This window comes from Mustela lutreola, chromosome 3 (assembly GCF_030435805.1).
Source record: "Mustela lutreola isolate mMusLut2 chromosome 3, mMusLut2.pri, whole genome shotgun sequence".
NCBI lineage: Eukaryota > Metazoa > Chordata > Mammalia > Carnivora > Mustelidae > Mustela > Mustela lutreola.
In genome coordinates, this window is record NC_081292.1 from 36,332,536 (window position 1) to 36,476,714 (window position 144,179).

Consider the following 144,179-nt stretch of genomic DNA (forward strand, 5'->3'; position numbering starts at 1 on the left):
TCGTTACTTGGTGGAAGGGACGAGAGTGCTCTGTGGGGCCTCTTTTGAAGTAATTGTGAGGGCTCACCCTCATGCCCTAAGGACCCCCTAATACCATCACCTTGGGCATTAGGATTCACAGACGCCTCTGGAGGGGGTAGGGTGGGGAGACACAAACACTCAAACTTGAGGTTTGCAGCTTTCTGGTTGCAGTCGTCTTGAGTAGCCCTCTCCCTGCATTACACAGCTCACCGGGTCCCTCTTCTGTATCCTCAGGTCACAGTCCAAAGCTCTCAGCCTGGCCTCATTTCCTGCCCCTTCCCACCTTGAGCCTCGCAATCTGGCAACACTTACCTGCTTCCCGCGGACAGAAGAGTCAGGGCGCCTTCACACATGCTGTTCCCTTTGGCGGAAGGTCCTCCCTGTTTTTGTACTTGAAAACACCTCTTTATCCTCCAAATCTCAGGGTCTCTGCTACAGCTTGAGCCCGCAGGCAGAGACCCTGCCTTCCCGTCTTGGCATCCCTAATACCCGGCACGGCACTGCCCCTTGACTTGCTCCCCCAGTGACACTGTACCCTATCCCTGGCCAGCCCCCAAGGCAGTGATCCAGACCAGGAGGGAGGTCCTGGGACCCAGGGCCGGGTGAAGCCATTGTGAAACACAGAGGGTCTGAAGGGTAGTTGTGCAAGGGCTCCGCGGGACCAGGAGATGCTAGAGCGTTCCAGTTCTCTTTTGCAGAAATGCCCGTAGAACACAATTTACTCCCTTTTCTGGTAAAGAGGGAAACAACTCTCCAGAACTGTTAATCATTCTTGAGGCCATTCCTTTCCCTCCGCATTTACCTCCCCTGTTCTTATTCTACCTTCTCATTTCCCGGTCCCGGCTGTGGTAAAGCGGTGGGACCACTTCTGGAGGTCGGGAGAAGGACTATAAGGAGAAGTTGTAGAGGGAGAAAGAAAATCTTCCTTTTTTTTTTTTTTTTTTTTTTTTTTTTTTAATTATTGAGGGTTTTTTTTTTTTTTTTTTTGTTGTTGTTCTCTTGAATTCTGCCCCCTGCAAACAAGCACAGTGGCTCCATGTCCTGGTGTTTTCCTCACTCCCTGCGTTTTTCCCCTTTCTTGGGAAAGTTTCCTGGGATGGGGCCATGATTAAATGCTAGAGTTTCCCGTGCTGTAGCCGTTGAGTCAATGCCAGAGAGAGTGGGTGTGTCTGCATATAAACAAGTGAGCAGTAACTGGGAAGACAGTATCTGAGGAGCAGGAAAACAGAACTTGTTGGGGAAGAGCCTTTAGCGGCGGTCTCCTTGCTGGGGCCCCTGCTCTCAGGCTCCCTCACCCCCAACCCTTGCTGCAGCCGTGTCCATCTAGTCATCATGACTGTAGGAAATCCTACTCCTCAAGCTTGTCTCAGATCAGGCAAAACCATGGGAACTTAGGAAAACATTGCATTTCCAGGACGTTCAGTAATTCATTGATCCTTCTGTTGAGTCGACAAAAATCCTTGAACACCCTTCATACTCCAGGCAGGGTGCTGGACCCTAAGTTTACCCCAAAGAACCTGCTTTATGGGAAAATAGATGTCCCCCTATATCGACATACTTCCTGCCTGGCTTCTGCCTGCCTGCCCTGATTCTTCATGCTGAAGAGTTTAGAGATCCCTAGTTCAGGGCATGTGTTTCATAGGTGAGAGAAGAAAGTTCCAGAGGAAGGTGACTGCAGTCTTCTTTATCGATGGGGGCCAGGAGGAAGTACAGGGAAAAGAAAGCCAGGTCTGGTACAAACGGCTTGGTTATAGGCTGAATTGTGTCCCCCCAAAAAGATGTTGAAGTCCTAACCCCCAGTATCCACAGATGTGACCTTATTTGGCAACAGGGTCCTTTTTTTCCTGTTTCTCCCGCCACCCCCACAGCTTTATTGAGATATAATTGACTTATAACACTGTGTGACATTAAGGGGTGCAACGTGTTGATTTGACATCTATTGCAAAATGAATAGAAATCCTTAGGACCCTTATTTGGACAATTACTTGAAAATAGGATCATCGAACACTTGACCAAGTTAAGATGAGGTCACTGGAGAGGGCCCTAGTCCAATAGGACTGTGTTCTTAGGAGAAGGAGGAAGTTTGGACACGGAGACAGGGATCGGGGGGCGTCGCGAAGGGATGGATGGGGACCATGCATGAACACTTCAAAAATTACCAAAGATCGCCAACAAGCCATTAGTGTCAAGGAGACAGGCCTGGAACAGAACCTCCCTCGGAGAGAACCAACCCTACTAACTCCTCCATCTCAGATTTCCGACCTCCAGAACTGAGACGATAGAGCTCTGTTGTCTGAGCTATTCAGGTTGTGGTGCTGTGTTAGGGAAGCCCCAGACCCCATCGGAAGTCAGCCAGACCACACAGATCCGAGCGGGGCATGGAGCTGTTGAGAAATGCTCAGACACGTGGAGGAACAATCAGGGGTCCCCAGGGACTCACACATAAGTAAGAAACAGCACTGGACAAGCACATAATTCTGGCTAAGGTCTGCTGCAGCTTCCAGACCTGAGGGAGAGTCATGGTTCCTTGGAAAAGGATCTCCTGTCTCTGCCCACAGGGACAGAAAGTGGCCTCCACTTTATTGGGGGCAGAATCAATTTAAATTGCTGGCGGTTTGTCTTCCAGCTGTCAGCTCAGGCCAGAACATCACATATTTTCCATCAATAATTCACTTATCTCAGAAATTAGAGGCCCTAGGGATTCCCTGGGGAGCTGGCTGGTTCCATTCATTATTAAGCGGCACTTAGGGCCTTGCCCCTGAGCCGGGAGAACCCTGCTCCAGGCTGGATACCTTCCCCATTCACTCCTTCTCCCTGTCCCTCTGCCCTCCATGTTCATTTCCTTTTTTCTCCTCTTTTCTCTGAGGCTGCTTCCTATCCTCTGGTGTGGATACCTTCCAGATTTTACTGTTTCTGCCTCTCCATCTTGCTGTCCAGCACAGGCTGAGATGTAAAAGTCTAAGATGAAAGATGTGTTTAAGAATTCTTTTAGGGGCGCCTGGGTGGCTCAGTGGGTTAAAGCCTCTGCCTTCGGCTCAGGTCATGATCCCAGGGTCCTGGGATCGAGCCCCGCATCGAGCTCTCTGCTCAGCAGGGAGCCTGCTTCCTCCTCTCTCTCTACCTGCCTCTCTGCCTACTTGTGATCTCTGTCTGTCAAATAGGAGCCTGCTTCCTCCTCTCTCTCTACCTGCCTCTCTGCCTACTTGTGATCTCTGTCTGTCAAATAAATAAATAAAATCTTAAAAAAAAACCAAACAGCTTTTAAAAGAATTCTTTTAGTTCTCTGCCATGCTTAAAAAGGGTTCATGTGCTTAAAAAAAAAAAAAGGGGGTTGTGTGTAGGAACACATACAGGTTTTGTTTGTTTGTTGCCTTCCCCCCACCCCCCCGCCCCAAGATGCTTGTGAATTGCTCCAACAGGGTGTCTCGGCTGGGCGGCTGGGAGAAGGATCACAGCATTCCTTCTGATGGCTCCTTTGTGCCCACTAGTTGCCCCTGAGCTGCTGGTAGCCTGGGAGGAGTGAATGGGAGGCGGGGCTATGAACTGGACAGATGACACCCAGGGACAGCTCCTGGGACAAGACCAGTGGGCAGCAGCGATGGTGAGAGTTTTTGGTAGCATGTCGGGCAGTAGACAGGAATGAGTGTAATTGGAGGAAAAGTGGAGTAACGTTGAATACGTCATGGTGATACTGGTTTGAGGGCACAGAGGGGCTCTCCTTGAAGTAACTGGGAGAATTGAACAGAGGAAGGGGGACAGCAGCATCAATGGTGCTGTAGTCAAGGGGCTGGGGGGCTCAGAGCTACTGCACTTTGACATTGATATTAATGTGACTTAGAACTCATAGCCTATAGAAGTCTATAGCATGACTTATATTCTAAATATAAGGCAATTTATTTTTATTTTTATTTATTTAAATTTTTTTTTTTTTTTTTTTTTTTTTTTTTTTTTTTTTTTTTTTGACGGAGAGAGACACAGCTAGAGTGGAAACACAGAGTGAGAGGGAGAAGCAGGCTTTCTGCAGAGTAAGGAGCCCAATGTGGGGCTGGACCAGGACCCTGGGATCAGGACCTGAGCAGAAGGCAGATATTTACTGAGCCACCCAGGCACCCAGTACAGGGCAATTTGAAAAAACAACCGTTGCTCACTGTAAAATATTTATTATTCAGTATTCTGGTGATCTACGGCTAGGAAATAAAATGTCCAGACACTGAACGGTTTCAAACAACCATTTATTTGGATCCTGATTTTATAGGTCAGGAATCTGTGGAGGGCTTGGCCGAATGGTTTATCTCTGTTCTACATGATGTCATCTGGAGCAACTGGAAGATCCACTTCCAAAAGGGCTTTTTACTCGAATCTCTGGCACATTTAGGGTCTCTTGGTCTTTCTCTTCCCAGGCAGTATCTCGTCCTCCAGGCCTCCAGTGTGTGGAGCTGACATTCCCACATGGTGGTCTCAGGGAGGCTGCATTTCTTACACGGCCACTAGCTTCCAAGAGGCAGGAAGTGCAACAAGACAGACCATCCAAGGGCTGTCACAGGAACCGGCATTTGGGTCATTCCACTCTGTCATACCGATCCAACTTTATTTTATGCTGCAAAAACAAGGCCCCCCAAATCAGTTGCTTAATACCCCTCAAGTTTGTTTCTTACTCATGCAGAAAAGTCTACTGTGGATACAGTCAGCTTCCAGGACAGCTGTTCTCCATGGGTTGGTTCATTTTTCCAGGGCACTTTGGTCTTAAGGCAACTCTGTATCATTATTGGCAGACATCACCCAAAGAAGGGAAGACAGAGTTTGCATGTTCCCAGGCAAAAGGGAAACATGTTCCTTTCACTTACATTTCATCAGCCCAAGCAAGTTAAGTGCCCAACCTTATTTCAAGGGGGTGATGAAGCAGAATCCTCCCTGCCAGAAAGATAGGCGAACCCGGCATATTGGGGAACAGTGGGGACGTCACTTCTGTCACTTCGTTCCTCCAGAGGGTGATGTGAGGACTTAATGAAATCAAGTCATCATTGGGAATCACGCAGCCACATTGAGAAGGGACTTCTAGGAGGCTAGTTATTGCCACTCAACACTCAATGACTAACTCCTGGCCTCCAGCCTTGTGGAGACAATTTTAACTGATGAGCTCTCAGTTCTGGCACATTTTGGAGTTCCCATGTTGTCTTGGTCCATGCAGGCTGCTATGACAAAATGCCATAGACTGGGTGGCAAACTAGCAATGGAAATTTACTTCTCACTGTTCTGGAAGCAGGGAAGTCCAAGATCAAGGCACCAACAGATTCGGTGTCTGTTGAGGGTTGGTTTCCTCAGAGATGGTGGTCTTCTCACTGTAGCCTTTCAGGGCAGAAGGAACGAGCAAGCTCTCTGGTCTCTTTCCTAAGGACACTGATCCCACTCCTGAGGGTTGAACCCTCTCCAAGCAGTTACTTCCTCCTAACACCATCACGTTGGGGGTTAGGATTTCAACACAGGAATTTTGAAGTGACACAAACATTCAGACCATAGTGCATGTCTATGTTTAAGGAGTCGAGACTCTCAAGTATTAAATTTAAAAATGCAAACATTCTGTTCATGTGAAATGAATAGGCAATGATTTCAAACAACTCACAGAGTGTGTTCCAATGTTTGTTTTGCTTCCCTATGTTTTCACCCCTTCCAACAGTATCCCCCAGGACAACAGTAACCCAAACAGATCACTGTTCTTTAATATGTAAGGCCAGAGACACTCCTAAAAGCATTGTCCGTGTGTTCCATGCTTCTGCTCTGGCTCTCACCTCGCTTCAATTTTCCCTAGGAAGGATGTCAGTGGGGAGGAAGGCACGTTCCAACCACGTCAAGTTCTTCAGGTGCAAGAGGGGTTGTTGCAGCTTAAATTGTACAATTTCCACTCTTCCCTCCCTTTGGAGAGATTTAAAACCCCTCACTAGTTGCCAAGCCTGCGTGACCTAATGCCGAGAGAGCTGTGTACAATTTTAAAAATGTCTTCAGTGCTCTTGGGAAAGGCTACTTAATCATTAGCCAACCACTTATTTTCTCTTAATCTCTGTAATTACCTTTTGGTAACAAGAGGCAGGAGGAGGGCCAGGAGCCAAACACACCTGACAGGGGAAAGCAATATTAAGAAGAGGCGGGAACACTAGCCAATCAGGGTGAGGCCGAGAGGCGGGGCAGACCTTGTGCGTCAGCACCGCCCCCCTTGCCGCCTCGGGGCACTGGGGCGGGGCCAGGCGGGGGCGGGGCCAGGCGGGGGCAAGCTGGGAGCCAAAATCTTCTGAGGAGCTGCTTCTCTGGGTAAGTGAGATTTAAATTTAACAAAGTTCTCCAGAAGATGTATCCGTTCCCTGTGTTACTACAGGAAATGTGCAGACAGTAATGCAACCTCTGATGGCTGACGTGTCCTTAATATTCCTACATCAGCCTGAGATTCTGCTCTCGTTTGTGAGCTAACTGGCCTGGAGGTTCCAGGGGACAAGGTCTGAGTCAGGTTTTGCTTGGTGTGGTAACCCCAGAGTCTCTTATGAGGCCCGGCACCTGGCAAGATCTGAGTCCATCTTGGCTGATGAAATAAATCCACAAGTTTATTAGAGATAAATGTATGGGGCAGTGCGCAAGGCTGTTTATTCCCAACACGCTTTCTTACTGCCCAGTCCGTGGGTGTGGACGGTATGGGAAGTGGAGCGTGGCAGGCAGTGCCTCTGCTTTTCTTTGTCTTTCATGACATTGACACTTTCCAAGAATACTTATTGGCCAGTTAGTTCTGAATGTGTCTCAAATTGGGTTTATGTGGCCTTTCCCCATTACCTTTAGCCTATGCATTCTTGGCAGAAATATGAGAGAAGGGATCAGGTGATATTAAATTTGAACGGGATTATGATGGTGTCTGATGGTTTTGTCCATATAAAGTTACTGTAGTTTTCTTTCTCATTCATAAGTATCTCACAGAGGGGTGTGTTGAGACCATGTGCATATCCTGTTTCCCATGACACTGTGATCCACTAGCTTTGGTGTCCATGGCTACCATGGACATCAAACTGTCTTGATGGTTTAATGATTCAATGGATGAACCAGTTATTATGGTGATGATTTCTAATTTTCATCTTTCCTTCTGCATTTATTAATATTCTACTGTAAGAGAGAGCTTTCCTCCCCCCCTCCACCATTTACTTATTTAAATCAGTTTTAACTAATTCTTGTTTGAATCAATAATCTATTACTATCATGAGTTATTCTGATGGCTTAAATTGTCCCAGGTTTGACCCTTGGGGGCTCTTATGTTTTACTGCCCCTGCCCCAGCCTTGAAATCAACCATTTTCCTAAGGTACCCTCTTTCCTTTTAGTGGGGAAGGTATTTAGAAGGCAAGATCTGGGTCCCAGGGAAGCCCATTGCTACTGGAGTGTCATTGCTTTTTGTCATTCTTACTGGAGAGATCTAGAAAATATATGTCTGTGTATACACACACACACACACGGGACGCCTGGGTGGCTCAGTTGGTTAAGCAGCTGCCTTCGGCTCAGGTCATGATCCCAGCGTCCTGGGATCGAGTCCCATATCAGGCTCCTTGCTCCGCAGGGAGCCTGCTTCTCCGTCTGACTCTGCCTTCCACTCTGTCTGCCTGTGCTCGCTCTCGCTTGCTCTCTCTGACAAATAAATAAAATCTTAAAAAAAAAAATAAATAAATAAAATAAAAAATAAAATACACACACACACACGCATACACATACACTTTGTTTTATACTGATATCTCTAATTTCAACCTAACATCACAGAGCTTCATTTTAATTCTCTCCCTTTCCATATTTATGACTTCCTTTTCCAATAGTGAAAACCTGGCTCCTATCATCCATGATATTTTGTCTTTTTTCTCAATCCTAGAATATACAGAGAGTAGTTTCAAAATTGTTAACCCATACGTCTGCAGGAATAAAAAAGCAAAATGAAACTATTGACTTGAGTTCAGTGTTTACAGATAATTTTTGTCTCTAGCTTCAGGGTAGATGGTTCAAATACTTGGTGTGAAACTTACTCAAAATAGCTATGGCTATTGTTTTAAGTAAGTTTGGGGTGGTTTGTTTTGCAAGGGATTGTAGAGTGACTTTGCAAATGAGTGTTTATCACAGGTCCAACATGAAGAAGTCAGGCAGGACCTAAATGACATCAAGGTCTGAGGAAAGAAGTTTCACCTGACTCTTGTAGAAATAGGCATTTATTAGCTAAGGCACTTCTTGGATCAGTCTGGAAAGAGAAGTACTGGCCTTGGGCCTAATTATGAATGAGATGAAGTCAACATCCTGTCTCTCTCCTTTCTCTATTATTCCCATCTGAAGGGAGCCTCAGCCCCCCGGATACTCACTGCTCTCTGGCTGCCCCTACCCTCCTGCTATGGTTTCCTAGGTTTGCTTAGGTCTACCTTTTAAGCCTCCAATGAATCTCTCTAGTGTCTCAGCTGTAAATGACCTGTGAGCCCCTGGGGGGATAGCTGTCTAGTTAAACACATTCACGAGAGAGGGAGATTAGCCAGCTAGTTAGGTACCCTCCCCTAGGGTATATGTATACTGCAGTTATTAAACTCGGGCCCTGGGGAAACATAGAAGGGAGATGTCTTTGGCCCAAGCCCTTCCTATCCTGACCCCAGACTCCTGCCTACTTAATCTGTGAACTGGAAGTGTTCTGCTGGGAAGAGTTGGAGGAAATGCATGTAACGTATGCCGACTTGAAATCATTACATATTATTTATCACTTGAATGGCTTAATGCATAAGTAAGTACATTGTATTTCTATACTTAGGTTCCTGAATAGTGAGCTTCTGAGCAATTGTTCTGTATATCCTGATTCAATGGACTGTCTTTACCACTTTACTATCTACCATTGCTACACGAAGCAGTGAGCTGGCTGGAAGAATTGGATAGTGGAAATGATTAAGATCCCCATGCATTGCTGCTGCCATGAGCACAGGGTGGGATAATACCAGTAACTCTTCAAAGTAAGGAGTTTGAAGAGAACTCACTGCTTATCGAACTATGGACTTACTCAGGGACGTGGAGCATTTCCTATACGGACCAGCACAACCGCTGTCCCAGAAGGTGGTGGAGTGGGCTTCAGAAGAGGTTAGAAGGTTTGATTGTAGACTATGTAACCATTTCTCAGGTGTTTCAGAAATTATTTTGGGTAGGACAACCTTTTAATAAGAATGGAGCTTCTGTTATAATCAAGATGAGGGCTTAAAGTCATTGAACTTGAATTTTCAAAGAAATACATTAGTCTGTCCCCCCAGGCTGACCAGGCTGGACAGAAACTCCTGATAAAATGCCATGGCAGGTGAAAAATGGTGCCTGCCCATCCAAATCAGTCTCTGCAGACAATTTCCCAAGTGTCTCAAGGACAGAGCTGGAGCAGGGAGCATGTGAATTTCAGTACTATGGAGACATTTCCAGGGAGTTACATTACAAATTAATAGGCTGAGGCTGAATTTGGAGGGATGATTAAAATACCTGGTTGGTCTGTCTTCTGTGGCAGAACTTCTTAACTTGGGGCTCAGGGTTAGGCTTTAGGGGATCCATGCCCTTTACAAACTATGTGCGATTTTATGTAAAGTCCTGCATCTTAATGAGGACAGAGGCGGCAGCTTTCCCTGGATTTCCCAAGGAGGCCCTTGACCCCTCAAGGTTAAAAAATCTTGATCGAATTGCATAGTTCTGAGACTGGGTCTCAGGAGACAAGCATTGAAGGCGGCCTTCACCTGAGGGGTGCCTTCTCTTGGGTGTGTTCCAAAATGTGACAGGAAGTAGGGCACCAAGATGTCTCAAAAGTGCCATCCCCACCTCTGCTCCCATAAGAGGACTCACTTTCCTCCTCCTCAGAGTATAGTCGAATGCAGGTGAGGGCTGGTTAAGGAGCCAACTGCTCTCATTTGCTTTAAAGAGGGACTCAGTCCCAACTAAGTTATGTTCAACATATATCACACTGGGCTGAGACAGGCTTGGGAAGCAAGGTTCTGTGGGACAGCAGACATACTCTGGAAGCACAGTGGAAGACAAGAGTGGGAATCATGCGGTATTTGTGACTGGATGAGCCTGTGAGCTCAGTTTCCTCATCTGCAAACTGGGGATAGAGATAATAGTACTGACTGCGCGGGGTTGTGTGTGAAGATTTAATGAGTTTGCACTCTAGAAAGCCCCAGAACGGTGCCCGACATGCAGGGAGCAGCCGACATGGATGGTTCTTACCATTCTCTTCACCATCAGTTTGATCTACGCAGGCGAATTCATCAGTTCGCTCCGTCAGTTGACTGCTCGTACAGACCCAAATTTTGAGTCCATTTAGGATTCCCTAGCTAGGTAGAGAAGAGTTCAGTTAAATAGTAAGTAGGTTTGATTAATTTGTTTTCAGGAGGCATTCATGGCAGGAAGTGGATGGGCTTATTTTTCAGGGAAACCCAGCTTCAGTCCCAAGGCTGTGGGGATAGCATTTCTGCCCGACCCAGGCGAAGTCCCAGCTCACGTGAAGAACAACAGTCCGATCTTAACGGCCTCCTTCCCGAGGGCCATCTATATTGTAGGGACGCTGCAGAGAGTATCACACTTCTTATTCCCAATAATTCTGTGAGGTCAGCTGGATATACCATTTCACATATGAGAAAATTGAGAATCCGAGAGGTTGAGTCATTTTCTTAAGGTCACACAGCTGACTGGCACACACACTGACCACCTCCAGAGCCCACACTCTGTCTTTTAGACTCAGCTTCTTCCTGACCTCACAGTTACCGAGCGAGAGGAGAATCGGTTTATGATGCCATCCAATCTTCCTCTGTTAGCAATACAGCTTGTTTCAAGGGATCTGGGGAAGGAAGAGAAATGAGAACCATCAATTTCTTCATCACTTCTCAGATTCAGTATGCTCTCAACTAGCCTCGCTTTCTCACACTCCATATTTGACACACCCCTCCCCTGTTTTTCCTCTTCTGCAGCCCCTGACCCATTTAACATCCTCACTATCTTGCCTGTCCTTCCAGGCAGGAAACTGGGGAGTCTCTTGGCTACTTCCACATGAGCCTCCATTTTCAAGCAGTTACCAAGTCCTCAGATTTCTTTCTTTCTTTCTTTCTTTCAAGTAGCCTCCACACCCACTGTGGGGCTTGAACTCTCGACCCTGAGATTGAGAATTGGATCCTCTACTGACTGAGCCAGTCATGAACTCCCAAGTCTTCATATTTCAGTCTTCAAAAGGTCTCTCCATGCTTACCACGTTTGCCCTAGTCTGGGTCTCATCATTTGGGGCCTGGATATCTCAACACTTCCCCAGGGGACTCCCAGCCATCTGTCTCTCCCACTGTGATCCTTCCTTCATGTTGTATGCAATATTTCTACAAACAAATTTGGTCTTCTCTTTTCTTTTAGTCCCTCCAGTTGCCTACAGGATAAAGCCTGAACTCCTTGTTGTGGCTTACAAGGCCAGGGACTAGAATTTCTGGGATATTCATCCAGAAATGAGCCACAGATTCCCCTTTCTCTGGGTACTCTTCCCTCCATGTAGGATTGGTCTATCAAGTACCAAATTTGCAAAACATGACCTTCCCCCCCCTTAGCCCTAGCAGACTGGACCAGGGGTGGTCCCATGACTGGAGCTGTACCAGTCAGAGTTCTCTCCCCAAGAAGTGGAATTGGGACACTTTCTCTGGGCCCGAGTCTGTAGCACACACACTCTGCTGAGCACTGAGCAGAGTGACCTATACCGGACAGTGTCTGGAGGGAGAGGGAAGGACAGCAGCTCCTGTCTGCAGAGAGAAAGGGAGGAAAAGATGGAAAGTGAGCACTGACTGCACTCAATCTGACCTTCTTCCAAGTTTGCGTTCTTCCTGGTGCCCCAGTGTGCCCTGCCTTTGGGTTCTGAGAACTTTCCTATTGCTTTATAGTACATTTTTCTCTGTAGCTTAAGCCAACTTCAGTGGTTGTCTACAGGCTATCCCACCCATAGCTAGTCTGACCCCCCTCTTCTTCTCCCCACCTCTCCTATGAGCTCTTCCACCTTCCCTCTGTTTTTTCTGTGCATTCAGCTTTTGCATCAGCCAAGAAAGCATTCATTTCCTTGCCATTTGCCCCACTCCCATCGCTCTGTGCCTTAGCTCATGCTGTTCCTTCTGCCTGGAATCTCCTTCCATAGCTTGTTGATCTCCGACACTCTTACTTACCCTTTAAGGCTCTGTTCATAATATTACTTCTCTTCTGAAGCTTTCCTTTAGTCCTTCCTGTGCTCTTAAGGCTTTGTGCATGCCCCATTCTGGAACTTGCCCTCTTGACTTTGTGTTTGTTTACGTTGTCTGGCTCCCTATGAGACTGTGAGCTCCCTGTGGGCAGGGCGCAATCTTCTGTCTTTCCTACATCCTATTGTCTGTAGCTCAGTTTGTCAAATTTCTTGAATCTGCTGGTAAAAGGAAGGCCTGTGGCTCAAAGTTCTTGGCTAGTTATTTCGATTATGCATTCCCTGCATAGACATGGGACATGGGTGGGGGCGGAGATAGCTTCAGAAGTGGACCCGGGACGGGACTGCTACGGAATGGGAAAGGTAGAGGAATCCCCCGAGGAATCAGACCAGTACTCCCTCATTCTGGACTCCTGCAAAGCAACCCAGAGCCTCCGGCATGACCCTGCTTCTTTTCTGGTCAGGAACTCGACACAGCCCCAGAGTATCAGGACCCCCACGGCTGACCTCGGGTACCCCCAAAACTTGGCACAGAGTGACATTTGACATTGCTGTTTCTCTTCCTTCTCTCAGTGTCTCCTCCCGGGCACCTGATCAGCCCACAGTCCCTCCTAGCCACCCCCTTCCCTTCCTCTTCCCGCCACTCATGCCACTCCATCAGTTGCTCTTTCAGGACCCATATCTTTGGGGGTATAGCTCAGGGGCAGAGCATTTGACTGCAGGACCCATATCTTTGACACTTCCCTTTCTGAATTAATGAGAATTTATGACACACTGTGCCAGACAGTGAGCTCAGTGTTCCCCGAGAGTTTGAGCCAGAAAAGGGACCCTGTATGCTGGGCTCCCTGGGCTCGGATCCTGCTAGAAGTAGGACTAATAATGGTTTCTACCTCACAGGATTGTTATAAAACCTAATGCATGTAGGGTACTTAGAATAGCTCTGAGCATGCAGTAGGTGCACCATAAGTTATTATTCACGGGTAAGGGGAACCGTTCCTCCAACATGAAAGCACATGAGCATCCTGAGGAAGCTAACGATTTGACCACCCTTCAAATCAATATTATTTACTATCTGTTCAGACTTTATTTAGGCTTTGGCCTGCAGCCTGTAGCAGGCACCAGAATCATCTGGAAGGCTTTAAAATTAGCTGGACCCCACTCCCAGAGTGTCTGATACAGGAGGTCCTATACTGCCTGTAGATTGGCATTTCTTTTTTTATTTTATTTTCTAAATTCCTAGTTATTTTATTTTATTGTTGTAAGAACACTTAACCTGAGGTGAGATCTGTCCTCTCAAACTTTTAAGGGTACAATGGAGTATTATTTTAGTATCATAGTATGATGTAGTAGTATATTTTAATTATAAGCACAGTGTTGTACAGGACATCTCTGGAACTTACCCATTTTGTGCAGGGAGTCTTGATGCCCATGGATGAGCAACTCCCCATGTCTCCCTCTTCCCTGCCCCTGCCAACCACCATTCTACTCTCTAGTCTATGACTGTGACTATTTTACATAACCTCATATAAGTGGAATCATGCAATATTTGTCTTTCCAAGACTGTTCTAAAGTTAATAAAAGGTCCCCCAGGTTCTTCCCTCTTGTCACAAATTGCAGGAATTCCTTCTCTTTTTTTTTTTTTTAAGGCTGAATAATATCTTATTGTACATATATACCACATATCCTTTACGCATTCATCCATCAGTGGACTTTTAGGTGATTTCCACATCTTGGCTGTTGTGGATAGTGCTGCAGTGAACTAATTAATTTTGAGATCCCGATTTCAGTTCTTTTGGATAAATATTTAAAAGTGGGCTTCCTGGGTCATATGCTGGTTCTATTTTTAGATTTTTGAGGACTCTCCATGCTGTCTCCCATAGTAGCTGCACGGTTTTGCATTGCGCCACCAGTATAAGGAGTTGCCAACTTTTTTTTTTTTTTTTTCTAATAGGAATCCTAACAGGTGTGAGCTGATATTCCGTTGTGAGTTTATACACACGTCTCTGATGTTTTGTTGAAGAAACTGCCATTTCCCCATTGTGTAGTCTTGGCACCCTTCTCAAAAATCAGTTGGCTATGTGTGTGCATACGTGTTATACATGGGTGATTTCTGGCTTCTCTATTCTGTTCCATTGATCTATGTGTCTGTCTTTATGTCATACTTTTTTGATTACTGTAGCATTGTGACATATTTTGAAATCAGGAAGTGTGATACTTTCATATTTGCTCTTCTTGCTCCAGATTGTTTTGGCTATTCTTGGTCTTTCATAGCTCCATGTGAGTTAAGTATTTTTCTCATTTCTGTAAAAAATGCCATTGGGATTTTGATAGGGATTGCATTTGAGTCTGTAGATTGTTTTGTATAGTATGGGCATTTTAACAATGTTAAGTCTCCCAGTTTATGAACAGAGGATGTCTTTCTTTTATTTGTGGCCAGTGTTTTGTAGTTTTCAGGCTAGAAGTCTTTTACCTACTTAGTTAATTTCATTCCTAAGTATGGTATTCTTTTCAGTGCTACTATAAATGGGATTGTTTTACTAATCTCCTTTTCAGATAGGTCATTATTAGCATTCTGAAATGCAACTGATTTTTGTGTTTGGATTTTATGTCCTGTATGTTGATTTTATGTCCTTTACTGAATTCATTTATTAATTCTAACGTGAATGAGTGTATATGTGTAGTCTTTAGGGCTTTCTATATATAATATCATGTCATCTGCAAATAGACATTTTTCTTTCCTATTTCCTATTTGGATATGTTTTATTTCTTTTTTCTTACCAAATTGCTCTGGCCAAAAATTCTAGTACTATATTGAATAGAAGTAACAAGAATCTGCAAGCATCTTTGCTTTGGTTCCTGATCTTAGAGAAAAAACTTTCAGTTTTTCACTATTGAGTATGATATTAGCTCTGATGAATACATACTCAAAAATCCTCAATAAAGTACCAGCAAAGTGAATCTAACAGCACATTGGAAAGATCATGCACCATGATTAAATGGGACTTATTCCTGGGATGCAGGAATGGCTCAATATATGAAAATCAATTAATATATTTCATATTAGCAGAACGAAGGATAAAAATCACATAATCATCTCAATAGATGCCAAAGTATTTGAATTCAATGTCCTTTCATGATAAAAGCTACCAACAAACTGAGAATAGAAGGAAATTTCCTGAAAATAATAAAAGCCATAAAGGATTTGCATTTGTAGCAAGTTACCAGGTAATGCTGATTTGCTGGTCTGGTGACTAAACTTCAAGAACCACTTTATTTAGAGGGCACCTGGGTGGCTCGGTCATTTGGGCATCTGACTCTTGATTTCAGCTCAGGTCATGATCTCAGGGGTGCTGACATCCATCCCTGCACTGGGCTCTGTGCTCACCAGGGAGTCTGTTTGAAGATTCACTCTCTCCCTCGTCCTTTGTCCTCTGCACCTTCCACACTGTGTGCACGTGTGTGTGCGTGTGTGCACGTGCGTGTGCACACACACACACACACACACACTCTCTCTCTCTCTCTGTATCTCTTTCTCTTGCAAGTAAATAAATCATAAAAAAAAAAAAGAACCACTTATTTAGAGCATGGTTCACAACCTTGGCTGTGCATTAGAACCACTCAGAGAACTTTTTAAAAACCCCTAATTCCTGAGCTGCATCTTATAGAAATAAGTGAAGAACAATAAAATAAGGTCAAAAGCTATTTATTCAGAGCTTGCACTACAAGAGAATCAAACACCACCTTCACTTGCATCTGAGAGACACTCAAAGGCAGGCAGATGAATGGAGAAAAAGGAAGTCTTTCAGGTATGCCCTGATTGGGCTTCTGGAAATGGGGAAGCTGGAAGTAGGCTAACTAGAAGTGGGGCATCCAATGTGATTGGTTAGGGATGCATATTTGACTTTCCCTGGTTGATTTGAAGTTGGAAGCAGGGACTAAAATTAGGAAGGCTGGCAGATACTGATTAAGTTCTGAGTGTTTGGGGCCGATTGCTACAAAGGCTGTGGTTTGGTTTTCTGGGCTGGTTGCTGCAGATGGTGGGTCAGAGTTCTATTGTCACTTAAGGTCTGGCTGTTGTCCATTTGTATATTCAGTCTCTCAACTCAGACCGGTTAAATCAGAATTGCTAAGAGCAGGCTTAATTAAACACACAGCGCGTGCGCGTGCGTGTGCGTACACACACGTATGTATTCTTTTTTATATTGCTCCAGATGATTCCCATGAGAGCCAGGTTAAGAAGCATGATTTTAAGAGAGAGCATGAATGCTCTATAGGGCAGGAGTGGAGAATGGAGGCAGGACGGTGGTATTACTCTTCCTCTCTTCCCTTCTCCCCAGGAGCAGATCCCATGGGCGAAGTAATTCACCTCCTAACAAGTTAGTGATCATCTTTGTACCTGGAGGCACCCCAAATGATGGGTCCTCACCCCCACGGCAGAAACGTATTGAAAATATGACAGCGGGCGGAATTTGCCCTCTGTTTTAGCCTCTCCTAGATCGGCTTCCATTGAAACGAGAATAAAAACCAAACTCACCAGGACCCATGAAGCCCCTGCTGATTCTCTGGCCTATCTCTTGCCCCTGTTCCCTAAGTCTCCACACTCTTCCTTTACCACCCCCAGGTCAGCCTGTTCCTGCCCCAGGGCATGGCCCTCTCCAGTGACAGTGCTCTTCTCTCCGAGAAGCCTCCCCCAGTGCCCCTTGCTGGGGCACTTCTCTCGTCTCTCAGTACCTCTGGTTCTGTTGCTCTATTTTCTTCATCCCTTATCTGTCGGAAATGAATCAGTTTATATGTGGATTGCTTCTCTCTCCCGTCAACAGGACAAGTTCCCCGAAGGCAGAGACGCCGTCGGTCCATAAGACATAGATGTATTCTTAGTGCTCGAAACATAACAGGGGCTCAGGAAACATTTGTTGAGTGAGTTAAGGGGGTCAGGACTTTGCTCTACACCCAGCCCTCTGTCACGTACTCACCTGACTTTGGGCCAGTCACTTCAGCCTTTCTGAGCTCCAACTTTCCTGTCTGTAAGAGGGAGAAATGATACCTTCCTAGGCTTTCTTCCAGAGCTGCTGTCCTGGTCCCATCAAATTTCAAGGGATATGAGCTGAAATGTGCTCTTCAGTGTGGGAGATGCCACCATTACTCCTGCATTTCAAAAGGGCCTTCACCCAGCATGGCAGCTTAAATGTCCAAGAGCAGATTTGGTGAAGGTGGGGATGTTCTAAGAGAATCGGGCACTTCCAGGTCCTCAAAGGCTGACACCGATTCATCTCTGACTACTCCCGGAGCCAGTGAATGGGCCCCCTTCCCACAGCGTCTGTATCATGTGGGGCCAGCGTGCTGTAATTTGGGGTGGTTACAGGGGTGAAATCAGTTGACTCAAGAGTATGGGTGTGGCAGCCAAGTGTGCTCCTCTCTCTTTGGCTTTCAAGAGGACTGCAGGGTGTGTAAGTCCCTGCCAGCTGCCCACCTCTGTCTCCACCACGGCGTTCAGCCCAAGACTGGTGTGACAGAGATTCTGGGGTTAGGGATGCCTGACCAGTGGGCAACCTTTGCTTGGGAGCTGCTCATTGCCTGGCCGAGACCTACTGCCCTCTGAGGCTGTTGTGTCTAGTGTCCCTCCCTCCTGCTGTGCCTCTCCCTGCTGACTCCTGATTGTACCCTTGTATCCTTTACAGGTGTTTCCTGCAACATGCTGTGGGTGCCTCTGAGCCCAATTTGTTTGCTTGTTTTAAAGATTTTATTTGTTTATTTGAAAGAGAGAGAGAGCTTGAGCAGGGGGGAGGTGCAGAGGGAGAGGGAGAAACAGACTTCCCACAGAGCAGGGAACCTGATGCGGGGCTCTATCCCAGGACCCTGAGATCATGACCTGAGCTGAAGGCAGACGCTTAACTGACTGAGCCGCCCAGGCGTCCCTAATCCCATTTTGGTATCTGCCTCTGAGAAGACTCAAACTGACACAGAGGAGTTGGAGACAACTCTTTATTTTCCCCTATAGCCCTAACCTCCTGGTTTTGATTTAGGTCTCATAACAGTTTGCAAGGTATAAAAGTTTAATAAAGGAATCATTGATTAGGAAACACCCTGTCTCCTCCTCCTTTAATGGGGTCTGGAAGCAGCTTAGCTGATGGAGTAAATATTACTCTTCCATTTCGGGGCTGAGTGAGGTAGCCCAAGGGCTTCTGGTGGAGAAAGGTCATGGAAATCACAGAAACGCATACTTTGGGAAGTCCCTTCTTTTTAGAATCCCCTGTGGACATATGCATCATTGCCCTCACGGCCAGCTCATCCTAGGAGGAAAGAACTTGGCAGAGAGGATTGGAAATGAAGACAGAGTTGCCAAGTAGAACTTATCAATGACAGGATGCAAGGAGAAGTCAGGGAGGAGGAAGAGGCGGTGCACTTACAAGGAGAATGTGCTGGGTGGGCATTTCCCAGGAATAATTCCCGCTGATCAACTGAAAATATTCAGTAAGCACCTAAGTGCGGAAAATACTCCTTGAAGGGGTTGTCCAGAGCAAGTGAGAGATGGGACCGCAGGCCTTTCTGGTACATCTTTCTAGCCCAGTGGATTTTAAACGCGTCCCTGGGGTTACCTCTGGAATTTCCTGGAAGGAGAAATGGGGATCCCTATGGAGATGGGTCTCCTTGTCATCCCATTCTTCAGCCAAAACACCTCCACCAGGAAAGTTCTGACTCTGGAAACCAGGTCCGAAATTGCTACTGTGGTTTTACCCCTTCCTACTGTCCTCAGTAAAACAGAAGCCCAGAGAGGTTGTATGGCTCATTCAAGGTCACACAACAAGTTCATGGCAAAGGTGGATGGGATTAGACCCCAGGACCCTTAATTTTAGTCCTTTTCTCTTTCTGCTTCATAATGCCACCCCTCAAGGAACTTAGAGTCTCTGTATCAGCTTGGACATAATCTATTAGCTTCACTGGCAAGTACCTCAAGCAGACGGTCAGGCTGGGGCTGGGTCAGTGTGTCTATTTCCTGTTCAGAGGAGATACCATAGAGACTTCCTGCTTTTCCCTCAAGTTGTCATTTATGCAGCTGTTGCTTCTATTTCCTCATGGGTATTTAAATCCAGCATTTGACAAACATTCTACTGCCGAGGCAACGTTAGCTGATGGAGGGAACATGGGTTTGGGAACCAGACAGATCTGGGGCTGAGCCAGCCCGGACTCCTACCCCAGGGCCTCAAATGAGCTCACGTGTCTTCAGAGCCTCCATTTCTTCCTCTGTGCAGTGTGGACAGCCTCTGTTACAGGTTGCTTTGAGGATTAGAAGTGACAGAAGTGAAGCACCTAGCCGGTGTCCAGCACACTGTACGTGCCTCACAGTTGGCAGAGAGCGTAACAGAAGAGCAGGAACGCAGGTTCTATGACCCTCAAGGAGTTAGTGTAGAGGACAAAAGAACACATGTGGCTGTGAGGGGACAATGAACCACAAGATGAGGGAGAAGTATAGCTGGGCTCAGAATGAATCCCCAACAAGAGCTTAAGGGGGGTAGAGGTACTTGCCTTGGAATTTAAGGGATGGGTGGTGGTTGGGAGGGGGAAGGTTCCATGAAGAGGGGATCAGAACATGAGCAGAGGCAGAGGAAGAAGAATCAAAGCCGTGGAGTTATTGGGACTAGATGTTAGTAAATCACTGAAGTATCAGGAGAAGCTTTAGAAACTCATGTCACTGCTCCAACAGGAAGGAAAATTCTGGAAATAGTTCATTGTTCTTGAGGAGGCCTGATGGTTTAAGAGCCGAGGAAGGAGTAGACCCCAGGTTTTCTCATTTTCGTTTCTCTGGGCCCTTTTCTGAGCTCTTTAGGGCTGCGGAAACTGAGAGCCAAGGGACTAAAGTAACTTCCCCAAAGTCACACAGCTGGGAAGTGGCAGACTTGGACCTGAACCATCTGACCTCCCAGACCCTTCGTTCCTTCCAGTTTCATTTCTTTGGTTTCTCTGTGGTGTCAAAGGCAGGACTGGGCAGATAGATAAGAAATACTAAGCCATCAGTCTTGGCTGCAGCTTGAAAAAATAGACCCTCCAAAAGCATTCTTCAAACTCAGTGCACACTGAAACCATCCAGGGGGCTTTAAAAAAAGAAATGTGGAAGTCAAGCTCTGGCGCAGCACTTCCATCAGTCTCTCAGGCAGGGCCCGGGCTGCAGCCTGTTGAAGGTTCCCCAGGTGGTTCCGGAGAGGCCAAGTGCGTGAGTCATCGGGCTGGACTGTGCGGCACACCTGGTGCAGCCTCCGTTGGCATTTCTTGGAAGAGCTCCTGAACAGCATGCCGCCTGTGTCCGCTGTGGGCCCTTCTGCAGCCCTCTCCTTGGCAGGCGGGTACCTCCCCCCTCCCTCTCTCCTTTTCTGCCATATTGCCTCTTGATTTGGTCTTGGTGCTCATGGTGGTGACTAATTAATCTTCCCAGAACAATCAGAGGAGACCCGATCGTGGGTGAGCCATCTGGAGATCCTTTTTGGTTAACTTGGACTTCAGGGAGGCTGAGGGGTAGAAAGTGGGATATGACTCATACTCCAGACGAAACACCAAAATTGCACTTATTCAAGAAGCGTTGTGGTACTTGGGCTGCAACATTGCCTCCCATCTCTCAGGGGTTCCACATGGCCCATTTTCTCTCCCTGTACCCCCTCGTCCATACTCACCGCTGTGTATAGGGAGGCATGGGCTCTCTGGCCATTCCTGCCCCAGTTTACAGAGTCTCGTGTTCCTTCAACAATGCAGGTCTGTAAAATGCTTTATGAGGACAGGCAAGAGAACTCCCACAGCGGGATCTTTTACAGCAGTATTCTCTTTTATAGATAGGGACAATGGAAGGAGTCAATCCATCACAGATATTTATTGAACATTTGTTTTGCATAAGACAGGGCTAGTTTTACAGTCCTGCCCATAGCCTCTTGCCTGGGGAGTGGCTACGCATGTTGGTTGCAAATGGTGCATAGAGACTGCCCTTTCTGGGGAAGTGTCCTCAGCCAGCAGGCACCTCATCACTCAGGAAGTGGCACATTTGGGGTGGGGAGCCTATAGTCCATGACTGACTGTTGGAAGTACAAGATGCCAACCCCTTGACTCAAATGGGTCAGTATGGGGTAATGTTTATGCTCCTCAGAATCATGGCCAGAGCCATTTGACCTGAGCCACATCCTGGCTTAGCGTACTGTCCTTCTCTGGGTCCTGCCTTCCCCCAATGCCTTCCCTCAGGGCACAGCTAGAGCGGGGATAAGATTTGAGGGACCAGGAATTGGTATCTCCTGGTGCGCATCCTTATGCCAGGGACCCCCAGGCCACCACTCAGGTAGCAGAATTCAGGGGAGAGAGGGCAGATTCTTCAAGAACAAGGCGTCAAATTCTTGTCCTCTGATTTTTAAGGATGCATTCTTAAATCCCAGTAGAGAAGCAATAACCTTAAAAGCCTTGACTTCAGGGATGCCTGGATGGCTCAGTTGGTTAAGCAGCTGCCTTTGGTTCAGGTCATGATCCCAGTGTCGTGGGATCGAGTCCCACATCAGGCTCCTTGCTCGGCAGGGAGCCTGCTTCTCCCTCTGACTCTGCCTGCCACTCTGTCTGCCTGTGCTCACTCTCTCTCTCTCTCTCTCTCTCTCTCTCTGACAAATAAATAAATAAAATCTTTAAAAAAAAGCCTTGACTTTAAAGCTCAAGGACCAGGGCTGGAGGGAGGAAAGGGTCCTGTGGATTTCCAGAGCTTCTGCAGGTGTGCTTCTCATCCCCCCCACCCAACCCCCCTTAGAGAGAAGGCACCCAAAGCTCTGAGAGTCTGACCCACCTCTCTTGGGATTCAGCGTGCCGGCTTCTGGCCTCTCCTCTGGGTGCCCTCACCAGGCTGCTCCAGAAAAGGAGCTTGGCAGTACTCCCCTCCCTGGGGTGGGTGGGGATCGTGGGGTGGGAGAGAGGAGACGACCTTCAAGGAAGCAGCGGAGGACGACTCTGTTTGTGATACAGGGAGCACATTCATTCATCTAGTTCCAGAGGACAGATTTTCCTCTCAGACTTCTGAGAAGAAACACCTTTTCTTCCTCTTCCTCCCCCCACCCCTCCTTAGCACACACCCTTCCCCCCACTTAAGTCCTTAAAAACTGTTGATTGTTCTTGGTCCTTCTCCAGCGGCATTAGTTCAGGAAAGCAGCCCCAGGGAATAAAGCAGAGCCCTCAGGCCTTCCAGTAAGATAACTTTAGGTTTCAATTACAGTCTTATCACTTCCTGGCCCAGTGACCTGGGATAAAGGCAAAACCTTTCTGTACCTCAGGCTGCCGCTGTGTAAATCAGGGTCCCTGAGAGCTGCACAGACTTCCCCAGGGGTAGCAGGGGCATGAGGAGAAACTTGCAGGGTGGTCTGCCGCGTGCCCAGGTGCCCTTGGGTGTCACTGACATCACCGTGCAAGCCCTTGAAGCCTTGGCCTGCTAGCAGGACCACCGTCAGGACACCCCCCACCCCCAACCCCGGTCCTGCCCCAGGGATGGGGTGAATGGCACAATTCGCCTGGCATTGATTAAGGAATGTGCTTCATCAGAGGAAGGCGCAGCTTGCAGAGAGCAACAGATAACCGGATAGGAAGGCACTCAAGCACTCGGGCTTCCAGATTCTCCCACCAGCCCTGGAAAGGCGTGTGCAGGGCCTGCAGTTTGCGCTGTGCTCCATGAGGAGCCCCCGCTCCCCATGAGTTTCCCTTCCTGTAGCGAGGTCTGAGGAAAGGAGCTTTCTCAGTGGGCAAGACCTAGGCGGCTTGGACCAGAGGTCTGTCCAGGAGGTGGGGAGGGGAGGCTGCAGCCAGTGCGCAGAGAGTGTGGTTCCTGTCTAAGAAGCCACAGTAGGCTCCAGGCTAGCCCTTCCCCTTCCTCTGGGCTGGGACAGCCTTGGAAGGGGAGGCCCCGCTGCCATCCTGTCACTCTGCATTAAAACCACGCAGGACCACATCTTGAACGTGTGGGACAGGATCCCGGGCTGTCTTCCTGAGGAGGAGGAAAGAGAGACAGGTTGTCTGATACCAAGTAAAACGAAGCTCAGGGATTCTGGAAACACTCACAAAGGAGAGTTGGCTCTTAGCGGAATCACGGGTTTCATTTTGGGATCGAATAAGCCTCTCTCTTCCTGAGAAGTGAGTTGAACTAGGAGCGCTTTATCTTGACTCAGGTGATAGAGTGCCGGGTCTGGGGGAGATCAGATGACCAGAGGCTGGCTCCCGGCAGGATTTTTATGTACTTCTCCGTCTTCCTACAAAGCTGAGGGTCGGTGCAGCTGGTGGGTATTAAGACTCGGCTGACAGTTCTCTGGGAGGAGGGACAGGCCCTGCCAGCCAGTGAGTAAGGCCCCGGGGCCCCCGTCACCGTGCTTACCACCCACGGTCCCAGGGTGAGTCAAGGTAAACTATTGTCTCTGCTCTGGGATAAAATGACTGAACAGTGAGATCCAAGCCCTTCTCTGAAAGGAACAATTTATTTGAAAATAAACATTTGGGGCGCCTGGGTGGCTCAGTGGGTTAAAGCCTCTGCCTTTGGCTCAGGTCATGATCCTGGGGTCCTGGGATCGAGCCCCTGCTCAGCAGGGAGCCTTCTTCCCCCTCTCTCTCTGCTTGCCTCTCTGCCTACTTGTGGTCTCTGTCTGTCAAATAAATAAATAAAAATCTTTAAAATAAATAAACAAACAAACATTTGCCTGGAAGAGTGGCAAACGCAAGCAGCTAGCATTTCCAGTGTGGACGTCTGTACAGAAGCCAGGGTCCAGGGGAGGCATCGAGACACGGAAGGGGCTGGGCCTAGCCCGTGGCAGGTCTCCTCCCCCCGCAGCCAGGGGCAGGGGGTCAGGGACTCACCAGGCTGCGATGATGAAGTGCTGTCCTGTGTAACCCCCACCCCAGCCTCTGCCAGCGCCAGTGATGAGGCTGTAGACATCCTTGTAAGGAGCCTTGCCTGCTTTCACTTCTCTGGGGTAGGTTCCCAGGGGTGGAAGCGCTGAGTCAAAGCTTCAAATCTTTCACTGTAATAGATGTTGTCACATCGCTTGCCCCAATGCCCGGAACCAGTCGTGGTTCCAGCAACCATGCCAGAAAGCTCCCTTCGCTTGGCCACACAGCCAACAAACACACTCCAGCTGCACCGCGTCCCCCCCACCCCCGACCCCGCAACCCCATTATCCACATTCTGCTGTCTGCATTTTCCTTTCCCCGGTTACCCACAGTCACCCAGCCCCTGAAGGCAGATGGCAGCTCCTGGGACAGGAGGTCAGGCCAGCAGTGGCCTAAAGCTACATCACCACGTCCATGTAACTCAGGCCACTTCCTCTCACGTAGGCATTTTGTCGTCTCCCATCATCCCAAGAAGGGTGAATACAGAAGGATGAGAGAGACCACATTCACAGAACTCCTATTACAGTATATTGTTACAGTTGTCCTAGTATGTGGTCGGTGACGGCTGCGGATCTCATTCTGTGCCTAATTCATAAGTCAAGCTGTGTCCTAGGTAGGATGTGTAGGAAAAGACACGGCGGAGGTAGGGTTCCCTACTTGTCGTGGTTTCAGGCATCCCCTGGCGTAGGGGTGGGGGGCGTCCTTCATTTTTTCCAGGCTCGTAGGTCTAAAGTTAGTTTAATTTGCACCCCTCTGCTGAGTTCATGTATCCGTTTGGATGGTTGTTGCTTTTGAGAACTGCCTTTCTCTGAGTTGTTCCGTTCTCTCCCTATCCCCGCTTTCTTGGTACTTCTCCATTAGCAGGGGTCCTTGGCATAGTATAAATATTTCCCCGTGAGCATTTATGTTCCTCAGCTTGAGAAAATTATTTTCTGTTCATTTGATCATTTTCCACCCTATTTTCCGTGCTCACTGTTTTTGGAACTCGTATCGATCAGCCTGAAGTCCAGAGGGCGGGCCATCAGGAAGAGCGGGGACATGGGAGCCACAGCACGAGCTGGGTCCCCCTGGGACGGAGTAGAAGCTATACAGGTTCCTGCTTGTGCCCTCTGGGGTGTGGTGTGCAGGTCTGGCTTTGGTCATGGACACACACACACACACATACACACTCACTCCTGGCCTGGGAGTTCCAGCAGCCGAAGGAGAATGCAGGGGACGGTGGAGCGGTTTCAGCCCTGGCCGCTGCTCACACCAGGAGAGGAGCCAGCAGATGATTGGCGCTGCAACTTGGTTGCGGATTCACTTCCATCCTCCAGCTCTTGGCTTAAAAGCCTCTGTTGTGCCCTATTCTAACCAAAATACACAGTAAAAGAAATTCCGGGAAATGTAGTTCAGCCTATCCATGCGGACACTTTAGAAGGCCGCCACAACTACCTTCGAAATCCTATTTAAAACTCATGTAGTCTGCTTAACACTCATATAACACACACATAGCTATGAGCCAACGACTTTTCTAAGCCTCTTATGAATGTTTGCGCATTTCATTTCTATAATGTCCCTGTGAGGTAGCTATTATTAATAACCCCATTTTAGAGAGGGAGAAACAGAGAACAGAGAGGTTAAGTAAACTGCCTAAGGTCACACAGCTGGTAAATGGCAGAATTGGGCTTTAAACCCAGATAGTCTGACTCCAGGGCTTGTATGCTCCACCTGTCCACTGTGCAAAGACAGTATTGCCCTCTAGCCAAACAGATATTTAGAAGTGAAAACTGGTGAGCTGTAGAACTTTATTTTGGGACTTGTTTATGTGATCAGATTTTTATTTTGGACTCTCCCAATGGAAATGCTGCTAAGGAATTTGTTCCAATAAGTAGAGGCTTGAGATGAAGACACGCAGCTCAGAGAATGTGCCTCCTGCAACTCATTTGATTCCTCTGCTGTGGCATTCTGACCACAGGTCCTGCCCTCGGGGGATGAGGTGGGCCCTGGGGAGGATGTGTAGGTGCTCCCTCTCTGCTCCTCCTGTCTCTGCAGACTCTAGACTTCTGGGGGCAGAGTCCCCTCAGCAGGTGGAGTCTGAGAGAGGGCATCAGCATTTTGCTTTGTCCCCAGTTACTGTTACCCTGGAGCACAGGGGGCTTCCATGTCTAGACAAAGCCTGGGGTCTTCAGCAGTGAGCATTAATCCTACCTCGGCCATCAGGATGTCACAGCAATGTCAGGCTAGCTTCCCCATCGCTTTAGCCATGGTGTAACTGGGCCCCCAGAAAGGGTGAAGGAAGCAGGTTTATCCCCCCAGCCTCTGTAACCCTGCCTCCTGCTCAGAAGCCCCTCAGCCATGTCTTCCCCAAGCACCTGTGTGAGTGTGCAGTCACCCTCCTCCGTGCCTTCCAGAAGCCGGGACCATTGCATGCCTCAGGGAGGCAGACTTGCCACCTGCTCTCACGGTTGGGTCCCACCAACTGTGGCTTCTGTGGGCAGTGCAGGGTTAAGAGACAAAGCCTTTGGCTTGCACTGATCCCCAAGAGTGAAACCTGGGGTGGGTATGTGATTTGGTCGGGGGGACTCTTGCACAACTAGATCCTTGCCTGCCCTCAGGAGCCCCCACAGCACATGGAGAAGGCAGGCTAGGACATGAGTGTGGGGCCCATCTTGGTGATTCGCAAACTTGGGCGTGTGTCAGAAACCCCTGGAAGGATGAGTACCCCAACCCTTAACCCCGGAGCTTTTGACTTGGTTGGGCCCAAGAATGTGCATCCCTTACAAGCTCCCACATGATGCAACTAGCTGCTGGGAGGGCCCCACTTCGAGAGCCACCGCTTAACTGAGCGCTGCTTCCCTCACCAAGATACGTCACCGGCCCAATACGGACAAATCGCTGCTGCCAGCCCTGCTGGGGCGCAGCCCGAGTGGAGGCCATCCTTTCTGCCTGCCCCCCGCCCCCCTGAGTTGGTCAGCATCAGCAAAACCACTTGGATGCCCGGAGCCGGACAGCCAGGGAGGCCCCGGCCCTCTGCCTGGGGACCCCGCTGGACACACAAAGCGTTCACTGTGGCGTGAACTTGCTGACAAGCACCACCCTGTGTTTGGGAGATGAACCAAATCTGGATAACGTTGGACCCATGGATTCCTGGCTCTGAAAGCTGATGCGAAAACTGCCCCCTGCCCTCTCAGCCAACCTACCCCTCGGCCAGCCTCTCCAGCCTGGCCAGAGGTCTACCAGCTGCCTCCCCGCCATGAGGCCGACGCCTGACTGAGTGGGCTCCTCAGCAACCCCCACCTTCCCCATCATGTTCGCCCTCTGCCCTCTGCAGCTTGTGCCCCGGCCTGGGACTTCAACCAGAGACACGTGCCCAAACCGGCAGAGGGGAGTGGCTCAAGCCTGAGGTCAGGGGTCTTTGTGCTGCAGACCCTTGTGGGGGCACCAAGGCAGCCCCACTAGACTAGACTTGAGTCCCCCTCTCAAGGCCTCCATGGAGACGTAATGAATTCTCTCTCCTTAGCTTGCAGGAAGCATCACAATTTTCCTGTTTGTCTCTCCCCTCCCCAACCTCTCTTCCCATCACCTGCCCTGAACTTCAGGTGAGTGGTGAGACATTTGCATATAGGAAGACCTCCTAATCACCTCCTTGGTGTTTAAATCTGACCCTGCAGCCCCTGGGTCTTCACCTGAGCCCTGAGCCAGAGCATGGATTAAAGGATAGGTAGGTCAGCAGGTACTGAGGCCTCCATCCATGAAGTGCCCCCCAGACTGCACACAGAAGAACAAGTCAGAAAGACACAGCCTGCTAACTAAGGTGCCCGAGGGGAAGCACTTGAACTGCCTTTGCTCTCAACCTCAAGCAATCAAAGATAGCTTCCCTGGCCGCGGTCCTTTCTGTGGAATATTTCTGCATCATACCCAGCCCGTGGACGGCTGTTCGATGCTCACAGTCAGTGGAATATTTCACGGGCATGTGCTGACTACCAGAAATCTGTCATTTACTTAACTAACTTCTAAATGGGTTCAGGAAGTTCAGAAAACTACATGGATGTGATAAATTCTAATCTCAAACACAAAGAGGAACATGAGTTTTATGAATATAAAATTCGTTTTCCTCTGCCATGACTAATAAGTATTAAACAAGTATTTATTAAAAATTAATTTGGAAGGGATGCTAAATTATTACTTGCCACTGATCTCGAGCTGACCCCGTGCAAAGGCTGTGAAAATGTTGTGTTCGTATGCAATTTTCTGGGTGAGTCTTCCGGCTGCGGCATCATTTTTGAAAGCGCCACGAACAAGCCCACCAACCGGAACAGTGTAGGAACCCCTGGCGAAGATAAAGCTCTCAACTCCCCACATCTCCTTCCTCGCCTCCTTCCCTCTGCCCAGCTATCTTCATTCTTGGCTTTCCCTTGTCATCTGCTGTGTGACTAGCCTGGAACCACATATTTCACGAATGACCGGTGTCCTCTGGATTAAAATGAGCTGGAAGGGTGTTAGGATCCACGTAAAATAATAATTTACACATGCTTTACAAAATTACGCAAAACCAAGGTGTAAAAGAAAAGCAAGGAATTGCCCATGTTGTGAATGTCATGTAGCGACCGATGCCTAATCTCTTGGCCACTCTGTCCACAGGCTGGCTGCCTCCTGTTACAAGGACTGAAGTGTGGTGACGATATGAGCTGATGTCACTTAGTCCCCCTATGAACTAAGTAGCATTATCCCGACTTTACAGACTAGGAAACTGAGGCCCGGACAGTTTATGTAACTTGTCTCAATTAAACAGGGGAGGGTTTGAACTGGAAGCATTCTCACTTTTAGTCCCCAGCTTTTAACCACTCTTGAACAGCTACTCTGTGCCAGGAGCCATGCTAAATAAGCACGTGATGGGAAGGAACTTATTGAATCTTCACAAGTCTCTGAAATGAACACTGCTATTTTCCATAACTGAGCTAGAGATTGCCTGTCTCGTGCCACAAGATCGCAGAACCAATAACTGTTGGGGCTCAAGTTTACCCTGGACAGTCTTATGGCAGATTGCATGCACCTAGCTCTTGCACTAGCTTTAAGGAGCTGCCTAAATCAGCTTCCAAATAACCATGGGGTGGGGGCGGGGGAGATATACATTAAAGGTGATTTCTGTTATTGGAGGATTTGAGCTTTTTTTTTTTTGTTTTTTAAGATTCAGAATCTCATCAGTGATGGATAATTTCATCAGCCTTCTCACAAGCCCCTGTGACCACACAGGGCCTGCAGCAGACATCACTAGATACCGACTGTATACTGTAGAAAGCAAGCACCCAGCGCAGTGCCTTAGGGGCTGCAGAGAAGAGCGGAGGGCTCTGTGCCCTCCGGGAACGCCTGTCTGGGTTGGCGGGCAGACACGTACGGGAAAGCACCATAGAAAGCAGAGCGATGAGATGCCCTGATGACGTTGTAGGAGTCTGGGGAGAATTCGGTGGCATTTGCTGTCTGCCGGGTTCCCTGATGGGGAGCAGGGTGGTGGTGGGGGGCAGGTGTGGCCAGCGGGAGGGTTTTCAGGGGTGCCTGCAGCCGGTGGAGAGATGCAAGGATGCAAGGCCGAGCTGTTACTCAGCGCGCTAGCTCCTCTGCTGGTTCCAAACGGCAAGAAAGAGAACGGTTTGGGCTCCGCATCCAGCCGGTCACATGCCACAGGCAGCTCTTTGTTTCCCCTGCCCAGCCATTCACTGCCCAGCGCATGGGCAAATTTTGGAATTAGGGGTTCTGTGGGATCACACAAGTACAGACCCTTCTCTCCACACTTCCGGCCCTGTTTTGGGGGGCAGAGAGCCCTTGGGACACCCCCTCCGCCCGTCCCCCGCAGTTTCCCAACTGATGATAACTGTAGCTGACGACCCAGCATTACATAAGAGGATTATGAAACTCTGTAAGGGGGAGGTAGGTGATGTGCGTATATAAATAGAAACAAACCTCATTGCTGTGCTACTTTAAGACCCAGAGACATCTAGTGGCAGAAAATCATATCTGCAGGCCTAGCCCATTCTCTCCAAATAAGTGACTTAGGAAGTCCTAATTTGTGAGACTTTTGTACATCCCCAAATTGGAAGACCTTGCACAAGAAGACTTTGAAAGAACAGGATCGTACAGGACTTTCCCTTGAAAGAGTACAGTATCGTCTTTCATAAAGAGTACCATACGCGTACTTGAAGCCTGTTCTTCCCGAAGGGCTAAATGCACACGATCATGGGGAGTGTGTGAAAGGGAAAATTAAGGTAGAATGACTCTCACATCCTCCACACACTTGCCTGTTGCACAACGCTGAGCTTTTTTTTTTATTTTTTGAAGCGATTAGGTTTTGTACCAACTTCATCATTATGATCCAATTAGCCTTGCACATGAACTTACGTGGCTGTAACAACCATTAAACCAAGTGTTTAGGAGAATACATAATGAGAAAGCTTCCCCACAATGTAGACTAGAGAATAAATTTCCCTGGCTGGAGGGGAAATAGCCCTCAAGGGAAACCATTTCAGGGTGGACATTGGTGGGTCTCTGAGAAACCACAGGGGGAGACCCAGGGAGACTCTGGGAACACCGTGGAATGTTGGGGTGACAGCAGCACGTGGGACTTGTGTCATGCTTCCCTAAGGAGTCCCAAGGAAGTGGCAAGACCTAGAGAAAAAGTGGCTGTACACATGGCCTGAAGGATGGGGCTTAGGCAGCCCCCCAGAGTCTCCTACACCCCAGGATCATGGAAATGTACGGATAGCATAGAAGTAGAAGGGCTCACCAAACCCCTCGAATTGCTACCTGAGAACAGAGTGGGGTGTAAGGTGTCCCAGCAGTTGCTCCTGTGGCCAGATGACACCCCCCCCCCCGGTGCCTCAATACCAGGAAAGCTCCCCACTACTAAGATACGAAACTGGGGAAGACAGGTGGATGAGTAAGTCCAATACCGAGTGATCTGGTCTTTTACCACACCCCTACCCCAGTGGAATGGAGATGCACAATAGAAATTACATTAAGGTATAGAAAATGACAAAAGTATTATTTTTTTATACCTGTATTGGTGGACTGAGCTGTATGTTACATACTAGCTGCGTTTTTATAGAACAAAATAGGACTTTTAGATATGACTGTAGGATATTTGGAAGAAAACTGTTTCTCTTCATAGTAGCTTACACACACACACACACACACACACAGTGTATTAGTCAGGATCCTAGCTGAAAACAGATGGCACACTCAAAATGAGTAATTTACAAAGTTATAGGTAGAATTCCCAGAAACAGATCAGGGATCATGCAGTAGCCTGGGGCTAACCAAAGCGGGAAACTTGACCACAACTACACCTTATGGTGGTCCAGAGGGGAAAAAGAGGGGATGACGACCGCATGGACAGGACCTCCAAACAGGAGCTGTGGAATTTGCTGGAAGGACGCAGTCTGCAGCCTGTAGCACACCACTGGCATTGATACAGCGAATAGACCCCAATCTCATGCTCCCACTCTCTCATCTTTGCTAGTGCTCCTCCATTTGGAAAACCCAGAAGGAGGCCAAGAGGCAAGGAAAGTCATCAATAGGTCAGCCTCCCCCAGGCACAGAGTAGAAAGGAAAAGGGAGAAAGTGGAGTTAGTGGGGCAAATGGAAGGCACCGAACTTTAGTGGCTTCATTCAAACCTCATCACATAAAACATCTGTCTGTATCTCCCCCACTACCCACTCCCCCCACTTTCTCTCTCTCTCCTCTTCATTCTCTCTCTCTCTCTCTCTCTCACACATTCTAGCCATTTATTCATTTGTTACTCACTGTTATTCAATATATAACTTGAGGGGTTTTTTCTGATTATAAAATATGTATTCATCTTTTAAAAATAAAGGTATAAAGAAGAAAGTAAAACTCACCTAAAGCACACCACACAGAGAGAGCCACTGTTAATGGTTTGATCTAGATCCATTTTTCCTTTTCTTTCTTTTTTGATGGCCACTTGGGTTTTTTTTTTTTTTCAAAGATTTTATTTATTTATTTGACAGAGAGAGACCACATGTAGGCAGAGATGCAGGCAGAGAGAGAGGAAGGGAAGCAGGCTCTCAGCAGAGCAGAGAGCCCGATGCGGGACTCGATCCCAGGACCCTGAGATCATGACCTGAGCCGAAGGCAGAGGCTTTAACCCACTGAGCCACCCAGGCGCCCTGGCCACTTGGTTTTTATTATCATTTCTACTTTAAAAAAAACTACTTCTAAATTTTTAAAATTCCAGTATAATTAATGTGTAGTGTTATACTAGTTTCAGGTGTACGATGTAGTGACTCAATGAAATTACTCACTGCTCATCGTAATATCTCTAAGAAGCTATTTTTTTTTTGTTAGTTCATTTGTTTCTTAAATTCCACAGAAGTGAAATCATATGGTATTTCTTTTTCTCTGATAGACTTATTTTACTTAGCCTAATACTCTCTAGATCCATCCATGTTGCAGATGGCAAGATTTCATTCTTTTTTGGGGCTGGATAATATTCCATTATACACTCACTTCTCCCCCTTTTTCTCCTTCTTGTTCTTCTTTCTCCATTCATCAGCTGATGGACATTTGGGCTGCTTCCATATTTGGCTATTGTAAATATTACTGCAGAAAACATAAGGATCCATCTATCTCTTCGAATTAGTGCTTTTATGTTCTTTGGGTAAATACCCGGTTGTAGAATTCCTGGATCATCTGGTAATTCTATTTTTAATTTCTTGCAGAAGCTCCATACTGTTTTCCACAAAGGCTGCACCAATTTGCATTCCCACCAACAGTGCAGGAAGGTTCCTTTTTCTCCACATCCTCGCTGGCACTTATTGCTTCTTCTTTTTTTTTTTTTAAAGATTTTATTTATTTGACAGACAGAGATCACAAGTAGGCAGAGAGGCAGGCAGATAGAGAGTGAGAGAAGGAAGCAGGCTCTCAGCAGAGCAGAGAGCCCGATGTGGGACTCGATCCCAGGACCCTGAGATCATGACCTGAGCCGAAGGCAGCGGCTTAACCCACTGAGCCACCCAGGTGCAGGTGCAGGTGCACTTATTGCTTCTTGTGGTTTTTATTCTAGCCATTCTGACAGGTGTAAAGTGATCTCTTTGTGGTTTTGATTTGCATTCCCTAATGATTAATGATGTTGAACATCTTTTTAATTCCCTTATACATCTTTCCTATACATGTCTGTGCATGTATTTAAGAGACGACTCTTCGTATGCCAGAATATCTTGTAGCTTGTTTTCCCACTCAATACATCGCATAACTCTTTACATTTTATATGGGTATGTCTCATCATTTTAAACAGGTGCGTAGTATTATATACTACTTATAAACTCTAATAGTTAGTCCCTTTTTGAGGGTCATGTAGATGGTTTCTAATTCCTTGCAATTATAAGCAATGTTGTGATAAACATCCTTGTGTGTTGGGATCTTTGGTTTCTTCTATAATTATTCCCCCAGCACAGTGGTTCTCAAAATGTATTCTATGGAGCCCATGTGAATGCCTGAGGGGTTCCTGCAGAGGCGAGATAAACGCCAGGCATCAGCCCCTAACCCTGCTTCAGCAATCACAGCTTCATTTCTCTCTACTCTATTTGCTGTGAACAAAGCCATCCACCACTAAATGTGGCTGGAAACCCAGTGCATTCAGGATATAGTCAAAGAAAAATAAAATTGTTCGGTCAAAGAGTATGCATGTTTAAAGATCTGTTACATACTGATTCCCACAAAAAGCATATTCCCTCAGGCTGACACTTTTCATTTATACTGATCTAAAGGCAAAAATATCACTCTTTTTTCTTAAAGGTTTTATTTATTTATTTGATACATACAGAGAAAGATCACAAGTAAGCAGAGAGGAAGGCAGGGGTGGGGGCGGGGGGAAGCAGGCTCCCAACTGAGCAGGGAGCCTGATGAAGGGCTCGATCCCAGGACGCTGAGACCATGACCTGAGCCAAAGGCAGAGGCTTAACCCACTGAGCCACCCGGGCGTCCCCAAAATATCACTTTTTTAATTTCTATTTCTTTGCTTAGTAGTTGTATTCATTTCTTGTTGCCGTTGTAATGAATTACACAAACTTGTTAGCTTGCAAGAACACAGATTTATTACGTTACAAGTCTAGATCTCAGAAGTGCAACGTGGTTTTCACTAGGCTAAAATCAGCCTGCTGCAGGGTTGCATCCCTTTCTAGGCATTCCAGTGGGAGTCCATTTCCTTGCCTTATCCAGCTTCTAGAAGCCACCTGCATTCCTTGGCTTGTGGCTCCTTCCTCCTCCTTCAAAGCCATCCATCCCTCTTCACTTACAAGTACCCTTGCAATGACTTTGGGCCTACCCACATAACCCAGGATAATCTCCCCATCTCAAAATCCTTAACCTAGTCACTTTTGCAAAATCTCTTTTGCTATTTAAGGTAACATACTCACAGGTTCTGGGGATTAGGATGTGACCTTTCCTTGGGGGCCCTTGTCCTGCCTATCACAGTGCTGATACAGAACACATTTTCTTTTGTTGATGGACAATTTATAGTTCTTTCATAAACTGTCTCTATGTCCTTAGCTCATTTGCTATTAGGATATTTGTACTTTTCTAGATGATTCATTCATAAAAATATAATATTTTATATTTTTTCTTTTAATTTTAATATTTTATATATTTTAATATATGTTCATAAAATATATAATATTTTAGTGTATAAACATGTTTCTTATTACATAGGTTGCAAATTTTTCCCCATATTTCTGGTTTTTAAACTTCCCTTAGGCTGTGTTTGAGTCTGCTCAGGCTGCCATAACAGAAGATACAGACTGGGTGCCTTACCAAAGAGAAATCTATTTTCTTATAGCTTTGGAGGTCAGAAGTCCAAGGTCAGGTGCCAGGATGATCAGTATCCTTGGATAGCTTTCTTCCTGTCTTGCAGACAGCTACTTTCTTGCTGTTTCCTCATAGGGCAGGGAGAGAGCAAACTCTCTGGTATTGTTTCTTCTTCTCCTCCCCCTCTCCTCCTCCTCCTTTTTTTTTTTTAAGGTTTTATTTACCTATTTTTTAGAGAGAGAGAGAGAAAGGACAAGCAGGAAGACTGGCAGGTAGAGGGAGAAGCAGGCTGCCTGTTGAGAAAGGAGCCTGATGCAGGACTCGATCCCAGGACCCTGGGCTCATGACCTGAGCCAAAGGCAGATGCCTTACCTACTGAGCCATCCAAGTGCTCCTCTGGTGTTTCTTCTTATAAGGGGTGAATTCCTTCATAACCTCATCCAAACTAACTATCTCCCAAAAGCCCCATCTCCAAATACAATCACATTGCAAGTTAGGACTTCAGGACATGATTTTTGTAGTGATAAAAACATTCAGTCCATAGCAGGAAGACTTTGGATTTTCCTATGGTGAGATCATGTTCTCGCTGCTTTTTAGCTTCAGTGATATGATTATCTCAGCAAGACCTCTCTCACCAGAGAGGTTCATTAGCCTTTTACATACACTTGCTTCATAAATTTTTTCCTAGATTTGCCTTATTTTACATTCAAATTTTGATCATCCTGGAATCTAATTTGGGGAAAGGCTGACTCTGTTTTTTGCCAACTTAAAGTACTTTGATTAACATTGTATCCTTTAAATACAGCTTCAGAATTGTCTCTAAGCACAGAAGACTTTGACCAGAGACTGGAGATCTGGATTTGCCATCATCCAAATATTGGCCTGTTGAAACCTGTGTTTCTCCTCCCCTTTCTGGGCTAGTTGTAGAAAACTATTTTTTGTCTCTCTGGAAAATCCATTCATACAGTAAAAGACCAACAACGAAAGCCAAGTTTTTTGTTTTTTGTTTTTTTTTTTTTAAAGGAAACAATGAGTTTCCTTAATGTTTTAGGCTTGAACAGCGTTCCATGTATAGTAACTTATGGTCAGCTCATCTGAATGTGTACTTAAGGCTTTCACATTCCTTTGAATCCCAGAGTTATTTGATCTTTGAAACCAGTGGTGGTGAGGGGAAACTATCTGTGGATGAAACCTATTTAGATATTTGGACTTTAAAACACTTGGGCGTCATCTGTTAGGGTCCCTTAGTGTCCTGCACAAGGCCGGCATGAGATGCCTGCAACTCGGGATGAAGGGCTGGGGCAGAGCTTCCAAATGTTCTCAGTGTTGTGACACAGACTCAGTGATGAATAGCTACATGCGGTACCGTATATTACACATTAATGATTATAGGACAACAACTCTGTATATAATATAATAGCAGGTACACTGTAAAGTGTTCTTAATGATTAAATATTCAACTGGATTAAAGTTTCCATTTAATCCAAAGTCTTTCATATGCCCCAGTGTGTGCCTTTACCCTGTGTATGGGGGACTAAAAAGTAGGCATGGCAACAAAATGAATTATTTGTGATGCCAGTAACTTAAGACATAGTACAGATTTGTTGAGTGAATACATAACTTTATGTGTTGTATATATGATATGATATTACATGAACCATTTAAATTATTACTGTTAAAGCAATTTTACTGTTTCATGATAAAACCTTGAAAATGATGGGGTTCCGATCCACTAATGTGTTCAGTTTGAAAGATTTGTTTTTAAATCGGTTGTTCAAAACTCAGGAATCATGTCACTGTAAAAATAAGATTCTAAGTGGTGATAAGAGCCAGCCTAGTTATGGGGTTTTTTGGTTTGGTTAAAATTACATGTGTTTTCTGTGAGAAGTGGCTGAAATTGTACACATTTGTTGTGAGAAATGCCTTTTAGGTATGATACTAGTGGTTAAAAGAGAAAAGCAATACAGTAGAATAAGACACAGCTTATTTATCTAGAATGATAGTTCTTAAGGATGCTGAAAGTTTAGTACGAAGAAAAGGCCTATTGTAGAAATTCCAGAAGGGCTTGGGGACCTTTTCAAGAAGCCAGAGGTTGATGATATAGGTCTGAATTTGTCACATTTGTTCCTCTCCTTGTCTCTAAGACAATGTGTTGCCCCACTATTCATGCTTCTTGGCCATATTAATAGCTGTGTTTGATTAATAAATGTGATGCCAAGAAGCCAGGAGAGCAATGGGTTGATGAAAGAAGAGGGGACAGCATTTGTGAGATTACCTTCCGGGAGGAGAAAGGAGCCATAGAGAAGAGTCCATGGCCTCTGGGAACTGCCCCCAAGGTCATTGTGGGGGATCTTGCTGAAGATGCATGAACTTCCTCAAATAGTAACACTGTCTCTGCTTCCATGTCTCCCTCCCCCAACCGTGGTGCCAGCACCAAAGATTGCCAGAACTAGGACTGAGAATATTGGTGCCCGTGGGAGGGGGGATTTAGATTACAAAGGGGAGATTTGGGGGATTAATGATAGTTAAAGAGACAAAAGCAACCAAGTCAATTATTAATTCAAGAGAAACCAGAAAGCCAAGGAGGGAAGAAGGGATCACTGTATACAACATGGCTTAGCTATCGATATGATTTTTAACAGTCATCAAAGACAAATAGTTGTGCCAGTTGGCAGTTTATTTGCCTGTTGGCTCCAAATTCAAACTTCATTGCCTGACCCGTGGAAGTGGATCTGGGTCCTTAAACTATTTCTCCTTTGCTGTTGGCATGACGTTAGAGGTTTGTTGGTAGGAGGTCGCTGGAGGGACAGTGCAGGAGGAAGGGGCTTCTTTTCCCAGTTCTTGTGTCTTCTGTTTTTCTTCTTCTTGCTCCTACTATTTGGTTGCAACCAGTGAGTAGGTTGGGGGAGACATCCAGTGGCCTTGGCCTCCAGTAAGTTTCAGCAGTCCTTCATGGATAGCGTCCCATTGAGTTTCCACAGCCCTCCAGAGAGGTGTTTTCTGCTTGTCAGGTCTGGTCATGGTTTTCTGCCCACATGCACCTTGGAGCAGCATCTTCTGCTTGTCCAGCCACTGTTGATGGGCTCTGGCCTGGAGCGGCTCAGTACCCTTCTCTGCCAGCCCAGACTCAGGGAGGGGTGTCCCTTCCTTGAATAGCCTTGCTCATCTCCAGGGTTTTCTTTAGTGCTCTCTCTCTGTCCTATAAAATAACCTTATGTTGTATTAGTAATTCTTATAGTAATCTTTTTTTTTTTTAAGATTTTATTTATTTATTTGACAGAGAGAGAGAGAGAGAGAGAGAGATCACAAGTAGGCAGAGAGGCAGGCGGGGTGGGGGGAGCAGACTCCCTGCCGGGCAGAAAGCCTGATGTGGGGCCTGATCCCAGGACCCTGGGATCATGACCTGAGGAGAAGGCAGAGACTTTAACCCACTAAGCCACCCAGGCGCCCCTAAAGTTGACTTTCTTTTATTACACTCCTATATCATACATTCCCTCTATAAATTATAATATGGTTCTGTCTCCTGGACCTTGATGAATTCAGCACTGAATACTTATCTAACCATAATTGATGCAATTGTTTTGGAAGGAGGGAGAGTTAGAAAGTGTGTCTATGTGTGTGTGTAAGAGAGACAGAGTGACAGGGACAAAAGAGCTAAGTCCTTCTCTTCCATAGTACGAAGTGGATAAATAAGATCTAAAGCTGAAAAAAATCATAGCATATAGTACAAAACTGTTATTTGGAAATTTGGAAAAGGAATCCAGAAATGGAGTGAGAGGGATCTGCTGTGTTTTATAACAACAAGCCTTGTATCTGACTCTTTAGAACCATAGATAACATAGATAGCAATGAAAACTGATCAAAAGAAAATCACTAGGGTTGAAACAAAAAGGGAAGGAAGGAAGGAAGGAAAAGAAATTACAAAGTTTGTAGAATATCAGAAAAGATTGTTGTTATTTTAATTAAACTCACAGTATGTGATCAGACTATCTTCTGGCCAAACTTATTTAAGATTTTATTTTTAAGTAATCTCTACATCCAATGTGGGGCTTGAGCCTACAACCCTTAGATCAGGAGTCCCATCCTCCTCCGACTGAGCCAACCAGGCACCCCTAGCCAAGCACTTTTAAAAAGGCTCATTTAAAGGCTCACCTTTAAGAAGGTTACCTGGGGCACCAGGATGGGGGGAATCCATAGATCTTTCTCTGCTGTGGGACGGGGTGGGGGCTCCAAATAATTGAGTAGGATTATTTTCTTATTTAAAGGGAAGCCTTGTATGTTGCCCTCTGAGGCTCTCTCCAAGGCCTCCCTAGGGATCACCTCTCACAGTCAGAGAAAGAGCCGCTTAAATGGATTTCCGCTGTTAATAAGTGGGCACGCATGAAAACGCCTCTTTCCCCGCCTTGGCACAAATGCACTTGGTCATTGGAAATACAGCAGAGCGTTAATGAATTAGCAAAACCATGGAAAGCCATGCACATTTGTAGTTTAGGAAACAAGTCTTGGTAGGTAAATAGGTATCCTGTTATCTCCTGGGCAGGATGGCAGGGCTGGAAGCATCTTGCTCAGATTCTTGAATTGCAGAGCAGAAGGGAGGGGAGCAGGACATGGGTTGCAAGTCAGGGGCTACAGACACAGCCAGGTTGTTGCTTGTGCTGAAAGGGAATGCAACACTACTCATTTTTACCTGAGTCCCTAATGAGAATAAAGACAAATAAATACAAAATATGTAATAGATAGCCAGCAAAACGTACAGTGGCAATAGTCTAACACATATATGAAAAGGAACAGGGGAGTATCAAACTCTTCCTTGGCGCTTGGTTTCCTTCTCTCTTAGACAGGAATAGAAAACCATTGTTTCTGTGAGAATTAGAGATGATTTGTGGGTAATATCACTAGCACAACGTCTGGCTTGTGGTAGCATTAAGTAACTGGTCATTACTGATATGTTCATTATTCTTATTATTGTTTTAATTATTATCAGCTTTTAAAAGCAGAGTTGCCACCCCACATGGTTTTCAGGTGCCAGCCCAGGAAGATAAGTGAGGCAACTGGGCTGTGTAGGGACTGTGGCAAAATGGAGTATATGGGTCTTTCCTAGTAGAATGGCCCCCAGGTAGTTCCAGCAAGTTCCTGTCATAGCAGAATGCCAGCCTCCTTCTCATCCTCCTCATTCCCATCCTTGTTTCAGGAAAAGCTGGAAATCAAGACTTTCACGCAAAATCCCCCAATTTTAAATATTGAGGATTAGACAGATCCTGTCACTGGAGAGGACTGGGCTCGCAAGCCTTGCACACTCCGCTTTAGAGAAACAAAGTTGTCCCCCAGCTAGAAGATTCACCTCCCTCCTTGGGATCCTGAGGCTGTCAGTCTTCCCTAGCCTTTCCCCCAGTGTCTTCCTCAGTCAGACCACGTGTTGCTTCCTGCGGTCAACATCTACTTGGGTTTTGTCAGCACTCCTGAAGGCTGGAGTGAAGCGGGTTCGCTCCAGGGGTCCTCCTCCACCCTGTTGGCCCCAGGATAATCAGAGAGACCTTTTTGAAAGCCTCATCTCCCCCTTTTGAGCCCTTTCCCCCTGTCCCAGGACCTTCTAAGAGCAGGGTTAAGACAGTTATTCACACTAAAGTGTTAATGACTTAACAGCTCCCCCTTCACAATAGATGTCTACATTTTCAAGGAGAATACTCAGAAAGGAAATAGAATTAGTTACTAATACAGGGATTTTAGGGCTCTTGGCACCTTGGCTTTTCAGATCACACCAGGGGAGCAAAACGAAACTCTGTCTTTGGAGGGAGTGAGCCAGGTGCAAGCTTCTTTTGGGGTTTTGGTTTAAAAGTCTTCAGGGACCCAGGAGGAGAAGATGCTATTAGGTCTTCCACGGTGGTGAACTATCGGTCGACTTTTCTTCAACATCCACTGTCAAGTCAAGAACCGTTCAGTGTCTACCAGGTATTGGTGGGAAACACACACACACACACACACACACACACACACACAGTACACCAATCCAGAAAAGAGAGAGATCACTGTAAGGTGGTCTAGAATTATCAAGTATTATTTCTGGGTAAAAAAGATCTAGCAACTGTTTGCTGTAAGCTCATTTCATTGGTTTTCTTCATTCGGCAGAGGATTTTCCCCCGGCTTCTGAAAGCAGGCCTTGCAATTTAAGTGCGTGGTCACCAGGTGGTGGAAGTGTGCCGCGCCCACCGAGCCGAAGCGGCCCCAGGAGCCGCAGCGCTCACCTTGCAGCAAGTCCCCGAAAACCAGGGAGAACCAAGGACCTCCTTTTCTTTCGGCCGTTTCCGCCCTGGAGGTCATCAAAAGATGTTTGCTGTTCTGTCCCTTCCTGGCTAAGAAAGGTCTGTGTTGCAACCCAGCGCACTCTTGCTGAAAAATGTCACCTTCTGTCCACCACGGAGGAGGTGAAAGTCTCCTGCACTTGGAAAAAGGGTCAGAGCCTCAGAACCCTCCTTTTTTAGTCCGCGCCTCTTTGTCTTCGGCCACTTTACATTTTCCTCTCCTCCTCTTTTTTAAGGGGAGCCCTTACCCTCTCATTACATTCCTAGGAAGGAACGCATCCTCTGCTTGGGAGAAGCCTGAAACCTTTACTTGCTTCTAGAGGCAGGTGGCAGACTTGGAGCAACCTGTCCAGGCAGGAGGCCACGGGCCTCCTCCAGGGGGTGCTGGGACAGGACAGGCGGAACGTCACCACTTTGCTTCTACCGCTCTAGCTAACCAGTGGACTCGTCCCTCCTTTTGGACACTTTTCTCTCTGGAATGACTTCTCGGGCTCTCCACATGCTTACTGATTTCCCTTCCCCACCAATGACGAGAGAGTCCCCTTATTCTTGGTACTTCCATTCCCTGACACTACCATGAAGGCAGAACCTTTGCGCCTGGGGAGAGACCAGCATAGTTTTCTGCCAGCTCCTGGTCACAGCATTTTCATCAATTGGTTGATAAATAACCTCATTTTAGGTGTGTTTCTGTTTTAAAAGACCTTATTAGGGATGTGTGGGTGGCTCAATCAGTTAAGTGTCTGCCTTGGGCTCAGGTCAGGATCCCAGGGTCTTGGGACCAAGCCCCGCACTGAGCTCCCTGCTCTGTGGGAAGCCTGCTTCTCCCTCTGCCTGCTGTTTCCCCTGCTTGTGGTCTCTCCCCACCTCTGACAAATAAATAAAACCTTACCCAAAAAAGACTTTATTGAAGATACTGATTTATATATGCCCTATTATTTTTATATACTGATTTTTTAAATATTTAATTTATTTTATTTTATTTTTTTTTTTAATTTTAATAAATTTTTTTATTTTTTATAAACATATATTTTTATCCCCAGGGGTACAGGTCTGTGAATCACCAGGTTTACACACTTCACAGCACTCACCAAAACACATACCCTCCCCAATGTCCATAATACCACCCCCTTCTCCCAAACCCCCTCCCCCCAACAACCCTCAGTTTGTTTTGTGAGATTAAGAGTCACTTATGGTTTGTCTCCCTCCCAATCCCATCTTCTTTCATTTATTCTTCTCGTACCCACTTAAGCCCCCATGTTGCATCACCACTTCCTCATATCAGGGAGATCATATGATAGTTGTCTTTCTCCGCCTGACTTATTTCGCTAAGCATGATACGCTCTAGTTCCATCCATGTTGTCGCAAATGGCAAGATTTCATTTCTTTTGATGGCTGCATAGTATTCCATTGTGTATATATACCACATCTTCTTGATCCATTCATCTGTTGATGGACATCTAGGTTCTTTCCATAGTTTGGCTATTGAGGACATTGCTGCTATAAACATTCGAGTACACGTGCCCCTTTGGATCACTACGTTTGTATCTTTAGGGTAAATGCCCAATAGTGCAATTGCTGGGTCATAGGGCAGTTCTATTTTCAACATTTTGAGGAACCTCCATGCTGTTTTCCAGAGAGGTTGCACCAGCTTGCATTCCCACCAACAGTGTAGGAGGGTTCCCCTTTCTCCGCATCCTCGCCAGCATCTGTCATTTCCTGACTTGTTGATTTTAGCCATTCTGACTGGTGTGAGGTGATATCGCATTGTGGTTTTGACTTGTATTTCCCTGATGCCGAGTGATATGGAGTACTTTTTCATGTGTCTGTTGGCCATCCGGATGTCTTCTTTGCAGAAATGTCTGCTCATGTCCTCTGCCCATTTCTTGATTGGATTATTTGTTCTTTGGGTGTTGAGTTTGCTAAGTTCTTTATAGATTCTGGACACTAGTCCTTTATCTGATATGTCATTTGCAAATATCTTCTCCCATTCTGTCAGTTGTCTTTTGATTTTGTGAACTGTTTCCTTTGCTGTGCAAAAGCTTTTGATCTTGATGAAATCCCAATAGTTCATTTTTGCCCTTGCTTCCCTTGCCTTTGGCGTTGTTCCTTGGAAAATGTTGCTGCGGCTGAGGTCAAAGAGGTTGCTGCCTGTGTTCTCCTCAAGGATTTTGATGGATTTCTTTCTCACATTGAGGTCCTTCATCCATTTTGAGTCTATTTTTGTGTGTGGTGTAAGGAAATGGTCCAATTTCATTTTTCTGCATGTGGCTGTCCAATTTTCCCAGCACCATTTATTGAAGAGGCTGTCTTTTTTCCACTGGACATTCTTTCCTGCTTTGTCGAAGATTAGTTGACCATAGAGTTGAGAGTCTATTTCTGGGCTCTCTATTCTGTTCCATTGATCTATGGGTCTGTTTTTGTGCCAGTACCATGCTGTTTTGATGATGACAGCTTTGTAATAGAGCTTGAGGTCCGGGATTGTGATGCCACCAACGTTGGCTTTCTTTTTCAATATCCCTTTAGCTATTCGAGGTCTTTTCTGGTTCCATATAAATTTTAGAATTATTTGTTCCATTTCTTTGAAAAAGATGGATGGTACTTTGATAGGAATTGCATTAAATGTGTAGATTGCTTTAGGTAGCATAGACATTTTCACAATATTTATTCTTCCAATCCAGGAGCATGGAACATTTTTCCATTTCTTTGTGTCTTCCTCAATTTCTTTCATGAGTACTTTATAGTTTTCTGAGTATAGATTCTGTGTCTCTTTGGTTAGGTTTATTCCTAGGTATCTTATGGTTTTGGGTGCAATTGTAAATGGGATTGACTCCTTAATTTCCCTTTCTTCTGTCTTGCTGTTGGTGTAGAGAAATGCAACTGATTTCTGTGCATTGATTTTATATCCTGACACTTTACTGAATTCCTGTATAAGTTCTAGCAGTTTTGGAGTGGAGTCTTTTGGGTTTTCCACATATAGTATCATATCATCTGCGAAGAGTGATAATTTGACTTCTTCTTTGCCGATTTGGATGCCTTTAATTTCCTTTTGTTGTCTGATTGCTGAGGCTAGGACCTCTAGTACTATGTTGAATAGCAGTGGTGATAATGGACATCCCTGCCGTGTTCCTGACCTTAGTGGAAAAGCTTTCAGTTTTTCTCCATTGAGAATGATATTTGCGGTGGGTTTTTCATAGATGGCTTTGATGATATTGAGGTATGTGCCCTCTATCCCTACACTTTGAAGAGTTTTGATCAGGAAGGGATGCTGTACTTTGTCAAATGCTTTTTCAGCATCTATTGAGAGTATCATATGGTTCTTGTTCTTACTTTTATTGATGTGTTGTATCACATTGACTGATTTGCGGATGTTGAACCAACCTTGCAGCCCTGGAATAAATCCCACTTGGTCGTGGTGAATAATCTTTTTAATGTACTGTTGAATCCTATTGGCTAGTATTTTGTTGAGTATTTTCGCATCTGTGTTCATCAAGGATATCGGTCTATAGCTCTCTTTTTTGGTGGGATCCTTGTCTGGTTTGGGGATCAAGGTGATGCTGGCCTCATAAAATGAGTTTGGAAGTTTTCCTTCCATTTCTATTTTTTGGAACAGTTTTAGGAGAATAGGAATTAGTTCTTCTTTAAATGTTTGGTAGAATTCCCCCGGGAAGCCGTCTGGCCCTGGGCTTTTGTTTGTTTGGAGATTTTTAATGACTGTTTCAATCTCCTTACTGGTTATGGGTCTGTTCAGGCTTTCTATTTCTTCCTGGTTCAGTTGTGGTAGTTTATATGTTTCTAGGAATGCATCCATTTCTTCCAGATTGTCAAATTTATTGCCGTAGAGTTGCTCATAGTATGTTCTTATAATAGTTTGTATTTCTTTGGTGTTAGTTGTGATCTCTCCTCTTTCATTCATGATTTTATTTATTTGGGTCCTTTCTCTTTTCTTTTTGATAAGTCTGGCCAGGGGTTTATCAATTTTATTAATTCTTTCAAAGAACCAGCTCCTACTTTCGTTGATTTGTTCTATTGTTTTTTTGGTTTCTATTTCATTGATTTCTGCTCTGATCTTTATGATTTCTCTTCTCCTGCTAGGCTTAGGGTTTCTTTCTTGTTCTTTCTCCAGCTCCTTTAGGTGTAGGGTTAGATTGTGTACCTGAGACCTTTCTTGTTTCTTGAGAAAGGCTTGTACCGCTATATATTTTCCTCTCAGGACTGCCTTTGTTGTGTCCCACAGGTTTTGAACCGTTGTATTTTCATTATCATTTGTTTCCATGATTTTTTTCAATTCTTCTTTAATTTCCCGGTTGACCCATTCATTCTTTAGAAGGATACTGTTTAGTCTCCATGTATTTTGGTTCTTTTCAAACTTCCTTTTGTGGTTGAGTTCTAGCTTTAGAGCATTGTGGTCTGAAAATATGCAGGGAATGATCCCAATCTTTTGATACCGGTTGAGTCCTGATTTAGGACCCAGGATGTGATCTATTCTGGAGAATGTTCCATGTGCACTAGAAAAGAATGTGTATTCTGTTGCTTTGGGATGAAATGTTCTGAATATATCTGTAATGTCCATCTGGTCCAGTGTGTCGTTTAAGGCCTTTATTTCCTTGCTGATCTTTTGCTTGGATGATCTGTCCATTTCAGTGAGGGGAGTGTTAAAGTCCCCCACTATTATTGTATTATTGTTGATGTGTTTCTTTGATTTTATTATTAATTGGTTTATATAGTTGGCTGCTCTCACGTTGGGGGCATAGATATTTAAAATTGTTAAATCTTCTTGTTGGACAGAACCTTTGAGTATGATATAGTGTCCTTCCTCATCTCTTATTATAGTCTTTGGCTTAAAATCTAATTGATCTGATATAAGGATTGCCACTCCTGCTTTCTTCTGATGTCCATTAGCATGGTAAATTCTTTTCCACCCCCTCACTTTAAATCTGGAGGTGTCTTCGGGTTTAAAATGAGTTTCTTGGAGGCAACATATGGATGGGTTTTGTTTTTTTATCCATTCTGATACCCTGTGTCTTTTGACAGGGGCATTTAGCCCATTAACATTCAGGGTAACTATTGAGAGATATGAATTTAGTGCCATTGTTTTGCCTGTAAGGTGACTGTTACTGTATATAGTCTCTGTTCCTTTCTGATCTACCACTTGTAGGCTCTCTCTTTGCTTAGAGGACCCCTTTCAATATTTCCTGTAGAGCTGGTTTGGTGTTTGCAAATTCTTTCAGTTGTTGTTTGTCCTGAAAGCTTTTAATCTCTCCTTCTATTTTCAATGATAGCCTAGCTGGATATAGTATTCTGGGCTGCATGTTTTTCTCATTTAGTGCTCTGAAAATATCATGCCAGCTCTTTCTGGCCTGCCAGGTCTCTGTGGATAAGTCAGCTGCCAATCTAATATTTTTACCATTGTATGTTACAGACTTCTTTTCCCGGGCTGCTTTCAGGATTTTCTCTTTGTCACTGAGACTTGTAAATTTTACTATTAGGTGACGGGGTGTGGGCCTATTCTTATTTATTTTGAGGGGCATTCTCTGAACCTCCTGAATTTTGATGCTTGTTCCCTTTGCCATATTGGGGAAATTCTCCCCAATAATTCTCTCCAGTATACCTTCTGCTCCCCTCTCACTTTCTTCTTCTTCTGGAATCCCAATTATTCTAATGTTGTTTCGTCTTATGGTGTCACTTATTTCTCGAATTCTCCCCTCGTGGTCCAGTATCTGTTTGTCCCTCTTTTGCTCAGCTTCTTTATTCTCTGTCATTTGGTCTTCTATATCACTAATTCTTTCTTCTGCCTCATTTATCCTAGCAGTGAGAGCCTCCATTTTTGATTGCACCTCATTAATAGCTTTTTTTATTTCAACTTGGTTAGATTTTAGTTCTTTTATTTCTCCAGAAAGGGCTTTTATATCTCTCGAGAGGGTTTCTCTAATATCTTCCATGCCTTTTTCGAGCCCGGCTAGAACCTTGAGAATTGTCATTCTGAAGTCTAGATCTGACATATTACCAATGTCTGTATTGATTAGGTCCCTAGCCTTCGGTACTGCCTCTTGTTCTTTTTTTTGTGTTGAATTTTTCCGTCTTGTCATTTTGTCCAGAGAAGAGTATATGAGGGGGCAAGTAAAATACTAAAAGGGTGGCAACAACCCCAGGAAAATATGCTTTAACCAAATTAGAAGAGATCCCAAATCGTGAGGGGGGAGAAAGGGGATAAAAAGAGGTTCAAAAAGGAAGAAAGAAAAAAAGAAAAAAAAGAAAAAAGAAAAAAGAAAGAAAAAAAAAGAAAAGAATTAAAAAAAAAAAAAGAAAACACCTAAGAAAAATATAAAAAAGAAAAAATATATGTATTAGATAAACTAGTAAAAAATCGTTAAAAAAGAAAAAGGTAACAGTTAAAAAAAAAAAAAATTTTTACCCGAAGGCGAGAAAAAAAAAACAAAAAATGAAAAAGAAAAAAATTAAATTAACCGCAAGACTAAAAAAAATCACAGGGCAAAAGCCATGAGTTCCGTGCTTTGCTTTCTCCTCCGCTAGAATTCTGCTGCTCTCCTTGGTATTGAAACCGCACTCTTTGGTAGGTCAACTTGGTCTCGGCTGGATTTCTTGTTGATCTTCTGGGGGAGGGGCCTGTTGTAGTGATTCTCAAGTGTCTTTGCCCCAGGCGGAATTGCACCGCCCTTACCCGGGGCCGGGGTGAGTAATCCGCTTGGGTTTGCTTTCAGGAGCTTTTGTTCCCTGAGCGCTTTCTGTAGAGTTCCGGAGGACGGGAATACAAATGGCGGCCTCCTGGTCTCTGGCCCGGAGGAGCCGAGAGCCCAGGGCCGCACTCCTCAGTGCGCGCTCTGAGAACAGCGCCCAGTTACTCCCGTCTGCCTGACCTCCGGCCGCGCTCCGAGCTCACCGAGCCTGCGACCGGTTCAAGGTCACCCCGAGGTGCGAGCTTACTGTCGGCTCTGTCTCTGTAGCCGGCTTTCCCGTTCCAATACCCGCAAGCTCTGCGACACTCAGACACCCCCGATCCTTCTGTGACCCTGCGGGACCTGAGGCCACGCTGACCCCGCGTGGGCTTCGCCCCGGTTTAGTCTCTGGAGCGATGTCCCTCAGCGGAACAGACTTTTAAAAGTCCTGATTTTGTGCGCGGTTGCTCCGCCGCTTGCCGGGAGCCGGCCCCTCCCCCCGGGGTCTATCTTCCCGTCGCTTTGGATTCACTTCTCCGCTGGTCCTACCTTTCAGAAAGTGGTTGTTTTCTGTTTCCAGAATTGCTGTTCTTCTTCTCTTCGATCTGCCGATGGATTTTCAGGTGTTTGCAATCTTTAGATAAGCTATCTAGCTGATCTCTGGCTAGCTGAAGTAGTCTGGGCCTGCTACTTCTCCGCCATCTTGACTCCTCCCCCTAAATATTTAATTTATTGATTAACACTGAGCTCAGGGCCAATAGCACTCCACCTCAGGCCTGAAAGAAGCTTACCTAACACAAATATTTTCTTCAGAAGGCACCTCGCAGTCTTCTCGGGCTGAGGGTTGCCCGCCAGCATTTCAGCACTACATCGGAGGGCCACTTAAGCAGCAAAATCACTGACAGCACACAACTGTGTAAAAAAAAAGTGGCACTAACTAGGCTGCAGAAAGGACACTTGCTGACAGCAGGAGAGCATGAACAAGAAAGCAGGGGCTGGCCCAGTATGACCTCAGCTGGGAGCACAGGGCATCAGGTGACTCCAGTTTTCCCTGATCGGCACCATGTTTGGGAATGACACCAAAGTCCCACGAGCATCAATACTGGAGTCACGAATAGCAACGAGGCCAGTTGGCAGATGGAATTGGTGAATACCAAGGACCAAAGTGCACAGATGTGCCCACAGCTCAGAACCTGGCTCCGCACATCTTTCTCTTTCTCTCTGCTCCCAGCGGGGGCTCTCCTGCCCTCCCACCAGCAACTCCCAGCTCTGGGCAGAGAACTTCCAAACAAACATCTCGGGCACTGACCCCTGTCTAGACCAGCAGTTCTCAAAGGAGGGTTCCAGGGTCCCCAGGGAGAGAGGAGAGCCACCACACCCCTTTAGAGAACTAAATACCTGCATGGATCTGGATTTTCTTCATATATTTCAGCCAAAACAATTTGTCACAATTAAATGTAGGAGCAGATCAGAGAAGCCAGCAGTCTTCTATTAAGCTGGACATTAAAGAGATCTGCAGAAATATATGCCAATCGCTAAGAGGATCCTTTTTTTGGCTAGGAAACTAGGGTACTGTTACTTATGTTAATGTGTGGGTTTGTTATTGTTACTTTTAAACAAATCACTAAATATTTTATATGTCTCAGTTCTAATTTATTTTTTAATCAATTAATTAATTTTTAAATAAACATATGAAGTATTATTTGCCCTAGGGGTACAGGTCTGAATCGCCAGGTTTACACACTTCACAGCACTCACCGTAGCACATACCCTCCCCCAGTGTCCGTAACTCCACCCCCCTCTCCCCCTGGGCAACCCTCAGTTTGTTTTGTGAAACTAAGGGTCTCTTATGGTTTGTCTCCCTCCCAATCCCATCTTGTTTCATTTCATTGTTCATTGTTTCCTTTATTCTTTTCCTACCCCCCAAGCCCCCGACGTTGCATCTCCACTTCCTCATATCAGGGAGATCCTATAATAGTTGTCTTTCTCAGATTGTCAGTTCTAATTTCTAATAGAATAAACATTGATAGATAAAACCCATGTACTCAGAAGTTCCTTAGGTCCTCGATAATTTTTTTAAAGATTTTATTTATTTATTTCATAGAGAGAGACAGAGCAAGAGGGGGAACACAAACAGGGGGAGTGGAAGAGGGAGAAGCAGGCTCCCCATGACGCAGGGAACCCAATGTGGGGCTCAATCCCAGAACCCTGGGATCATGACCTGAGCCGAAGGCAGTTGCTTAACAACTGAGCCACCCAGGTGCCCCTAGGTTCTCAGTAATTTTTAAGAGGTTGAAAGAGGCCTGAGATGGAAAGTTAGAGAGTCACTCCTCTGTATTTGTACTTGGGATCCTGTATTTTAAGATCCTGTCAGTATCTTAACTTGACCGAGAGCTTCTTCCTCGGTCCCACTCACTCTCAAGCCAGTCCCTCCTGAAGTCTCAGCTTCTGGCATGATCGTTCTCTCAGCCATCTGGGCCCAAGACCCCAATCCTCTCTACCTCCTCCCCTCCGCGCATCCCCTACAGTTTTCACTCAGGAGTTTCTGTAGAATCCATATCTTCCTGTTCTTCCCCACCAGCAACAGAGGCCTTTGCGTACTAGGTCAGGTCCAGACTTTTCTGTCAGAATGCCGGTGAACCCCTGCAGCGGGGTCCCTCTGTTCCTCTGACCAGAAGACTTTCATTCTTCCCTCGCAGATGGAAAGATGGGAAAGGCTGGCCCTGAGGGGGTGGGGGGCGGGGTGGGCCGCTGCCTTCCGTGGGCCACAGAGCTCGGCAACCGTTTCAGTTCTGCCAGGACAGACCTTTGCAGGTGTGGCAAAGGACTGATCATGTCCTTTGGACATGTCTTCCACCCACAAACTTCTGCCACTGCGGGATTCAGCATCTCCTCCTCCTCCTCCTCCCCGGGGTGAGTTTCTAAACCTTAAGACTTGTACAATAGCGTGATGCTGGTGGCAAAGGACAAACTCCTGTTGGTCTGATGTGTCCTGTGCTGGTCTCTGTTGCGATGTGCAGGGTGGGGGTAGGGATAGGGTATGGTCCCCGTGGTAACTAGTCCCAACTCTCTGGGTAGGCCTTTGCTTCCAGAAAGGCCCCACTGCTGGCCAAATGCACCTACATTGCTCCTGGCCTAGAAACTAGTTACTAATAATTTTTACTATGCATAATAACAATCGCAAATATTTTTGTGCTCTTACTTTGAACCAGTCTCCATACTGGTTTTATCTCATTTAATCATCACCAAAAAATCTAGGAGATAAGTACCCATGTTATCTCCATGTCAGAGACAAGGCTCAGAAAATGTAAGTGATTTACCTAAACTAACAGCTCAATAGCAGAGCTGGACCTTCTACACGGATCTGTTGGAGTGCAGTGTTCATACTCTTAGCCCCTCACTGTGAACCTTTCCTCCTCTGAAGGCCCTGGAATGTTCCTTCTCTTCACTTTGCTTAGAGGACTGTGGTATCTCTGTGCTGATCAGGGGTTAAAGTTAAATAGTGTGTGCATTCTGCTCTATGGCAGTCAGCTGTTGAGTCCATCAGTCAGACCCAGACCCTGCCCTCCGCCCTCTAGAAGCTCACACCAAGCTATATTAAAGGATTTTGCCCTGAAAGCTTCAAGATTGCCAGGGCGAGAGGGCTGACTACTGAAAACAAAATCCACCGCCACCAAGCTTGTCAGCTAGGGCACTAAGAGCTAGGCAGAAGGGCTGTGTTGACTTTGATCTGAGGCCTCTGAGGAAGACCTTGGGCCTTTCCCAGAGACATTGCCCTGTGGAGGGACCTCAGCCAGCCAGAGGTACAGAGAAGCAGAGATAGAGGCTGGGAGAGGGGAAAAGGCAAGAGGGAGGGGGAGGCAGGCCGTGTGGGTCCCAGACCAGATGCCTGACCTTCCCTGTGAAAGCTCGCCACAGTGCTCCCCACAAAGGCTTGCTCTGTGCTAAAAATGTCATCCAGCCGGGAATCCTGTCTCTCACTGTTTTGTGTCAACTTCACCCAAAGGTCACCTGTTGTAAGAGAAAGCCCAGGTGGACAGTGAAGTGGGAGGGAGTCCGGTAGGCTGATTTCATTCTGGTTTAGCTGGTTTTTCTTTAAGTAAATAAACAGGGCTAGAGTTCCAACTGGTGTCCAAATGGCAGTGAAATGTACCCTGTCATCCCCAAGTGACAGCTGATTTTAATACAAGCAGGATTGTCCCACGTCTTCTAAAACAACAACAACAAAAAAGTGGTGATCAAGAGAAGCAAAGGTTGGTGCTCAGGCTTCTCGAAAGGAGCTGGTGAAAATGGCCTTAGGAGAGCAGCAATCCGGTGGCCAAGGATGAGGAATCCACACGGATGTGTGTGACAGTGCGGGCTTGGGTGACGCACAATGATGAAGAAACAGAGGACGCGCTTAGAGAATTGCAAACACTTGTAACCTGTGGCTCTTATGTTGCAAACAACAGAGATGAGCTTTGGATAACTGAAGACGAAAAGAGGTGTCTTGAAAGACTATCAGCAGCTCAGAGAATCATAGAAAAAGGCCTCAGCAGAGACAGGAAATAGGGCAGCTCCAGAGATCCAGGGAATAAGAAGAAATGAGCAGCCCTGCCCTTTGAGATGAACCTCTTTCACCATTTTGGATCCTTGTGTCACATGGCTCAAGATCTAATTTCTATGGGGCAAGATTCTCATTTGCTTACTCCAGATCATGTGTTCATCTTTGGTTGGGTGTGGGGCACCTTGAGTGACCGCCCCACCGAGCTTGCCTGCAGTGGATGGGGGCAGTATCTCCATGGAAAATGGATGGGAGATCTAGATGCTGTGCAAGAGATGGACGCTTATGTTCTTTACTCATGCGAGCTATCCCTGTTGGCTCTCATGGAGTGAATTTTATAGCAGCACTATCTGTTAGAATTGGGACTGGAAATATTAGAAAGAAAGTACTATCAGTGGAAAGAAGAAGGAGGCAATGACAAGAAGAACAACTTGAAGGTAGAAGGTATGTTTGGAGGAGACGGGGGAAAGTTACTTCCCTTCCTGTTCACTGGTCTTCAGAGTTTCCATGTACAGTTTGGGGAAAATGCCCCAATTAGCTCTGCCCAACGGAAGGCACTAGTGCTAACCATCGAGAAAAGATAAATATGGAAGAAATAAATTTTTCAAAGTGTGAAGTCAAACTGAGCACAGTGTAAGAGCTAGCCCATGTCAGTTGTCTAAAGAAAAAAAGAAATTTCTTTCTTCAGTCATACATAGTCCCTTTATTCTTGTGCATTAAGAAAAAAAAAAAAAGAAAAACTGTGTATAAGAAAGTGACATTGAAGCTTCTAATAGAGTTATTCAAAAATGATAACTTCATACTAAAGACCAAGTATTCAGAAAAACCACACACATACACACACACACAAACTCTTGCAATGAATTAACAAGTCAGGAAGGAAATGAATAACAAGTGATATTCACAGGGAATGAGGGAGGTGGTTACAGTGCTGAGACACCTACAGACAAGCCCTAAAGACTCAAAGGGTGAACCAAAAAAACATCTGAAATCAAGACCAAAGGTCTACAATGTAACAGAATCACTTAGACACTGTTGAATAGAAGCCCAAGGGTCCTCTATCTCAACTCATTCATTCAACAAGTAGGTGCTAAGCTCCAGCTGTGTTGTAGAGTATGCCAGCTCTTAAGAAGATACTACCACTGACTCTAGAAATCTACATTTACTATCACCTTACCCTCTCATACTGAAATTTCTTAAAAACCTAGCAACAAAATATTCATGTTTACCAAGTTAAAAAAAATTTTCTGTGTAGCTGCTTGAACTTATCACTTGAAGAAAAAAAAACAAAAACAAAAATTGGGAAAACTGTATGGAACTTCAAATTCCATATCAGTGTTTAACAGTTTTCTGGTTACCAGAGGAAACTCTTGAAGCTTACCAACTCCTTTTATTATTCTTTCAGCAGCAAAGATAGAATCTGTATTTGGAAAGTCATGTTTCCATCATGGTAATAAAACAGTTTTTGAAAAATTATTTAACATATTACTCTACTCAGTTGGAAAAATATAACAAAACATGAAGCAGGTTTAGACTTCAGAATGATCTAGGCTTGTCTTGTGGGTTGTTTTTGGAGAGAAGGAATAGGGTAAGAAATTTTCTGGATTTTATCCAGGTCAGATCCAGTTCAAACTTCAAAGAGAGAACAATATTATTATTTGAGTTCAGTTTCAATTCAAATTAAAATATCAGTTTCCTACTTTGGGTTTAATTCAACTCCCTGCTGAGAGCTGAGAATGTCATTCAGTGAAGGAAAAGATGCCAGAGCAATTATTTTTTAACTCATCTTGTGACCCCCTACCCCTCTGTAAATTGAATATAGTTGATGGCTTTCAGATTCACAGAGCATGAAGCACCATGGAAATCCTGCAGGCCACAGAGTTCCTTGGACTCTGGGACACATATAGCCAGAGAGCCTCTATGAATTCATCCCCTACTATGATGAGTGGCAGGGCCATGTCAGGGTCTGAGGAGTCCTTGTCTATGGGTTGACCATGGGTGAGAAAGCTTAGCAGACAGGAAGTAGGCTATGGGGAAGCGGACACTTAGCATGGAGAAGGAAGTCAGAGGGATGAAATGGACTCCATCCTACACTGGGAGAAATGTTAGAGTCTTTGCGAAGATGCCTGCTTTTGACTCTTCATTCATTGCTAGAGACCATGACAAAGGAACTCAATATCCAGAGGAAAAACCTAGTAAAAGTGGAAGGTGATGATACGAAGGAGTGTCACAAAAAGGGCGGTCATGAGAAACCCCTGCTCAGTTCTCTTTCCCTGTGCTACGCACTAATGGACCTGTCACAGCCTTGCTGAGATGGGACTGGCCTGGCCTGCTGCCCACCCACCTATCCCCACCAGTGTTTTTGCCACCAACACCCACACCCGTCCTCTGCGGACGCAAATGCTACGCAAGATGACAGCCCGGGAAGCCCCTTCTCCACTCTGTTTCTGCCTTTCAGAAGGCAAATTTGGAGACTCCCTGGGGAAATCTTTAGGCAAAAATGAGGGAGGGATTCACAGTATTTTACTAGTTCCCATCCCAACATCTATGCCCTACCAAACCTGAGCATTTGGTCTTCATGCCCTTGGAGGGATTAAACAACAAGAACCTGAAAAACACTCAATCAGGTATTGAGAGGATTAAATGAAATGATATAAGACAAGCGCCTCAAAAAAAAAAAAAATCACTAGAAATGCAAGGTCACATTAAACTTTAGGGGCTTGGTTGCAGCTTTCCAATAGCCTACAAATAGAAATGTAAATAATATATCTCACATGGTTTGGCTTTTACACTATTCTATCTTTTATTACTAGTTCCAATCACGATATTACTCTTACTACCACTACTGGCAGACTTGTTAAGTTGGGCACTTTGCCTAGTACTAAATATATATAATAAAATCATCCCAATTAATCCTCCCAGGAAACTTGTGAAGGCACTATTTGCATCCATAGAGAAGGAACTGAAAAGTTCCGTATTTATGTAATAGTCCATTTTTTAAACTGTTGATTTAACAAGTTTCTTTCATCACAAAGTGAACTGCCCTATATACATGGTTCTGTTTTTAACCCTTTATACACTCCATTGACATGTTAAGCTATTTATGTTTCGATACCGAAGTCTTTGTTTATTGTATCTTTTCCTATTTAATGTCATTACATTTTTCCCACCAAAACATCTTAGTGTTTTTTTTAAAAACAGATTTCCCCCTACATTTTAACTTGATTTGGCTTGTTGTCTAGGGAATAGAAACACATGGTGCTATTTACAAAGACAGGAGACTAAATAGTAAACAGGTCTTCGTACCCTAAATTTTATCATTCAGTTCTCCCTCAAGAGGTAGCTGATGTTACCAGTTTCTTTTCCGCCTTTCTAGAAATAGTCCATATGTATGAACTTTAAAATAAGTTTAACAAGTGCTATCAAAAAATTCAGTTAACATTTTGATTAGAACTGTGTTGAATTTATAGATCAATTTGAGGGAAAAGTGACATCGATACAGTAACAAATCTTACAGCAGCTAGAATGTGTTTCCACTTCTTTGGCTGTTTCCATCCTTTGGTGAACTCTCACAATTTTATTCATATCTTGCACATTTCTGATAATATTTATGCTGAAGTAGATGAGTATTTTTTTATGTTTGGCAATAACGAATGGAACTTTGGTGTGTAGACTTTGTATCTTATCAGTCTAATAATTTCTCACTTGATTATCTTGCATGTTGTATTTAGACAATGATATTGTTTACAAACAGTGACAGTTGAGGCCTTTTCTTCAATCTTTATACTACTTTTCTTGTACAATTTTATTGATTTAGTAAGGCTTTTAGTAGACTCCAGTGAATAGTATCACAGGTAGAAGATAATACCACCTTTTCCTTTGTGGAAATATTTCTTCACACCACTAAGTATCATGTTTGCACCGTGTTCCCAGAAGCTACGTTTCCAGTTTCCAATAGCAGTAGGTTTTGGATTTAATCAAAAGCTTTTCAGTGTCTACTGAGATATTCAAATGGCTTTCTTCTTTTAATCTCTTAACTTATTGAATTATAGGAATAGGGTTCCTGGGGCACCTGGGTGGCTCAGCCATTAAGCATCTGCCTTCAACTCAGGTCATGATCCCGGAGTCCTGGGATCAAGCCCCGAGTTGGGCTCCCTGCTCTGCAGGAACCCTGCTTCTCCCTCTCTCACTCTCCCTGTCTGTGTTCCCTCTCTCACTGAGTCTTTCTCTGTCAAATAAATAAATAAAATATTTAAAAAAAAAAAAGAATAGGTTTCCTGCTGTTAAACCATTTTGCATCCCTAAAATTGAACTTACTTGGTCATAATGCATGATTTTAAAAAAATATTTAATTTACTATTTTTGCATCTATAATACTAAATACTTAATTTAGTATTTGCATGTTGTATTTAGACAATGATATTGTTTACAAACAGTGACAGTTGAGGCCTTTTCTTCAATCTTTATACTACTTTTCTTGTACAATTTTATTGATTTAGTAAGGCTTTTAGTAGTGTCATGAGATTAGGACCTTAAGTTTGGCTAAGGATTTCTTAGCTTAAAAAAGGCTGAGGAACAAAGAAGCTTTGATCGATATTTTTACCACCTTTGAAAATCTTACTGTAACCAGTCCAGTGATAAGACTTTATCTTCCATAATTGTCTGAGTCTCTTCTTTGCCCTCCCTGACTGAATGTTTCTGACTGCCTTATTCTAGACAGCATTGTTCAGTGGCTATTGTTGCAAAATATCTCCTTTTCTCTTTGTATTAGAAAAGATGCATTCTATATTGACTTTCAAATATTTTAATTGGAAAACAATCTATTTTAGGCAACTATTATTTCTTTCATAATTTCAAACCATGTGTTTTTGCATGAGCGTGGATTGCCAAGAAGGAGTGCAGAATTACGTGGATAGCAACTCCATCGGGAAAAAAATGATTCCCAGAGGCCCCTCAGTGGGCTGTTACAGGATAATATAATATATGAGAATGGGCATGGGGACTGTATGTACCAGTTCTTCCAGGACTGTTCAAAGTCCTGGAGAAGTCCTCTTCTGTTCTGTTGTCAAACATGTGTCCATATGCACGTGCCTTGGTTTCCTGAAAATAAGGTCACTAGGTGGAAGAAAGCCAGCTAAGATTCATCACATGTGCCAGAAAGCCCAAGATATGTCAAAGAAGTAACCCTCGACAAATCTTGGTGGGGAGCATGTCTGTTGGCCATCGTGGACTCCTAAAAATAACTCTCCACTGGCCATGGTGTCAGAGGCCACCCAGTGTTTTTCTGATGACACGAGGCCAGGCGGAGGAAGCAGCAAATGTTCAGAGGACTTGTCTAAGTCCCTCCTTGGGTTGCTTTTGCCTGGACTTTGGGTTTTGAGTTCTCCCTAGGAATGGGTCTTGATCCGTGTGGCTAACTGCTGGTTGTCCCTCTGTCTATTCGCCTCTTCTTTCCACAGTGACAGGGCTTCACTGATTACATGGCCATCCAAAGGTGACATTTTCCTTGCAACTAAGTGGTCACATGACTAGGTTCCTCCCATGAGCCTATGAACATAAGTTAAAAGTACCACTTCCAGACGTTTTCTTAAAACAATTAGGTACACACTGCTCGTGCTACATTTTCTACTTTCCCAGAAGTGGCAGGTAGAGGTAGAAAAAAAGGACCACAGATCACGTATCTGCCCCTCATTCTCCTATCATAAAGGTGTTCTATATCTCTTCAAATCTTTCTTAACCATCGGCAATAGTCACGCTTTGGCATGTAGACACCAGGAGCCATTTCAACCCCCTTCTGTGTTTGGAGACATGCCCACCATGGGCACACTTGTTGGGAACAGGCTCCACTTCCCACTAAAGAAGCCCCAAAGGCCTATTACTTCATATGAGAGACCAGAGCTTAGCCCCACAGACACCCCTGCTGTCTCTGAAGTAGGAGATCTAGAAAAGCAGGGGCAGTCTAACACAGCTGGAGAGATGCAGAATAATTATACAGCAGTTAAATGTGTATTAGTTCAAAACACAAAGCAAGACTGAGAAATTAAGTAGCTCTGTATAACAGATATAATCAGACATAATGAAATAAAGTTAAGGGGAAAAATCCAAATTATAAACACAAGGGAAAATTCTAATATCAAGCTAACTAGATTATTACAAGACGTTTTAAGAATTCCAGCGGGGTTCCTGCTTCTCCGCAAGGCAGATTAAGCAACACATTTTTTAACTTTAATTATAGCAAGAAAACCCGAATGTTGGTTAAAGCTTAAAGGGTAGACTCCCTGGGTTGGTGCGTTCGTAAAAATCTCCAAGGAGAAATTACACTCAGAGGCACACATTGAAAAATATAAATAAATGAAATGAATTTACAGATCAATGAAACAAATTTTAAAAGATACATGGTCCTCTTCAGCAAATGGTGCTGGAACAACTGGACATGCCCATGTTTTTAAAAAAATGAATCTAGACAGACAGAGATTACATCCTTCACAAAAATTAACTCAGAATGTAAAACACAGACATAAAGGTAAAACACAAAACTACAAAACACCTAGAAGAGAACCTAGGTGAGCTTGGGCTTGGTGATGACTCTTTGGTACAACACCAAAGGCACACTCTAGAAAGAAAGAACTGATGAGCCAGACTTCACTAGAAGTAAACACTTCCACTCCCTGAAAAACACTGTCAAGAGAATAATGGGACAAGCCCTGGACTGGGAGAAACCATCTGCCAAAGAATATTTTACAAAGGACTGTGATCCAAAATATACAAAGAACTCTTAAAATTCAACAATATGGAAACAAACAATGTGACAACAAAGGGGGGGGGTGTCAAAGACTTTAATGGACGCCTCACCAGGGAAAATATACAGAGGGCACATAAGCAGATGAAAAGATGCTCTGCCGTCACGTATCATCAGGGAAATGCAGATTAAAACATTGAGATGCTACTATACACCTATTAGAACGACAGAAGTCCAGAACACTGACACCATCAAATGCTGGGGAGGCGTGGACTCACAGACACCCTCCTTCCTTGCTGATGGGAATAGAAGGTGGGGCAAGCCACTTCAGAACGCAGTGTGATGGTTGCTTGTAAAAGTGCACATATTCTCAAGCTTGGGATCTAGCAATCATATTCCTTCGGATTTTTCCCAAAGGTGCTCAAAACTTATTTCCACACACAAACCTGCCCATGACGTTTACAACAATTTTATTCACAATTGCCAAAGCTTGTAGCCAAGATGTCCTCCAGGGGTGACTGGAGAGAGAAGCCTGGTCCCAGCTCCCTGGGTTCACGGCAGCCGCCCTGCGAGGGCTCAGCAACCGTGGCTTCCTATTGGACAGCCCAGACTGGATCAAGGAACCTGGTTGCGGTGGTGGGGGGAGGGGGAGTAGGGGTGGTCCTCCACTGGGATTTTTTAAAAAGTCGCCTCCCACCCTCACAGTGATATCTCAGGAAGCTCACACACAGTCCTGAAGGCAGCTTGGCCTTGGGAGGCCAGTGGAAGGGGGTGAGGGGTGCTGAGCAGCAGGGGTGCGGCACCTGGGGACTCGGCCCTGACCCTTTCCTCCGACTGCTTGGCCCCGCAATACCAGGGAGTCTGGCAGTCTGCCTGGGTGAGCCGGTCCTCCAGAGAGGGTGCAGAGGGGCACAGAAGCTAGCAAGGGGTCAACCAGACAGTGCGCCTCCTCCTGGGAGCCCCCTCCTTAGCTAGGACTGGTGCAGAGCGCTGGGTGTGCTCCGTCTTGCAGGCCCATCCCCAGGGTTCCTATGGCCTTCCTTTGCCTCTAGGGGTTGTTGCATTACCCCCAAACATAAACACCCTCATGCTATTTTGTCTCTATTTCCAAAAAGGTGCCTTTATGGCGTCTCTGCGCCAATCAGCCTAAAGCGTAATTGCCCTATTATAAACGCGGGTCTTGTTTCCGAACCTGCCATCAAAGGTCTCCCAGGCTCCCTCCCAAACACTGTGAGCTGCTTCCCCCTTTTTACTGGAGGGGAAGCGGCCTGAGAAGCCAGCTACCTATAAAACTGTGAATCAGGCAGGAAGCCAGCGCCTCACCCAGCCTATTAGCGTGACCGCCCAAGGGTGTTAGGTAAGCCCCGGAATCCTTCCTAGATGCCAGGAGTCACATGTCACATTCCACCTTAGGGAATGTTTCACCAACTTGCAGCTCAGCCTCCTAACCATCTTTCCACCGAAGAATTAAAAAAGGGTTTACAAACGCAGGATGAACATAGTCTAACTTTTTCTTAATGAATCACACTTAGGTTATGGCTAACAATTCTTTTTTTTTTTTTTTTTTAAAGATTTTATTAATTTATTTGACAGACAGAGATCACAAGTAGGCAGAGAGGCAGGCAGAGAAAGAGAGAGAAGTAGGCTCCCTACCAAGTAGAGAGCCTGATGTGGGGCTCCATCCCAGGACCCTGAGATCATGACCTGAGCTGAAGGCAGAGGCTTAACCCACTGAGCCACCCAGGCGCCCCATGGCTAACAATTCTTAAATCATGTCGTTTTTGTTTCTTCTCTAGCTGTCACTCCTGTCACTTCTGTTACCTGGTCCTTGTTTGCTCCTGTCTCTCTTTTTCAAAAGTTCCATTTTCCATTGGCTGAGGTCTGAAAAGCCAGATGGCTCTGTCTGGTAGAAATGTATGCAAACTAAATGTCGGCAAGTCATGAAGAATGATCAAAACTCTTAAGACTTGCTTACGTGCTTGGGGTTTGTCAACTATTTGAGCTCCTCAGAGATTTTTTAAATACAATTTTCCCCCCAAAGTCCACTTATCTACAGATAATTGATGAGTGACTTTATTTGCTGGTAAGCATTACTTCCTAGGTTATACCAAGATTCCCTACCTTTCATCTTATGTAGTCTTTTAGGATACTGGAGAGAATGATTCCAGCCTAGGGTTCAAGCTTAGGAAACTTCAGGAGAATACACAAAGCTGGTATTATTTGCTGTATCAAATGTTCTCATTTTTCGCTAACCTCTGGGCACATTTACAAATATTCTTAAAGAAAGCATTCATAGCTTATTATCTACCAAAGGGAAAATGGAAACCAAATCTGCTCTCACTCACACCTACCTTTTAAAAATATATTCATACAGTTGATTACTCTGAAAATGGACAGGCATGATGGCCAGCTGGCACGGGAAGCTGTTGTTCTGGAATCTACTCTAATGGTTGTTTTGATGGAATCTGAAATTCCTCTGTTTCCTTATCCTTGGGAGCATTTTCCCTTGGCTGCTCACTCTATAAGGCCCTGAAGTCTGTGAGATCTTGACAAGGATGTCTCATGCTTGATAGAGGGAGAATTGTTGGCGTTCCAGAGTCTCCCTTCAGATGAGGAGAGAACAAGGAGTTTCCCTGGGAAAGAGAATCCAGTATGGGGCTGGTGGCGAGTGGACAGTGGGTCGGGGTAGGGGGGGAGGAGGTTTACTAATGTTTATCTTCATGGGAACCAAAGGTGGAACAGATGGTCCCATCTGATTCTGAAGGGTGGGGAAAGGGAAGTGATTTTGTGGGGTTGCCTAAGTAGGAACCTCATTGACGAACGCCTGGAAGGGGTTTCATCAGATCGGGAGGGTGAAGAGGCTGGATTCTAAGGGCAGCAAATAAGCCCGCTCGGGAAAGCCCGAGTTGACCAAGAGGCCCTCTTTCTTCCTTCTCAGAGAACACGACCACCTCAGAGCTGGGGAAACATCTGAAAGTTCATAGCAATGTTTACTCAACGGATAAGCCACACAGAAGCTACTCACCTTTCCAGGAAGTCTGCTACAGCAGGGGTAAAGCCACAGGTAAGGAAGAAGGTGTAACTAGGTATAGCCCTGCTTCGTTTCTGACTCACCTTTTGGCTATGCCCGTCTGGCTTCACTATGCCTCAGCCTGTCCACCTGTCCAATGGGAGGAGGAGGGGGTGAGATCGTTTGTTTGGTAAAATTCCCTGAAATCTTTGGCGAAGGGTTCTTCAAAAGGGCGAGGGAGTATAATTATCCCTGAGCTATGAGGTATGCGGTTGCTATAAGTAGGGTCTGGAGTAGGATTGCAATGTCAGGTACCTGTTTACAGTGGGGCCTTGAGTGGTCCAGGAAAAAGCTTGTCAGAATTCTCTGGACATGCATTCAAGAGAGCAGAATTTCAGCCTTCCTGACGACCAGATCTCCTGTGTGGGCGCTTCTGGCCAAGGCTGTCCATCCTGGAGTGGACTCCTCAGTGTGACCCGTTGTGGCAGCTGTAGATGAGGGCACATTCTGGGTCATCTCAAAGACTGGCCCAGAATATAATTAATACTGAAGCGGCATGGCCGCATGAGTACGTGTGTGTGTATGTGTACATGTGTGTGTGTGCACGTGCAGACACTCTCTTGCCAACTCGGCATATTGCCTTTAAAAGTACAGTAAGTAGGGGCCCCTGGCTGGCTCAGTCAGTGGCTCATGTGACTCTTGATCTTGGCATTGTGGGTTCTAGACCCACGTTGGGTGGAGAGATTACTTAAAAGTAACATCTTCAAAATAAATGCATTAGATAAAAATTCAAAATGGAACCGTAAAAATGCACCTAAGCCATCCCCCACAAAGTCAGTTCTAGGATGGCGTGTGTCTGTGTGTTTTAAATCTAACAGTGGTGTCCAGCAGCAAGGTGGACACCTTAGCCTGTGGCTGTCCCAGACTAATATGGGAGGCATCTGCCACAGGGACTGTGGCATCTTCTGAAAGCTGGGTCAGGGAATCACACTACTATTGGGGAGGCCTGGGAGCCAGAATGTTGGCCGGGGCAGGCTTTCCCACCAACCAGTAAGGGCCCTTGGGGGCCTGGTCCAGGGATAAACATGAAAATGCGGTGTGTGACCTTTGTCAGTTATCACAGGACACTTAGGTAGACCCATGGGGGACTAACTGTTGTGTGGGACCGCCAAGTGTTCAGCTTTACCCAGGTGCGACGATGACGTTTCTTTTCTTTCATCTGGAACACAGAATGGAGGGATGGGAAGACACAGCTAAAGACAAGATTTCATTATTGACCTAAGCATACGAGACGCGCCGGGACTTGCCCCCTTCCTCCCCCTCTCTCCCACTGCTTTCAAACCTCTTCCCTTATTATTCTTGTTGGTCTAGGCAATGGGTTTTATTATTTTAGGCACCTGGTACAGAGTAGTTGTTCAACTGATACCCGGTGAATGCATGAAAACAAGCATTGGAACTTTCAGAAATACGCTGCGGAGTAGCCTGGTGAAGGACGTTGAGGTAGGAACATGGCAGGTGAGCAGAAGAAAGGCAGTGGGGAGAGACTGCAGAGGGACGATCCCTCTCCTTCTCGGGCGCCCTTCATCTGGGCCCCGTTGCGTGGCTGCCTCCCCTGCCAAGAGGATGTTGTGTTATCTGCGCAGGGAATGATGATTCTGCGCTCTGATGCTCTGGGAGGCCCTGGGAAGCTAGACTGCCCGAGTCGGTCCATGTCTCCCCGGAACAGCAGGAGCCCTGCCCTGAAGGCTCAGCGTCATATGGGAATGACAGCGTGAGGATGAGCGGGGATCCCCAAATCCCTGGTGAGTCCCGAGGGAACTTTCCAGATAGCAGAGTGAGGTTGTACAGAGCTTGTTTGCTGTTAATAATCTCAATTAAGAATCAGAAAAAGGAAAGGTTTTGTTTTACCTTCACTTTTTTTTTTTCTCTCTTTCCCTATGCTTTTGCTTTGTGTAGATCCAAGTTTCTGACCCAGGTTGTTTTCTCTGAAAAACTGCTTTTAACATTTCTTGCCAGGACGCTCTACCGGAACTAATTTCCTCCATTTCTGTATCTCTGAGAAAGTAGTTCTCCTTCACTTTTGAGGCATAATTTCACAGGGTACAGAAGAGTGAGTTTGTTTTTTTTCTTTCGACATTTAAACTATTTTACTTTCTTCCCTTCTTTGCATGGTTTCTGAGGAGATGTCAGATAAATTCTTATCTTTGCTCCTCTGTAGATCCCCCCCAACCCTGGCTTTTTTCAGGATTTTTAAAAAAGATTTTTTTTTTTTATTTATTTGACAGAGACACAGCGAGAGAGGGAACGCAAGCAGAGGGAGTGGGAGAGGGAGAAGTAGGCTTCCTGCTGAGCTGGGAGCCTGATGTGGGGCTGGATCCCAGGACCTTGGGATCATGACCTGAGCCAAAGGCAGACACTTAACAACTGAGCCACCCAGGCACCCTTTTCAGGACTTTTAAAAAATCTTTGATTTTCTCTAGTTGGTAGATGATATGCCCAGATGGTTCCCTCCTTCCCACTCAATTTATTCTTTTTGGTGTTCTCTGAGCTTTTTGGACCTGTGGTTTGGTGTCTAATATTAATTTGGGGGAAATTCTAAGTTATTATGGTTTCAAATATTTCTTCTGTTCCTTTCCCTTTTTCTTTTCCTTTTGGTTTTTCCATTATGCATATGTTACATCTTGTAGTTATCCCAGAGTTCTCAGATACCCTGTTCTGGATCTTTTTTTCTAGGTTGTTTTTTTTTTTTTTTTCTGTTTGCCCTTGACTTTGGGAGGTTTCTATTGGTATATTCATTCGCCAGCTGAGATAGTCTTTCCTTAGCCATTTCCAATCTAAAAAACTCATCAAAGAAGTTCTTCATATCTGGTCAGTGTTTTTGTTTGTTTCATTGCCTGTTGGTGTTTTGGATAGCACTCAAAAAAATCTTTCTTAAAATTTCCATCTCTCTGCTTACATCACTATTCTTATAATGCTGGCTACTGGATCCGTTGGAACGGTCATCATACTCATAAGAGTTGCTTTAAATTCCCAGACTGATAATTCCAACATCCCTGCCATAACTGAGTCTAGTTCTGATGCTCGATCTGTCTCTTCACACTGTGCTTTTGTCTTTTACTGTGCTCTGCATGCTTTTCTTGGTAGCCAGAGGTGATGTAGTGGTGAAAAGGAATAGCCTTTTCACGTACACACCTCCAGGTGTGTCGGGAGGCACAGCGTTCTGTAAGTCTTGGTTTTCTAGTGAGTTGGTGCCTGGAACTGGGAACTTTACAAGGGCTTCTCAGGGTTCCCTCCACTTTAGCTGAGAGACGGTGGCTGGAGGGCACTGGGGGTGGCTGTTTCGTTGCCCATGTCAGTCAGCCCAGCAAGTAAGGTTCTGGTTAAACAGTTTGTCTTTGAGCACAGCTTGTTAAGAAGAACAGAACGCTCTTAATATTTCAGAATGGTTCCTTGTCCTCTTTCCCTGCCAGAGCAGGAGGCATTTTTCCCCCCTAATTTTCACTGTAAGAAACTGGTAGAGCTCCAGGAAGTAAGATCACAAGAGTGTAGGAGTCCCTGGACACTGGTTCCCCTTGAGTTTGTAACTCTCAGGGTTGTGCACACTGAGCTTCCAGCAGTTTCTCAGATATGGTTCGGGTTTCCCTCTCTTGTCACTCCTGGTCCCTGTGGTTCCCAGGGAGGTTTCTGCTGCAAGTCAGTTGGGATTCTCTGTATTCACCCGCCATTGTCTCCATTTCGCCAGGCAGCAGTTTGCCCGGTGACCTCACTTCTCTTATGGATCTGAAAAGAATTGCTAATATTTCAATCTATTCAGCATTTTCCTGGTTGCTAGGATGGAGTAGTGACTTCTCAGCTTCTTACATGCTGGAGCAGACTCCAGAAGTTCCACCCAGATGTTTTGAGATGTAAAGGAAGCTAATACATACTGAGCACCTGCCCTAAGTCAGATGCTCTACCTGATCCGTTTTCCATTTACTCCTTTCAACAATCCTATAGGGATAGGCCTCATTCTCCCCATTTTGCAACTGAGAAGTCAAGATTTGGAGGCAGGAGACAGCTGGCCCAGTGTTCATGTATTCTCGCCCACTCCACAGCCCATGTCCATCCAACTATGTCCTCATGCTGAAAACGAAGGAGGACTCAAGGGCAGAAACAACATATGCATCAAAACCCATTTCCCATGTTTATAAAACCAGCTCAGACTATCATATTTATGGATAAAGGACCCTTTGTCTGATTTTATGCTAAAGATATCGGTGTTGGTAAAGCCCCCGGTTTTGAGTTGTTAGCATACTGCTAGACAAGGGCTCGGCATTTAATAAATTCCTGCTGAATAAATGAATGAACGAGTCTTCCGTCTCACCAAGGAATTCTTTTGCTGGGTCTGGCACTATGCTAAGTGCTTCGCATTCCTTATCTCATGTAATCCTCTTAACAATGTAGGAGAGGTGCAATTATTTTTCCCACTTTTACTGTCAGAAAAGGAACTTGCTCAAGGTCACAGAACTGTGCTTGTCAAGGTGGGGCTCAGCCCAGGTCTGCCAGGCTGCACAGTTCTTGCTCTTTATCTGGGCCGCCTCCCGATGGGTGGATGGGAGGGGCGTCCTTCCCATGGCCGCCTGGGGTTGGCCCGCCTCCCAGTGATATTCCCTCTAAGCCCCTCGCACCCACTGCCGGGCATGTGCATCGGCTCCTCAGGCCCCCACATGCCTTCTCACCCCGCAGGCTGCCCCCAGACTCCAGCCAGGACCCTGCAGAACCAGCTAGATTAGCCAGTCAGGCGGAGGACAGGCTCAAGGGCTCTGCCCAGACTGACTCACAGCATGGTCCAGGCAAGCGTGGCAATGAGGAGGCGTTTGCCGTCTCTGCCTGGGGTGGACATGATCCCTTCTTCTTTTTCCTGCTCCAGAATGCTGGAAAGACAGAGCACCGGATTACAAGGTCAATGTCTGAGCCTGTGACAGGAGTCATCCTTACCAGTTGCTGGCTGTGTCATCCTGGGAAAACCTCTTAATCTCACCAAGACTCAGTTTCCTCCTCCATCAGCACAATAATCACCATAAGGATAACAATCTCTATGTCTTGGGCTGTCGTGCTAACTCAGTGAGAGCAGGCAGAGGAAGAAGGTACTCTGTAAGGTGTGCTTTGACACTCCCTGTAAGTGACTCAGGTCCCAGAGCCCGGGACATGGGCTTTGCTACTCCGTGCTACACCCCTTCCTCAAGGGGAAGGGGGTGTCCTTCATACATCGAAGATATCCCAGGAGCTGGTATTCTATCTAGGTGTGATTTCTGACTGCAGTGGTTGAAATAGTAGGCAGTGGAAGATCTACACCATCCTAAGCTCTGCTGGCTGGGGTCACCTGCGCGGAGGAGTGGGGTTGGCAGCCTCTTTGAGGTCCCCACATCTTGAGAGACGTAAGCACACTCAACCTGTCCTTGCTGTCCTTGGATGTCCATGAATAACTCTCTCTCTACTTCCTGTACAAGTCCACCAGTCCCTCTCTTTCCTTAGAGGGCAAGGTGACGTCATTTTGAATGACAGAGGGTCTTCATCCCTACTAATCGTGACAAGACCTCTGTGGTGCCTCTTCTCCCCTGGGATAGCCAAAGGTCTGCTGGGAGCAGCAGTGGATTGGTAAGAATTGGTTAAACTCAAACTACATTCCTCCCATGCCCTCCAGATGCATGGAGCCCCCCCCCCTCCCCAAGTTAACTAGTCTTCCTCCTGGACCTCCTTCTCCACAAACTTTTGCTCAGATAGTCTGGCCGTCAGGGGCTGCTTGGGCAACAAAGTCTTCTGCTCTGAACCGAGAAGTTTTAACACTTGACGTCTGGCACAGGATAGAGATAGCGCTGTGTATAATACGGATCTCCTCATGGCCCTCCCCACAAGGCTTGCTCTTTCGAGAAGGCATTTTCTTATTTCCCCTTGTTAAGAGGTAGGATCAGCCAGGGACATCCCTTGGTGTTGAAAAGTAGCTCTGAGGATAAACGTTCTGAGATCCTACTAGATTCTATTAGATCTATCAGACAGTAAGCAAGCATCCCTCTGGGATCTCAGCCCAAAGACAGTTGCCAAATATCCCAATGGTAAGTCAATATTTATGATCATGTTTGCAATTAAATGTGTGTGTGTGTGTGTGTGTGTGTGTGTGTGTGTTTCTATTTGTGCACACCCCAGCCACAAGTTACCAGAGGATCCTTTATTGCCTCCCTCTGTTGGGGTCAGTGACTGAATCTCCAATGCCATTGCAGGTTAAAACACAAATAAAATGAAATACTTCACCTGTTAAGTCTGAATACTTCTTTATTTCTACTTTTAGGCAATAATCTTTCTCCTGTTACTAGGAATTCGAAAACGGTTGATTAAACCATATATTAACATCCAAAGGAAGAAACCCAAATTTATCTTTATCACTTGATCAAAAGTATTTTACATTCCTAGCTGACAAAACACCGCACTAATACTATCAATGCTCAACACGGGCGTCTGGATATTAGTACATGATGGTGGTGGGCGAGAGTAGCTAGCTCAGGAAAGAGGCTCAGGAGAACAAAATGTCTAACCAACAAATATTCCTTTGAAGTACTCACTGAAAATACTAACAGTTTTGCAACTTTAAGATTGTTATCTTAGGACCTTATTTCAAGATTCATCAAGATCATAGAATTTGCAACTAGACGGCACCTGAGGGATCATCTAGATAGTTCCTGATTTCACAGATGAGTACACTGGATTTGTATCAGCACTAAATAAGAAAAAAAAAAATTCAAGAGGAGGCTTGGGTATATATATATTTGTTTTTAAAGACACCCTGAGCATTGTTTATTCATTCAGCTAAAATATACTGAGCACCTTCTATGTGCAGACACAGTACTAGGCACCAAGGATACTAGGGAAAGACATGGTCCCTGTTTTCAAGGAACTGAGATATACTAATAGGTAGGTATTACCATTCCCATTTTCTAGACGGGAAAACTGAGGTTCAGAGAGGTTAAGTCCAAGATCATATGGATGGATAGTAACAAGAAAGCAGGAATTCAACATGTGCCTATTAGACTGTATTATTTTTTTCTTGACTACATAATAAATTACCACAAACTTAGAGCCTTAAAACAATACCCATTTATTACCTCACACTTTCTATAGGTCAGAAGTTTCGGCCTGGTTTCACTCCATCCTCTGCTCAGGGCCTCATGAGGCTGAGATCAAGATGTCAGCCAGGACTGCAACCTCAGATGAGGCCCAGGGCCCTCTTCCAGGCTCCGTGGGTAGCAGAATTCAGTGCATTCTGGCTACAGAACCGAGGCCCTCAGTTCCTAGGGACTATACACACTTTCTGCCTTGTGATCCCCTTCACAACACACCACATTACTTCTTAGTGGCCACCAGGAGAGCATCAATGCTGCTTCATGTCTCTCGCTCCAGAGATGGCCTGGATTATCTTTAGAGGTGTTCATCTGATTAGGTCAGGCCCACTCAGGATAATATTTCTTTCAGTTAACTCTAAGCCAGTCTTTAAAAAATTTTTTGTTTTATTAATTTTTTTCATCATGATAAGTGTCCTCTTTAATCTCTATCACCTATTTTACTCATAACCCCACCTATCTCCCCTCTGGGAACGATCAGTTTGTTCTTAGAGTTAAGAGTCTGTTCTTTGGTTTGTCTTTCTCTCTATATATTTCTTTGTCCTTTCCTTGTGGTTTTATTTCCTAAATTCCTCATATGCCTGAGATCATATAGTATTTGTCTTTCTCTGACTTATTTCACTTAGCATTATACCCTCTAGTTCCATCCACATTGTTGCAAATGGCAGGATTTCATTCTTTTTAATGGTTGAGTAATATTTCATTTATATCTGTACATATACATCTTCTTTATCCATTCATCTATCAGTGGACACTTGGGCTGCTCCCATAGTTTAGCTATTGTTGATAATGCTGCTATATACACAGGGTGCATATATCCTTTTGATTTAGTGTTTTTGTACTTTTAAAGTAAACACCCAGTAGTAATTACTAGATCATAGGGTAGATCTGTTTTTGATTTTTTAAGGAACCTCCATATTGTGTTCCACAGTGGCTGCTCCAGTTTGCATTCCCACCAACAGAGCTGGAGTCTTACTTTTTCTCCATATCCTTGCCAACACCTTTTGTTTCTTGTTTGTTGATTTTAGCCATTCAGACAGGTGTAAGGTGGTATCTCCTTGTAGTTCTGATTTCCATTTCCCTGAAGAGTAACTTTTCATGTGGCTGTTGACCATCTGTGTATCTTCTTGGGAGAAATGTCTATTCTTCTCTTCTGCCCATTTTTAAAAACTGAATTATTTGGCTTTTGGGTGTTGAGTTGTATCAGTTCTTCATGTATTTTGGATATTAGCCCTTTATAAGATATGTCATTTGCAAATATCTTCTCCCATTCAGGGGGTTGCCTTTTAGTTTTATTGATTGCTTCCTTTGCTGTGCAGAAGCTTTTTATTTTGATGTAGCCTCAATAGTTTATTTTTACTTTTGTTTCCCTTGCCTCAGGAGATGTATCTAGAAAAAAAGTTGCTATGGCCAATGTCAGAGAAATTACTGCCTATGCTCTCTTCAAAAATATTTATAGTTTCAGGTCTCACATTTAGATCTTTAATCCATTTTTTTGAGTTTATTTTTGTGTATCATGAAAGAAAGTGGTCCAGTTTCCTTCTTTGGCATGTAGCTGCCCAGTTTTCCCAATACCATATTCATTCCTTCTTTGTTGAAGATCAATTGACCATATGCTTGTCGGTTTATTTCCATGTTTTCTATCCTTTTCCACTAACCTATGTGTCAATTTTTTATGCCAGTACCATACTGTTTCAATTACTACCCAGAAGTAGTAATATAACTGGAAGCCTCGAATTGTGAGCCTCCAGTTTTGTTTTTCTTTTTCAAGATTGCTTGGCTATTCAGGGTCTTCTGTGGTTCCAGGCAAATTTTAGAACTGTTGTTGGTTTTGTGAAAAATGCTGTTGATGTTTTGATAGAGATTTTTGTTAAATCTATAGGTTACTTTGGATAGTAGAGACATTTTAACAGTATTTGTTCTTCTAACCCATGAACATAGAATGTCTTTCCATTCCTTTGAGTCATCTTGAATTTCCTTCATCAGTATTTTATAATTTTCAGGTCTCTCACCTCTTTGGTTAAGTTTAGTCCTAGATATTTTATTGGTTTAGGTGCATTTGTAAATAGGATTGTTTCCTTAATTTCACTTCCTATTCCTTCACTAGTAGTGTATAGGAATGCAACAGATTTCTGTACATTGATTTTGTATCCCGTGACTTTATTGAGTTCCCTTATCAGTTCTAGTCATTTTCTGGTGGACTCTTTAGGGTTTCCTGTATATAGTATCATCTTGTCTGAAAATAGTGAGAATTTTACTTCTTCCTTACCTATTTGGATACCATTTGTTTCTTTTTGTTGTCCAATTATTGTGGACTTCCAATACTATATTGAATAAAAGTGGTGAGAGTGGACCTTCTTGTCTTGTTCCTAAAGCTCTCCATTTTTCCCTATTGGGTGTGAGTAGATGGATGTGGGTTTTTCATATAAGGTCTTTTTTTTTTTTAAAGATTTTATTTATTTATTTGACAGACAGAGATCATAAGTAGGCAGAGAGGCAGGCAGAGAGAGGAGGAAGCAGGCTCTCTGCTGAGCAGAGAGCCCAATGTGGTGCTCCATCCCAGGACCCTAGGATCATGACCTGAGCTGAAGGCAGAGGCTTTAACCCACTGAGCCACCCAGGTGCCCCATATAAGGTCTTTTTAAATGTTGCAGTATGTTTTCTCTAGACCTACTTTGCAGAGGGTTTTTATCATGAATGGATGGTGTACTTTGTCAAATTCTTTTTCTGCCTCTTTTGAAATGATCATATGTTTTTTATCCTTTCTCTTGTTGATATGACATATGTTGATTGTTTTGATCCCATTTGATCATGGTGTAAGATTTTTTAATGTATCATTGAATTCAGTTGGCTAATATTTTGCCAAAGATTTTTGGCATCACATTCATGAGAGGCATTGGCCTGTACTCTTTTCTTGTGGTGTCTTTATCTGGTTTTGGTATCAGGGTGATACTGGCATCATAAAATGAATTTGGAAGTTTTCTTTCTTTTTCTATTTTTTTGAAATAGTTTGAGAAGAATAGGTATTAGCCCTTCTTGAAATGTTTGATAGAATTCACCTGTGTACCCACCTGGTCCTGGACTTTTTTTTTTGGATGGGGAGGAGTTTTTGATTACTGATTCAATTTAATTGTGGCAATTGGTCCGATGAAATTTTCTGTTTCTTCCTAATTAGTCTTGGTAGATTATGTTTCTAGGAAACTCTAAACCAATCTTAATTACATCTGTAGAATCCCTTCACCTTTGCTATATAACCTGACCTATTCATTCTAGTAAAATCCTGTCATATTCACAAGTCCTGCCCACATTCATGGGTAGGATGTGTACACCAAGGGGCAGGAATCTTGGAAGACCATCTTGGAATTCTGCCTCCTACACAGATGTCAGTGCTCACATATTCTTTAAACTACTTAATTCCTTGCCCCAATGTTATGGGTGTGGGTTCTGGGCCTAGGAAGACATACCAAAAAAAATCATATGATGTAAGTGCAATGAAAGACCTGTATACAAAGTAGGAAGAAAAAATGGTTTACTATGCATAGGTGGTGAAATTGGTGGGGAAATATTTGAGGGAAACTACAAGAAGTGGTATTTCACCTGGCTGTTTAGGAAAAAATAACATGTCTTTGCATTTTTGTCTCCACCACCTAGCACAATCTTAAGGCACCCAGCAAACCCTTGTTTGATAAATGTTTGTTAATGTGAATGGCCATGTAAGTGTTTCCTAGGCAGAGAAAAGGAAAAGAACATTCTAGGTAGATGTAATTTCATGTATAGAGGCCCAGAGATTTGAAGTCACATGTTATATTCAAGATCAGTGAGAAGACCAGATTCTTTAAACATGCAAGATAATATGTGGCAAGAGAAGAACCAAACAATGGGACCAGAACATGGAGGGCCTTGAATATTGTGCTAAGGAGGCAGGACTTTATTTGTAAATAAAGGGGAACACTGGAGAGTTTTTAAAAAGTGAAAAGAATGAGATTTGTGTTTGAGAAAGTTAGAACACAGTATGAAGACTGGTTTGGGGTGAGGATTAGAATGGGTGAGAGGGAGGATAACCCAGGGCTGTAGAAGTTAGGGCTGGGTGGTCTCGTAGTACAGGTGAGGAAGGGGGAAGAGCTACACTAAGATAATGGCAATGTGACGGAGAAGAGGAATGGCTTCTGAAGCTGGGAGCAGATTTGACAGAACAGCATGCCTGATGGATTTGAGGAATGAAGGAGTCATGGAGGATAACCTGAGAATGACTCCAATTTAGGATGTGGGCAAATGGTGGGACCATCAATTGAGCTTGAAGTCTAAGAGAAAGAATACTTTTGGGGAAGAGAAGGAAGGGTTAGTAGTGATAGTGGGAAAAGGGTGGCTGTTGATAACAAGGATATTTGGGGACTTGTTGAGTTTGAAGTACCTGTGGAATATCCCAGCAGAGAAGTCCAGATAGGGACAGTTGAGCTCTGGAGTTCAACAGAGCTGGATACACATTGGAGTCTCCAGCTCCTGCGTGAGCCATCAAGTCCAAGCAATGGATAGTCACAGAGGGACAGGGTGTAGAGTAAGAAAATAAAGAAGCTGAGGATAAAACCATGAGTCCCTAGCTGCAATGTTAAAGGAAGAAAACACGAGCTGGAGGCAAATGCTCGTGAGACTCTGAGGGGACTGTGGCTTTGGGGATATATAGGGCAGAATACAAACAAGGAAGAAAGGAGGGGCTGCTTCATCATCAGAAGGAATTGTGCCCATGAGAATCTTTGCTGGTATTTCACTGGCTTGAGCTGTAAAAAATACAGAGAGGGCAAAACCCACCACACCATTTAAACAAACACACAACTCTAAGTAAATTAGCTGGTAGAACAGACTGTTGCAGATTTCTTAATTGGATTAGGAAATCCTTGTTTTAACTGAGGTCTCTCTCCTTTTTTTTTTTTTTTTTGATGAAAAAAAAAAAGAACTTTGAATTAAAACACATTATTCTCCTTTGATCTCTCTAATGAAGAGATTTGACCCAAGTATTCATCAGCCCTTAATGAAAATCAGTGGTGTTCCTGTTAAACTTTCCACAGTTTGTTTTCTCATAACTCGAAGAACAAAAGAGGATCTTTCATAAGATCATCAAGGGTAAACAGAATTTCCCAAGAAGAGAAATCACCGTGGAAAAACAAAATTTTAAAAAGGGACAGATGCATTTCTGTTCAGTTTTCCTTTGCCTGTGCTCAGACCACACCAAAGAAGCAACAAATGTCAGGAGTTGCTTGGCCCCACCCAACCATGGATGTGCCTCAGACTTACCCAAAGAAGGACAATATACTTAATTGGAAAATATATATAAAGATAGAATCAACCTCGTGCATGTCAATTCATCACCATCTCAGACCTCATTATCCAGAGCGGCTGCCCAAGGATAATGAGTTAGTCAAGGCCCAGTCTCACTAAAAGGTAGAGATTCAAGTGCCAAAAAGTAAATCTCTCCCTGCTCTCTCTTCTGCTCCCTGGAGTCTGATGTCTTGCTGTGTGGCTGGGCAGGTATTCACATTCTTGGTGACTTGGAGGAGGCAGAAGCTTTGGCAGCGAGGCAATAACACGCACCACACAAACACACTCGTTTTGGTCCTCTCCAATTCCCTGAAGCAGACTTGTTTACTTCAGTCAGAATGACAGACCTTTATGTTCTAGAATGAGGCTGAGAATGTTTCTGTGAAATGATCCTAGCTCTCTGCTAGTTAGCAAGTGGCTGCTGTGACTGGGCTCACAGGGGATGACAGAGGGGTGAGAACCTTGAACCATGGGCCAATGACATGAGAAACAGAGACCTACCCAAGGACAGAGGAAGGCCCAAAGAAGGATGGCCGAGACAGCCAAGGATGGGAAAGGCCAGAGCCTGTCTGAACAGAGGGCCCAGGCCATTAGCCCATGAGTCAGAGCAGAAGGGAACCAAAGAAGAAAGCCCATGAAATTGGAAAGAATAGAAAAAGACAAGGTATTTTCTTAGAATGAAAAGCCACACACTCTTTTCCTCCCCTCCCCAGCCTGACTAGCACTCTGCTTTCTGAAGCTCTTGAGAAAGGTGTCCCAATACAGAAATGCTCTCTGGTCTATCTGTTCATAAGGAAACCAGTTTATCATTCCAACTGAAAATGTATGTGAATGTCAGCAGTAAATTGTTTCTTATGCAGAAGTGAAGTAGTTTGGGTCTGAGTACTTTTATCCCCTGCCATGGGGACATTTGAAGTTAAAGCAGAGGTGAAAATGTGCAATGGTATGAGCACAATCAAATGGGGCCCAAATCCTGGTCCTATACCACTCACTTATGGGATGACTTTGGCTAGGCACTTAATTTTTCTCAAATCTCATTCTTCTCATCCATATAGTGGGAATAGTGATATCCCAGACCAATAATCCTGTATCAGCAATTCTGAAACCCAAAATCCTCTGCAAAACAGAGAGTTTTTAAAAAGCTTACAGGAAATTCAGTTGCCCCAAAACCTGATCTGAATTGATGTGACACCTTGTACAGTCTTAGTTATCCCATCAAACATGATTATCCATATTTTTGTTGCAGAAATATTAATTTTTTGATGATGGATGCTGCCCCAGGCCTTTCTAGGGGATATTTTGAAAAATGTGGAATATGCAGATTTGTCTTTCAGAAATCTGAACAATTTGAATTCTGAAGCCTACTGGGGATCTGGATAGAATCTGGATATAATGTATGTGAGATGCTTGTCACATTGCCTGGCACTCCATAAATGCTCAGGAAACATAAACTAAACTATATTATTAAAAACAAACACACATATAAAGAAGGAATGATTCTGCTCTTGTTCTTGGCACTCTGGAATTCACTCTGGAATTCCCCTTCCAGGGGAAACACAAGACTGAAGCTCTGACTCCCCTTCATCAGCCCAGTCGGGAGAACCCACATTCGACAAGGAAAGTACCTCTGGTGGGAGGCTTATGCACCATGTTCTGGTTGGTGCTATGGAGTTGACACCAAGAGCGTAAAAAGCCAAGGAAGAAAGTTCCAAATGCACAACATCCAAGCATTACAAGAATAGGGAACAAAAGAAGGTTGTGGGAATTGCTGGGTCTCAGTTTCTTCATGTGTAAAATGGGCAAACAGTACATACCAAAAAGTTCCATCACGGTGGCAAAGCACTCAGTGTGGAGCCTGGCACAGAGAAGATGCTCGACAGATGATAGGCAGACAGGTGCCTGTACCCACCGTGGATCGTGAATGACAAAGAAAGCTGAGGTGATGACCCGGTCCAGTTCTGTCTGCCCTGAATTGGCCAGGGTGCCCACAAGGAAAGATTAAAGATTTATCCCTCCTGTGAAAGTGAGGCAAAGAGGGCCAAGCAGAAGGGGCTAGCATTCCTTGAAGAGTCCTAAGCCCATGGTGGACGGCACTGAACCTGGCTTCTTCTCTGCCCATGAGGTAGTCACCTGGGCCTCTTTTGGGGACCTCTGATTCAGTAGGACCATGGTATACCATCAAAGGTGGGGATTACAAGGTGATTTGTGGACACACAGATAGTCAATAAAGCTCATTCACTCCCTGAATCTAAGTTTTAGCAGGATTACCGAGTCCCAGTTTGACTCTAAGTCTTATAAAAGGATTAATTTTAAAGTGTACTCAGGAGAAAAGGGTTTTTTTCTGTCCAAGTGAATCCTTTCATGAAGGAGACCATTCACCCAAATTATCACCTTGTCCTCATATGCCCGCATCAGCACACGAAAAGTAAACAGTATTTGTTACAGAGGGTGGCCTCAAGATTATCCATAGCCAATGCCTGGTTTTCTGTAGTTAGAGACTTTGACCTATGTAATCGCATTTTTTTCAGACCTGAGCCATGGGGCTTGAGAAATGTCAGGTGTGAGATGTTCTCAACCTTGTGGCATTCCTAAGCACAATTATGTTCCACTTTCTGTCCATTTTGACTGGAAGGGAGGATCTTCCCCATTCCCACCCTCTTATAGACCTCAGGACTCAGCTTCTCATTCCAGGTGAGTCACAGCAGTATTGAGAACACACCTTCACAGAGCCTGTCCCCCACCCCAGCATGAAGAGGCTTCCCGAACCATCCTTTGAATGGTGCCTGTCCCTGAAATCACTCCCGACCCTTGAGAGCAAGACGGAACAACAGGCAGACCGGCAGCATGACCAGCAAGGCTGGGGCAACTGAAGAAGGGATGGAAAATAAACACAAGAGAGAGAAAAGGGAATTCTTTTAGAAATAATTTGACATTTGATTAGTTTCTTAAAGCATCAAAGTATAAAATATTTATGAGTCCATACTGGTATGAATAAATGACCAAAAAGCATTTACATGTAGGAGAAAGGACATATCTTCCTTATAAATAAGAATTCCATTTAATACATGTGGAAAAAATGAAGAAATCAGAAAATTGCCACTAGAATACCACGGTAACAGAGCTGCAGGCAATCCACTGATGGGAGCTAAAATTAGCAGGCAAACTTTGAAGAGAAACTGGATATTTGCATAGTCTCAAAGTAGTCTTCTCATCATAATTATTAATTACGAAGAGAAAAAAAGTAACTTCACAGTGGGGAATCCCAGCAAACACCACCCTATCCAAATGATTGAGGTTCCCATCATCAGTATTAAGACACAACAATGCATGTAAAGAAAAGTAGGCTTGCCAAAAATGCATAATTTCAGCTCAACCATAAGAATACGTTGAAGCACCTCGAATTAAGCCACGTTCAGCAAAATAACTAATCAGTGCTTCCAAACTGTCAAGGTCATAATCGGCAAGGAAAGACAGAGAGAGGGGCTGTCAGAGATGGGCTCCCACACTACCCCTGGCCACTAGAGGCAGCGTGGGGTTATCTGGATTGGGGAATGGACCAGGAAAAGGACCCTTGTGGAAAAGCTGGTGAGATGGAAACAAAGTCAGTCACTTTGTTAATATTGTCCTTGTTTTAATTTCTGAATTTTGATCATTGTACTGTGATTATTGCTAGATGTGAAATTTGGGGACGCCAGGGAAGCCAACAAAGGAACACTCTGTATTATTTGTGCAAGTTTTTTCAAAGTCTAAAATTATGTCAAAACTTTTTTTTTTTTAATGTCAAAACTCCGTGCATTGTTGAATAACCAATTTGGTATTATTTCTATTGTGAATTCCATATTGGGGATGGGGGAGAAAAGATGAGGTACTATGTCCATTTCTAGGCTCAGGGCCTGGAAGTACTGCTCTGGGCAAACTGGCTTTGTCCCTGAAAGGTCACCAGGCAGTTCGGTTCCTCACCCATCCCATTTCTTCCCACCTCAGAGGCCAAAAGAACCTAGAAACACCTGCTACTGCATCACCACACCCTCTTCCAGGAGCTTGGGCCCCTGACCCCCAAGGGTGTGGCCCTACTTTGTGGTGTCACTAGGGCAATCCCACCAGACTAGAACATTCCACCTGAATTCCAGAGACAGGCTTGGGGGCAGGTCATTTCCTTAGTGTAATAAGAGAACCTGTTTTGCAGGCTGTAATAATTAGATGAGATAGTCTGTGGTACAACACAGGCAGATCTTGAAAAAATTATAGGAAGTGCAATAAACCAGACACAAAAGGATAAGTATCCTATGATTCCACTTATAGGAGGTACCCATAAGAGGCAAATTCATACTGGCAGAAAGAACAGACATTATTACCAGGGCCTGGGGGAAGGGAGAGATGAGGGCTCCCTGCTTAGTGGATACAGAGTGTCTTTTGGGATGGTGAAGTTCTGGAGATGAGTAGCTGTGACGGTTGGTCTTAAAACAGGATGAATGGCCTGAATTGTTCACTGAGAAGTGGTTACAGTGGTAATTTTTAGGTTATGTATATCTTACATGATGCAAAAAAAAAATTTTTTTAATTAAAAGAATTAACTGAGATGATAAAAAAGCTCCCAGAAAGCCCCGGCCTATGGCGGGTACTCAGAGACTGTTTGCTTCCTCCCTCACTAAAGTTTTAAAAAATAGAACTATCACATAGTTGTTCAATGTGATTTTTTAAAAAAGATTATCTTAGAGAAAGAGAGGGCATACATGCGAGTGGGGGGAGGGGCAAAGGTGGAGGGAGAGAGAGAGACTCTCAAGCAGACTCCCTGCTAAGTGCGGGGGCCCCATGTGGGGCTTGAGCTCAAAACCCTGAGATCACCAGCTGGGCCAAAATGGAGAGTTGGACACTCGACTGACTGTGCCACCCACGTGCCCCTCAGTGTGATTTTCCACCATGGTGGCCACATACGATTTTTACGACTAACCACATTCTTAACTCCGCAATGGCCTGGTTTACAACATTTATTTTTTGTTCTAGGCAACATTAAGACTGCATGAGGAATTTTTTTTTTTTAATAGTTAAGTTTGAATGTCCCGTGAGAACGTTTGTGTCTACAATAAAAGGTAAAACTAAGCTGCCTGCGCCCTTCACAACGTCGCTGGGAGGACATGTGGCCACGGCCACTGGTGCAACTTTACTAGTAAGTTTGTGGCTAGACCGCACATCTCTTGCTCAGTTAAGTCACGTCCCTTCCCACATTTTCCCAGTCCCTTCCAGCCTTCTCCCGACCTCCACTGCCATGAACACTGCCACCACTTCCAACCACGGATGTCCGAGCCACGCAGGGAGATAGTTTCATACCTGGACTCCCAGACTAGGTTTGGCATTGCTTGTGTGGACATCACAGCTGAACTTGAAAGTCCCTCTTAGAGTTAGTGCTGTCCGGGCATCTTCGTGCTGCCAAGCGTGTGGCCAAACTCCGCCAATATGCTGAGCTCCGGCTGCTGTCTCATTGCCCTTATCACCACGGTTCCCCGCTGCCTGGCAAGACTGTAACACTCAGCCTCTCCTTAAATGAGGCTTACCGTGCAGGGTCCTGGCCTTGGACGCCGGGGTGAGGTACTGTCTTGCAGAATAGTTCTGTTTGATGGTTTTCTGTGGTGGAAATTTGTATTGTTCCACATTTTAGGTTAGGTTTTGTAATCACTGATTATATAATGAATTCTGATTCTGTGCCTGCAAAATCATCTGCACTGTTAAAGACACAGGAGAGAATTCAGCTGCTTTAGAACACGCAGACATGGAAACTGCATTCGAGCCTCCCTCCTCTCCACCCTCCCTGTTAATCTCAAGAAAGATCAGTCTCACATCATACTACAGTCTGGGGGAAAATGGGATGGCAGGGGCACAACATGGTACCTCTTTCACTTTTGCACAAAGAGTGGTAGATTCCAGAAGGATTTGAAATGTGCTGTTGTCAAATACACACTACCTTTAGTGGGGCTAACTCAACCTGCCTCAGTCATCTCTTGAAAGCCTTGACTTCAAGATTAGGGTTGCCTGGGGCACCTGGGTGGCTCAGTGGGTTGAGCCGCTGTCTTCGGCTCGGGTCATGATCTCAGGGTCCTGGGATCGAGTCCCGCGTCGGGCTCTCTGCTCAGCAGGGAGCCTGCTTCCCTCTCTCTCTCTCTCTGCCTGCCTCTCCATCTGCTTATGATTTCTCTCTGTCAAATAAATAAATAAAATCTTTAAAAAAAAAAAAGATTAGAGTTGCCAGGTAAAATACACAGCTCCCAGTTAAATTCCAATTGCAGATAAACAGTGAATCCCTTCTTAGTGTAAGTATGTCCCAGATACTATGTGGGACATACTTACACTAAAAAAATTATTCATTATTTATCTGAAATTCAAATTTAGCTAGGCATCCTCTTTTTTGTGTTTGCTAAATCTGGCAACCCTCTTGAGATCAGACTCTCATCATTGTCCTATGCTCCAGGTCTGCCCTTGTGGGACTCTGATAATTCTCCTTCTGCCAAGAAGCCTGAGACAGAATGAGGCAAAGGAAGAATCTTAAGTACGCTTGGCTTTTTGTTCTTATCTAGCTCCAGGTGTCACAGATCTGCATTAAATTCATAAATAAATTAAAACCTTTCATTGGACAGCTGAGGTTTAGTTCATTTTTATCATGAAACTTTAGCAAGATTGGATTCTATTGAGAAGAAAGATGGCGTGAAGAAGAATGATCTAGGGATCAAGAGACCTGGTCTGTTACCCCAGGCAAGTGAAACCTTAAAGGGTTAGATTAAATGACCTCTGAAGTCCCTTCTAGGGCTAAAAATGTTATGACTCTAGCTTCAAAAGGTCTGAAACTGCTGAAGCATGTTATTGAAATCACAATCATAGATGGAAACATTCTTAAACATCAGGAAGTTTATATTTATGCTGAAGATTTTTAATAAGTTCCTTATCAAATATCTATCTGAGCAGAGTACAAATCTTGACATCCTCAGAACTGTTGCTATTACATTAAATATTTTATGCAAACTTTTTACTTAATTAGTATTCAGGAACAAAATTTGCCTGTCAGAATACTCTAACAGAATTTTCCACGTGTCTCATGTTCTTAAGTGATTTTGGTAAAACCCAGCAATCTAAATTGAAGACTTAAACATGGACTCAAGTCATTAGTAGTCACTATAAGGAGAGATCAATATGATCTTGTAAGAAGAAAGATATTTAATGGAAACTTTCTTTTTTTTAAGATTTTATTTATTTATTTGAGAGAGAGAACATGTGCAGGGGGAAGGGCAGAGGAAGAGGGAGAAGCAGACTCCCCCCTGAGTAGGGAGCCTGATATTGGACTCCATCCAGGCCCCCGAGATCATGATTTGAGCTGAAGGCAGATGCTTCACCAACTGAGCCACCCAGGCTCCCCAATGGAAACATTCTTACTGTAGACCCAAAGTACATGCTGAGGAAAAAAGCCCTTAGGTGAGCAAACAATTCATTCTTCCCAAGCAGATTCAAAAGACATATTGATCACATGGTCCATCCCATATAATACTCTGGTCTCCACCTCCATTTTTATGTTTATAGCTTCCAAATCTCCATGTCCACATTTCTCCTAAGTTTCAGAACCAAATTTCCAACTCCCTGCTAGAAATCTTCACCTAGGTGTTCCACAGGCATCTCAAACTCAGTAAATCCAAAATAAAGTTCCTATTATCTTCACCCCACAACCTGCTCTGTAGATCATCTCAAACTTGGTTAATGGTATTGTTATCCACCATTGTTATTAGCACAAGCTAGAAATCTGGTAATTACCTCCACCCTGAGTCAACAGGATACCAGTCCATTCAATTCCATCTTCTAGATGTCTCTGGAATCTCTGTCCCCTTTACCCGTTCCAAGGCTATGGTCTAGTTCAAGCACTCTCTTGTGGACTCCTGCTGCGAGCTGTCCTCAGACTCTTTTCACCCATCTGACAGATCTCACATATGGCTCCAACATCCTGTCCTAAGATGGCGCTGCTCAGGACAGCTGTCCACTTCTTGGAGAAGACCATCCCAACTCTCACATGGTAAATGTGGCCTTCTGACTTCTGACCCTAGCTACTACTCCAGCTTCATCTCCTTTCTCAAATCTCCAACGCCCAGCAATGCATCATTTTCCTGGACCAGTATCTCCTTCCTTGCTTGCCTATCCTGATCCTTTTATGGAAATATGCCCCCTCATCTTCTCCAGCTGCCAAATTTCCACCATCCTTCATGACCTTGTTCAAGTGTTACCTCTGGGCAGGTTTCTCCACCTAGGCCCCTCCTTACTCCATCTTAGGTCCTATTAATGACTCCTCCCCCTACAAGGTCTCAGCACTTTGTTTATACCTTAATTGTACTGCTAAGTCTTCATGTTACAATTAGCTACTTTTTATCTGCTTCCTATGATAAACTAAGAACCTTTTGAAAATGGGGCCTGGGTTTGTTTGGCTTTGCAACCATGAAACCTAGCCAAAGGCTTGGTATGTGGCAAGTGTTCCATAAACATTATTGGTGGTGGTGGTGGGGGGGGTGAATAAATGAAATAAAAAAGAAGGTCCATTTTTAGATAGGTATTGTCCTAAGTGCTTTATCTCATTTCTTTCTGATAACAACTTTATGGAGAAAGATAATACTCTTACTTCAATTTTATAGATTAAGAAACCAAGAATTTAAGTAACTTGCCAAGTCCACATAGTTAATAAGTGATCTGGCCCACACATGGAGTTTGTTCCTGCAGAGTCCTTCCATTCTCAGCTATGTAGGGGTATTAATGAGCAGAGGAGAGGTCAAATGTCAAGAGGCCTTAAGAGGCACTATAAGGAGCAGGGATATTCTACAGGTTGGGTAATCTGTTTCTCAATTATTAGAAACTCATTACTAGTTAAATGTTCTGTAAATATTTAATCCTAGGCTTTCTGGTCCTTATTTTTGCTTTTTACATTTTTTTTATTATTGTGAAATAATTGCTATTACAGAAAGAGTGCATAAAACGTGTATAGTTTCAGAATAATTATGATGTATAACTTCCACCCATGTCAAAAAGTAGAATTGCCAGGGACTTCGAGGCCCTCTTGTCCCTCTTCCAGAGTGCTGGAGGAACCACCATCCTGACTTTTGTGATAATCACTTCCTTTTTTTATTTGTTGTTTTGTCACATCAATAAATATAAATATAGATTAGATATAGATATATAGTGTATCTTTCAGTAGTGTCCTATTGCTGGGGCACCTAGGGGGCTCAGTCAGTTAACTGTCTGCCTTCGGCTCGGATCATGATCCCAGGGTCCTGGAATCAAACCCCACATCAGACCCCACATTTGGCTCCTTGCTCAGCAGGGAGCCTGCTTTTCCCTCTCCCTCTGCTGTTCCCCCTGCTTGTGCTCTCCCTCTATCAAATAAATAAATAAAATCTTTAAAAAAATAGTTTCCTATCGCTGCTATAAAAATTGCTACAAATTTAGTATATTAGAATTATCTTACAGTTCTAGGGGTCTGCAGGACTATGTTCTTTCTAGAGGCTCTAGGGAAGAATCTATTATCTTGCCTTTTCTAGCTTCTAGAGGTTTCCTACATTCCTTGACTTGTGGCCCCTTCCTCCATCCTCAAAGTCAGCAGCATGCATCTTCTGTCCTGTCTGTGCTCTGCTTTGTTCTCTTCTCTCCATGACTCTGACTCTCATACCTTACCTCTTAAAAGGATCCCTGTGATCATATTGGGCTCAACTGGATAATCCAGAAAAATCTCCTTATCTGAAGATTCTTAATTTAGTCACTTTTGCAAAGTTCCTCTTGCCATGTAAGTTAGCATATTTTTAGGTTCCAGGGATTAGGATATGGATATCTTTGGGGGCCATAATTTAGCTTGTCTAAAAAACCCTTTTATATAATTTCCTTTAGTTATGTCTTTTTTTAACTTTGTAAGTATGGACTCATATAGTATATATTCTTTTGCTCAGTAATCCATTTACATTTAATGTAATTATTTATAATTGAGATTTAAAACTGCCATCTCATTTATATTTGTCCCATGTATCATGTGTTGTCTTTTCTTTGTTTCTTTCTTGTGTTCTTGGATTGATTAAAAAAAAAAACAACAACACACAGCAAACAAACAAACAAAAAAAAAAACCCTAAAAAATTATTCCATTCTTTTCCTTCTACTAGTATGAAAATTATATACTTTTAGTGATTATCCAAAAAATTAATATACATCCTTAAAGTCTGAAAATAATTAATACTTTTACCCTTCTCCCATGTAATTTAAAGACTGTAAGACATTTTCATTCCATTTACCCTCCCTGACATGTTATTTTCATCAGATACTGTAATTTTATCTTGTTTTTATTGTTTTTTTTTTTAAGATTTTATTTATTTATTTGATAGAGATCACAAGTAGGCAGAGAGAGAGGAGGAAGCAGGCTCCCCACTGAGTAGAGAGCCTGATGCAGGGCTTGATCCCAGGACACTGGGATCATGACCAGAGCTGAAGGCAGAGGCTTTAACCCACTGAGCCTCCTAGGTGCCCTGTTTTTATTGTTTTAAGGTTTGTCCTCCCAGACATTATTATCATTGTTTTACGAAGTTAATGTTTGCTTAAATGTATCCATATTTTACCATTTTCTTTGCTCTTTCCTTCTTCTATTTCAGGTTTTCCTTATGAAATCACCTTTATCCTACCTAGAGGAAAGGTTGTAAATTCAAATGTGTTTGTGGCAAACTCTCTCAGCTTTGATATGTTTAAAAATGACTTTATTTTGAACTTATTTCTAAGATACTTTTACTGGGTGCAGAATTCTAGATTGGCAGTTATTTACATACATTGATGGCTTCATTCCACTCACTTCTGGCTTCCTTTGTTACTTCCTTTGTGACAATTGAGAATTCAATTATTGTCTTGTTGCCACTACGTTGAAGGTCATCTTTTTCTTTCATTGATTTTAGGATCTTTTTTGTCTTTCATTTGTTTAAGTTTCATGATGAGTCTAGGTATAGATTTCATTTTATTTTTCATGCTTATCATTCTTGCATCTGTAGATTAATATCTTTGATCAGTTCTGAAAAAATCCTGGGTCACTATCTCTTTAATATTATCTTTTCCTAAGCCTTTCTCTCCTCTCTTTGTAGGGGTCTGATTAAATGAATACTACGTCTTTTCATTCTTTTCTCTATGGCTCCTAACCTCTCTTTTTAATTTACTTTGTTGTGTCTCTGAACTATACACTGAGTAACTTCTTCTGACCCATATTTTAGTTTTCTAATTCTATCTTCAGTTGTGTCTAAACTCTTTGAGCATGTCTACTGAGCTTTTAACTTTGGTTATTATATTTTATATTAGCAGTTGTATTTATTTCTTTTTCAAGTCGGCTAGGTCACTTTTTATTGTTTCCTTTTCTGTACATATATTTTCTTCTTCTTTTTCTTTTAAACTTAGTAAGCATAGTTAGTTTTGTAGATTATGTCTAGTAACTTCAAAATCTGAAGTCTTTGGAGGTCTCTTTTTTATCCAGTTCTTATTCTTTATGGTTTATCCTTTAGGCTTAGCTATCCTTGAGTATATGTTGCTCATTGCCTTTGAAAATTTATTTCAGGGGGTTTCTTTGAAGCCTAGGATGATACACATTTTCTCCAGAAAAAACTTTCATTTGCCTCTGCTAGGCATACAGGGACACTTTAAACTAAATTACTTTAAACTAAATTTACAACTTGGAAGAGTTATATAATTCTTTTTTGTTTCTATTTATTTATTGATCACCAAAGTGATATGGACTTGAAAGCTGTGAAAGTACCAACTTGTAGTTATAACTTCTCAGAGCAGGTTCCTACCATTATCATTATAAGGACAACTTTGCTCATCATAAGGACAACTTGTCCATAATCTCCTGGGCCTGAGGGGGAAGGTATATTTACTTATAGTTTCACCCTGGCCCTGAGGGTTTGACTCTTATTAGTGAGAGAAGGGCAGGCCCTGAGCTTTGGTTCTGTCTCCCTTGAAAAGCTCTCAGAACCTAAGTTCAAGTTTGCTTCCATTGGCAAATGCCCTTAGTTCAAAAATAGCGTTAGGGTGCCACTTAACTTTCAGAGATAATGTTTCCCTTTAGTTTTAGATTTGTATTTCTTACTAACTTGCCATATCTTAACTTGTTTTTAACAAGTTAAAAAAATTTTTTTTTAGTTGGCAGTTTTGGTTGTTTCTAGTGGGAGGTTGGTTTGATACCTTTCCTGTCTTATTCCTGCAACTGAAGTCTTTCCCTGATCTTCTTGGGCTTGGTTGAACTGCATCCTTAGAAACCAAAAAACCAACATGACCTGCTCTTAGACAGTTAACATATGGAAAAGCAGCCATATGTTTTTTAATTCTTCTGTACTTCAGGAAAAGAATCATTGCAAGATTCCCTTAAATAGACTGTAAAAACTGAACTACATAAAACTCTTTAGGGACATATTTAAAAAATTTTAAGAACTGTTTTCCAAAAAATTAAATTTTCTAACCATGATTAAATTATTTTAAAATTGCAACACTTTATCCAGAAATTACTTTTCCAGCAAATTCAACCACCCAAGAACCATGAGTAAATATAAAATGACTACACAATCCAATTAGATGGCAAAAACTTCATCTCTTTATTTACTGTACTTAATTCATCAGAAAGTCCTCAAGGCCTCATTCAGTGTTTATTAACTCTTATTTCATATACAGTTCAAAGAAACCTCATTCTCTGGTTTTGGTAGCCCATCAACCCTTTGAAAGGAAATATGCATTTTAAAAGGTGGGCTCTTTATAAGAGCCGGGAATGGCATCTGACAGTTCCATGAGTGGAGAGTAGACAGGTCGATAAAAATACGTCCAAAATCTCAAGAGGCAGAATGGAGATAATTAGCCCAACGTGCAACAACAGCTCATGGGAGGCTCCTTGCACTTCTTCCCAGCTTTGTGAAGTAACATCTGTGCCCTTGGGGCTGATCCTGTGACAGCATCTAACCAGTAGAGCTCTTTCTGAAAGCAAGAGGGATGTGATTCCTTAATACATTTTCTATACTTATAAGGAATTAAAGTTAAAAATTACCTTTATGATAAACAACTTATTCTGATTTGGAGACACTCACTACCAACATCTGACAAACAAGCATTTCCATACTATAGCCTCTTAAAATCCAACTTCCCTCTGAGACTGACTCCAGAAAATTCAGAGCTGATTAATACCCTAAATGTACCTTTAAGTCCTTTAGCCTTCAATCTAGGAGTTAAGAGAAGGGGTCTTTTTCTCAGAATCACTGAGTTCGAAAACAGAACATTAAGAGCAAACAAGTGTAGTGGCCATGTTTGAGAGAAAGAGATAGAAAGGGTCTGGATCTGCTTCAGAGCAGCTCCACTTTGGGTAACTTATCGAGATACACACAAGAGAACTTTATCAGAACAAAATGGAAATTTCAAGATTAAAAAGTGATAGATAATAGTCAAGCTTCAAAGGTGCTTATAGAAGGAAGGGGAAGTGAAAGAGTCAGAGAAGAAAATGCTCCCAGATGGCCTTGCTTTTGTTTATCTCCCTTTTAGCACAAGTAACGCTGCCCTTGCCTCCTGATGCTGAAGGCAGGCCTCTCAACTTACACATTGATTTTGGATCCATCTGGAATCCTTATTTCTGAGGTATGTTAGAATCATTACTTAAAAGGCTTCAAACTTTGCTGATCCCATGAGATGAGAGCCTGAGTTTAGTGTCATTTTCATTATTATATCATTGGTATCATTCTAGAGTCTCAGAAGCTGAAAAACCCAGACACCTGCTTTTTGGGAGATGCTGGCTACTCATATCCTTCCAATGTTCTTCTCTGTATTTTCCCTTAGTATTTATCATATCACCTTGACTTTCTAAGTACTTAATTTATATTTGTGAGCTTTCTTTCTCTCTTTCTTTCTTTCTTTCCTTTTCTCTTTCTTTCTTTTCTTTCTCCTTTCTTCTTTCTTTTTTTAACTCCACAAAGGAAGTTAACGGAACTGTAGGAGAAAGGAGCTTGCATTTTCTTTAGCATTGGCAAATAGGTTTTATTTTGCAAGCAATTCTGGTCAAGCTAATGGAAAGCCATTTTTTGGAAAATGTTGAAACTGCTTCCAGGTCCAAAAAGAGCGAGCTCTAAGATCTGCTAGCAATGTCTGCCCCAGCACCAGGACAGGGAGCATGGTGTGCCTGTCTAATGTTTTTTATCCTTGGCTTGGTTTAACAAATACTCATTGAATGTACAGTGCAGGTTCTTTCTTTCTTTCTTTCTTTCTTTCTTTTGTATTTTTTTGTTTTCAATAAAGGAGACATGGTTTCTAACTTTACAAAGTTATAATGAATGGCAGACACATGAACAAACAACCAAAACACAGTGTGAAATATGCAGTAATGAAAGTGTACACAAGATCCAGAGGAGACAGAGGAAGGAGTGAGATAGGGGCATCAGGGGAGGGGGCTAAAGAAATGTCAGCAATTTCAGAAGCCTGGACGGCCTCAGTTTTGGTCTAGATCTATCCCTTCTCACCTCAACTACTCCCAAATGGTGAGCACCAGTATGTTGCCATTTTCTAGGCAGGTTTCCTATAGGCATTCTAACATGTAGCTCTATAGCTCTTCTCTCTGTCATCCCCATTGAATGCTGGCTGAATGCCACAAGGTTCTAGACTACTGCCCTATGGGCTTCTGAAGGAGTCAAGGTAGAGCTGCGCAGAGACACCACAATGAGCTCAAGCTTAAGTATGCATGCTAACAATGACTGGAATGGCCCATTGCCAAGAACAATTAACTTTATTATTTTTTATTGAAGTATAATTAACATACATTATATTAGTTTCAGGTGCATGATATATTGATTCAATGATTCTATACATTTCTCAGTGCTCACTGCAGTAAGTGTAATGACTATCTCTCGCCACACAAGCTTATTACAATAGCATTGACTATATTCCCTATGCGGTACTTTTCACCTCCATGACTTATTTATTTTATAACTGGAAGTTCAAACCTCTCATTCCCCTTTATCTATTTTGCCTATCCCTCTACCTCCTTCCCCTCTGACAACAACCAATCTCTTCTCTGTATTTTTTAAAAGATTGATTTTATTTATTTATTTATTTATTTAAGAGAGAGGAATAAAGAGAGAGAGCAGGGGGAGGAGTATGGGGGAGGGAGAAGGTGGGGAAAGAATCCCAAGCAGAGTCTGCGCTGAGTGCAGAGCCCAATGCAGCACTGGATCCCATGACCCCTAGATCACAACCTGGGCCTAAACCAAGAGTCAGACGCTCAACTGACTGAGCCACCCAGGCACCCTCCTCTCTCTATTTAAGGGTCTTTTATTCATTTCTTTGTTTTGTTTTGCTTTTTAGATTCCACATATAGGTGAAATTATATGTGAGTTGTCTTTCTCTGGCATTCAATGTTAATACCTTGTAGGTCAATCCACGTTGCTGCAAATAGCAACATCTCATTCCTTTTCATGGTTGAGTAATATTCCATCACACACACACACACACACACACACACACACACATCCTTTTTTCACTCACAAGAGAATTATTTTTAAAAGACACCAGCTTTGTGAGTAGTGCCAGGAAGATCAAAATCCACAGTGATTTGGGGTGTATGAAAAATGCTAAACAATAAGGCTCTTACAATCTACATTTAGACTAAAACAACCAACCAGGTAAGACTATGATCAATTCTTGGGAGAGATCTGTAAGAACATAAAAACATTGTATAAGAACATCATATGAAAAGTCATAATTACCAAATAGCTTTCCATAATTTTCCACTATGTAAGGTGTTTCTAAAAAATGGTACATCAGAAAGTTTGTTAAAATGTATATTCCCAGCTCCCATTTCAGCAGTACTAATCCTAAATCTCTGGGAGCAGGCCATGAATGTATATTTCTAACAGGCTCTGCTTCCCCCAAATGATTGTGATTTGCCCTAAAGATTTAAACCACTACTCTTAAAGACAGAACAACAACAGTTACAAGGAAATGACATCCAAGATAAATGAGGAGATAAGAGAGTAACAGCTGCCTCAGATGAGTTTAATTCTGTAAACCCTGTGAAATACATCTAAGATAATAAAATAACTTGCAGATGTGATTATATAGACATAAACATCAATCTTTAAGCAGTCCTGGAGAATGACACAATCACTGGAAGCTTGGAGATAGGCAAATATTGGTTGCAATTACATGGCAAAAAGTGGCATTTAAGAAAATATAAAATTGTTGGTTTTGTATGGATTCCCAGAAAAACTTTGCAGAGTTAACAAAGTGTTTATAAGCACTTAAAAAAGCAGTGTTGATTATTAAAAGCCACCCTGGAGTCACTACTGATAAATCTGTATGTCTTTTTTTTTTTAACTGCATCAACCCCTTGTTGAAAATAGGCAAGTTATAAATTATATATATTTTTAAAACTACACATACTAAATTGGCCCTATTTCTTTCTTTCTTTTTCTTTTCGATAAGTCTGCTCGAATAGTGGAATGATGAAGTTAATTTTTGTTGAGTTTTTCCTAGGCATTTGACCAAGTGTCTCATGATATGCATTGGGCAAGTTGGAGAAATCTGAAAGAAATTGATAGAATCATTATTATTTATTGAGAGACTACTTTATGTCAGGAACTATGTTAAGCATTTTGTGAGTATTAATTCATTTAATCCTCAACCCGTCCCTATAAAGTAAAAACAAGTGTCCCATTTTACAGATAAGGAAACTAAGCAGAGATTCATCAGGTAATTTGCCCAGAGTCATACTGAGGATTTGAGGGACTTACTCTAAGATCAAAGTTTGGGTGCTTAAGAATTGCACTATATTTCAGAAGGATAGACTCACAACTGGATAAAATGCCTATACAGAAAGAGTTCATCTCTAGATTCTGCCCAACCTGAGGGAATCACTAATGTCTGCCATGAGCCTCCAAAATTGAACCAGACTTGCTCAACATTTTCATTAGCAACTTGGATAAAGTACAGAAGTTGTCAAATTTATAGATAGCAGAAAGCTAGAAGGGAGGGGATTGCTAATACTGCAAATGAGAGAATTATGATCTAGAATGATCTTGACAGATGAGAATAACAGGCAGAGCCAACAAGATGAAATTTAATAAGGACCATGCTAAAATCCTATTACTCTGGTTATACAAGTGAGTGCAATTAAGAACACCCTGCTTAAGAGCATAATACAAAATGTAGAAACCTAGGAAATTCATTAGATCCATTGATATTGTCAGTCTCCTACAGATTGAGTTCAAAATGAGAATTATGCAACAGCAAAATGACCTCATGTACTTCTCTAATGAGCTTCCTGACCTATACCTCTCCAAAGCTGAAGCTACCCTATTTCATCCAATCTGAGATGCCATTGATTGCAAGATGCATCAGGGCTTAGTACCACTAAGAAAGAGGGAGGAAACACCATCAATAAAACTAAGACACAATACTTTCATATCACTTAACATTTTTATTTTATAGTAATTGAAAGAACTTTTTGAACTTTAATTGCTCTTTGAAGAAGATGGGGTTGTCGCAGCTCCCTACTTGCAGCTGTTAGCTCTTGCCTAGGAACAGGATTTAAGGAGGCTTTTAAGGACACCAGAAAGACACTCCTGGAGCCAGTGAGGGGAAATTCACCAAACTAGAGCCACACGAGCCAGCCACAGTGGAAAACTCCTGCAGAACATGTCATCAGACTTGACTGGAGGCACAAATCAAAGGAAAAGAAGCTCAAAGGAAAAAAACTTAGACTTCCACCAAGACTCTTAGGATCACTTCGAGAAAAACCTTTCGTGCTGGAGGTTCTAGGGTTTGGGATTATTTCCAGATGAGAATCCACAAGCAATCATGGATTTGGTCATTTCTTCCAAGATTGTTCAGCAGATTATTTCCATCAGTATTGAGCCAGGAATGCAGGTTGGAGTCACTATTGCTGGTGCTTAAATTAGCTTTTTAAATTAATTGATTATGCGTTGCTAAAAAAAAAAAAAAAAAAAACAATTGACAGATTCTATCATATCAACTCTGCATAGTACAGAAGGAAAATATAAGAGAAATAAATAGGTTAAAGTATTCCCCCAAACATCTCATTTGGAGTCCAATCTTCTGAAATGCATTTCACTTCAAAATTGGGTTCTTACGTCTTGTTTTTCCAAACACGATTGTTTTCTGTGCCTCCAGGAGTGTCAGTTATGCAAAATTTATTTTTTTTAATTTTTTATGATTTTATCTATTAGAGAGCATGAGTGGAGGGGGGAAGGGGTTGAGAGAGAGGCAGAGGGAGAAGCAGACTCCCTGTTGAGCAGGGAGCCCCATGTGGGGCTCAATCCCAGGTCCCTGAGATCATGACCTGAACTGAAGTGAGTAGTTTAACTGACTGAGCCACCCATTTGCCCCGATACAGGATTTATTTAAACAGTTCTTCCAAGGATTTTCTTCCAAGCCAGTGACTCCACTCTCTATCCCAAGTTTTAATACAGGTCCTTTCTTGAACTTTTTAGAAGGTGTCCACAGAGGTTTTCAGAAAACAACCAGGATTTTTCTACTTCCTGAAATAGTCCTTAAATTGTCCATTGAATGAAAAGTTGATGAGTTGCTGTTGTCCATTTATACCTTTAGAAACCTCAAGCAGGTTGGGCAGCCACTGCTACATCTTGTCTGTTACTTGGCCAGCAGCCGTTATAAGATACCATTGATCAGAGGATGCATCTTGATTTCAGAGATATTAAGTGTGAAAAGATGTGTATCTAGGAATCAATAAATTTCTGTAATTATGCATTACCTGCAGGCTGGGTCTCATCCAAACTTTGGGATCTATACTGTCCCATGACAAGGGAAGTTCATGAGACTCTTATATTCATGGATTTAATAGTCACAGTTCTGTCTAGGTCTGGTGTAACTTAATCTAACAACCCATAATTTTGCTAAGAGAAGAATGTGAATCCTCAGCTTTCCAGGCAGGGGCATGAGGTAGGCAGCTAGAGAGTAACTTTGGCAAACTGACAATCAGTAACCCACCTCCATGTGTCTTTCCAGTCCTTTACGCCTCCTGGAATGGGCAGTAGTCCTCACACACTCGACAACAACCTTTCCTGAAAAGTGTGGTGATGAAGTTGGGAATTTCCAGACAACATGATGCCTCTCATAAATATTCTAGTGAAGAGCATCAATATTGAGCTCACGCTGAGTTGGGTTCTGTTCTGACACTAGATGTATGATCTTGGCTGAGTTCACTTTGCTAAGCTTCAATATCACTATTGGTATAGTACTCCATTGGTATAATAATCATCACTATTAAATATGGTAATGTATAAAAATGCTGAACACCATTTTTGGCACATGCAGCAAGTGAACGATAAATGGTGTACCAGAATGAATTTCAGATGGATCAAAGATTTAAATGTAAAAGGGAAATAATAAAAATAGTTGAAGGTTTTGAAGGGGTGGGGAGTGGGAGGTCGGGGTACCAGGTGGTGGGTATTATAGAGGGCACGGATTGCATGGAGCACTGCGTGTGGTGCAAAAATAATGAATACTGTTATGCTGAAAATAAAAAATAAATTTAAAAAAATAGTTGAAGGTGACATGGGAGATTGTTTTTAGAATTTCAGAATGGAGAAGGCTTTTCTGAATATGATATATGTGAAAAAGGAGGAGGAGAAGGGGGGAAAAGCCCAAAATTAAAAGATGGACACATTTGACTAAAAAACCCAAACTTTCTATGTAGAAAAATATACTATAAACAAAGTAGACAGCCAAATGACCACCTGGGGTGGGGGGAGGAAGCAGTTGTACCATATAACACAAAGGGTTAATCTCTTCAATATATAAAGATTTTCTAAAAACCAACAAGGAAAACATCCTTGAACTAATTGGCAGTTTTGCAAAGGATATTTAAAAGAAATATAAATTGCTTTTACACACATAAAAAGATGCTTAAAGTCATTCATAAGAAAAGAAATTAAGTAGATAAGTAAAAACTACAACAAGCTATTTGGCTTCTGCTCCTTTCCTCCAACAATGTGTTATACCCATCTGCCAGGACCTCGGCCCCTGTGCAAGTTCTTCCCCATCCTGCTACTCTTCCCCTTGGACTCCCTCTCTTGCCTCCTTCTAGGAACCCCCACTGAATGTAAACCCATTGAGGAAGGAAAGGCTTGCCCCTCCACTGGTCCCAGAATTTTCCCCTAGCTGCCAGGTTCTGAAGATGCTAGGCTGGCTCTCCCCAGTGAGGACAGAAGCTCTAACTAGGATAGAGCTTAAAAACACATTTTGTTTTGTTCTGTTTTTACATAATACTGAGTCCATATTCAGTGAGCAATACTCTGGAATATTCTGCACTGATCAACCCACGTTCCTTTCTTAGATAAAGGACAGTGCATTGAAAGGAGGGCAGCCACCTGCGGGATGGGTATTGAAACTCTGCCATTCAGGAAGCAGATGAAGGAACTGAGGATGTGGGGGTTTGGGGGGAACTACTGGAAGGAAACACAGCTGTCCTAGAGCAGGTGAGGGGCTCTCTGTCCTAGGAAGTGGGTTAGGCTTACCAGGCATAGTACCTGAAAGCAGAACTCAGGGTAAAGGGTAGAAGTCACAGGAGAAGATTCAATCAACTTCAGAACAATCAGAGCTTGCTAAAAATGGAATGGATGACTTTTAAGGGAAGAACCGTTTTGTAGCTAGACATATATAAGAAAATGGTGGATGACAGACTTTAAGGGAGAAATCCTTTTCAGAGGGCTACCACTGACCAACCTAGGTTCTCTCTATCTCTCTGTCTGTCTGTCTTTTGTGCACACATGCCATTCTTTGTTTCTCCTTGTTTATTGTCAATCTTCCCAAATTAGAATGGAACCGTTTGGAGATGAGGGATTTGGCCCATTCTCTTTGTTGTTGTATTCCCCTGATTTAGGACATGCTTGGCACATAGCAGGCATTCACTGACAAATGAATGAATGATCAAGGGTCATTGTAGGAGACTCTGGGGTAGGTAGTGGGTCGGATTATCTCTGGGTGCTTCCCAGCTCTAGAATCTTGAGTTTTGTATTGCTATGAAGTGCACCTTGTGGCCCCAGACATTTGGAGCCACCCTTGGCTGAAGAAGCATGTAACTGAGAAGATCATGAAGGCCACGTGTGCAGATTTCTAAGCAGGTGTGGAATGCATGCAGCCAGTGCAGAGTAGGGATAGGCGTGACTGTTGGTGGGTGTGACTGTATGGGAGGAGGGATTCAATGAAGGGAGGTATTTGAAACACGAGCTACAGAGAGGCAGACTTAGGTTTTGGATGGGAACCTCAGCCTTTGAGCAAGTTACTTAATATCTCTGAGGCTCAGTTTCCTCATTTAGAAAAACCCCACAGGATCATTGTGAAAATGAAATGGGGCTCACTGGGCCCTGGCCAATCACAGAAGTTTGTTGTTCAGAAAGGGCTCGCTCCCTCTACGGTGATTGCTGTTGTGCTATTTAACTTGAGTTTTGACCAGGTGAGGTTTTCTAAATAGAGATGTGTATGAAGGACTTTCCAAGTAGTGGACAGGGAACTCTGCAAACATTTGCATGCAGGAAAGCAAAAATTATACTAGACTTCTGACACCAAGGACAGAAGCAGGGAGTCCAGACCCAAACTGCGTGGGTTCAGATTCTGGCTCTCACTTAGTAACTGGGTGACCTTGGGCAGGTTACTTAACATCTCTGTGCTTCAATATCCTCAACTGCAAAATGGGGCTAATAGTGGTCCTTGGGTTACAGGTTGTTCTGAGGACTGAATGAGTTACGATATGTAAAACTCTTGGAACTCAGTAGCACACTGTGAGCCCTCTGCTTGTGTTAGCTGTTAGGGTTATTATGCATCCTAAAGAAAGGCTACCCACATCTGTGTGGTTACAGGGGAAGAGGGAAACCTGGTAAGGTAGGGTGAAACATGACTGCCATCAGTGTGAGCTCTGCCCCTCATGGGCTTTCCACATGTGTAAGTCCAGGCCTACTTTCAAGGCCCAGCCCATCCCTGCCCCATCCGCTTCCCACAGAAATCCTCTGTTGACTGCCCTGCTCCCTGTGTTCCTGGAGAACCTTGGATTGGTGGTTTCCATGTACTGCCTTGTACGGTCATGTATGTTTTCATATTCTGCATCCCCAAGTCAACTGAATTCATAGAGGGAGGAAAGACAGTGCCTGTCACGGGCCACAGTTAATCCAGTCTCTTTGCACTGTGTTCTGCCATTAGTGTGAGCAGGGTCTGTGGGTGGGTAAGAACAGCCTTGGAATCAGGCAGTCCTGCATTTGAATCTCAGCTCTTCTACTTTTAGATACTTCATCTTACTAGATCTCCATTTCATCATCTATAAATTGGAGATGGTATTATCACTTACCTCCATAGGGTTTTTGCAGAGATTGAGATAATGCATGAAAAGTATTTAGGACAGAGTCTGTGGTCATAGTAAACATTGGGTAAGTGGTAGCTTTGATTATGTTCGAGACAAAAGCGAACATTGTAAGAAGTGATCTTATCAGAAGCAGAGTCTGATGTAGGGGTTTGGAGCAGAGAGAGAGCCAGGTGAGGCCCCCATTGCAGTAGTCCAGCATTGAAAGGAATAGTCCAGCACTGATCTATCATCTTTGGCGTCCATGGCCTCCCCACTCCTGAAGATGGAAGCACTGGTCATTCAACCCCATGAAAGAGATGGCCTTAGTTTCAGTAACAAAATGATAAGTACCTACTATGAACCATATCAATATTAATTTCCTGGTCAGGGTATTGTGCTATAGTAACGCAAGAAGTTACCATTCAGCGTAACAGGGTAAAAGGTATATGGGATCGTTATTATTTCTTATAACTGAATATAAACATACAGTTATCTCAAAAATCCTTTAAAAATAAGTACCTATAGGTGCCTGGGTGGCTTGGTTGGTTGAGCGTCCAACTCTTGATCTCAGCTCAGGTCTTTTTTTTTTTTTTTTAAGATTTTATTTATTTATTTGACAGACAGAGATCACAAGTAGGCAGAGAGGCAGGAAGAGAGAGAGGAAGGGAAACAGGCTTCCCGCCGAGCAGAAAGCCCAATGCGGGGCTCGATCCCACGACCCTGAGATCATGACCTGAGCCGAAGGCAGAGGCTTTAACCCACTGAGCCACCCAGGCACTCCTCAACTCAGGTCTTGATCTTAGGGTTGTGAGTTTGAGCCCTGCATTGAGCTCCACACCCAGCGTGGAGTCTACTTAAAAGTAAACAAAAAACAAATAAATAAAATAAAAAGAAGTATCAAAATTAACTCTTATTTTTCATGCCTCCCCTCTTTATAGCCTTCTTTGTTCATAACTCCCTTTCCATAGGTCTGGATTATCCCTGTGTCCTGCATACAACAGCACTTAGATTGACTAATATTGATGCCCCACCAAAAACATGGTGAGAGAAAAAAATAATGGATTATAATTGTTTGTTACATGCCAGAATGGTTCCAAATACTTTATATACAATCAATCTTTTTATCTTTACAATAATCCTTAAGGTTTTTGTAATCCTCATCCTACAAATGAGAAAAATCAGGCTTTGAAAAATTAAATAGCTTGCTCAAGGTCATGCAGTAGAGCCAAGACTCCAAGTTCACTGGCTTGAAAGCCTCATTGACCACAATTCTTTGTAGATCTCATAAAATCTGAGAGTTCAGTCATTAAAAACAACATTTTAAGATTATTTTTTTCAAAGATTTTATTGATTTATTTGAGAGGCAGAGAGAGAGAACAAGTGGGGTGAGGGTCAGAGACAGAAGCAGACTCTCATTGAGCAGAGAGCCCAATGAGCGGCTTGATCCCAGGACCTTGAGATCAAGACCTGAGCCAAAGGCAGTCATTTAACAGATTGGGGAACCCAGGCACCACTTTTAAGTTGCATTTTTTATGATCTTTAGGGTTTCCTTTATCTGTGCTCAACAGATTTTGTAGACAGGTCCCCAGGAATCATACAACATTAAAGAATGGCAAACCCAATCTCTCACCTCTGTCAAGATTTTGCCCAAATGTCTCCTTGTCCATGAGACCTTCTGTGATCAAGATATTAAATGCTTGCAACCTCCTACCCATACCCACCCCTGCTAGGTGACCAGTTTTCCCTGTTTGCCAGGAACTGAAGGGGTCCCTAGGAGACAAGATTTTTTACTTTCAAAATCAGTACAGTCTCTGGAAAACCTGGAGGAGCTGGTCCCCCTACGTTGCTACCTTATCTTCCTGCCCTGCAAGTCAGGCAGACATCCAGAGATGGAACATTCCAAGCAAAGGCAGTAACGTGTACAAGGCCTTGAGGCAAAACATGCTTGGGAAATTGAAGATAGAGCAAGGAGGTGAGTGTGGTAGGAGAGGGGTAAACAGGACAGAGCATGGTACGTAATAAGACAGAGTGAGAGGAGGAGGCAGGCCATGTAGTACCTTGTAGTCTCAGTAATGGCTTTGCATTCTACTTTGATTAAGAACAGAAGCCATTGGAGGGTTTGAGCAAAGCACTAACATGATCATACATACATTTAAAAAGTATCCATATGGGGGTACCTGGGGGGCTCTGTCATTAAGTGTCTGCCTTTGGCTTGGGTCATGATCCCAGGGTCCTGGGATTGAGCTCTGCATGAGGCTCGCTGCTCAGCGGAAGCCTGCTTCTCCCTCTTCCCCTACCCCTGCTTGTGTTCCTTCTCTCGCTGTGTCTCTGTCAAATAAATAAAATCTTTAAAATACAATTTTTTAAAAGTATCCATATGTTGATAATAAATTGGGGCGGTGGGGAAGCAGGAGCAGGATAAGGGCAGAGGCAGGATGAACAGTTTGGAGGCTGATGCAATCATCCAGGTTGAAAGATGGTGACTTGGACCAGGAGGATGGCAATGGATATAGTAAAAAGTGGTTAGAATCAGGATAGCTTCAAAGGCAGAGCTGGGTTGGCCAATGGATTGGATGTGGGGATGCAAAAGGAAGAGAGGAGTCAAAAGTGATTCTAAGATTTTTGGCCTGAGCCCCTTGTGGAATGAAACTGTCATGTGGAGAAGACCAGGGAAGGAGCAGGTTCAAGGGCACAAGTCAAGAGTTCAGTGTGGGACCTGTGAGTCTGTGACTCCTGTTAGCATGCAAATGAAATGTTGAGTGGCAGCTATAGGTAGGTCAGTCTGGGGTTCCTCAGAGGAATCTGGGTTAGAGACAAAAAACCAGAGTCATCACAAAGTGGTGACTTTAACCAGTATGTGACTAGGTGAGAACACCTGGGGAATGAGTTGATTGAGAAGAGAAGAGCCCCAAGGGCTGAGCCTGAGGTCCCTCCATTGCTTAGCAGGAGGGAAAAATAGGAGAAATGAGCAAGGGAAACCAGTGAGGTGGGAAGATGGCCAAGAGAAAGGTCAAGCAACAGGAGTTCTCAGAAGGAGGAAGGGAAGAGTTGCATCCAACGAAGACTCTGAAATGAATACTGAGAAAAGACGTAGGCATCTTTTTTTATTTCACTATTGGTTTTAAGGTTTATTTTTCTTTTTTCCCCTTTTTAAAAAATTTTAAAATTTTAAATTCAATTAACTAACATAAAATGTATTATTGGTTTCAGAGACAGAGGCTGTGATTCATCAGTCTTCTATAATACCCAGTGTTCATTACATCACGTGCCCTCCTTAATGTCCATCACCCACTTACCCCATCCCTCCAACTCCCTCCCCTCCAGCAACTCTCAGTTTGTTTCCTAGAGTTAAGAGTTTCTTATGGTTTGTGTACCTGTCTGACTTAGTCTTTTTATTTTTTTTTAACTTTTTTCCTGTCTCGTCTCCTATGGTCCTCTGTTTTGTTTCTGAAATTCCACATATGCGTGAGATCATATGAAAATTAAGACTTTGGCATCTTGTTGGCTGCCACGCAGCTTCTTTGGCTAAATGATGGTCACTGATGACCGTGATGGGAGCTGCTTTTGTGGAGTTCCAGGCACAAGAGCTTGATGAGACTGAGTGTAAAAGAGAGTGAGCTAAATGCATCGGGTCAAACAGAAACAGAACATTACTGGAGAAACCAGTGAAACCCTACTAAAGTCCAGAGTGTGGCAGTAGTAATGGACCAATCTTAGTTTCTTGGTTTCAACAAAGTACTACAATCATATAAGATATTGACAGGAGTAATTGGGGAAGAGATTTGGGGGAGCTCTCTGTCATATCTTTGGAGCTTTCCTGTACATCTAAAATTATTCCAAACCAAGGAGTTGAGGCCGGGGCAGAGGAGAGAGAGAAATGGAGAGAGAGGGATGACAAGGACTAGCAAACACAGACATCTCTCTCAAGACCGAATAGTTGGTCTGTGGATAACTGCTGGACTCTGTGGAAATTCTACCTCGAAAACTTTCAACTTTGAACTATTTGGCCACAAATCTATTTTCCTGCTTTGAAGCGAATACTCCTAGAGAAGGTAATCCGTGAATCATGCGTTGTCATTTATACTTCAGTATAGATGAGTTTATTGGATACTCTTCTGAAGCAAGCAGGGCAAGAAGGCAGGAAGTTGGGGTTTCCTTCCTTCACAACTTGGTCTAGGCCGAGATGTCTTGAGTGAGGCACCATATGCAGGTTTAGCTTTTGCTTTCATTCTTCACATCACACAGGTATAAACTATCATTCTTAAGACTGTTTCTTTTCTCTTCCTTTTTTTTCCTTAAATGGCTACTTTTACAAAATTAGCAGGAATTGGGGCAGAAATTTGTTTCTCCCTTGGTTACGAGTGCTTTTAGGAAGTTGCATTTTTACTGTTTTGCTTCTGGCAGGAACCCAAGGGTAATTCACTTCAGAAAACCGTATCTGAGGCCCCATATGGTGTTGCTTCGTCAGAGGATGATGGTGAGAATGGCAGGCTCTCTGAAAATTACATGTTTTTGCCTTATCTCGCTGTCACAGAGTCTTAAACTTTTTACATCTCCTGTTATTCAGGCAGAGTGTATTAGATTCCTGGGAGTAGGAGAGAAACTCATAACCAGGTGAGAAGATCTTATATTTAAAGAAGCTGTCCTCTGCATCCTTTTTTCTGAGTCAAATATCATACTTGGAACTTTATCATTCAACATTAATAAATGTCTCAGGAATGAAAGCAATAAATATATATTGAACTAACTGTATTTTAAGTAAGAAAGTTCGCAGTGCTATAAGCAACCAAATTATACCTTTTCAAGGATAAAATTGTACTTAAATAATTTTGATTTAATTCATCAAAGCAAAAACTTGAATTTCCAAAGGCCAAGGGAAATACATGCTAAGCAATTAGTAACTGTGCAATTTCTACTAAACTTTAAAATATAATTGAGTTTGTTATTATATATGAAATCCCTATCTCTATAAAATGGGGTTTGTCATTTTTTATTAGAAAAAAAGTCCAACCATTTATAATGTTGTAATCGGGCCTTTTTAATCTTTATATACCAAAGTTCTCCTTGGCTTATGAGTCCCGTCTTCACCTTCAAGACCAATTTATAGAGAAATGACAACCGTCCCAAAATCTCATTAAAGGGGAAAACAAAACCTTTTACATTGATTGGGTGTTCAGCCTAAAATTACAGTGCTAGTGGAACCAAGGATCTTTGTTTCAACTATAATTTGAAATACTATGTTTTTACCTGGAAAGGAAAGGGGGTTCTGAGCTTGCCTTCACATACTGATCAGAATTCTACCTTGGGGGGGTGGTTAGGAAGGATCCCTCTGGAAAAGTGACATTTAAGCTGAAACTGAGCTTATTTTTGTTTTGCATTGGGCTCTCCAAATTATGTAGCCAGTTCTGCTTGGTAGATAGTGGTGTTTTGTGGAATATTTGTCCAGTGGATAACAAGAAGGAACCAACTGTGTAGATGGATATGCCAGGCAGAAGGACCAGCAAGTACCAAGACCTTGCAAGGGGAAAGAGCTCAGTGTATAAGCTGGGCTGCCATACTGCACATTTCCAGGGAGCATCATTCACCCTGCAGTCTACTGAATGCCCCTCCTGGGGTTCCACAGTGCACAACCTGCACATCCACACATGGTGGCCCTGTGTTCAAGAAACAGAAAAGTCAGTATGGACAGAGCATGACAAGTGGAAAAGAGATAGTGTAGACAGATTACTCCTTGGGGGAGGAGAGGGGTATAACATGAGATGAGACAGACAAGAGTCCAATCACATCCGACCTCATAGACCATGGGGATGAGCTTGGATTTTATTCTGAGATGAGAAGGAACACATAAGTTTTAAGCAGATGAAAGACATGATTCATTTTACTTATAAGACAAGCACAGCTTCAGTGTAGAAAATAGGTGAAGGGTGTCACATAGTCCACATCAGTGAGAGTGTTATGATGGCTTGGACTTTGGTGGTAGCAGCCCAAAGTCAATTGTGAACTGATTCAGTATATACTTTAGAACCAGTAGTAGTATTTACAAGTAGTATTTCTTCCTGGTTTCTGCTGACAGCTACTAACCTTTGTTCTATGTCATAGGAAATCACTGAATTCTCAAGGCCATCCAACTTGCCAAAATAGACAGAGTGTCTGTTTTACCTGTTACAGTAGTACACAGCTGCATAACAGATCTCGGTCTATTCAATCTAGATTTTGAAGTTACACTCTTCTATGAAACAGGGAATGTGGAATGTGGAATGTGTGACTATGTTATTTGGGTTATCAAGAGTCTATGTCATATTTAATAAAATAATAAAAAAAACCTATCAACAGTACTCAAGGCAGGAACTGCTGTATCATAATGACTGTGTTCCCACAGAAATCTCACAAGATATATAAAAACTCAGGGCCAATTTACAGTCAGCACACGACTCAGGATTGACAACGAGCCCATTGGTAGATGGTTGGATTCTGCCTGTAACAGCAGAGTCCTTCTAACAGGCAAAAATATTCACCAGGAGCAGGATGCTGGAAGCTGCCATAGAACTCAGCTAACTTGAAAGACCCCTGATGCACCATTGTCAAAGATTTAGAAATATAAAATAATAAAAATTAAACTGAGCACTTTGGCAATAAGCGACTTTGTATGGTGCCAGCCCCAAGATCAACCTCAAGACCAACAGGCAGCCTAGAGCATAAGATCACATCAGTGGACTCTGTCCTTGACCCAGGTGCCCAGCGCCTTTAGCAAACCAATCTGCCTGTACTTTAAAAAAAATTTGTGGCAGACAAGATCAGCAGTGCCATGGATTTGCACTTGGGTCAGTCTTTTCTAGTCATCAGGCTCCACTTTCCAGCAGTGAGCTGACAGAACATGGTGGATAGAGAGGTGTGACAATTATTTTGCCTGGCTCTGAAACTGGGATGCAGAGCAAGATGTGCCACAAGAACAAAGGTGACATGACTGTGGAATGCTTGGGAGGAAAAATAAAAAAGCCCATAAACCAAGCTGGTGTGTCACAATTAGACTCAGAGTGGCTGAGCTCAGGCAAACAGGAGGCAGTAAGAACCCTGATAATTTTGGAAACCAGTCCTACAGATGGACAGAAGGCCACAATCCAGAGGACAGTTTTTATAGCCCAGCCTGGTGTCAGGAAGAATGCTGAGGCTTTGTGTATAGGCATAGTCTTAGGAAGAGAGCAACAGTGGCTGCTGGGGCCCCTTCTAATGGGAAGACAAGACCCAGAATGCGTGGCTAGTCCTGGCTCTGCCACTATGGAACCCTGGGCATATCCCTTAAGCTGCATCTTGGCTTTTCTCATTAGTCACCAAAGATCACTTCTGAGCATTGGTCCTATGTGTCACTGCTACAGCATTTGGCGTTAGCACCTGCCCTGACCTAAAGCCTCCTTTCTTCCTCCTTGACCTCTCTAATCTCCTGGTCTCCGACCCTCCTAGAGCTCTGACCACTCTTTATTCATTTCTCTTCCAGTGCACTCATCTCTTGAATGCCAGTGTTCCCTAGCACTGATCCCTCTTTTCATGTCACACTTGGGGCAGTCCTGCTCACATCCAGGCTCTGAACTACCATGGAATTTGCCAAGTCTCTGTCTCTAGTGCCAACCCTCCCTAGGGTCCTTGGACAAGTGTTTCCAACTGCCTACAGAGTTGGATGTCTACCTGGATATTCTTGAGTCCTCTCTAGTTCATTACATTTAGTATCAAGGCTATATTCTCCTCTCTTTTCCCTTCCCTTAGAATCTCTGCCCCATTAATGTGATGGGGGTCTACTTACCAAGAAACCTCAGAGCTGTCTGTTTCTCCTCCTTCTCTCACTATAAGATCAAAACTGTCATCAAAAGAGAATCTCTTTCTCAAATCCTACATTCTTTTCTCTCCAAAATATACCCACTGCTTTAGTTCTGCTCCTCACTTTTTTACCTGTCCCAGTGCAATAATGACAAAGGCTATTAGTTCTCTGCCAGAATGCATTCCTTGATTTTTCTTTAATAGAGAACCTCTAGTTTTAGCTGGATATAAGCTGCCCAGTTAGAGACTACATTTTCCAAGATTCCCTACTGCTGGGTAAGCCACATGGCCACATGACTATGTTCCAGCCAATAAGAGGTCAGCAGAAGTGATGCATTCAACTCTTAGGCATTTTCTTTGAAAAGGAAATGGTTTGCTTTCTTCTGACTTTCTTTTCCACCTTCTGTAGGCTGGTCGCACAGTTGGGACTTGATTGATGGGGACATGGTCCTAGGTGAGTGTTTCTTGCACTTGAGTGTTCATCAGAATCACCTCAAGTACTTATTAAAACATAGGTTGCTGGGTCTCATCCATATTTATTTCTAATAAATTCCCCAGTGATACTGATGCTGCTGGTACCAGGACTGCACTTTGAGAACTACCATCCTAGGGGATAGTAGATCAATAAGAGTAATAGGAACCTGGGTCCCTGAGTGGCCTTATAGAGTAGTGACACCTCTGTGGCCCTTGACCACTCACTTTTTGACACTTTTGAATCACACACTTTCAGAAATAAAGAAACTCTCTTGTTTGTGTCTTATTTTGAGTCTCTGTGTCTCAGAAATGTAGTATGTACCCAGATAATACACCCTCTAGTCCATCCTTCAGGATTCAACTCACAAGATCTTTTTAAACCACGAGTCTGACATGGTATCTCCCTGCTTTAAATTCCCCAAATCTTTCCTTTTGCCTAGTTCAACTTTACTCCACCAGGATGTCCTGAGAAATGATGAGACCTGGAACACTGGGGGAGAGGGTGAGAATGCTCGGTGGCAAGCTGGGAATTGGGCATGACATCCTCTTATAGTCCTCAGATTTTCAAAACCTGAGTCTTCCCAAAGGAGAAAGTATACAGTGAATATGTCATTAGGGCAAGTAATAATAACTAGCATCCTGAGTTATTTGCCATATAATCCCCCAGGTACTCCACAAGGGACCCACGACTAATATTTCCATTTTACCAGTGAGGGGACAGAAATGCAGATGAAGGGAAGATAAAGAGGCAAGGATGTGCCACACCCCTGTCCCCAGGCAACTTCCTCTCTCAGGGTGTGCCCAGCTGCAGAGACCCACGTCATCTGAGGTCACGTCCTTCCTGGGCGTCTGGTGACTGGGCACGGTGGGGATGAAGACCTGGCCACTTCAGCCTGAGACAGGACAGCTGGGACAGTCCATCTTCCCTCCAGAGCTTCCCTGAGACTCTGGGGGGCGAGTAACTGACAGTACAGAGTAGTGAATGCGGCCTGGAGTCCTTGGGGCCGGTGTTCAAATTCCAGCTCCGTGACAGAGCTGTGTGACGGGACAGAATTAAGCAAATCCCTCTCTTAGCTATAACATGGGGCAAACATCGACTTCACTGGGTTGTGAAGGAAATAAAATATGTAAATCACCTAGTCTCATGCTCCTCAACCTTTAATGGACCCAGAGGTGTCCCAAATGTCCTGTGAAAATACGGATTCTGAATCAGTGGGTCTCGGGTGGGGCCCGAGATTCTGCATTTCTGCCAAGCTCCCCGGCTACGTAAGAACTGGTGGTCCATGGACACCACGTGGAGCAGCAAGGCCCTAGCCCAGGACCTGGTCCTTTGAGGCCCTCAGCGACATCTCTTTCTCCCTGTCCGCTCTACCCCTCCCTCTGGGTGCCTGTAATAGTTTGTTCCTGCCAGTTCCCACACTGCTCACCACATCACCCTTTCATGAGTTGCTGTCTCTGTGTCTCCCACGAGACTGAACAATTTGAGGGTGAAAACGGTACCCCCCTCCCCAAGAGATCCTCCCTGCCCTGCATCAGGCCAGGTGTATACAAACTGATCGATAAACGTTTGATGAACTAAGCCGGTCAACTGGAAATAAAAATATCAGCTCTGCCCATCTCAACAAGTTGTTGTCAGGAGCAAATGTGATAATTTGGGAGAGCGAGCATGGAAACATCCTACAGCACAAATATTAAGTATTATGATCCATCAGCTTTCTACTCCACAGCCACTCAGACTCGTGTAGATGAAGTGCGTTTGCTGGGACAGTTGCTGGGGCTCTGATGATTTACAAACTCGCACTAATCTGTAGTTTATTCTTTTTTAAGATTTTACTTATTTATTTGACAGATCATAAGTAGGCAGAGAGGCAGGCAGAGAGAGAAAGAGGAAGAAGCAGGCTCCCTGCCCAGCAGAGAGCCCCATGCAGGGCTCCATCCTAGGACCCTGAGATCACGACCTGAGCAGAAGGCAGAGGCTCAACCCACTGAGCCACCCAGGCGCCCCTCATCTGTAGTTTAGAAATAAACCAAATTCTCTTCAGTCTGCCTACCGTGGCACTCTCTGCCTATGGGAAGAACGGAATCGGAATGATGTAAATGAAGAGTGTATCTTCCATCCATCTGTCGGTTGATTGATCGCGAAGTACCTCTCTTTGGCCGTGGGGGTGGGGGGCTGCTGGGCTTTCTCATTGACTCCCTGAACTGAGCAAGTAGTATCAATCTATCTCATGCCCACTGGAAGGTGGGGAGGAGGAAGGAGGAAGAGCAGGTCAGAAGTAGGGTCGATGTGAGAGCCGTTCAGAACAAGGCCAGAGACCAGGAGGCAGGCACCCGTGTCCCTCTTCAGGAGGGTCCTAGGCCATGAGGTGGGGTGTTCCGAGTGGCCATACATGGTGAGTGGGCATGACCCTGTCTGTGCCATTAGCAGATGGTTCCAGGAATGTCTGCAGGCCCTGTGCCTTAAAGCTAGTCACTTGGATGGAACTCATTTCTAGAAAAAAGGGTTATACTTGAGAGCTCATGCAATGATTCTCCTGAAACACATTCAGGTATGTTTTCCTTTTGTGTTGCAAATGATGATGGCAGGCAGGCCACCAGGGAGGGCTCTGCTAGCCTTGCCCTGCTCCGTGGTGGGGTTGGGTGGATGTGAGTGAGGGCAGAGGGGTGGCTCAAGGAGGTCAGGATGAGAAGACCCCGTGTAAAGCTTAGATTTCTTTGAGAAGATTCAAGTCAGTTATTTCTAAGTTGGCATGGAAAGGAAAAAAGGTTAATGTGAAGGCAAACTTCCCAAAATTCAGCAACCTGGGAACCGGTAGTAAGGTGTAGCTTGTAAAGCATAAAATAATACTTATAAAGTATAAAATGACAATAAAGTATAAAATAATACTTTAAAAATAATTTTGGTGATAATGAAGTAAAGTTCGTGGCAAATAAAAAATTTAAGAACCAAATACAAAGCCAGATAATTAAGAATATTCAAAATAAGTTGACTACATATGTATATATCATTCACAAAGATATTCATTGTGGTTATACTTGGAGGATTCTGATTTTCATGTTTATTTTTTCTGTATTTTTCCTAACTAATATGTATTAATTTATTACACAGAAAAATATTTCCTCAAAATTAAAAAGGTTGAAAAAAAATGGAGGTACCAAAAGATTAGTGAATTATAGGGTCACGAATATTTTCTATTTCTTAATTTTACTTTTTGTATGTGCTAGATGTTCTGCATGAATACATATTGTTTTTATAGTTTAAAATTTTAAATTTTTTAAAGAAGATTTTATTTATTTGAGAGGGAGTGTGTGTGCAAGCGGGTGGAGGGGCGGAGGGAAGGCAGGGAGCTTGGCGATGTGGGGCTCGATCCCAGGACCCTGAGCTCATGACCTGAACCAGAGACAGATGCTTAGCCAACTGAGCCACCCAGGTGCCCCTAGAATTTTAAGTTTTCTTAAAGTATATAATAGCCGCAGCAAATAAGGAAAGTTCATGCTGCCCATTTCTAAACTTCACAATGATCCCTGAATCCTTTCTCTTTTACTTCCTGCACCTAACTTATCAGCAAGCTGTGTTAACTCCATCTCCAGAACAGACCCAGAATCTCACCATTTCTCCCCTTCCTCCTCTGGGTCCGTCAGCTCAAACCCGGCACCTGAATTATATGCTGCAGTAACCTCCTGATGTCTTTGATACCATTCTCTGCCCTCTACGATCTCTTCTCCACATCATAGTGAAAGAGCGCTATTAACCCATTAATAGAATCATGTCTGCCTGCTGTATAGAACCTTCAGTGGCTCCCTATTGCCCTTACAGTAAAATCCAGACTCCTTACCGCAGCTGGAGCCCATCTCTCTAACCTCCTCCTCCACCTCTCCTTCCCCTTGCTCACTTGACTCCAGCCGTTGTCCTGCTTGTTTTCTCAGCTTAGGTAAAGCTTGCATTTGCTGTTCCCTCTGCCTTTGAGTGCTCAGCCCGCAGACCTTCAAATGCTGCTCCCTTCTCAGTCAGGTCTTCACCTAAACAATACCGCCTCAGAGAGGCCCTTGCTGACAGTCCTAAAGTAGTCCGCATGTTTAACTCTAACTGTCTAACTCTCAGTTCTAACTGGTTTTGATGTCATTTTTTTGTGATACCTGATATTTTCTATTTTCTAGCTGCTTGCATCAGAAAGCAGAGAGAAATGGCCTCCTCCTTCTTAGTTATCCCTATATTCCTAAGAACCTAAAGCAGAACCCAACACACAGGGCTTTTAGAATAAATCTAATATTTTAGAATAAATTAGAGGTGGGAAGGGGAGGCTAATGAAATTCCAAGTCTAGGCTCATCAAGGCAAAGGAAAGCAGAATTCTTTCTTCTGAACGATTCTGAGTGACTTAATGGAAAAGGTAGAATGTATGGGGGGAGGTACACAGTTCCCACAAACCTGCTCCAATCTATGCTTTTCGCCACCTTTTCCCGTATCTCCACACACTTCCTTTAAAACCTTTCCCCAGAGTATCCTTACTCTCTATTTTTCTTATCACTGAACTTCTGCATTCCCATCATCAACCCTTTAATCTCTGCTCTGACTTCAGGAGCAGCCTATACCACAGCCGTGGGAGCCCATTAACCTGCTTCCCCTCCCAGCATTCAGTCCTGGAACACTCATGGTTCCAGAAGAAATTGGAGATTTCTTCCATGTACTGCCTTTTCCCACGGCTCCACGGAGGAGCTGGGGACATGGGCATCCCTGAGCAGCAGCGTGAAGACTGTTGCGGGTTGTGGGTGTCTGTTTTTCTAGAACCTGTGCGTAAGGAGAGCCATGACAGAACGTCATATCTTTGGGTGGTGTTACCAGAGGACTTTGTATTTAATAACTAAGTCTGTGCCATCTTGTAGACACAGGATTTTACATGTATTTGATGCAATAATATATATATATATATATACATAGACCAGTATCCCCTGGATGAGCCCTGAGGTTCTTTTTCCTAGACGTAGTGTCTAGCACCAGCTTGAGAGATGATCGTTTAATTCATGGGATTTAGTTATGGTCACTGGTTAAGAATCTCCAGAACTGCAAATATTTTCTCTGCCCTTCCCATATTTTTGACCATCACAAAGACTCTCTATAATGAATAGAAGACACAAAATCTGGAGATGGTTTGCTGATTTTTTTTTTTTTGAAGATATTCTTTGAGAGAGATTAAGAGAGCACAAACAAGTCCAGTCTCAGACTTTATCACATCTATGGGGAGAACTTAGAAATCTTTAAGTCTAACACTGACTTTTCCTCTTGAGAACCCCCCTGAAACTACCTAAAATGGAATGTTGAACATTTCCACTTGGAAATTTCACACATACCTCAAATTAGCATTTTCAAAACTAACCTTATTTTCACGCTGTGTAATCCCACACTCTTTTGATACTAGAAAACAAACCCTGGGGTGCTCTCCCCCTCTGTTTCGTATGTGAATTCATGGCACTGCCATCCACTTGAACACCCAAACCAGAACGTGGGTATCCCTCCTAGCTTTCCATCTCCCTTAACAAAGCTTCCTTTTGACATCGTGTGTCTGAACATTAAATCTTGCTGCTATTTGATTCTGAAATGTTTCTTTTGGACTACAATAATTCATAATTATCTTTTCTTTTGGACTATAACCTCCTACCTGCCTCTGGATTAGCTCCTTCTTGAAATCATACTGATTTCAGAAATCATGCTGGAGTGGCAAAACCAAATTTGCCCTGTCATGCTCTTGCTTTAAAAACTCAGAGGACACCCTTTTACCCAGGAGATTCAAGGTTCTCCTTGATGTAACCCTTATCTATTTCTCCAGCCATCCCATAACTTAAATGTGTTATTCCCACAACTCAGCATGCTAATTCTCTTCTCTGTGCCCTGGGTTATGCTGGGAATGTTCTGCACATCTCTGTTTATCTGCAAAGCTTTACTCAGCCTTTTAAGATATAACACAGTTGTTACCATCTCTGAGTATCCTCCTCTGGACCCTCAGGGTGGGCTGTGGCTCCCTAGTGTCATACCTGGTTACCACGTGTCCTGGGGAATAACGGGAAAGATTAGTGGTCTCCGGGGATGTCCCCTTAGTGAGGGTACCAGTTCTGGTAGGAGTCCTCAACCCAGCAGATCCCGAAACCCGATTTTTATCAGCATGTTGAGAACAGAGCCATCACTAAGTGGCTGAGTCGAATTGACTAACTTCCTGAAAAATGCATCAAGTCCAAGTATCAACAGATCAGCTACAATAAGAACTAGAATGTTCGTAAGGAATGGTTTCCCCGGAGTGTGGGAGACCAGTGTCTTCTTTCCCTGCAAAGAGACCTGCCTCTGGAGGTGCATGAGAATCAGAACAACGGCAGCTGGATGAATCAAGCAACTCATGGAATCAGGCTAAAAAAAGAAAAAAATGCCATGCCTCTATCCCCACATCAGGAATGAGCTTGCCAACAAGAAGTCCGTTCATGATTCCACGATTCCATGATTCCATGGAATGGAATCATGTTCAGTCTGTTCATTAGTGTTCGCTCTCCCCAGGCGGAAGCCAGGGTAGTCACTCCCCAAGCTAGCCTCTGTCATTCCCTTTTAACTTTCCTGGCTGACCAACCTCACCCCCCCACCCCCGCCTCCTGGTCTGGGGGCTTTCTCTCATTACGCTCTTAATGAAGTGACTGAAGAGGGCTGTTAGCCAAGGCCATCCTTTCAGCTTCGGCGTTGATCCTTTAAGTGCGGATTTCAGACTTTCAGAACGTGACCTTATTTCCAGGTACTTGAGGAGGCCTCCCTAGAGCAGCCAAATAGAAACTGGGAACCTTTATCTGTCATCATGAGAAGCAGGGGCCCAGGGCCTGGCATAGGAGGCAGGCCGGGGGATAAAGAGACTGGGGAGAGATGGGGTCCCTTCTGGCACCATTATCAGAAACCCCGCAGACTTTCAGACCGTGTTTTAGAGTTAGAAGCTGCAACAGCAGTTGTTAACATTATGGTGAGAAGCCTAGAGAGCAAGTGATGGAACGTCCACCCACGGTCAGGCCTGGGGAACCACAGAGCAGGAAGGCGAAGGGGAGCACTGGTTTTCCCATGCTCCTACACCCCCAGCGCCCCACCATCGCCTCAGGCAGTGGTTCTCAGTCCCGGAACCGGCAGCATCAGCATCATCTGGAGCTTCCTAGAAATGTAGATTCCCAGGCCCGGCTTGGCTAAGTCAAACTCTAGGGGTGTGGCCCAGGAATAGGAGTTTTAACAAGCCTTCGGAATTTCAGAACTCCTGTCCTGTGGCCCTCTGGCCAACAGCCGCCCACCCCCATCCCACCTGCCCCATTTCCTGGACGGATTCCCCAACATTAGAAAGTAGCTGGCCTGGGGATAGCCTCAGGCTATCTCTGTTCTGTGGGTCTAGGATACCAGGGATGTTTAATACGGGGCTGATGAACTACGCTGAGCTGAGTAAACCGGATCAGATAAGTTGGGATCATTTCATTGATTCTTCGGTCTCCGCAGTTAGGCACTCTCCCAGATTTCCTCTCTCTCAGGCCGTTTCTCTCCATTTTCCTCAGAGGTTCCTTCTCCCTTCCCCATCTCACTCAGCCATGCAGAACTCTCAAAGTCCCATGCAGCAGTCTGTTCTGTCCTCTCCAGGTTCTCTTCCGCAGAAGCATTCACACCGTCTCCCACCCCATCGCTGGGCCACCTCCTTGGGCTGCAGCCCTCCCCTCTGCAGGCTCCAGACTCGACCCGACCACCCCACGCTCTCTCCCCCCTTCATCCCTTCCTGCACGGCCACCCCGCAACTGTCTGACCACCTCCTGTCTGTTGCCGGGTCTCACCGGCCTCTCTCAGTTTGGCTCCCACTTCTGCTTTCACAGGCACCCCTGAGTCTCTCATGCTTCTGCCTGCTGGCATCCATTCCAGTCAACACCTCAGTCATGTTTAACATCTCTGTTCCAGGGTGGTTGGGATGGGCTCCCAACTCTTCTCTACCTCAGTCTCTCCTAGCTCTGATCCACCACAGCTCAGGTTAATTCTCCTGGCCAGCACTAGGGTCCTGACGGAGGAGAACACCGCAGAAAGGTCTGCCGAGAACATTACATCTCCCTGTTCCACTGGTCCAGGCACTGTTCCCAATGACGGGGAGTTTTCACAGGCCTCTCCCCACAGGGTCCGCCCACCCACCTCGACCTCACCCTTGAGCTCAGCTCCTGTCTCCCCATTTGCCTTGATTTTTCTTTCCTACCCTCTCAGGTTGCCTTCTGGAACTTAAGTTTCATTCTTCATAGGTCATGTCAAGCCATTTGACTCCTAATTCATTCTTGCCATCCCGTCAGGGCTACTTTTTGACACTCAAAATGGCCTGAGAAAGTGCTGTGCTGAGTCCAGGTCTTTAGCCAGAGGCAGTTTTTTCTCCTAAAAGAAGTTCTGTTGACTGCTTTTAATCTTAACTGTGTATTTTTTTCTTCCCACTACAGGGCGATGAAAGATCAAAGAGGTTCAGACAGGAGCGGGTTATCAAGGAGAGCGGGCCTGGTCCAGGCCTAGAGGCAGGAGGTTAGGGCCTCCAGACACTCCCTGGGTACGTGGGAATCCTGAGAGAGGGAAAGCACCAGCTTTGAAGCAGGTGGCAAGAGGAAAGCATATAGAACTGAAATCTGGCTGGCAGCCCTCCCAGAGAGAAAGCTGAACTCTGCCTTTTGGGTGCCACTAGAGAGAAGGCATGAATTGAAGACCCCGAGAACAAGAGACACTCTGAGCATACAGACCCCTCCCAACTAAGAAGGGAAACCCAGACATTTCTTGGGAAGGTATTCCCAGATTTGCTTGGGATAACATAATTGTTTTCTTAATGAATGCATCTCTCAATCCTGGGGAAATTTCAAATTAAATAGAGAAATGATGAAGAAAATAATATGTGTGTGTGTGTGTTTCTATTAAACAATCTGCATATTTGGTATTTTAAATGTCTCTAATGTTTGATGTTCTAAATACTCCTTATATTTAGTAGAATTTAATAAAACATTCTTAATGTTTAATAAAGTATCTGAAAATTAACCTTGCATCATGGATTTAAAGGGTGTAACTAATTTATTAAGACTTCTGATTTTACGTTAAAAATCCTTTTAAAGTTTATACACTGTATTAGAAACTTTAAGAAAACTTAACCTCTTACCGGATGTGTTTATTAGTTTTGTGAGAGTTACTTAAGAATTTGGGAGGCTTTGTTAATCAGAAAATTGATGGATTAGAAAAAAATTCAAATTATTAAATAAATAAGTGTAGTTTAAAATGATTAACAGAGTGAGGCAGACATCAATTTACTAGCTTTATAAATCGAATAGTAAATGGGTATATTTAGGGGCGCCTGGGTGGCTCGGTGTGTTAAAGCCTCTGCCTTCGGCTGGGGTGATGATCTCAGGGTCCTGGGATCAAGCCCCGCATCGGGCTCTCTGCTCAGCAGGGAGCCTGCTTCCCCCTCTCTCTCTGCCTGCCTCTCTGCCCACTTGTGATCTCTCTTTCTCTGTGTCAAATAAATAAATAAAATTAAATGTAAAAAATAAGTTACTTTGGTTTTTTAAAATTTAATATTCATTACTTTCAAATTCAAAATTTGTGCTTAAGCTTTCACATTAAATATACCCATTTTTTTAAAATATTTTATTTATTTATTTGACAGTCAGAGATCACAAGTAGACAGAGAGTCAGGCAGAGAGAGAGGGGGAAGCAGGCTCCCTGCTGAACAGAGAGCCCAATGCGGGGCTCAGTTCCAGGACCCTGAGATCATGACCCGAGCCGAAGGCAGAGGCTTAATGCACTGAGCCACCCAGGTACCCTGCCAAAGTAACTTCTAAATAATCATTTCAGGGTAAAAAGTCTTAATGCATTTTTAAAGTCCTTTCCTTTTCCTTTTCCTTTGTTGTGAACTTTCCTTTTCTTTTGTTAAGATACCCATAGAGAAAATTCACAAAGAAATATTCCAATCTATAAATGTGAACTTTTCTCCATAGTGAATTGCCAAGGAAAGAGCCCTCGAGGCCATGGGAGTAGGCAGCCAAGGTACAGCTTGGGAAATGGTCAGGGGTTAATAAAAATGACACAACATACATCCTGACTTCTCACCTTCTTTCCAGACTTGTTTCTTGGGTTGTCTACAGGCCTTCAGCTAAACTTCCTTGCACCACCTTCATTCAACTTTGCATTTCCAGAATTGGCTCATCCCTTCTTTATCCTCTCTTGCCTACTCTTGGCCTCAGCCAAAAGGCTTCCCTTCAGAAATAACATGTTAATTGCACCACCAATAGTCCAGCTCAGCAGGCTAGAAACCTTGCAATAGCTTCTCATTCTTTCCTCTCCTTCCCGGCTTCTCTAATCAACCATTCAGTCCCAGTGATCCTTTCTCCGCAAGGTCCACTTTTCCTTCCCATTTCCTCAGCCACCACTTCAGTCTCTGACTCTTGTCGCCTCATGCCAGGATTACCATGCTGGCCTTCAGTCAGTTTCCCCTGCTGCAATTCATGCTACACACAGCTGCCAGAAGAGTCATCAGGCTTTGTTTTCATCCTGAATATTTTGTTTGCATGAGCTTTTGCCAGTTTCTCAATATCTGTCAAATAAAATCCAAGTTCTTCTTGACACCTGTCTTCTAACAATTGGGAGTACTCCTCATCTTAGCATCCTTGGCTTTCCTCGTTTCTGGATGGGATGACTTATTTTTGTCCAGCTAATTTGCTTGTCATGTTGCCCACACAACATTTTGTCTACATGCATATCTTTGTATGCATAGCTCATTGCCTCTGTATGGAAGGCTAAGATCTCTCCTGTTTTCTCACCCCTTGAATCTGATTTCTTCTTCTCCCTCCAAATCCAGTCAGCATCCACCTATATACAATTCTCAATCTCCTTGGCATCTGTATGCATTTCCATAATTAATTTCCATGTCTTTTTGTTACTCTATACCAATGTCTTCAGTTTTGCATGTATAGCATTTTTTTATAAAGATTTATTTATTTATTTGACAGAGAGAGATTACAAGTAGGCAGAGAGGCAGGCAGAGAGAGAGAGAGGAGGAAGCAGGCTTCCTGCTGAGCAGAGAGCCCGATGCGGGACTCGATCCCAGGACCCTGAGATCATGACCTGAGCCGAAGGCAGCGGCTTAACCCACTGAGCCACCCAGGCACCCGCATGTATAGCATTTTTTTAAAGATTTTATTTATTTATTTGACAGACAGAGATCACAAGCAGGCAGAGAGGCAGGCAGAGAGAGAGGAGGAAGCAGGCTCCCTCCTGAGCAGAGAGCCTGATGCAGGGCTCGATCCCAGGACCCTGAAATCATGACTTGAGCCGAAGGCAGAGGCTTTAACCCACTGAGCCACCCAGGCGCCCCTGTATAGCATTTTCTTAAAGATACTCCGTAAGTTCCCCAGGGCAAGAATTTTACCAGCCTATCAACCATGGAGGATTAAATGAGATACATGATGCAGAAGTACTTTTTAAACTACCAAGTTTTATCAAATATAGTGTTAGGATAGCTGTACTATGGCTGAAAAAAGCCAGAGATTCCCACTTGGAAGTTTGACATAGAAGAGCTGAGTGCACTTAACTAGCTCTAGCTTTCGCCAGTTATGTTGTTTTAAGCAAAATGTAATCTTTTCTGAGTTTTGGTAACCTTGCCAGTAAAAATGGACATAGAATACCTTACAGGGTAGAGGTAGTTGAAAGGATAAAATAAATTGGCATCAATAAAAAATGTTTTTCAAACTTTAAAGCCCCACATGAATGTGGATTTTTCAGTAATTACAAGTTAACACTAATAAATGTTGACATAATGACCAATACATGTTGATGTAGTGACTCAAACAGATTGTCAGATGGGGAACACGTACCACTTTGGCATAAGAGGTAACACTTCATAGATGACATGTCATAGCAGATGCAAAAGGCTTTAGTAATTAAAACATAGTAAACATGTCTGACTTACAAAAGAAATAAGTAGGACTACAGATAGGTATTAATGGAATCAAAAGCATATGAAACCATATTTGTTTTAGAGTAATTTACTATGTTTATTCAATTACAAGGGACTATTTGGAAGACATGACACTTGTCCAAATGCTCTCAAGTTCTGGATACTATGTTTGAAGTGTATTCAGTACCTGCTTACTCAACATATTTTGTTTTAGCAGGTTTTAATTGTATACCAACTGTATGCCACACACTGTTTTAGGTCCTGGAGATATATCTGTGAAGACAGTTCAAGTTCCTATTCTCAGGGATCTTACCTTCCAATGGTAGAGAGATAAAAGGCAAATCAACAAAATAATTATAGATTATAGTAAGGGCCATGATGAAAGTAATGTAGGGGAGGGAGTGCAGGAGTGCTATAGATAGCTCACTGGGAAAAGACATCAAGAAAACAATGACATTTAAGCTGAGGTTGGAGAATGAAGTAGAGTGCCACAAGAGCTAAGAGAAGAGTGAGAGAAGAGTGAGAGCAAAGGCCCTGAGGCAGGAAAGGATTGGCCCTGTTAAGAGGCCAGTGATTAAGAAGTCTGGCATCAGATCACACAGAGCCTGGCAGGCCTTAGTATGGAGTTTGGATTTTATTCTATATGCAATGGAAAGTCACTAAGGAAACTTATGTATGATTAACATTATAATCATACTATCTAAAAAAAAATCATAGTCCATGTTTTTCATAATTTAACATCTTGGGTACCTTCACAAAATTTACCATGATTTGGCTCAAAGTATAGGTTTAAAAAGAAAAGGACTAGGCATTTTAAAATTTGGGACTCCTCTAAATGGTTGGGGTGCACTGACTAGGGGCTGCCATAGGTTCTACCTGCTGTTATCCTCATCTGTCTTGTGAAATTAAATTCTTCACATTCCAAATGCAAGTTGTCTGATCGTTTGTCAAGATAACAGACAGGCCACCTGTGGGATTCTCTAAAATAGATTGTAAAGACCATGTCATCAGGATAAAGGAGGCTGTTGATATACTGATCCAGAGTGACCCCTAAAATATGTTAAGAGGAAAAAGCCTTGTATACAACAAAAGCGTGCTATCATTATTCCTGTATGTTTAAGGTATCTCTGAGATACATAAGAAACTGACATTAGTCTTACCAATGGGGAAGAGACCCCAGTAGCTGGAGGATAGAATGGGAGAGAATTCTTGCTGTATACCTTTTCATATTTTTTAATGGTTTAACCAACATTTATGAATGCATCATTACTTATTAAAAAAAATTAAAGTCCTACTTTTTTGCCATATAGATGCTTATCTTAAAGAAAATAGGCAGTGTTCCAGAACTGGTGAGAAAGAATTTGCCTTGTTGGGTACACATAAAGTTATTCTATATAACTACAAGGAGATTTAAAATCTAGACCTAAAATCTAGTCATCACAAACCACAGGTCTATTTAACTTTAAATTTAAATTAATTTAAACAAAATCACATTTCAAAGTCAATACCTTGGTCACACTAGCCACATTTCAAGTGCTCAGTAGCCATTCGTTGTGTGGGACTAATGGCCATATGGAGAGCACAGACATAGAACATTTCCACATCATAGAAAGTTCTATCAGATGGGCTGCTGTAGACTTATGCAAGAGGCCACCAGGGTTATGAACTAGCTCTTCAAACATAGCTGATCAAGACAAAGAGACTCAGGAGTACAATAACACCAATATATTCCAATGCTAATTTTCCCAAGATGACTCAGTAGAACAGCACTTACAGGTGTAATCAAAACTCCCTGCATTAGGTTTCTAAGGCAGACTGGTATATAATTTTGTTACCAAAAAAATCAGTCTGCCCTAGGATAGCAAAGGCAGTTACTGTGTAAGAGTTAAGAATTATTTTTCTAAATGTAAACTGAGATTAAATAAAACTAACATAGTTGATATTTACTGAATTTGATATTCTGCATTGATTCAGTGAATGAGTCAACAGCACTAGCACGATAAGAGTGAGTAATGAGATTCAATTATTTTCAACTTCTTTAGTACAATTTATCAACTTTTGTCATCTTTGCTATCATTATGAACTCAGCTTTTCACAAATAAACACATTTTAACTAACCCTAGTCATCATTTTCCTCTTGATATTCAAATTGACAGAATTTAGCCAGTGAGTGCCCTGTGTTCTTCCTTGCAACACCATTGTGTTTAAGCATTCTCACTTTCTGGCCTAATAAAATATTCCAAGACTTACTGTATCTTCCCAGACCCAGACATGAATCAGCCCTTTTCCAAGTCAAACTATGTTTCCTTTGAGTGGAAAATAGTATTAAACCCAAGAATGTTGGCCTTAGGAGTGTTTATCATCAAGCTGAGTGGTGGAGTAACATTATTCCTTGGCCATTTCATTGAACACAGCTAGAAAAAACATATTTATTATATGGTATTAGTTTATATTGATATTTCCAATTTCATTCTCACATTACAATATGCCTATTTCAATTTCTTAAAATCTTTCATCCAAATTATATCCCTTTTTTACAATTCAATGAAACATTCAATTATCGCTCTAAATAAAGATGTTGGATTCTTGACAAAGTTAGCATAATCACTCATTTCTCTTATCTGATGTTAAAAGGATCCAAATAGTAATGTGAATATTAATATTAACAGTGAAACTACTGCATAGCTTTCAATTTTTTTCTTGCTTTTCCTTAGAATGCTTCTCACAAAGGCTATCCAGGCCAATTATTTTGTCACTCAATAGAACTTCATTTTGCTTGCTTGGGTAATACTTAGGAGTGTACAGTTTGGTCCTCGTGTCTTTGCCCATGAACAGGCAGGCAACTCACCCTTCTGAGTTCTCAGAGATAGTGGTTTCCAGCTTCTTTCTTTTTCCTCTTGGGAAGCTAGGATTTTCGTTTTGAAATGCAAGTTGCTTAGCTTAGCAATAGTTAAATGCAGATAGGCTCTCTTTATATTATCTTTTAAAAATAGGTTTATATATGAAAAGAAATGGACAGTGTTCCAAAATTATTAGTGAAAAGGAAATGGTATCATCTGGCAAACCTAAAGTAATTCTAACCGATTAAAATCCAGACTTACAACTATAGGGTTTCCAAGTCAGAGACACACTGGACAGGTACCCATACTCAATATTCTCTAACTATGATCATTCAGAGTATATTTATGAAGACATAAGCAGTTATCCATCAGTTAGCCAAAGTATATTTTCTTGCTGAACCTACAAATGAGCCCAAAAGAAGATTTCTAGAGGGAGGTTGTTTATACCTTGTTGGTATCCTTGAAGAAAAAGCAAAATAAACCAGTGAACCATTGTTACAGGAGCTGCCTATTGATGAACAATACAAACCTGGAATGGAATTTATTTAATCTGACAGGTAGGTGACTTATGACTCAGAGGAGAGCTGCCACAGTGCTCTATCAGGGCCTAACCCAGAAGAAGTGGCACCATGACAAGTATGTTGCTCATAGGCCTGGACATAGGGTTTACCTGCAGGCTCTGAGTCTCCCTTTGCCCTCCCTTTGACCTGTGTGCTGAGTATATGGGCTTGCTAACTGGTGGCTATTATTAAATTAAGGAAACTCAGCCTGATTGCTCTTCTCACCTCTAGTCCCAAGCATCCAAAGCTAATGTACTTTAATGCACTTGCCTTGTGTACCCAGAGTACCTTGTGCTCACCCTACCAGTATACCATGAATTGTGTTGCATTGTCATGATTGGTCATCATGTCTGTCACCCCATTAGACTATATACATCCTTTATGTAACATTTTACAATTATAGAAGTCTCCAGAAAGTAGAAGTCTTCAGTTGGGGGTTGCTATAGTCTCTCACTATTCACATCAAGCCAGAGCTCTTATAGTAGACTTAAAACCCTCATGAAACCAGCCAACTCTAATTTATCTAATATAATGAGATATAAATTATTCTATGTATATCCTAGATAACAGTGCCCTGAAATTATTTATAAATCTCTAGGAAAGTTCAAATGGTCAAGTTTTCCAGAGAACCTTGCAATTCATTCACTGAGATTAAAAGTACATCCATACACAGCAGTGAAGTCAATGGTGTTAACATTGTTACATATTCTTTAAGGTAGAGATTTCTCTTGCCCAGTTCTATACTTGCAGCGTTTCAAGGTTCTTAACATACCACTCAGTAAATACATACTGAATGAGTAAAGTACATACATGGAAATATATACATACCTTTGTAATCACCAACGCAAATACTTCTCCTTTAGTCACCTACCAGAGAAGCTCAGTTTGGCAGTGACTTCAGATCTACCTATTTTAAAAATCCCACTGATATTTGAGATATGTTGGCTAAAAGCTACCCAACGACCCTCAAGAAGTTTGGCAAGTTTAATGCAAATTTAGCTCTCAACAGACATAATCTTGTCAGATGGTAATTAGTCATTGTGAAGAGTTGACGAAAGAAAAACATCCACATAAAAATTGTTCCTGCAGTTTTTGTAAAACCACTAAAACAGTCTCCTGATTTTCTAGAAAGTTAAGCTCCAGGAAGGCAGAGAGTTTACTGGTTTTAATGACCTTAAACGACACATGCTACAGGCCTAAATGAATACTTAACTTGTAGTGAATGAATGAATGAATTCTATAATCTGATGTCTTTTATATAGAGTTACACAATAAATTCTTTCTAAGGTTGACTACAGGAATGAAGTTTGTCTTCCTGAATAAACTGGTGTGCTTCTTTTCATTAGACCATAAGAGCATGTTTTCTTCTACCTCACTTCCAGGAAGATTAAGTAGGACCCTTCCAAGAATATCCTTGGTCTGTCCTCTTTCAAATTTAACATCTTTACTCCCCCACCCAGATTGCCTTTGATAAACCACAAGGCCACAAGATTGGATCCTGTGCTCCTTTTTCATCTAAGCCCCAGTCTCTCTTTCCTCATACTTGCTCCCCTTTCTCCTGCTCTCACTTGCCTTTACTCACCTCTGTCTGCCATGTTTCAGCCATTGGATTTTGTCATATCCTCAGCACCTCTTGTCATCCTGCCTCATGGCATTCCTGATGTTATTTCCTCCACTGGCAATGCTCCATCCTGTCATTATTCCAAGTACTGGCCCCTTGAATTCCCAGATCAGAGACCTCGCCATTTGAACTTGCACTACCTGTGTTTGAATCAAAGTTGTTCTTTAAGCCTTAGTTTCTTCATTGACAGTACTGTTGCCTTCTCATACCTCAAAGGGTGATTGTGAAGAGGCACGTAAGTACTCAATATATACTAGTGCTTAGTATTAGCATAATTTCTTTATTTTCCTAAAATGTATTTTTCTCATGCTTTATACCTGGATTTACATACTTGGGTTATTTGTGCCTTAGGAACCAAGGTCCATTTCAAAATTCTCACATTGACATTCCCCACAAAATCCACAACCCGGATAGGCAATAGATAGGGTTTTTTTGGCTGCTCATCTAATAGTTAGCATGGTCTCGATGTAGCCATGGTACTTTTCTGCTCTCTGCACTAGTTTTAGGACAGTGACAGTTGTATTTTTTGTATGTCTGTCTACATGTGTCCATCTCTGTTTAAGAGTTACATTTATAGAGACAAGAGTTGCTCCGTCAATGGTAGCACTGAACATTCTGTAATTTAGACTCACAAGTAACACTTTCTCTAGGTGTCACCCAAATCCTATTAGGTGGGGAGTGGTATTGCTATTGTGCTTGCGTCCCTGCTGTTAGAACTGGCTGAACACAGAGGCTATGCCTTGGAAGGGCACTTTGTAAGGAGACCTAAATATGCTGAGATTTCTCTGAGTTTCTTCTTCTTTCCTACAACAAAGCCATTAATTGCCTTTTTCTCCCAATATTATGTTTGTGTTTCTGAGCCTGTGTTTATGACCCTAAGTGGGTCTATGTCAGAATCTACCGACTTGGCAGCCATTTCCTCACAATGAATGTCATGTACATCATCTGACACACAATGTCAGAACCAATTTCAAACTCTTTTATAAATCTTTTTCTCTATTTTTGATTGGCATCAGGGGAACAGGTAATGCATGTGGAAGAAAACATAAAATCATGATAATTTACAAATCTGAGTAGGTGTTATGCCCCTCACCAACCCAGCAAAGCAAGGAAGCACATAGCTAATCCTCTTAAACATTATAGAATGTTTAAGTCCATCATATGGTACAATGTCCTCAGCTTTGGAGGTCCAGAAAGTTCTTTGGGTCTTATCATGGACGTTGGTTAATATTTTTCTCTTTCAAAGATCTACAGAAACTTTATCCCTGCAGTTGGGAAAGGGCTGCTGTACATCCTTATTATTCATTTCAACTATATCTCTCCATAATACCTAAAGACCTTATAAGGCCAGTCAACTTTAATTGATCATATGTTACATGGAATACTATAAATTATTCTGAATATATTCTGAATATATCTTGGACATAGCTGAAAATTACTTCTGAATTTCTGGTGAAGTTCAAGTGAACCAGTTCTGTGGAGTACTTTACATTTTATTTTATTTTTATAGGTTAATTGAATGATGTTGATTTCATTAGATATTCTCAGGCATCCACAGTGAGATGCTGCACATATAAAGACATTATTCTGTCCCACAGCTTGCAATCTAAAATTAGATATACACAGGCAAGCCAGATAAACATAGCACATTTTTTTAAGACCAAAAAGAAATGATGGAAGAGAAAAATGAGAGTAGTGAATCAAAAAGTCAAAGGGAATTGACAAATATGCTATCTTCTGCCCTTCACTCGTAGCCATAATTTCCTCTATCAGAAGTGATCATATTGTTAAAAGTCAGTCATACCATATAATGTCCTCAGCTTTGGAGGTCCAGAAAGTTCTTTCATCTAGTAATCATTGTTTGTCCCTGCTTGCCTGACTCTGGGTACTAAAAGTCTCCTGCCTTTAAGCTCAGCCTGGACATGAGTACCCAGCCAGTATGTTAGGATATATTCCCTCTAGTAGCCTATGGAGTTTGAAAGTGGCTCACTGCAGGAGGCCAAATGATCTGGAATTGAACACAGCCCTAGGTGTCCATGCCATGTGAACTTCAGGGTGAGATCTCCCTATTAACCTTCATCCTACATGCTCCGTCCACAAACCTGGCTGACCTTTTCCCTGAATTTAGGATATAAAAAACACCTCCTCAAACCCAAAATGTCACCTCCAATGTGCCTGGCTTCCTGAGCCCTGATAGGAATTTAGATTAATAGAACATAGGCTCTCTTTTGGAACTTACAACTCATTTTGGAGTTTACAACTTATTTGGGGAGACAGCTCATAGAAAGGTTCTTTTCAATAGAACATTTAGTGTTCTATTACTATTCTATTATTATTACTATTACTATTACTATTACTATTACTATTAGAACATGTAATAGATCAATGTAATGGCAGAGGGGTGGTCAGGCGGAAGTCTAGAGGAAGAGTATCCAACCCAATCTGGTGGTCAGGGAAGGGTAATGATGAGCTGAGAGATGACTGAGAGCAGGGAGAATCTCCTGAGAACCAGGAGAGTTGCAGCCCAGGAGCCAAGAGAGGGTGTTTACAAAAAGAGAGGGAGGAAAATAAGGTCAGATTCTGCAGATGTCAAGCAAAATGGGACTTGAAGAGAGTCCGCTGGATTTGTCAAATAGAGGAGAAATCATCGGCAGGTCAGTTTAAGTAGAGAACTATCACAGCGGATTAAAGAATTGAGAGACAAGAAGTAGAAATACAAAGCTTGGCTGTGAAAAGAGTGAATTAGAGAGGAATAGGTCATTAAGGGAAAGTTTATTTTGATTTTTGATCTGAAAAACAGGTTTCTCATCTGATAGAAAGGAGCTTCACAGTAGAAAGGGGCTTCACAGAAGTCCTGATTGACCAGCTTCCTTCTCACAGTATTTATTAAGCTACAAAGCATTGATATATTTTTCCAGTGACTAGAATACTTCTGCCTACCATGTAGGGTATCCATTTCCAAAGTCAAAGTGCCCCGGAGGCTCAGCTGTTAATTGGACTTATCAATTAAGAAGTTGCTTGTTCAAAATAGCTTTGTAACAAAGAGAAGTCTTTTGAGAGTTATTTAATCCAGGCTCTAGTGAAACCAGAGAGTGAGCCCTTTCTAATGACTGAGGTACTCAAATCTAACCTGGACAAACTCATGTCAAACTATTGTTCCCTGACAAAATTTTCTAGACTCCAAGCAGACCATTTTTCTCATCTTTGTTATTTACAATCATGTTTTAGTGAATTCTACCAAACAGTACCCTCATATTCCTCCACCAGAAATACATGTAAGCCCCTGGATAATCTTGGTAACTATGTTTGGTTTTGGATAGTTTTTATTCTTGCTGCAATTTCCAAATTATTGGAGGTGATCTCCCTTCACTCTCCTTTACGAAGTATACCTCTTCTTTACCCGTTTGTTTTCTCATATTACCTGTTTAAGTAACTGAACAAAAATGCTAAAATGAAATCGTTTTCTTTCAAAGTACAATAATGGAATTTCCACCCTCCTATTTTTTTTAAGAAAATATAGAATCTAATAGAAAATTGTCACAGCCAGATAAAATGCTAGGATTGGATGTTGATGGTACTGATTTTAATGCGGATATTTATGATTATCAGAGAGCTCCTCATAAGCCTCTTGAGGACAGGAATTTGTTTTTGTCCTTTGTCTTCCTTACTCACAGTACTCTCCACTTGGTAGACATTCAGTAAATATATTGATGGATTGATTTTTAACCACAGAGTTCTAACAGATGGAATGGTGATTTATCATTTAGTAATAGATGTGTCTTCCTAATGCACAAAGTTTTGCTCTTTTCCCTAATAAAGCACATGAAACAGTATGTTCTTCAAAAATATTATCTTTTTTCTACCAAGATGGGGGCAAAATAGCACTTATGTGGGATTCCGGTGGTTTAAATTTTAATTAAATGACAATAAAGCACCCAGTCCACAGCTGGCAATGTATCTGACATGCATTTAAGTTTATTGAATTAAAGAATGAATTGGGCAATCATTTAGCTTGAGACTGCTCCCTTAACAGTAAAATAAAGTTATTACTAGGTGCTCCACCACCCACACAAGATTGCGGTAGGGAACAAATGATAGGATGTTTATGCAAGTGCTTTAGAAACTGTAAAGTACATTACTACTTTAAAGTGGGGATTTGTATGCTGACTTGATATCATTCCTATAAACTGGTATTTTCTAATGGCCATCAATTTAATAAATTTAGCATTTTTGCTGAAGTCCACAACTAATGTATAAAATTGTTTTAAACATTTGTAATACTGCATTGAAACTATCCCTAATTTTGCCTGCTTGCAGGTCCGTGGTGCTATGTACAACTGTGAGACTCACACTTGAAGAAAAACGAATTTTTTTGAGTCCCGTTTTCTACCTCTGAGAAATCGCAAGTAGAAATTGCACGAATCAAAGATTCCAACCTAACAGCTTAAGTTAATAGTGATCACAACACTTTAAAAAGGGAAGCGTACAAAGACCCCGAAAACAGCCTTCCCAATTAAAGCCACTTTGACTAACGACAGGGTCCGGTGGAGACCGAGAAGAGCGCAGGTCTCGGAAACCTTGGGAGGGAACCCAAGAATTCGTCCCCTCCCCCCTTCTACTGAAAACACCGCCGAGCGGCGACCGGGGTCCAGCGCCGGGACGGTTGGGGGTCCCCGAGCCAGCAGCCAGGACCCGCGGCCAGTTCGGGTCAGCGAGCGCCGCGGCCGTTGGGGACTCCAGCTCCCAGCAGGCACCGCTTCTGCGGCCGACGCGCGTGGCGGCGCTGCCCGCTGGGAGTCGTAGTGCGGTCCGGGTAGGAGAAAAAGGAGCCAACCCGGCTCCTTTCACGCACATTTCGGAAACTGGGCCTGGAAGGAACCACTCCAGCCCACCCGTGCTCAGGGTCCCTAAGGGACAGGGGCGAGTGGAGCAGGGCAGGCCGTGGCGGGAAGAGGCCCGGACGGCCGTGCACGTGGGGGGTGGTTAGCGCCGAGGAACCCGGAAGCCCCGCGCACCGCCCACCGCCGCGGTGACGGGTTAACGCTTCTCCAGGGTGGAGGTGGGGGCGGGGTGTGTGGAAGGAGAGGCCGTCCCACCCGACTCGTCTCAGACCCACTAGCGAGCCAGCCCTCCCCTCCCCCTACGAGCTCTACGCAGCGCAGACCCCGCCCCCCGGCCGCGGCGCGTGCGCAGGAGCCCCGCCCCTCCGCTCCAGCCCCACCCCCACACCCGCTGCAGCCGCCGCCGCCACCTCTCCCTTCCTCTCTGCTCTTTCCTCCTCCTGTTTTCTCTTCCCTCCTCCCCCTCGCCTCCTTTTCTCCTCCTCCTCCGGCGCTGACGCTCGCGTAGGGCCCTGGCGTCAGACGCGCGGGGGCGGGGCGAGTGCGGCGGGGGGTATAAGTAGAGGGTGCAGGAGGCGGTGCTTCCCCTTCTCCCCGGCGGTTAGTGCTGAGAGTGCGGAGTGTGTGCTCCGGGCTCGGAACACACATTTATTATTAAAAAAATCCAAAAAAAATCTAAAAAAATCTTTTAAAAAACCCAAAAAAAATTTACAAAAAATCCGCGTCTCCCCCGCCGGAGACTTTTATTTTTTTTTCTTCCTCTTTTATAAAATAACCCGGTGAAGCAGCCGAGACCGACCCGCCCGCCCGCCCGCGGCCCCGCAGCAGCTCCAAGAAGGAACCAAGAGACCGAGGCCTTCCCGCTGCCCGGACCCGACACCGCCACCGCCACCCTTGCTTCCCAGCCGGCAGCCAGCAGCCAGCAGCCAGCGGCAGCCGATCGACCCCGTTCTGCGGCCGTTGAGTAGTTTTCGATTCCGGTTGATTTTTGTCCCTCTGCGCTTGCCCCCGCTCCCCTCCCCCCGGCTCCGGCCCCCGGCCCCAGCACTCGCTCTCCTCCTCTCACGGAAAGGTCGCGGCCTGTGGCCCTGCGGGCAGCCGTGCCGAGATGAACCCCAGCGCCCCCAGCTACCCCATGGCCTCGCTCTACGTGGGGGACCTACACCCCGACGTGACCGAGGCGATGCTCTACGAGAAGTTCAGCCCGGCCGGGCCCATCCTCTCCATCCGGGTCTGCAGGGACATGATCACCCGCCGCTCCTTGGGCTACGCGTATGTGAACTTCCAGCAACCGGCGGACGGTGAGAGCCGGGCCCGGCGGGCTGGCGGGCGGGCGGCCATGAGGCGCAGGCGGCGGCGGGCGGGCTAGGCCGGCGGGCCCGGGGGAGGGGACGGGCGGGCATGTCACCCCCTGAGGGCCGGCGGGGAGAGGCTTGGGCGCCGGGACCCCCGCTTCCCGTGCCCGCGGGGACCCGCGCTGCCGGCAGCCGCACGCCTGGCCACTTCCTCCTTTGCGACCATTTTCTCGGCCTCAGCCGCTCTCAAACTTTAGGGTGATGACGCGCCGGGAGGGTTGGTGAGATAGGGTTCTTCCACCGCTCTCCCGCCAGTAGCCGCGGGCTTCTGGGGCGTCGGGAGCCGAGCCCCCTTCTCTGGTAATAGGTGGAGGCGCTCCCACCACCCCGGGCTCCTGCCGGCGCCCCAGGACGTGGAGGAAGTGCGATTCGGTGCTCAAAAAATACCACGTGTTGAACCCTGTAACCTCACAGGCCCGAGGCCTGTCTCTGCTACTGGCCCAATCGCCTGGGGGAGCCACAGGGCCTTAGGATAAAGTTAATTTGGTGATGTGGTGGTCCTCAGGTTTCTGATTCCATTCTTAATAACTTGTCAGTAACCGATGGCTCTAGAAACGTAGATTACCGATGAGAAGCGCATTTGGGGTTTTCCCCGAGTTCAGGCATTTCTCACTAATACTAACAGCAGGTTGGTGGGAGCAGAGGGTGTGGAGGATGACCCTTTGGAAATGCACTGTTTTCTCAGGCATTGTAGGTTATTTGAGGTTTTTTTATCCAAATTAGATTCGTAATACTGGTAATACAGAATGTTTCTTCCCTTCTGAAATAATTCTGTGCTTTCGAGAAGATCCCTCCCCCCAAATGTAATCAAATTTTGGCTGTAAACTTCGAGTGTAGTGTGGACTGGACCATTATACTTCTTGGCCTTCAGTAGTAAAGGTTTCTTTATTTTTTAAAGTGGTCTGAATATCCGTATATCATGGGTAATTGAACAAAATAACAGTACTAATTCACGGAGGAAAAAATGTGGCTAAAACTTATCTTTTTATTTTGAAGTTAAACAGTTCACAAAACAAAATTTGGCAAACAGATTAAGATAGTGGCATGATGAGTTCCCAGGATTTTCTTTATATTTGGATCAGTTAACTTCCAAAAGTCAGATTCACTCAATTTTATGGCCCAGTTTTGCTTTTATCCCCTCAAGCTGCTTGAAAACATGTCAGCTAATATGGAATATAAGGAATTTACTTTTAAATTTTTAATTAAATTAACTCAATAGGACTGGAAGTTATTTAATGATCAGCTTTTTGTTAGATGAAGTTACTGTCACGATTTGGGTAGACATACTACTATTGAGTGACACAGCCAGAAGTTGTAAAACTGCACTGCAGGTTTCCTGCCCTTTTGCTCCGTAAGCAGTGGCTCCAAATGTCAGTCCATAACAATTTTTCCAAACTCTGGACAAGATTTACCGCTGAATGAATAGATTAGGGAAGATAACTTTGGGGCAGGTAATCACAATCTAAAGTTAACAGAGAACACTTGAACAAATTCGAAAGACTATAAAATGTAACTTTTGGAAGTGGCTGTTATTCTTTCCAAGCTTAACAATTTTAAAACAAACCCAATTTTTAAAATATCTTGTGATTTGAAAAGTTGAACTTCAGGTTACCATGGTTACAGTACACTGTATGTATTCTCAGTCTATACCAGTGGGCCTGTACTGTAACCGCTCAAAAGAAGATAGCATTTGTTCATCTTACATTTGTTTGGTTTCTATATGTACAAATTACCGTTTTTCCAAATATTTTTTCAGTGGTTTTCTCTTTTCCTATTTACTGCAACATCGATGGGCTGTTAGGATAGCTTCTGAAAGTGACCAGTTTCCAATTAACAGGAAGAGGTGACTCATTCAAAAGACGCTTAAGCAAAGTCAGCTAAAAAACCTAGGGGAGCTGAGTAGGTGTGGTCAATTGATAATGAGCTGACAGCTGATTGTCACTATCTTCTAGAAACTGGAGCTTTCATTTATAAAAAGAAGTGGCCGGAAAATTTGTCCTCTCAATAAATTTACAGTTATATTGGATGGAATTTGTGAGAATTGGTGTTTCAGAACTTCAAATGGACTATGTTTTTTCCCTCTTGAGGACTAATGTTTTTTACTTAAGAATATATTTCTCCATGAAAAGTCTCAGTTTATTTAATAAATGCCTCATGGTAGAGATGCACTTAATTCAGTATTTCATAGACTCTGAAATCAGGGTTGATTCTGAAATTTTTCTAGCACTATGCAGAAATAATAGATTAAATGATCAGTTAAGTAAATCAATGACTGAAGATAAAATTGATTTAATATGTCAAGAAAGTTTAATGAGTGAATTGCGAATCTTACAGACCTGGCATTAAAAATTCCGTATTCATTATATAGCTAAGTTTGCCAACCTCACATTAGTTTTTGAGGGGCTAATTCAAATCTTAATCTGAACAGATATAACTTTTTTTTTTTTAAACATAGTAATACGAAGTTTGTGCCATGAGTCCCTGAAATCACCCAGCTCCCCAAATCCAGGGACTTTATTATTATTTTTTTAATGGACTGATTTTTGTATAATATTGGCTGTGGTAAGCAAAGAAAAGGCCGATTTTGACAAGTAAGGGAAGAAGTTAAAATATTTGAAAAAACTAAAAGCTTTTAAGTCTGGGTAATTTACAGTTATCTAATATTTTTTATATTGTTCATTAAGCAGATTGTATGTGAAGGGATATCTTGGTTTTATGTTGAACCAAAAGGGGATTTTAAATTTATGGTAGTTAATGGAAAAAATGTTTCAGAAATATGTTGGTGATACGTCATCTGTTAAGATGGGAAATTAGGGGTTTCTGATAATTGTCTTCTTCTTTAGCGTTATACAATTTAAATCTAGACTAGTGTGAGGTGTAAGGCCCAGCAATCTTGAAATTTAGATAGGGAGAGAGGGGCCATTCCCAACTACTTTCCCCATAATAATTTATATAATTCTTAGTGGTCTAGAAATGTTTTGAAGTAATACTCTGAACATGTCTTTTCACAGCGGAGCGTGCTTTGGACACCATGAATTTTGATGTTATAAAGGGCAAGCCAGTACGCATCATGTGGTCTCAGCGTGATCCATCACTTCGCAAAAGTGGAGTGGGCAACATATTCATTAAAAATTTGGACAAATCCATTGATAATAAAGCACTGTATGATACATTTTCTGCTTTTGGTAACATCCTTTCATGTAAGGTAAGCAAAAATGTGACAGGTAAACATAGTGTTTTACCTTCTTGTAGTTTATTTCTTAAAAGAGTAACCATGCTATCTGTTAATGGATAGCTTTATTTCCCAAATACCCATGCTAGGAGGCCTACAAGTTCTTTCTGAACACTGGAAAAAATGCCAAATCAATAGCAAGTAATGAAAAATTGGTATCTGTTTTTCCCTAGGTGGTTTGTGATGAAAATGGCTCCAAAGGTTATGGATTTGTACATTTTGAGACACAGGAAGCAGCTGAAAGAGCTATTGAAAAAATGAATGGGATGCTACTAAATGATCGCAAAGTGTAAGTATAAATAGTTAATCATGTTTGAGATCTGTTTTTAATAGTCAATTCATTTTACAAGTTAATACATTTGTGCTCTTAAAGAGATTCAACTGGAGTGAAAATAATGAACCACATCTTGGTAGATTTTATCATTATGTTTTTTCCTTGTTTGTTGTGACAAATGAATAACAGTGAATTATTGTAATTAACTGGTCGACATTCAAGTCAGAAAGCAAAAGAAGATAGGTATACTGAGATACAAAGCTTTTTCAGAATAAGTGCATAGTTGAAAAACTAGGAATCCAGACAGAAACTTAATTCCTAAGGTAGTCATTGACCTGTTTTACATTTTGAGGAAACTGAGTTTAAAATAATTTGCCTGTATTTACCCGTTGGTTCAACAGGTAAGCTGGGATACAAACCCAGTGGTCTAAATTCAGAGTCTAAAGTTGGCTTTTTACTTGGCTATACTACTACAGTTTATTGATGGGAGTAGTTGTTCTTTTACCTTTTCACCTTTCTTCACCCATTTAAAGGTAAAGTAGAATTAAACCAGCAATCTATATAATTAATCTTTCCTGAGATAAACTTGTTTTTAAAAGTTGGCAGACTTTTTATATAATGGCACTGATAAAACCTCTGAGACTATTCTGCTGCAGGTTATAAAACTGCAGATTATATGAGCCCAAAGAAGTAACATCTCTAGTTTTTTATTGTTCGTGCCAGTGGTTTTTGTTTAATTATCTGAGCAAATTCAGCTGTAAGGTCATCTTATAAATGAGCTGAGTTCATGTTGCTGTGTAAACTGCAGTGATGTCTTACAAATTGGGCTTAGTTCTAACAGCTCCACTGCATCACTCTTAAGGTGTGGTTCCTATAAATCAATTCATGAAGTGCTGTGGTCATTCTGTACATGAAGAAATTGTTAGGTACATGGTGTTACCTATTTAAATTTTTTGTCACTACATGATTAAGGAAAGACTGTAATGTAAAAAGAACCCGTATGTCTAAGAAACCAGCAGTTCCTCAGTGCAAACAATGTTTACAAAGGCTAGTTGTTAGAATCCTTATTTTTTTGAAATTGCACATTTTTAAATGAGAGAAATATTTAGCATCATTAGTATTAGAAGATGAAACTATCTTAACAGTTTGCCTGTTAACATGCTTGGGGGCAGGGGAAGAATGTCCAGTAATGGTGGGGGTCTAGATTAAATAAAGACTTAATTTATTGCTGTTTTGAGTATAAAATGGAAAAGTCTGTGTATATATAAACTTAAGGTCATTTATATGCCTTTTGAACTACCATGATTTCTGTAACTCTATCATAAGAACATATAACAGAAAGGCTCATTAAGCTCCAGCATTATTAACAAAAAGCATGAAGTTGTGATACCCACAGTGGAAAATTATGTTCCTGTTGAGAATGTTCCTAAGGCTAATAGCTTGGAGAAGCACCACAATATGGGTGGGGTGGGGAAGGTTAAGGAAAAGACCTAGGGAAAATCCGTCACGATTTGGGTGGTATCATGGAAGATGGTTTTTTACTTTATTTTACAATAGTCTTAAATGACATGTACTACTATTTCATTAGGGGAAAACTAAAATTTTAAAACATTTAGTTGATAATGCTGCAAAGAAAATTTGCCAAGCTGTTATGTGTTAGAGTACAGAATTCAGAAGTTTAAATTTCTATTTTAGGAGAGCACAAACAATGTGCAAGGACCACTTTGAAATAGCAACGATAAAAGTTTTTTCTTTGGCATGGTTCATGTGTTACTCCCACTCATTTATATTGATAGGCATGATCTCTTTAACCCTGGGTTAGCTAGAAGGAAGGGAGGGAAGTGTGTATGAAGAAAAATGCTTCCTTTTTTCTTATAGTTAAGAAGTTTGTTCTTATTTTATGCTTCCATTTTTTTCACTTAAGGCACTTGTTTTTAGTGTGCTCTTTATTCGAGATTCTGAAATTAACAGTAACAATTACAAAATCAACCATCAGCCTTAATTAATCTGAACTTAATAAAATAGAACCTAATTTTATAGTCCTTACATATTTTATTAGATTTGTTGGACGATTTAAGTCTCGTAAAGAACGAGAAGCAGAACTCGGAGCTAGGGCAAAAGAGTTCACCAATGTTTACATCAAGAATTTTGGAGAAGATATGGATGATGAGCGCCTTAAGGATCTCTTTGGCAAGTTTGGTAATGTGTCTGAATTAAATTTTTACACTCAAAGTTCTGAGTAATTGCTCAACATTAGTTTTGGCTAATACTTTATTCTAAAGTGAATGAAAATGAAACTTAATATGGTACTTAAAAATAATTGTCGTTATCTGGATTAAACTACTGATAGTCCATTATACTACAAAGTAGTATATAAATAAAGGTTAATAGTGTTGTATTAGCACAGTAAGGTGTGACTGCCTAATTGGAACAGATTTTAAAAGGTTATGCTACAGTAAGAAATTGTGCTGGAATTCTGCACGTACAGATCCCATCTCATCAGAGGCATGCACATGATAACCGCCAACTTAGGGTGGAATGCAGTCTTTAGTTATGGGACAGGAAAGCTGGCCAGCTTTAGGATATTTGGCCAGTCCTATTAAAAGCCTCATGTTTGAGCAATTTGAAACGATGACATTCAAAGACAAAGCCAGAGATCCTGATTCCCGTGATATCTCCTTGGGATGGCCTTCTGAATCCATGGGATCTTAATTTGTTCCTTGAATTTCAAATTAACTTGATTAAATTTTAAATCTGTAAAGTGTAACCAGCCTCACTTTAGATAGTTGTAACTGATCAGAAGATGAACTGTAAATTGAACGCTTTTGCAGGTGATTTGCTTGTCCCTTATCATTTGTTGATCTAATAAGTTCAGCAGGTGGCTTTTTTTTTTTTTTTGAGCACCTCAAATGATACAGAATTAGGAAATTAATACTTTATTATTGCTGATCTAGTAGGCCACATTGAACCCTCTACTCCTTGGAGCAAAAAACTTGTCCTTTTGACAAAGATTGTGTCTTGCATCTTACTCCAAATTCTCTTTAGTGACTGGTTTTGTATATTTCATCACCTTTTTTAATTAGAAGCTGTTGCTGAAGTTGAATACTGTTTACCAGTTACCCCAAATGAATAATGTTAAGTGAAGTGACCAATATGTAAATTTGTCAAATATTTTCTTGGCTATTTGTCTCATAGAGATTGGAAGTACAGCTTAGGACCAGAGGTACATTCAAAAGAAACAATCTACCTGTGCCCATACATCTTCCATATTTTCTATAATCAAATGTGATTTTTAATCTTTTCTGGCCCCACCTGCCTGAGATAATACCCACCTCAGTTACATGTCTTTTTCACTTGTGAGAACTGGGGCCACACGTCTCCAAATATGTGCTACTTCCTCAGAGTGATACTGTGTCTTTCCACGGGTCAAACCCTGTATTCCCTCGTCTCTCAGTTGAAAATCAAGTGGGCCAAGGGTTAAGAAAATCTTATTTCTTAATTCTGATGTCAGGAAATAAAATTGTTGGCCAATAAAAGGCAAATCTGGTTTGAACTAAGAATAAAATCTCATATTTAACACTCGTCTAAAACATATACCTCCTTAAATGGAGGGAGGGCTGTTTTAGGGAATAGAGTATTTAGCTTCTTAGTAGAAATACAAGGTCTTTGAAGAGACTTTTTTAATTTTTATTTTTTTCATGACTTTGTGTTGAAATTTGAAATGTATAAATGTTGTGTGGAATATGTTTGAATTATTTAAAAAATTTTTTTAGGACCTGCCTTAAGTGTGAAAGTAATGACTGATGAAAGTGGAAAATCCAAAGGTTTTGGATTTGTAAGCTTCGAAAGGCATGAAGATGCACAGAAAGTAAGACTCAAATATACTAACTAAAGATAGTATGGATTTCATGTATTTTATAATAAGAAGGGAGATCATAGAAGGTTTCCTTGCTCTCGTACGGAAATGTACATGCATTACATTGGCTATTTTACATGTATTGTTTTGAATTCCTTGAATTTTTTGTATTAGTTTTGAGGGTATAAATTGGGAATCTATATTCCCAAAACATTGAAGCCCAGTTACTGTGATGGGCCCACTTGAGCATGCGTAACTTGAAAATTTTTCGTGATTGTTAAAGCAGTGAACTTCTCTATTGCAAGTTAGTAATTAAAATTTCTGTGATTTCTTTAAGGCTGTGGATGAGATGAATGGAAAGGAGCTCAATGGAAAACAAATATACGTTGGTCGAGCTCAGAAAAAAGTGGAACGGCAGACGGAACTTAAGCGCAAATTTGAACAGATGAAGCAAGATAGGATCACCAGATACCAGGTTCATTTTTAATTGACAAGCAAAATAAGACAGGGATGAGGAAACCTATTTTACATTCATTTCAGTTACTGCCAGGTAACTGGAGGGTTTGTGAGGGGGAAAGGAGAAGAAACATGGGATAAAATACTAGGAAGTGTGCTTGAGTTCCACTGTGGTTTTCTTTTTCCTTTTTCGATAGTTTGTTTTTTTGTTTTTTAGGGTGTTAACCTTTATGTGAAAAATCTTGATGATGGTATTGATGACGAACGTCTCCGGAAAGAGTTTTCTCCTTTTGGTACAATCACTAGTGCAAAGGTAAACTTACATACTTTAAAATTTGGGGACAATCCATGCATGTTGGTAATATGTATGTAAGTTTCACATTTATACACCTGAGTGTTTTTCTTATTTCATAAATGAAGAGTCATATCGGGGTTTTTGTTGTTGTTGTTTTCCAAAAAGTCCGTCCTTTTTTTCTTCTTTTCTGGAAATCAGGATTTTGCCTCATCGCTTTACAGACATTCAAATTTGAAATAGATGTAGTAGCCTTGATGGTTTATTTTTGTAGGGTCAAGTTCTGAATTCTTCCCGAGGTTGCATTCGTTGACCATAGCGATTGACCCTCACATAATATGCATTGTGCTATTCCGTTTAACTGGTTATTTTTCTGCTTAAAGTGGCAACTTATTAGGGAACTATAATTGTTATCAGGCAAAATTTATATTCACTTACACAGTTCATTCTGGGGGGTCAAACTTTTAAGTCCCCTAGTAAAGGTAGGTTTTCTTCCACTCAAAATCAGAAATGAAGAATTTCTATTCTGAATTCTGGGAATTTGATTTAATTAAGAACCTCTGTTCCAGGTGTTTTTTCTGATGTCCATGGTCCCAAGAATTCCTCTGTATGTAAAGTTTTGTGCATATGTATTTTGGGATATGGGAGGAGTGTCTAAAACTTTAGTCAGATTCTCAAGAGTTCAGGAAACATTAAAATTCAATGCTCTGGAATGACCTCGTGGCTGATCTTCCTAACTCAACTTCTCCTGTTAACTTCATTGATCAAGGGAGCTTCTATGATAGGAAATGTTAGGGCCATACTTGATGAATACAAATAAAAATAAAGAGATGGAGTTGTCTTGCATTTTAGCCTGTGCTTTTGAGTACTTGGAGTGTGCTAGAATCCACTTCTGGGTATCTTTACCCTTTGTATGTTTCCTGAAAGTTGTTGAAGTTGAATATTATGCATGTTTTTAAAGTCCTTTATCGATCATAATATCACTCGGTGGCAGAGATGTGAAAATTTGGCAAGTTTATTCTGGAGGAGGAGCTCATGTGTTAATGCTTTTGCTAAAAAAAGCAGAAAGGTAAAAAGGGAAAAGTGATTTCCTCCCTCCATCCTATTTGGGTGTCCCTCCCAGATAATCTTCATGTTTGTCCAAATAGTTTTTGTAGATTTATAAACAATAATTTAGAAGACCAGGATGGTACTATACAGATTCTAGGACATGCAATTTCACTTAACAGGTCTGGATAGATATTTGCATATTCATTTCAAGGGTTTTTTTCCCCCTCTAAGAGCTGAATATTCATTGTATAGATATACCATAACTTATTTTACTGTACGTACATTGATAAACATTTGGGTTGCTTTGTGTGTTTCCGCTGTTAGACCCACCATTGTAATAAACATGTATCTTTACAAAAATGTCAGTATTTCTAAAGTTCCAGAATTAAAATACCAGGTTAGTGAGTATATTTAAAATTGATACAACCAACTTGTCCCAAAAGGTTAGACACATTCCTACTAGTCTTGTCCATTTAGTAGAAGTTGATATTACATCTTTTCCATTAGTGACATGCCTTTCATATGTTGAGTTTTCCCTGTTTGCAATTTTTATATTAGATTGGTTGTTTTTTTATTGATTAGAGAGAATTTTCTGTCAGCCCTTTGTTTTATATTGCAGATTCTTTCTCCCAGTCTTTAACTTAGGACTTCGGGGGTTTTTTCATCTTTCCTCATATTTTTGCATTTTATATTCAGATGTAGAATCTTTGGCAGTTTGATTTTTCAGTGTGCTATAAATAAGAGATGTGACTTAATTCTTCTAGGTTATCTCAATGTACCACACACATACTATATAATGCAAAGTCCATTTTTTCTTTGTTATTTTAAAATGTTAACTTTAATGAAATAAATTCCCATAACTGCATGGGTGTGTCTCAGGGTCTTGTTCTAGGTACAGTTGACATACTCAGATGTATAGCATAATGACTTGATGTTGGTGTTGTATATGTTGTCAGATGATCATAATCTAGTTTAATATCCATCACTATGCATAGTTAACAAAATTTATTTTCCTTGTGATGAGAACTTGAAAGATCTACTTTTCAGGAATTTTCAGATATGTAGTACAGTAGTCTAATCTCCATGCTGTACCTTAATTGCATTCCCAGGACTTAACTTGTAGCTGGGAATTTGTACCTTTTTAAAAACTCGATTTCCCCTACCCACTTTCCTCTGCCTTCAGCAACCATGAGGTCAGGTTTTTATGTTGTTGTTGTCTGGTTGGGTTTTGGTGTTTTGTTTTGATTCCACATGCAAGTGAGGTCACTGGACTGTTTCATTGCTATTCTGTTTGTACCTGTGCTACACCATACCAGTGAATATAGCTTAGAAAATGCTTATGTGTATTGCCCGGCTAGTGAGGAGTTCTTTGCACCTCCTCATTGCGTCGTTAGAAGATCTTTTTAAGTGTTTGGAAGCTTATTTATGGCCCTTTTGATCTTGAATGTGAAATTTTTATTTTGAAATGTGGATATTCTGAAATTCAGCTGCTCCCCCTTCCCCACCAAAGAATAGTAAAGCATCTTGTCAACTTGCATTGCTAAGTCAAATTTTAACTTTAGTAGGCCTTAATTGGATCATTCAGATACTTAAACCTTAATATTCTGTTGACAGATCTAAAATCTGAGCACATTTGCTGTCTTACCTCTACCTGTCTACTTTATCTTGCTTGGCTGAGATAATGCATGTGCATAGCTTGCCCTTAATATTGAGGTATTGAGGAAAAATTGTGAAAAAAATGAAAGCATTAACAGTGTTTGCTTATTTGAGTCAGTAGCTATAATTATAATGTAATGCCTTCAGAGCCACATTCTATCATTGAATTAACTTTTTTTTTTGTCTTTTAATAGGTTATGATGGAGGGTGGTCGCAGCAAAGGGTTTGGTTTTGTATGTTTCTCCTCCCCAGAAGAAGCCACAAAAGCAGTTACAGAAATGAACGGTAGAATTGTGGCCACCAAGCCATTGTATGTAGCTTTAGCTCAGCGCAAAGAAGAGCGCCAGGCTCACCTCACTAACCAGTATATGCAGAGAATGGCAAGTGTAAGAGCTGTGCCCAATCCTGTAATCAACCCCTACCAGCCAGCACCTCCTTCAGGTTACTTCATGGCAGCTATCCCACAGGTATGTTTCAGAAGAGAATAAAAACCTTACGCAGGTTTTCAGATTTGGTCATTTTTAGTTGTCTGTGTCTTACAGTAGACCTAAGATTAAAACATTTGAATTATGATTAAATTTGAAAAAAACTGTAAGAGTATAAGGACTTGGCTGAATGTTTTGAGACCATAGAGCTAGCTGCATTATTGCTTTTCTTCACCTGATACATGGTTTGCTCTCTACAGACTCAGAACCGTGCTGCATATTATCCTCCTAGCCAAATTGCTCAACTAAGACCAAGTCCTCGCTGGACTGCTCAGGGTGCCAGACCTCATCGTAAGCCTTTTGTTTTTAATTAAGGTTGTGAATTATTTGGACTAAAAATGTACTGGATAAATTAGCTATATTTCAGCAGTATATTGTTGATTTTCATAATTTAGGGTTGTGGGTGTTCATTTTGAGGATCCTAGTATTTTTTAAGAAGAATCCTAAAATGCCTCATCCTTCCTATCTTACTGACAGAGTAATTTCTTTGCTGGTTAGATTTTATGATATAGTTGGGAATGGATCCAACTTTTAACTTCATATTTGGATAGGTAGTAATTTAAAAAAAATCTTGTTCCGTTTGTGAGGATCAGAGTCCTGGCCTTTTGCACCTTACCTTGTGGCCCCATGCTATATCGTAGTAGCACTTGCAACCAGGTTTGTGTACCATGTTCAGATAGTAATAAGTCCTTGTTCTTCTGAATGAATGTTTCATGTTTCATTCTCTGATCTGGGAATTCTAGGAAAATGGCAGGTGAGAGACTAAGCTTTAAGATACTATTTGCATTTAGTCACTTTGGTTTTTTTGTTCAAACCTCAGCCCTAACAAAGCATTGAACACTTCCAGTGGGTTTTTTCCCAGGTAATGTGTGTTCTTCTGTTTTTCAATGTAGCATTCCAAAATATGCCCGGTGCTATCCGCCCAGCCGCTCCTAGACCACCATTTAGTACTATGAGACCAGCTTCTTCACAGGTTCCGCGAGTCATGTCAACACAGCGTGTTGGTAAGTCTTAAAATACTTTCTGTAAAAATTGATTGCCAGTTTGAAAAAATCACAATAAAAGTATGCAACCACATGTTTGTTTTTTAGCTAACACATCAACACAGACAATGGGTCCACGTCCCGCAGCTGCCGCTGCCGCAGCTACTCCTGCTGTCCGCACCGTTCCGCAGTATAAGTACGCTGCAGGAGTCCGCAATCCTCAGCAACATCTTAATGCACAGCCACAAGTTACCATGCAGCAGGTAGGACTTACTCTTTATAAAGATGGCAGGCCTTGGTTGCAGTTAAAGAAGCTAAAAAGACAATTATGAGAGCTTAAGCTATCTAGAACATTCTGCTCATTGACGTCCCATTTATTGTACATAAAAGCGTCTGTGGGAATTAGACAAAGCACATAAGGACGCCTAACTGACTGAACCACCCAGGCACCCCTACTTCTGTACTTTAAACTTAGAGAAAAATTCCCGTATTTTTCTAGCCTGCTGTTCATGTACAAGGTCAGGAGCCTTTGACTGCTTCCATGTTGGCATCTGCCCCTCCTCAAGAGCAAAAGCAAATGTTGGGTAAGTGCCTTTGTCCTACCTAGTCAGTTACAGAGCAAGACTGACTACAAAATGGGGAAGATACTTCGCTGTCATTTTTTAGTGCAAAGGCAGGTCTCAGGTTCCAGGATTGGTCTGAATTGACATGTCTGCTAAGCATGTTAATAGCGTTCCCTGCTTTTAATGAAATACTTTGCTTTTGATGACTAGAATAATAGGGCATTATTTGCCATGGATCCCACCACAGTTTTGGAAGAGGGAATTTGAAGTAAATGAAAAACTTCAAGCACAGAATTAACAGCTTCGTTGCCTTGTGGTAGATTTTAATTGGTTTTTAACTATTAGAATGGTGGGTTTGGGCTTAGCATCTATATGTTATGTACAAAAGTGAGGTTCTTCAATCCAGTATTAATCACGGTGGCTGCCTTTACACTTTTGACTGAAGGAATTTGTGTATGTTTTTGATCCTAGGTGAACGGCTCTTTCCTCTAATTCAAGCCATGCACCCTACTCTTGCTGGTAAAATCACTGGCATGTTGTTGGAGATCGATAATTCAGAACTTCTTCATATGCTTGAGTCTCCAGAGTCTCTCCGTTCTAAAGTAATTTAAATTTGTCACTTACCTAACAGCCACTTCTACTATGTATTCCAGGACTTTTCATAGAAACTTGAACATCACTGAGTGCTTTATATAAGTCATGTGCAGTTCTAAGTTTTAGAAATCTCAGGTGTAAATTTATCACCATGGTGCTTTTATCCCCATTTTGTAATATATGTGGGGAAACAAGCAATTGAGAGTCAGAAATTGACCCTCTGTTCACACAGCTGGTCACGGACAGAGCTTAGTTTGAGCTCCAGTCAGTTTACCTCCAGCATCAGTGCTGTCTTAGCTGTGCTGCTGCTTTAGTGAAGAAAGAGGTTTGCCATTGTTTCTCAACTTTGAGGGGAGTTAAGGTGACAAGAGAGTAAGAAGTAAATGCAAGAGGGTTCATAATTGTAGAATAATGCTGGAACGGAACCCAAAAGGATAAGGCTACAGTTGAAATGGGTTTTTTTGAAAGTGGTTCTTGCTACTTGAATCTGGGGAAAGGACTTTAGTTTGCCTTTTTTGGACATTTATATGTTGTGAATTTGAAATTCTTCTAGTTACTCCTTTTCAGAGCCATGTTTGTTCTTTTTTTAGGTTGATGAAGCTGTAGCTGTACTACAAGCCCACCAAGCTAAAGAGGCTGCCCAGAAAGCAGTTAACAGTGCCACTGGTGTTCCAACTGTTTAAAGTGAGCATTCCTTCCTGGGTTTATTGGTTTAAGCTTGTTTTTATCAGTTTGAGCATATTTTACAAGAAATCATTTTACCATTAATCCAAATGTATTGCTAACTTTTCAAAGAGAGGTAGAAATAGAAATTAAAGGAAATTTTACCTGTTAGCCTGGTATTGACTTGAATTTTGAAATCCAAGCACTTTTAAACGTTTTAGGTTATAATTTGTGTAAGTGGGCTTGGCTGTTTGTGTACTTACTCTCCAAGGACTTTCATAGCTTCTACCTTTCCTTGGGGTGCAGTATTAACAGTTGCCCGGGGCCTGCACTCTTCTTGCCCTTCATTACTTCCAAGAAATGGGGTAATGTAGCAGCATAGCCCAGACCAGAGATTGCCAGAGCTTTTCTGTAAAGGACCAGATAGGAAATATTTTAGGATTTGTGGGCCATGATGTCTATGTTGTAATTACTGTAGTTTTAGGATGAAAGGACTCCTAGACATTACATAAATGAATAGTCGTGTCTGTGTACCAGTGAAACTACAGAAACAGGCTGCAGACTGAATTTGGCCACGGGCTTTAAATTCACTACTGACAAGTGCCAGGATTGGTCATCTTGTTTTGTTGTTGGTACTTGGCCGGTTGCGTCTATACATTTTAAATTTGCACAGTGTTACGTTTGATACATTTAATATAATATGATTGCCAGTATACCAATAACTAGTAGTTCTATTGCTCATTATTTTTAGCAGTTAGAATTATAAAGTGCTAGCCTCTTAGCAAGTTTGATGATTACATTTTTTTCTCCCTGCATTCACAGATTGATCAGGGACCACGAAAAGAAACTCGTGCTTCACCGAAGAAAAATATCTAAACATCGAAAAACTTAAACATTATGAAAAAAAACATTGCAAAATATAAAATAAATAAAAAAAGGAAAGGAAACTTTGAACCTTATGTACCGAGCAAATGCCAGGTCTAGCAAACATAATGCTAGTCCTAGATTACTTATTGATTTAAAAACAACAAAAAACCACAAAAAAATAGTAAAATATAAAAACAAATTAATGTTTTATAGACCCTGGGAAAAAGAGTTTTCAGCAAAGTACAAAAATTTAAAGCATTCCTTTCTTTAATTTTGTAATTCTTTACTGTGGAATAGCTCAGAATGTCACTTCTGTTTTAAATAACAGAATTGATAACTGAGCAAGGAAACGTAATTTGGATTATAAAATTCTTGCTTTAATAAAAATTCCTTAAACAGTGCAGTGTTTCATTTCTCTTTGTAATTGGTTTTCCACAAATCGGTGATAAGCTGGAGTTGGCAGAAGAACCTCTTCATGATAAAGGTGATGTTAAGTTCAAGGATATCATAGTTTTATGGAAAAAGGGGCACAAGAATTTATCCAGTTTGTTTTATGAATTTAGATTTCCATGTGAATTCTTGAACCAAGGTATATTTGTGTTGTTTAAAATTTTTTGAAATGATGCCAGTTTGACTATATTAAGGTTTCTTAGCTGGAAGTTAATTAGCTTAAACCTTCATTATATGGTGTGAAACAGTAACAGCAGTGAGTCCTAAAGTTAGGATTAGTTTTAATCCTT

The 144,179-nt window shown here is 42.9% G+C and overlaps 1 protein-coding gene and 1 long non-coding RNA gene across 3 annotated transcripts; one reads left to right on the top strand and one right to left on the bottom strand.

Annotated features, from left to right (window-relative positions):
• Nucleotides 1-36,862: 36,862 nt before the first annotated feature.
• On the bottom strand, nucleotides 36,863-80,304 carry LOC131826541 (uncharacterized). Of its 2 annotated transcripts, none has more exons than XR_009351640.1 (5): nucleotides 79,966-80,304; nucleotides 66,994-67,086; nucleotides 63,360-63,392; nucleotides 62,489-62,661; nucleotides 36,863-38,107 (listed from the first exon to the last, which is right to left on the bottom strand). It is a non-coding gene; the product is annotated as an uncharacterized LOC131826541 (long non-coding RNA). The 2 variants fall into 2 exon arrangements; XR_009351639.1 differs by lacking the exon at nucleotides 36,863-38,107 and adding an exon at nucleotides 60,771-61,796.
• A 47,244-nt stretch (nucleotides 80,305-127,548) lies between these two features.
• Nucleotides 127,549-143,840, top strand: PABPC1 (poly(A) binding protein cytoplasmic 1). Its single transcript, XM_059165909.1, has 16 exons — nucleotides 127,549-128,072; nucleotides 128,186-128,414; nucleotides 131,480-131,673; nucleotides 131,874-131,989; nucleotides 134,034-134,173; nucleotides 135,748-135,842; nucleotides 136,168-136,305; nucleotides 136,504-136,599; nucleotides 139,479-139,751; nucleotides 139,970-140,060; nucleotides 140,663-140,773; nucleotides 140,861-141,015; nucleotides 141,252-141,336; nucleotides 141,787-141,917; nucleotides 142,500-142,593; nucleotides 143,395-143,840. The coding sequence occupies exons 2-15, from the start codon at nucleotides 128,222-128,224 to the stop codon at nucleotides 142,590-142,592; spliced, it is 1,911 nt and encodes a 636-aa protein (XP_059021892.1). The 5' UTR covers nucleotides 127,549-128,072; nucleotides 128,186-128,221; the 3' UTR covers nucleotide 142,593; nucleotides 143,395-143,840.
• Nucleotides 143,841-144,179: the final 339 nt, after the last annotated feature.

Bases quoted from the DNA above. Each gene is read 5' to 3' on its own strand.
- PABPC1 (XM_059165909.1), top strand. From the start codon at position 128,222: ATGAACCCCAGCGCCCCCAGCTACCCCATGGCCTCGCTCTACGTGGGG. The intron at 139,752-139,969 runs GTATGTTTCAGA...TGCTCTCTACAG, and splicing joins TCATGGCAGCTATCCCACAG to ACTCAGAACCGTGCTGCATA. The intron at 140,774-140,860 runs GTAAGTCTTAAA...TTTGTTTTTTAG, and splicing joins CATGTCAACACAGCGTGTTG to CTAACACATCAACACAGACA.